At 36.0% G+C, this 144,179-nt stretch overlaps 4 protein-coding genes and 1 long non-coding RNA gene across 5 annotated transcripts in view; 2 read left to right on the top strand and 3 right to left on the bottom strand.

Moving 5' to 3' along the window:
- Positions 1 to 1,429: 1,429 nt before the first annotated feature.
- LOC123526124 (uncharacterized) lies at positions 1,430 to 82,062 on the bottom strand. Its single transcript, XM_045305140.2, has 13 exons — positions 81,942 to 82,062; positions 69,392 to 69,429; positions 69,084 to 69,124; positions 64,473 to 64,568; positions 62,832 to 62,956; positions 58,985 to 59,074; positions 58,031 to 58,145; positions 56,223 to 56,276; positions 47,482 to 47,543; positions 39,330 to 39,488; positions 36,493 to 36,627; positions 19,921 to 19,966; positions 1,430 to 3,622 (listed from the first exon to the last, which is right to left on the bottom strand). The coding sequence occupies exons 1-13, from the start codon at positions 82,038 to 82,040 to the stop codon at positions 3,576 to 3,578; spliced, it is 1,107 nt and encodes a 368-aa protein (XP_045161075.2). The 5' UTR covers positions 82,041 to 82,062; the 3' UTR covers positions 1,430 to 3,575.
- A 1,693-nt stretch (positions 82,063 to 83,755) lies between these two features.
- LOC123563546 (uncharacterized) lies at positions 83,756 to 108,440 on the top strand. The gene is made up of 17 exons (XM_053531331.1): positions 83,756 to 83,962; positions 84,842 to 85,077; positions 85,398 to 85,661; positions 92,303 to 92,472; positions 93,225 to 93,338; positions 93,548 to 93,633; positions 94,891 to 94,975; positions 96,783 to 97,041; positions 97,364 to 97,506; positions 101,622 to 101,979; positions 103,482 to 103,745; positions 104,218 to 104,387; positions 104,903 to 105,016; positions 105,516 to 105,601; positions 106,852 to 106,936; positions 107,345 to 107,564; positions 108,004 to 108,440. Exons 2-17 carry the CDS (start codon positions 84,846 to 84,848, stop codon positions 108,147 to 108,149), a joined length of 2,796 nt encoding a protein of 931 aa, XP_053387306.1. The 5' UTR covers positions 83,756 to 83,962; positions 84,842 to 84,845; the 3' UTR covers positions 108,150 to 108,440.
- Positions 86,587 to 92,165, bottom strand: LOC128547887 (uncharacterized). Its single transcript, XR_008366746.1, has 3 exons — positions 91,879 to 92,165; positions 90,990 to 91,086; positions 86,587 to 90,480 (listed from the first exon to the last, which is right to left on the bottom strand). It is a non-coding gene; the product is annotated as an uncharacterized LOC128547887 (long non-coding RNA).
- Positions 108,441 to 121,415: 12,975 nt separating the features above from the next.
- Positions 121,416 to 132,629, top strand: LOC123545298 (bile acid-CoA:amino acid N-acyltransferase-like). The gene is made up of 9 exons (XM_053521557.1): positions 121,416 to 121,588; positions 122,964 to 123,190; positions 123,545 to 123,808; positions 124,788 to 124,957; positions 125,730 to 125,843; positions 126,083 to 126,174; positions 128,331 to 128,415; positions 131,697 to 131,901; positions 132,304 to 132,629. The coding sequence occupies exons 2-9, from the start codon at positions 122,977 to 122,979 to the stop codon at positions 132,447 to 132,449; spliced, it is 1,290 nt and encodes a 429-aa protein (XP_053377532.1). The 5' UTR covers positions 121,416 to 121,588; positions 122,964 to 122,976; the 3' UTR covers positions 132,450 to 132,629.
- A 10,170-nt stretch (positions 132,630 to 142,799) lies between these two features.
- Positions 142,800 to 144,179, bottom strand: part of LOC123526113 (acyl-coenzyme A thioesterase 1-like) — a 21,609-nt gene continuing 20,229 nt past the window's right edge. The window contains exon 8 of the mRNA XM_045305133.2: positions 142,800 to 143,651. Within this exon, the coding sequence (XP_045161068.2) occupies positions 143,503 to 143,651 (149 nt within the window). The 3' untranslated portion in view covers positions 142,800 to 143,502. The remainder of the gene's footprint in view (positions 143,652 to 144,179) is intronic.

Genomic DNA, 144,179 nt, shown 5'->3' on the forward strand with positions numbered 1-144,179 from the left:
CTTTAAAAAATGCGGGTGGAGCCAGCCAAAAAATTAGAGTTGTGCAAGTTTTTATCATGATAAAGACTTAAGCAAGTTTTCGATTATTTATATTAAATGCTTTTTGAGCTAGGTGCGTCACAAGGTGAAAATGTACATTTTTGACTATTTCAGGGGCCATAAGTCTAAAAATAGGGGGTGGACCCAAATGAAAAATAGGAGGTGCGCAAGTTCATATCATGATTAAGACTAATGCAAGGTTTCATGAATCTATATCAAATACTTTTTGAGCTAGGCATGTCACAAGGTGAAAATGTGCATTTTTGACTATTTCAGGGGCCATAACTCTGAAAATTGGGGGTGGAGCCAGATGAAAAATAGGAGGTGCACAAGTTCATATCATGATTAAGACTCATGCAAGATTTCATGAATCTATATCAAATACTTTTTGAGCTAGGCATGTCACAAGGTGAATGTGCATTTTTGACTATTTCAGGGGCCATAACTCTGAAAATAGGTGGCAGATCCAGATGAAAAATAGGAGGTGCGCAAGTTCATATCATGATAAAGACTCATGCAAGGTTTCATGAATCTATATCAAATACTTTTTGAGCTAGGCGTGTCACAAGGTAAAAATGTGCATTTTTGACTATTTTAGGGGCCATAACTCTGAAAATATGTGGCGGAGCCAGACGAAAAATAGAAGGTGCGCAAGTTCATATCATGATAAAAACTCATGCAAGGTTTCATCAATTTATATCAAATACTTTTTGAGCTAGGCGCGTCACGAACTTCGGACGGACGGACAAGACCAAATCTATATGCCCCCACCACTCATGGGGGGGGGGGGGGGGGAGGGCACAACAAGAGCTGTCCGTAAGACATCACGCTCAACTTTTCTCAGTGCTTGACTCTAAATTAGAGCTTTGCCAGTAAAACCTTTATAAAACTTTAACCAAAACATTCTAAGTTAAAAAGGGGCCGGACTCAAAAAATTCCAATCAGAATTATGGGGATTATTTCTCCCGCTGTAGACTCTGATAGTAAATAACTATTTTAAGGTTTCAAGTCAATAGCTTTGATAGTAACAGGGATATTTGACTTTATCAAAAACTTTAACCAACGGCAAAGCTGGCGCTAGGGCGTTGATGCAATAGCTCTACTTTTTCTTCAAAAAGTCGAGCTAAAAATTGTATAACTGGTCAAACAACCAATGTTCAAACAGATGTCTGCCTTTTTCCGTGTTCAATATTTATGCCGGGTTTGATGAGAATATCGCCAGTAAATAAGAAAACAAGCTTTCCATAAAACTTTTAACGTAAAAGTGACATCAACAGAGACACAAACACCAAAGAGCTTACAACAGACCTCCTTCATCTTTGCACTGTCCAGTTAAAAAGACCTTCAGAAAATAGTGAATGCAGCTGAGCTAAAAACACAGATATGCAAAGAAATTTTACAATTTTATTATGATCTAAACCATATATCACTTCATTATAATCATAACATAAAATTATATCTGTAGAATTCTGTTTATAATAATTTAAATTAAACCAAATCAGTATAAATTCATCAAAACCATAATTATAATATCGCTAACAAGTAATAAAGGAATATGTATTTTGATATCTCTATAAACATTAAAATGTCATTCCAAAAGTATAACTTGGCAGTATATATATGATATGAAAAGGTTTTACATAGTTCCAGCTAATTGACTTTGATCTGATGATATATACCCTCTAGTAAACCTTTATATGAGCTGCACCATGAGAAAACCAACAAAAAGCGTCTGCAACCAGTCTGGTCTGTATCCATGCTGGTCGCAAACGCACTATGTTGGTTTTCTCATGGCGCGGCTCAGATGGTTCTTTCCGACTAACTGTTCTATATCTAATTGGTCATTTTCCAGACAACTTTCTATAGTTTATTCTGACAACAACATTTGAGTTTAAAAGTCAGTGACCTTGACCTACTGACCCCCAGAAAACACAGGGGTCATCTACTGACCACAGACAATCATCCACCAGTGTTCTTTAGTTATTGATCAGAAACCACTCTACTGACACACTAACTGACAGACTGACATTTAGCAAAACAATATACCACTCTCCCTTGAAGGGGGCATATTAAACAAACATATCAATTTTCAACTATTTCTCCTTTAAAATCCACAAATTCATGTCAACCCTGGAAACAGGGAATTTGGCTGAAACCAAGAAATCTTACACCAACAGAAATTAAATTATCTAGAAGTACTGGTTTGGAACCAGTTTCCAGACAAAATTCTGTTCTTCATTCAATATTTCCTCAGACATCACTGGACAAAATTGAATTTTACACCCCATTAACTTCAGCTCCTATTACAACAGAAGAGCTATTGAGGTAAAATTTAGTTTTCCCAACAGTTTTAACTGGGTCATTAAAAGTGGTGAATTTCTCCATAGGGTACTCTAAGTGTCCAGACAAATATTTCTAAAATAACTTACAGTTATTCTGGAGAAGAAAAAAAGTATTTTTATGATTCTCTAACTTATAACCTTTAATCTAAGATTTTACTAAACTTGGAACCTAAACAGCTTAAAATTGTTGTACATATACATATGTACTGTTGTACATATACATATGTACAATGCTGTCTACTCTACATGTCCCAATACTACATGGAAGATTATTTTGTAAACACAGGGCTGGTGATATATCATTTGAAAATTATATGTAAATACTTTTGTGAAAAAATGTTTCCTTGTGGACACGAAAATCAAATAACCAAAATAAAGCATTTCATTTCACTTGTCCAGAAACTGGTCATGGGTTTCCAACCAGTATGTTACGGATTGCCTAGAATGGTCATTTTCCATTGAACAAGCTTGAACGCAGAGTAAAATTTTAAAAAGTAAATGGTTTGATAACAAGAAGCTGGGAAAGTTCATCATCAAAGAGTCATTTCAAGTACAAGAAGCTGTCCCTGTTATGATCCATTAAATTCTATTGTATTTTATTAATAGTTCGTGGTTATAATTGGTCCTTAAATCGGAAATATGCATCATTTAAAATATTCTTTTTAGAAAGAACTTGGAGAAACATTAAAACAAGCACATTTAAATGAAACTCTGTGCTCCTACTGACTGCCATTTCATTACAGGAATAATATTCAGACGGCTATTAATATGTTTTTGTTAGTCAGATTTTCATAATTTGTTTTCCAGACATTTTATTTAAATAAGCTCTCTTTAATGTATTATATTTTCAAATATTGCATATTTCCCTTATATCAAACTGTTTAGATCCAATATTTATGATTCAACATAGGGATACGCATGAATACTGTAGATTCGGTGATATTCACAAAGATTTGATTTTCACAAATAGTAACAAATAATGCAACTTACGAATTCAAAACGTACGCATGTATATCAATCTGCATCATGTTCTAAAACACAATCATTAATTGCTTACCATGTAATCACTAATTAAAAAAAAGCCCCTGTGAAAATTACCCAATCTACGGTAGCAGTAATTAAACTGTTACAAATGATAAAAAATTATCACAACTGCAATCAAAATTTTTATTTGCTGCCAGGAAATGTCCACTGTCAATGTAGATACTTCCAATATCTTTCAGACAAGTCATCTAACAAACCTGAAAAATAAATGCAACATTTAAATAGATAGAATCCATGACTTGACCATTACAGTCATATAGTCTATAGACTAAGACATTGATTTATTTGTATTATATATAAAAAAAAAAATTGGCTGAGTACTGTTTCAATGCTGTTTTTGGTTGAGTTTTTCATGTAATCCTAATATTGTTATCTTGCTTAATGTACTGTAGAAAATGTAGCTGAAGAAAGATGAAAAAGTAAACTAGATGTTCTTTTGAAAAGACCGAATGTCTCCCCATATTGCTTTATTTAATTGGAAGGGTGAACTGATATATAATGTCATGACCGCAGGGCAAGTCCTGCCTGTGATCTAAGAATATTAAATGTTGGTGTTAAGTTATGTTAATACCCTAAAACGTGGTATAATGCTTATTTGACATTGATATCACTGTATGGACCTTCACCTTGAGCCTACAAGACTGGAAGTTTTATTCTGCATTGCATCTCTCAATAGGGGGTACAGTTGTGCGAGTATGTCTGAAAATCATTTGCAGTGTTAAACAAGAGCCGTCCACACAACCCCCTCCACTATTTGATAATGTCTACATCAAACCAGGACTATAACTTGGCAAGACTTGTGTTACTGAGTTATTTCATCACAATTTATAACAAATTAGTTTTCTCATGGTATTATGGTAATGATATCAACTTGCATGTATAACTTCAACAAAATATCAACTTGCAACACTTAACCCAAATTTTCTATGTCAAATAAGGGCCATAATATGAACTGATTTCACCTGGAGTTTTCTTATGATTGGTTATGAATGGACAATAGAAGAATAACGATGTCTTATGTTTCAGTCAAATATATGTAGTTGTTACAGAAATATAGCTTGATAGTTAATTGCTTGCAAAACCTTAACCAAACTTTCTGCAAAACTTCAACCAAACTACAAATTCAATCAGGAGAGATGTACCTTGGTTATTTCAGTAGGTCTGATGACTTAGAAGTACTACACCAGGTTTCAATCCAGTACAAACAGTTGTCACTGAGACACTACCTGATAGTTAATTGCACATAAAACATAAACTGAATTTTCTAAGTTGCAAAAATGCCATAACAATTGTAATTAAAAAACCCTTAAAAGCTGTAACCAGATAAACAGCTGACATTAAAACACTTATTTGACATTTGATCTCACTGTATGACCCAGTTCTTATACAAAAATGTCTGAAGGTTATGTTCTCTTCATTGTCTCATGGCAAATGACACAAAATAGTGCCTGTTTCACCTTTGATTTCATTGCACATCTTTGGCCTTGCCATGACACAATTGAAAGATGCATTCCACATGTCTCATTGTGGCAAATATGTAAGTTATTTGAAAAACCTTTCAGGGGTTAAAAAGATAAAGAACAGACAAATATATGGACTGCATGAAAATGTATTTTTTTGTTTTGAAAGGTTTAATGTCGCACCAACACAATTACAGGTCATATGGCGACTTCTGTGCAATAGTTCATCACGGACAGGCACCTGTGTAGACCTTCTGTAAGCCAGGTGGATGGCTTCCTCACACGAAGAATTCAACGCCCGAAGTGAGGCTCAAACCCACATTGGTGAGGGGCAAGTAATTCAAAGTTAGCGACCTTAACCACATGGCCACGGAGGCCCCCCCACCCCTCCCCCCCCGGATGAAAATGTATGTCTCTTGTACTAGTAATATATTATAATATGTCAACTATTTAGACTACAATAAACACTGATCCACTGAACTCGCAAGGGAATAAGCAAAAAACTTGAGTTATCCCTGGTTTCAAGCAATCCTAACAGAAAATATAAGGAATATTGCCAAAAATCACATGAATAGCCTGATTGAGGCAGAGTGCTTGAGCTATCAATGTTTGAATGAGCTGCCTTTCAATGTAGTTCTTTTAAGTAAAACAAGTTCAGAGTGTTACCTCAAACAAAACTTTTTTCCAGGCTGCATCTAAGCAGCAACAGCTGAGGACAAACATAAGATGTAAAAAAAAAACAAAAAAACAAGAGCTGTCTCCATAGGATGACACATGCCCCCGATGGCACTTTGAATGAATATATTGTTATGGCCGATGTTAGAGTTTAGGACCTTTGACCTACGGAACTGGGTCTTGCGCGCGACACGTCGTCTTACTGTGTCACACATTCATGCGTAGTTATTTTAAAATCCATGCATGAATGACAAAGATATGGACCGGACACGCCTATCAATGCACTATCATGAAAAATGACCTTTAACGTCTAAGTGTGACCTTGACCTTTGAGCTACGGACCTAGGTCTTGCGCGCGACACGTCGTCTTACTGTGGTACACATTCATGCCAAGTTATTTGAAAATCCATCCATCGATGACAAAGATATGGACCGGACACCCCATCAATGCACTATCCTTTAACGTCTAAGTGTGACCTTGACCTTTGATCTACGGACCTGGGTCTTGCGCGCGACACATCGTCTTACTGTGGTACACATTCATGCCAAGTTATTTGAAAATCCATCCATCGATGACAAAGATATGGACCGGACACCCCATCAATGCACTATCCTTTAATGTCTAAGTGTGACCTTGACCTTTAAGCTATGGACCTGGGTCTTACCAGCGACACGTCGTCTTACTGTGGTACACATTCATGCCAAGTTATTTGAAAATCCATCCATCGATGACAAAGATATGGACCGGACACGAAAATTGGGGACAGACTGACAGACCGACAGACAGACTGACAGACGGTTCAAAAACTATATGCCTCCCTTCGGGGGCATAAAAACCCCAGCAGTAACAGTTGACAGCGCACCTGACTATTTCGGTGCTGGATAGTGAAAAAGGGCACATCTGTGGAAACTGGAGTTATCACTGAAGTATTTAATGAAATTCTATGTAAAAAGGGGGCATAATTCATGAAATATTGGTGCAACAGTGATGGCCCTTGTGTCATCTGATGTGGGTGATGATGTAGAGCAAGTTGAAGCTATTTTAAGTCTGAATCAAACCCACTTAGTAACAATAGGGATGACTTTGACCTGATATTAAGTAACAAGGGGGCATATGCCTATATCCTGTGCAGAGTTTATTGCTTTCTTGAAAAAATTCTTGCTAAAGCTAAACAACATAAACCCCATGGGGTGGGTAATTTGACCCCGGAGGTATGAATTTGAACAAATTTTGTAAATCTACTAGGCAAGCTATGTCAAATATTAAGATCTAAGCCTTCTGTTTATTTTAGAATTTTTGAAGATTTCCTATATTAAAAGTAAGTCCCTGGGTAGGGTCAACTTTAACCCGGGGGTCATGATTTGAACAATTTTTAGAGTGAATGCATGCTACTTATGAAATATCTAAGCTCTAGGCCTTCTGGTTTATATGAAATTTTCTATGTACAGAAGTAATCCCATGGGCGGGTCAATTTGACCCGGGGTCATGATTTGAATAAATTTTGTAATCTACTAGGCAATTCATGTCAAATATCTAAACTAGCCTTCTGGTTTATTTTTAGAAAATTTTGAGATTTTCCTATGTAAAATATGACCCCTGGGTGGGGTCAGATTTTGACCAGGCATAATTTTGAATTAAATTTGTAGAGGTACCAGGCAATGCTACATGTCAAATATCTAAACTAACTTTGGTTATTTAGAATTTTGAAGATTTCTATGTAACAATGCCCCTGGGAGGTCATTTGACCCGGCATGTTTGACATTTAGTCACTGCAAGCTACAATCAATATCTAAGCTCTAGGTTCGTTTGAGAGAATTTTGATTTTCCTATGTAAAATCAAGTGACCGGCGGGTCAATTGACCTGGTCATGATTTAACAATGGAGAGGTCCACTGCATGCTTACACAAATACTAAGCTCTAGTCTTCTGGTTTGGAAAAGATTTTTAAGTTTTTACTTGGTTGCCATGGCAACCGAATTCTGTATGGAATTCATTCTTTGAACATTTAAGAGACATCAGGAACAACCTGTAAGTTTCATCAAATGGCTGGTTTAGGAGGAGATTGTTAGAATGTGGCGGACGAGAGAGCAAGTTGAGCTATTTAAGTCTGAATCAAACCCACCATGAGCACTTTGATGACTATAAGCTAAAAAGGGGGCATAATTCATGAAATATTGGTGTCAGAGTTATGCCTTCGAGACATATGATGTGAGTGATAAAAGCTGAACAACTTTTTCAATCTAAATCAAATCGTTTTAGTAATAACAGCGACAGAGTGAAAGTGCATCAAAACTTAAACCTGAAATTCTAAGTAAAAACATGAAAAAGGGGAAATAATTAATAGAATATTGGTGTGAGAATTATGACCCTTATTATATGTGGAGGGTGATGAAGAATAACTAATCTAAGCTTGAAGCAAATCCTTCAAGTAATAACAGAGATAAAGTGAAAGTGCATCAAGACTTTAACCAAGGTGTGGATGTGGAATGTCAGATAAAACGCACACACCTCATAGGAAAATGTCAAGTGTTGCCGATAACAACCCTAAATTATATCACCATCAAAAATTATACTTATATAATTATATTCCTAATAGTTAATTCACCATCAAAATTTTATGAATAAAACATAAAACATATCATTCATTTTCAGAACTTTGTGACACACTTATGAGATGGATATATTTATCATTTTATGGACATATATTTGTAATACTCATAGTTAGGAATCTCATAACTAATATTTGATGATATCTAACATTAAAACATTAAGTTTCAAATGAGAAAAAGGAACAAATTCCTGCGACTATAAATAATTTACAAAATTAATTTGAAAAATCGGTATACATGAAAACCAGTTTTGATGAGTAATAATGTTCATTTAATAGAGATTTCTATTTCTAAGCATGTACCTGCAGGGTAACCTCATTTAAATGAGGCCAAGATTCACATTTAAACAAATTTGACAGTGGTATTTATAATGAAATGCTGTAGATTAAGTTTGATGAAGATCAATCAAGTGGTTCATAAGGAAATGTCATTTAATGCTTTTTCTATTTTAGGCCCTAAAGTCCAAGCATCCCTTTGGAATAAATTTGGGAGACACCTTTATACTGATTCTACAGACCAAGTTTAATGAAGATCAATTAAGTCATTTACAGGTATTGCTACAGTTACCTCTAGGGACCTCTAAAAGAGGCCTAGTGCACACATGTGAATAAATTGGGAGAATATCTTAAAATGTGGCTATTGACCAAATTTGATGAAGATCTATCTACCAGTTTTTGGAAAGAAGTTGTTTTTTCCTTTTTTACCTCTAAGAGCTCTTGATAGGGGTCAAATGCCCTCATTTGAACAAAAATGAGAGACAACCTTATAATGGTGCTACATACCTGGTGACCAAGTCTGATAAAGATCCATCAAGCAGTATTAATTATAAGAAGAAGACATTTACAGGTACTTCTATTTTCTAAGAAAGACCGGTAGGGACATTTCAACTTCATGAATTCACGACTGTAACTTAATGAATTCATGATTTCAACTTCATGAATTCACAAATTCATGATTTAAACTTCACGAATTCACGCTTTTCAACTTCATGAATTCATGTTTTGAACTTCATGATTTAAACTTCACAAATTCACAGTTTCAACTCCAAGAATTCACGATTTTAACTTCAAGAATTCACGATTTCAACTTCTTAAATTTATTTCTTCTTGGTCATGTGACGACAAACCCCTAATATATTCTACTGTAGGAAGTACTGAGGTTTTGCTCATTATGCCTTTGCTAAAATATTCATTAATTAAAATTATTTAAAATAATTGCTTTGATGAATGCAAAAAAAAACTGAAATCATAATTTCTAGTTAAAATATTTGTAAAATAACCACACTGAATAAAGAGTTATAAGTAGATTGTTAAAATTTCAGTGCAATGATTTACTTTTAGTAATATTACAAATTTATTAATACTTGATGTCATCTTTAATAGAAATATGAAATAAATATACTTTGAACTATATTGAAATTAAAAGTGCATTATTTTACATTATTTGTCAGTTAAAAAATATCTGGTAAAACCTATAAAACAACAATTTAATAAAAACAATCAATTTAAAAACTGAGCCTGATAAAATTTCTCATGAAATTAGGAAAAGGATATAATTTAAAATATCTTAAAATTAAAAGTGCATTATTTGTATGCTAGACAATTTGTATGAAAAACTTTGAAACAACAATTCAATATAAAAGTCAATTTAAAATAATTTAAAACAAGAGCACCTCCTTGCGGGTGCAGACACTCATCTGATTTTTTGTCTCTGTATAAAAGAAATATTGACCTACCCATGATTTTCTAAGTCCAAAAGGGGCTATAATTCTTGCAAAAAGCAATGCAGAGTTACGGTACTTGCTGTGCAGTGTCAGCTTTTGATTATGAATAAGTGTTGCAAGTTTTAAAGCAATAGCTTTGACCGTAAAGGAGAAAAGTTGACCTAAATGCAAAACTTAACCAAGAAATCTGATATTTTCTAAGTCCAAAAGGGGCCATAATTCTTGCAAAAAGCAGGATGGAGTTATGTTTCTTGCTGTGCAAAGTCAGCTTTTGATGGTGAACAAGTGTTGCAAGTTTTAAAGCAATAGCTTTGATAGTTTAGGAGAAAAGCTGACCTAAACACAAAACTTTACCAAAAAATCTGATTTTCTAAGTCCAAAAAGGGCCATAATTCTTGCAAAAAGCAGGATGGAGTTATGTTTCTTGCTGTGCGGAGTCAACTTTTGATGGTGAACAAGTGTTGCATGTTTTAAAGCAATAGCTTTAATAGTTTAAGAGAAAAGTTGACCTAAACATAAAACCTAAGCTGATATTTTCTAAGTCCAAAAGGGGCCATAATTCTTGCAAAAAGCAGGATGGAGTTATGTTTCTTGCTGTACAGAGTCAGCTAATGATGGTGAACAAGTGTTGCAAGTTTTAAAGCAATACTTTAATAGTTTAGGAGAAAAGTTGACCTAAACATAAAACTTAAGCTGATATTTTCTAAGTCCAAAAGGGGCCATAATTCTTGCAAAAAGCAGGATGGAGTTATGTTTCTTGCTGTACAGAGTCAGCTAATGATGGTGAACAAGTGTTGCAAGTTTTAAAGCAATAGCTTTGATAGTTTAGGTGAAAAGCTGACCAAAACATTAAACTTAACCAGGCAATGCCGACGCCGATAGTGATGACAATAACACATCATTTTTTTTCAAAAATCAGATGAGCTAAAAATGAACATTTAGGAATAAAGGCAAAATGTAAATGAACAGCTTCTTAGTTTTAGGAGACTTATATTTTGATGTTAATCTGTTGACATCTTGTGAAATTCCAATATGCCATTGGCTCTTGACATGTGTATATTCAACTTGCTGACTCTAAATGGCACATTCCAGGAATGTATGGGGTGTAAGGGTCCATTGTTACCATTAGAATGATGAGAAACACAAATATGCAAATTTATTTTTATTATCAATTTATATTAATTTATTTATCAACAACATTTAAATAGATAATTAACTGATTAATTGACATAACCTTTCCGCAGCCTTAATGTACTAAAACGTATTAGTGTCTGATGGCCCTTTCACGCTTCCGTAGAAACAACATTTATTACACGAAACTTATTTTGAAAATATTTCTGAAATGTCTAGGTCTGCAGCTCTCAAATACGGTTTATATCTTACACCTGAAGCATATACTGACACTCTCAGACAACATCAAAAATGACATTTTGAGCGATTTGATGAAGTTCCAAAATCATCAATGTACCCTTGGTCCGTTATGGACCCCTGTGGGATTTCAGTTTATCCAGAGCTCAAATATTTTTTCATAGATTTAAAGCTGACATGCTGTACTAAAGCCCAGGTAATTCCAATTCGTACTAAAGTGCTGAAAATTGGCTCCCCAATAGCAAAAAAAAAAAAAAAAAAAAAAAAAAAAAAGAAGAAGTCCACGCGCATACATTTAGATGGGGTGACCCCTGCGCGTGACCCCCGACTATCTAGGAATCAAAATGCGGCTTTCGTTTTCAAGGTTAGCATTTCTACTTTCATTTTATTTACTTCCGGAAATAGCTGAAGGTCATGTGACGTCATTTTCTGTGTTGTCAAAAACATACATATGCCTGGCGAGATTGCATAAATATGTGCAGGCTGTCCTAAGGTTATTAGAGAAATCATTTTTTATCTAAAAATCAGTGCTTTTTCGACATTTTTTAACACATCTGTACGAAAACTGACGTTTGAGACAAAAATGGCTAAACTAAAATGCATTTTAGGAAATCTGTATATGCTTTCCGCAGCCTTAATGTACTAAAACGTATTAGCATCTGATGGCTCTTTCACGCTTCCGTAGAAACAACATTTATTACACGAAACTTATTTTGAAAATATTTCTGAAATGTCTAGGTCTGTAGCTCTCAAATACGGTTTATATCTTACACCTGAAGCATATACTGACACTCTCAGACAACATCAAAAATGACATTTTGAGCGATTTGATGAAGTTCCAAAATCATCAATGTACCCTTGGTCCGTTATGGACCCCTTTGGGATTTCAGTTTATCCAGAGCTCAAATATTTTTTCATAGATTAAAAGCTGACATGCTGTACTAAAGCCCAGGTAATTTCAATTCGTACTAAAGTGCTGAAAATAGGCTCCCCAATAGCAAAAAAAAAAAAAAAAAAAAAAGAAGAAGTCCACGCGCATACATTTAGACGGGGTGACCTCTGCGCGTGACCCCTGACTATCTACAAATCAAAATGCGGCTTTCGTTTTCAAGGTTAGCATTTCTACTTTCATTTTATTTACTTCCGGAAATAGCTGAAGGTCATGTGACGTCATTTTCTGTGTTGTCAAAAACATACATATGCCTGGCGAGATTGCATAAATATGTGCTGGCTGTCCTAACGTTATCAGAGAAATCATTTTTTATCTAAAAATCAGTGCTTTTTCGACATTTTTTAACACGTCTGTACGAAAACTGACGTTTGAGACAAAAATGGCTAAACTAAAATGCATTTTAGGAAATCTGTATATCCTTTCCGCAGCCTTAATGTACTAAAACGTATTAGCGTCTGATGGCCCTTTCACGCTTCCGTAGAAACAACATTTATTACACGAAACTTATTTTGAAAATATTTCTGAAATGTCTAGGTCTGCAGCTCTCAAATACGGTTTATATCTTACATCTGAGGCATATACTGACACTCTCAGACAACATCAAAAATGACATTTTGAGCAATTTGATGAAGTTCCAAAATTATCAATGTACCCTTGGTCCGTTATGGACCCCTGTGGGATTTCTGTTTATCCAGAGCTCAAATATTTTTTCATAGATTAAAAGCTGACATGCTGTACTAAAGCCCAGGTAATTTCAATTCGTACTAAAGTGCTGAAAATCGGCTCCCCAATAGCAAAAAAAAAAAAAAAAAAAAAAAAAAAGAAGTCCACACACATACATTTAGACGGGGGTGACCCCTGCGCATGACCCCTGACTATCTACGAATCAAAATGCGGCTTTCGTTTTCAAGGTAAGCATTTCTACTTTCATTTTATTTACTTCCGGAAATAGCTGAAGGTTGAGTGACGTCATTTTCTGTGTTGTCAAAAACATACCTATGCCTGGCGAGATTGCATAAATATGTGCTGGCCGTCCTAAGGATAAAAGGTTGTTGTCAATTTATTTGGAAAACAAATAAATTTATTTATTTATTTTGTTGGGTTTAACGTTGCACCGACACAATTTTAGGTCATATGGCGACTTTCCAGCTTTTTAATGGTGGAGGAAGACCCCAGGTGCCCCTCCGTACATAATTTCATCACGAGCGGGCACCTGGGTAGAACCACCGACCTTCCGTAAGCCAGCTGGATGGCTTCCTCACGTGAAGAATTCTACGCCTCAAATGAGGTTTTGAACCCACATCGATGAGGGGCAAATGGTTTGAAGTCAACGACTCTAACCACTTGGCCACGGAGGCCCCGGAAAACAAATCAAAGTAATTCAAAGTATAACTAGAAATTGCTTTTGTAAAAAAGCACGTCTCCCCCAATGCAAAGTCCTATAGGCAAGAAGTCAATAGGGGTCAAGAGCGAAAGTCAAAGAGACACTAATGGTTGGCTGCAATAGGGATCATCTACTTGGCATGTCCAGTCATCCCGCTAAGTTTCAACACTCTTGGCCTAGTGGTTCTCAAGTCACTGTTCAGGCTCCTGTGACCTTGACCTTTGATCAAATGACCCCAAAATCAATAGGAGTCATCTACTCTGCATGACCAATCATCCTATGAAGTTTCAACATTCTGGGTCAAGTCCTTCTCGAGTTATTGATCGGAAATGGTTTTCCATGTTCAGGCCCCTGTGACCTTGACCTTTGATGGAGTGACCCCAAAATCAATAAGGGTCATCTCCCTTGCATGACCAATCATCCTATGAAGTTTTTCAACATTCTGGGTCAAGTCATTCTCGAGTTATTGATCGGAAATGGTTTTCCATGTTCAGGCCCCTGTGACCTTGACCTTTGACGGAGTGACCCCAAAAACAATAGGGGTCGTCTCCTCCATAAGCCCTACCAACCTATGAAGTTTGAAGGTTCTAGGTCAAATGGTTCTCCAGTTATAGCTCGGAAATGAAGTGTGACGTACGGACGGATGGGCGGACGACCGGACGGATGAACGGACGGACAGGGCAAAGACATAATAACATCGAGTCTTGTTTGCAAAAATGGCAAAATCTTGGTAATTTACAAATATATACTCAAGCATAATATTCACATTAAAGACCAACAAATTTTAGATTATTTATAAATACTAGATCTTTAAGATTTGTTAATATTTCTTGAAAATTTGAAGAAAAATATAATAAATCAAACAACGAAAAGAATTTCATGACATTTTATCTAATTCTTTCAATCCACGTGGCAAATTAATCTTGAATTCATGAAGTTGAAATCGTGAATTCATAAATTTGAATTTGTGACCTTGAAATAGTGAATTCGAGAAGTTGAAATCATGAATGCGTGAAGGTGAATTCAAGAAGTTGAAATCGTGAATTCATGAAGGTGAATTTGTGAAGTTGAAATAGTGAATTTGAGAAGTTGAAATAATGAATTCGTGAAGGTGAATTCATGAAGTTGAAATCATGAATTCATGAAGTTGAAATCGTGAATTCATGAAGTTGCAGTCGTTAATTCATGAAGCTGAAATGTCCCTACCAGTCTTTCGTAATTTTCAGCTCTAGTGGCCCTAAGAAGGGTCAAGTGTACTTAATGATACTGAGGACCAAGTTTAATGAAGATCCATCAAGCGGTTCATCAGTTATTTCTATTTTGGCTCTGGCAGCCCCTAAAAGAGGTCAAGTTGAACCATTTGAACAAACTTGAGAGAGGACCTTGCCAGGATGCTACAGATGACAAACCATCCACCTATACTAATAGATCACCCCGAGCCTTTGGCTCAGGTGACCTAAAAATATATTGTTTGACAAACTGAAACAAGAGTGCAAGAATGTTACAATATACGCCCGTCACAGCAAATTTCTTTACTCTAGCACCTGTATTTGCAAATGGAATTTTAATTTTGTGGTTGTATAGTAATAACTGTAAGTGTTTTGTTTTTCAAAGTTCACAAAAAACTCCTTACCAGGTAGAGATACCTTAAAATACACCTAAAATTGGAAAGTAACATCTATGTTGTACCACAGAAAAGTGGTCTTGGTTTTTCCCTACGGTCAATTATAAAAAAGTTACAATATAAGTTATTTATAGTAACAACTAAGGGAAGTTAATCTTAAAAAAAAAAAAAAAAAAAAAAAAAAATCAAACGAGCTGTCTCCATAGGATGACACATGCTCCCGATGGCACTTAAAATGAATAGTTATGGCCGATGTTCGGGTTTAGGACCTTTGAACTACGGAGCTGGGTCTTGCGCGCGACACGTCGTCTTACTGTGTCACACATTTATGCGTATTTATTTTAAAATCCATGCATGAATGACAAAGATATGGACCGGACACGCCCATCAATGCACTATCATGAAAAAAGACCTTTAACATCTAAGTGTGACCTTGACCTTTGAGCTACGGACCTGGGTCTTGCGCATGACACGTCGTCTTACTGTGGTACACATTCATGCCAAGTTATTTGAAAATCCATCCATCGATGACAAAAATATGGACCGGACACACCCATCAATGCACTATCCCTTAATGTCTAAGTGTGACCTTGACCTTTGAGATACGGACCTGGGTCTTGCGTGCGACACGTCGTCTTACTGTGGTACACATTCATGCCAAGTTATTTGAAAATCCATCCATCGATGACAAAGATATGGACCGGACACACCCATCAATGCACTATCCCTTAATGTCTAAGTGTGACCTTGACCTTTGAGGTACGGACCTGGGTCTTGCGCGCGACACGTCGTCTTACTGTGGTACACATTCATGCAAAGTTATTTGAAAATCCATCCATCGATGACAAAGATATGGACCGGACACGCCCATCAATGCAATAACCTTTAATGTCTAAGTGTGACCTTGACCTTTGAGCTACGGACCTGAACCTTGCGCGCGACACGTCGTCTTACTGTGGTACACATTCATGCCAAGTTATTTGAAAATCCATCCATCGATGACAAAGATATGGACCGGACACGAAAAATGCGGACAGACCGACAGACTGACAGACCGGCAGACCGACAGACAGACGGTTCAAAAACTATATGCCTCCCTTCGGGGGCATAAAAATTGTAAGTCCTCATTAAAATCTTTACCAGGTATGGACTGGACAAAATACACCTCAAAATTGGATGTAGCATGCATGTTGTACTACAGAAAAGTGGTCTCGATTTTTCCCTAGGACTAGTAATGAAAAAGTTACAATATAAGCTATTTATAGTAACAAAAAAGGGAAGTAATTCTAAAGAAGGGAACTGCGCATGACACTTCGTCTCATGATGGTGTATAATTGTGTCAAGTTGCATCAAAATCCCTCCATGCATGAAGAAATGCTTCGGACAAAGTCATTTTTGTATCTGACCTTTGGCCTCTAAGTGTGACCTTGACCTTAGACCTAGGGACCTGGTTTTTGCGCATGACACTACGTCTCCTGGTGGTGAACATTTGTGCCAAGTTATATCAAAATCCCTCTATGCATGAAGAAGAAATGCTCCGGACAAGGTTTTCATTCTTGTATCTTTGACCTCTAAGTGTGACCTTGACCTTAGACCTAGAGACCTGGTTCTTGCGCATGACACTCCGCCTCATGGTGGTGAACATTTGTGCCAAGTTATATCAAAATCCCTCTATGCATGAAGAAGAAATGCTCCGGACAATGTTTTCATTCTTGTATCCTTTGACCTCTAAGTGTGACCTTGACCTTAGACCTAGGGACCTGGTTCTTGCGCATGACACTCCTTCTCATAAGGATGAACAATTGTGCCAACTTTCATCAAAATCCCTCTATGCATGAAGAAGATATGCTCCGGACAAAGACATTCTTGAATTTGACCTTTGACCTCTAAGTGTGACCTTGACCTTAGACCTAGGGACCTGGTTCTTGCGCATGACACTCCGTCTCATGATGGTGAACAACTGTGCCAAGTTTCATCAAAATCCCTTCATGCATGTAGAAGATATGCTCCGGACAAAGTCTGTGGACGCTGCCAGCCCGCCCGCCAGGGGCGTTCCCATAATACGTCCCGTTTTTCAAACGGGCGTATAAAAAAGAAGTACTAAGCAGGAATATCCACGAAAACCAAACCACTGGTCATTCTTAATATATGCACTCATGTATAAACACGAAACTATAACAGTGTCACCAAAGTCCCCACCTAGAGATAATTTTCACACACAATAAAGTAAGGGAAATGTTTATAAATCATAACAACATATCACATAATTAATGAAGACATAAGGAGTTTGAAAATATCTGGAAATCTGTAATTGGTGAATGCTATCTGTATTTTAATTATTTAATGTGATTTGATTTCTTTATTTCTAAGAAAAAATAAATAAAAATATAAAAATATTTCATCATATTAAAGGGAGGTAAAGTAATAAACAAATAAAATGAATGACATTTATAGGGTACTAATGAAACTTGTTTTTAAATAACATTCCAGAGACAGTTAATCCTAGTGTTGGTCAATTCATAGCTTCACTACAAATCAAATCATAAAAATGCTGTATTTACCTATATATCATACATTTATAACTTGTGCTTGGGTTTGCATTCTGGAAGTCTACAATTGTTAACAGCTTTTATATCTGTCAATACCAATCATCTTACTTTAAAACATAATTTTTATTTTTGAATTAGTGGGAAAACTGATATAAAAACACATGTATTGTACTTTATCCTATAAAAAGGAAGTAATTTCATGCATGTGTCCACTAAAAAAAACAAGAGGGTCATGATGACCCTGGATTGCTCACCTGAGTAATATGAGCTACATGTATCAAATGTCAAACTGATGCTAAAATATTAAGAAAGTCAGTAGATCACATTCATGGTCAATGAAATTTAGTTTTACAATCAGTGTGCAAAACTGTGCACATCATCAAAATTTCATCAGGTCAAGGTCACAGTCAAGTGAAATCATATTACTTGTGGTCATCAGGTAATTATAATTAAACAGTCTGGGAAAATAGATCAGAAAATTTTTTAAGTATTTTTTCCTATATAACTCTTTAATAACTAAGTCATCCCAGGGCAGGGCCTTTTTTCACCCCAGGGGTAAAATTTGAACAATATTTGTTGAGGACCATAAGACAATGCTACAAACCAAATATCAAAGGCCTATGTCTTGTGGCTTCAGACGAGATTTTCAAACTTTTTTTCCTATACAAGTCTATGTAAAACTTGGGACCCCTGGGGCGGGGCCGTATTTGACCCTAGGGGGATCATTTGAACAATCTTAGTAGAGGACCACTAGATGATGCTACACACCAAATATCAAAGCCCTAGGCCTTGTGGTTTTGTACAGGAAGATTTTCAAAATTTTCCCTATATAAGTCTATATAAACCATGTGTCCCCCAGGGCGGGGCCATATTTGATCCTAGAGGGATAATTTGAACAAAATTGGTAGAGGACCACTAGATGATGCTACATACCAGATATCAATTCTTTGAACAGTTTTGAAAGGGGGTCACCCAAGGATCATTCCTGTGAAGTTTGGTGCAATTCTGCCCACTTGTTATCAAGAAGAAGATTTTTTTAGAAAATGTTGACGGACACACGACACATGACGGACACCGAGCGGTCACAAAAGCTCACCATGAGCCTTTGGCTCAGGTGGCTAAAAAGAGTTAACTTTGATGCCTGTGACCTTGACCTTAGCACATGGCAAACTGTTTTGTAATGGTGAATATTTATGCCAAGTTATTTAAATAAACATCCATGCATAAAACAGTTACAGACCAGACAAAAAAATACCAAAACTGTTTTATCTCTAAATGTGAACTTGAGCTAGAGGTCTGACTCTCACATGCAACAAATCATTTTGTTATGGTGACTGTTATTGTCTAGTTACTTGAATATCCATCCATGTACAGTAAAGTTACTGATCAGACAAAAAAATCCTATTATTTTTTACCTCTAAGTGTGACCTTGACCTCTGAGACAGGGGCCTGAGTTTTGCACATGACACATTGTTTCATTCAACATAAATTTTGTGCTAAGAGATTTTAAATTCCCCTGATGAATGGTAGAGTTATGATGGATCTGACATGAAAAAGATGCTCTAAACCTATGACCTCCAAAGGTGACCTTGACCTTGGAGCTAGGGGCCTGGGTTTTGCCCATGACAAGTCGTCTCACTATGGGAAAAATTTGTGCCAGGTAATTTCAAAATCCATTGATGAATGGTGTTATGGACTGGACAAGATACAGACCATATTAACCTTTGATCTCTCGGTGTGATCTTGACCTTTCAGCTAGGGTTCTGGGTCTTGCGTATGACATGTCGTCTCATTATTGGGACTTTTTGTGCCAAATAATTTCAACATCTCTTGATGAATGGCAGATATGGACTGGACACAAAACAGACCCTGTTAAAATTTGACCTTCAAGTGTGAACCTGACCTAAGAACAGGTGGTCTGGGTCTTGCCCGTGACAGGTCTTCTCATTATGGGCAAAACTGTGCTAAGTTATTTCAAAATCCCTTCATCGATGGCACAGTTATGGGCAGGACAAAAAGTGTTACGGATGGACAAACGGACACAGCCAAAATGGAGGACAGATGGAGATGGAAACAAATCTTCTTGGCTAAGCATGAATGGTCAGGATGACTTATTGGTATCTCTATACAACTATGAACAAGAAATGTTACCTTTTTCTTTCAATACTTGTTTGCTGAATAACTTTGCATAGTATCTCTGAAACAAAAAAGAACAATTTCAAGATACAAAACCTACCTAGAAAATTAATTATACTGTATTAGACCTTAAATAGTTCTAAAGTATAACTGACATCTTGTATGCAGCTCACTTGTTACCTGAATAGCTCAGTTCTATGATAACCAACTGACGTCATTTTGTCCTCTTTAGTTCAAGGGAGGAAAGTGTCAGATAAGCAATCTGATAATACGAACTTCAAATGTGTGCAGATGAGTTTCTTTATACTCTCCACAGGTAAAACCATATAGGTGAGTGGAAAAAACTAACTAACAGTGATGAAAAATTGTTTCCACTGAATATATACAGGTTTTTCTTTTATATCTTGTCAATGAATTCTGTCTGGGAAATGTGGAGATATAATGATATAATTGTGTAATAAATTCTTAAAAATACAGCAACCAGAACAGCAAGATTTTCTGTATCTAACCTGAGAGCATGTGTAGCTGAGAGCATGTATACCTGAGAGCATGTGTACCCGAGAGCATGTGTACCTGAGAGCATGTGTACCCGAGAGCATGTGTACCCGAGAGCAAGTGTACCTGACAGCATGTGTACCCGAGAGCATGTGTCCCTGAGAGCATGTATACCCGAGAGCATGTGTACCCGAGAGCAAGTGTACCTGAGAGCATGTGTACCCAAGCGCATGTGTACCCGAGAGCATGTGTACCCGAGAGCATGTGTATTGAGAGCATGTATATCGAGAGCATGTGTACCGAGGCAAGTGTACCTGAGAGATGTGTACCTGGGTATGTGTACTGAGAGCATGTGTCCCCGAGAGCAAGTGTACCTGACAGCATGTTACCTGAGAGTATGTTTTACTGAGAGCATGTGTACCCGAGAGCATGTGTACCCGAGAGCAAGTGTACCTGAGAGCATGTGTACCCGAGAGCAAGTGTACCCGAGAGCATGTGTACCTGAGAGCATGTATACCTGAGAGCATTTGTACCCGAGAGCAAGTGTACCCGAGAGCATGTGTACCTAGCATGTGTACCCAAGCGCATGTGTACCCAAGCGCATGTGTACCCGAGAGCATGTATACCTGAGAGCATGCATACCTGAGAGCATGTGTACCGAGAGCAATTTTTTTATGTGTACCTAAGAGCATGTGTACCCCGAGAGCATGTATACCCGAGAGCATGTGTACCCCAAGAGCATGTATACCGGAGAGCATGTGTACCCGGAGAGCATGTGTACCTGAGAGCATGTGTACCCAGCATGTGTACCAGAGACCAAGTGTACCTGAGAGCATGTATACCCGAGAGCATGTGTACCTGGAGAGCAAGTGTACCTAAGAACAATTTTTTTATGTGCACCCCAGAGCATGTGTACCCCGAGAGCATGTTTACCTGAGAGCATGTGTACCCCGAGAGCATGTATACTCGAGAGCATGTGTACCCCGAGAGCATGTATACCGGAGAGCATGTGTACCCGGAGAGCATGTGTACCTGAGAGCATGTGTACCCCGAGAGCATGTGTACCCGGAGATTAAGTGTACCTAAGAGCATGTATACCCGAGAGCATGTGTACCCGGAGAGCATGTGTACCTGAGAGCATGTATACCCGAGAGCATGTGTACCCCGAGAGCATGTGTACCAGAGACCAAGTGTAACTGAGAGCATGTATACCCTGAGAGCATGTGTACCCGGAGATTAAGTGTACCTAAGAGCATGTATACCCGAGAGCATGTGTACCCGGAGAGCATGTGTACCTGAGAGCATGTATACCCGAGAGCATGTGTACCCGGAGAGCAAGTGTACCTGACAGCATGTATACCCGAGAGCATGTGTACCCAGAGAGCAAGTGTACCCCTAGAGCATGTATACCTGAGAGCATGTGTACCCGGAGAGCATGTATACCTGAGAGCATGTGTACCCCCAAGAGCATGTATACCCGAGAGCATGTGTACCCCCAAGAGCATGTATACCCGAGAGCATGTGTACCCCGAGAGCATGTATGCCCAAGAGCATGTGTACCCCAAGAGCATGTGTACCCCGAGAGCATGTATACCCCGAGAGCATGTATACTCAAGAGCATGTGTACCCAGAGGAGCATGTATACCTGACAGCATGTGTACCCCGAGAGCATGTGTACCTGAGAGCATGTGTACCCAGCATGTGTACCCAGCATGTGTTCCAGACAGCATGTGTACCCCAAGAGCATGTATACTCAAGAGCATGTGTACCCAGAGAGCATGTATACCCGAGAGCATGTGTACCCCAAGAGCATGTGTACCCCGAGAGCATGTATACTCAAGAGCATGTGTACCCAGAGAGCATGTATACCCAAGAGCATGTGTCCCCCAAGAGCATGTATACCCAAGAGCATGTGTACCCCAAGAGCATGTATACTCAAGAGCATGTGTACCCAGACAGCATGTATACCCAAGAGCATGTGTACCCCGAGAGCATGTGTACCCTGAGAGCATGTATACACGAGAGCATGTGTACCTGACAGCATGTGTACCCGAGAGCATGTATACCTGACAGCATGTGTACCCCGAGAGCATGTGTACCTGAGAGCATGTGTACCCAGCATGTGTACCCAGCATGTGTTCCAGACAGCATGTGTACCGGAGAGCATGTGTACCAGAGAGTATGTGTACCTGAGAGCATGTGTACCTGAAAGCATGTGTACCTACGTAATCCACCTTTTCTGTAACAAAGTTTTACATGATATGGCAATACCATTCATATCATATACTAAGGTTATTAAAATAGTAGCTTGACCTGGGATGCTGTATTTGGCTTGAGTAAATCATGCCAGGTTAGAGACTGTGGTACGACCTGGCAAAATCCATGACAGCAGAATATAAAATCACAGATCTAGCTACTGTTATAATGACCCTTTTTGTTATATACCTCCACTTTTTTTGTTTATCATTTGTAGTTATAATGACCCTTTTTGTTATATACCTCCACTTTTTTGTTTATCATTTTGTTATTTAATAAATGTTCAATAATGTTTTAATGTTTATCGATGCTGAAAGGTTCAATACAGATTTTATTTCTGCCCGTTCGTATTTACTTGTAAAATATAAACTGTATTTTTTTGACAGAATTTATACAGGTATATTATAAACCATTGTAAAGAACATTTATGGTGGTAACAGAAACATGATAAATTTTCAAAATATATTGAATTAAGTTTCAAATTTATTTACATCAAATAATTCTGACAGGGTATTTTTGATTGTAAATTTCAGCTCATTTGGACACCAAAAACACACTGCTGGACTGTGATAACCCTCAGTCAGCATGAAAGTAACATTTCCATGCAAAATTTTGAAGATTTCAAAACTTTCTTTTCAAAATCACTGCTAGATACCTATAGAAGGATGCGTAATTTAATAATTGAGCCACGCCATGATAAAACCAACATAGTGCATTTGCGACCAGCATGGATCCAGACCTCCGCACAGTCTGGTTAGGATCCATGCTGTTCGCTAATGGTTTCTCTAATTGCAATAGGCTTTGTAAGTGAACAGCATGGATCCTGACCAGACTGCGTGGATGCGCAGTCTGGTCTGGTCTGGATCCATTCTGGTCGCAAATGCACTATGTTGGTTTTCTCATGGCGTGGCTCATATCTAGACCCTGCAAAATAAAGCAGCAATTATTGTAAAACCTTGTAACAGACTTGGTGCATCAAAATGTAGTGCATTCAATTGCTGGGAACACGATACTTCGACAACCATTCCTTTATTTCACACTTACTGATAACCGGTGTGGTAGTGAAAACCTACAGGGGATTGTACAGACTATTTTGCAGTTACTGGGGTAACCTAAGTAATAATGGTCTTCTAAAAACTGGCAAAGTTCTTGGGATGGTCAGTCATAAACACCATGGATGTTTCCCCGGAGACTGTAAGTGCGTGAAGGTGTGTTATATTAATGCCTTAATTCACCTTAAATGTCAATTTATATCTTCACATCATATACAGAATCTCATTCACTGATGGAAAGAACATTAATTTTTCTTTCAATATTTTCTGTCTTATATTCACAACCTGATCACCAGATCCAATGATAGTATTTTAAATGTTAATTTAGATGTTTTTAGCCAGTGCTTTAGCAACTGGCTATAGCTCTAAATCAAATACCAAGTTTCAACCTTACGTCGTTTGAGTTTTCCTTCTATTTCTATGTGACCGCATAACACAAATATTGTAATGTTTTAGTGCCATGTATATACTGTCATTTTACTCCAATGACAATTGACAGGTTTACAAATTTGCATATTAATGGAATTACTTCCCTTTATGCATTCAGTAATCGTTAAATTACTTTCCCCTCCTAGAAATCTCGTCCCGAGATTTGGCCTAGGAAATACATGGGTAAGGCAACTCCAGTCCGGCAGCTGACTTCATCCTACCGCTGCCCCATTTGTAAGTTTTAGTGCCATGTTATGGCATCCACAACAAATCGGTCAGTGAAAAACTAGGCTCAAACACCAAAGGTGATTTATTGTGCCTATATACTGTCATTTTACAATTGACAGGTTTACAAATTTGCATATTAATGGAATTACTTCCCTTTATGCATTCAGTAATCGTTACAATATTCTGGATGTGTAAAATTTGCATATTCATTTTTTATTATCTTGGTATTATGTGAGTGTGTGAGCAACTGAGGACTACTGTTTTAAACAACAAGAGATCACAGAGTGATCTTGGCGCCCACCAATGTGCCATTTTTGAGTGTTCCAAATTTCAAGACTTATTGACTAGCTCAAGGTCAAAAATTTTATTTCCCTACACAACAACACATCTATGCATGTGGTCCAAATTTGAAGCCTGTACATTCAAAAAAAATGAAAGTAGGTCACTAGGTCAATGTCAAGGTCAAAGTTTGTTTTGGTACACAAAACTATGCATGTGGTCCTAAATTTGAGGCCTGTAGCTACAGAAATGTGAAAGTAGGTCAATAGGTCAATCTTAAGGTCAAAGTTCATTTCGGGAATAAAACTATGCAAGTGGTCCAAATCTGAGGCTGTAGCTTTAGAAATGTAACAGTAGGTCCTAGGTCAAAATCCAGGTCAAAATTTTACTTCGGAGTTACAAAACTATGCATGTGGTCCAAATTTGAAGCCTGTACCTTCAAAATGTGAAAGTAGGTCACTAGGGCAATGTAAAGGTCAAAGTTTGTTTCGGTACACAAACTATGCATGTGGGCCAAATTTGAAGGCTGTAGCTTGAGAAATGTAAAAGTAGGTCACTAGGTCAAAATCAAGGTCAATTTTATTTCGGAATACAAAACTATGCAGTGGTCCAAAATTTTAAGCCTGTACCTTAAAAAAAGGAAAGTAGGTCACTAGGTCAATGTAAAGGTCAAAGTTCATTTCAGTACACAAAACTATGCAAGTGGTTTCCCAAAATTTTAAGGCTGTAGCTTGAGAAATGTTAAAATAGGTCACTAGGTCAAATCAAGGTCAATTTTATTTCAGAATAAAAAATTATGATGTGGTCCAAATTTGAAGCCTGTACATTCAAAAATGTGGAAAGAAGGTCACTTGGTCAATGTCAAGGTCAAAGTTTTTTTCGTATACAAAACTATGCATGTAGTCCAAATTTGAAAGGGTGTAGCTTGAGAAATGTGAAAGGGAGGTCACTAGGGCAAATCAATGTCAAATTTCATTTTGAAACACGAAACTATGCATATGGGGCAAAATTTGATGCCTTTACCTTCAAAAATGTGAAAGTAGGTCACTAGGTCAAAATAAAGGTCAAAGTTTTTTCCAGTGCAAAAATTATTTCATGTGGTCCAAATTTGAAGGGTGTAGCTACAGAAATGTGAAAGTAGGTCACTAGATCAAAAACAAGGTCAACTCATGACAAGGTTCATCTTGCCACTCAAAAATATTTCATGTGGTCCAAGTTTGAATGTTGTAGTTACTTACAAGAACATTTTAAAAGCTTTTCCCTATATAAGTCTATATGAACCTTGTGACCCCCGGGGCGGGGCCATAATTTAACCCTAGGAGGATAATTTGAACAAACTTGATAGAGACCCCTAGATGATGCTACATTAAAGTATCAAAGCCCTAGGCTTTGTGGTTTGGACAAGAAGATTTTCAAAGTTTTTTCCTATATAAGTCTATGTAAACCATATGACCCAGGGCGGGGCCATATTTGACCCTAGGGGTATACCCGGGTAATTTGAACATCTTAGTTGAAGACCACTCGATGATGTCCACATACAAAAAATCAAAGCCCCAGGCCCCGTGGTTTTGGACAAGAGGTTATTCAAAGTTTTCCCTATATAAGTCTATATAAACTATGTGACCCCCAGGCGGGGCCCTATTTGACCCCAGAGAATAATTTGAATCATCTTGGTAGAGGACCATAGATGATGCTTCATACCAAATATCAAAGCCTAGGCTCTGTGGTTTTGGACAAGAAAGGTTTTCAAAGTTTTCCCTATATAAATCTATATAAATTATAGAAATAAAAAAAGGGCCATAACTCACTCATAAATTGTTGAACCAGTTGATTTTCAGGGGGACAAACTAGGGTACCAATAACATTCTGACAAAGTTTGGTCAAAATCCCCCAGTAGTTTCTGAGGAGATGCAATAAAGAGAAATTGTTAACGGACGGACGGACGGAACCACGGACGCAGAGTGATTTTAATAGCCCCCCATCTGATGATGGTGGGCTAACAAAAACAAGCAGCAATGGATTCTAGAAGACTTATGAAATTTATATCCACATTCCAAGTATTCGGAATCACTCCGCTCACTCTGTCTTTTGTATCAGTTTTTCTACATGAACCCACTCTCTCACTAAAATTCTACTCGTAATGCAACACACATAAAAAATTCTGTGCACTTTGATTGGTTAACAGCATGGAGAGACGGCGTTTTGATTGGTTAACAGCATCGAGAGACGGCGTTTTGATTGGTTAACAGCATGAAGTGGCACCATATTCTAGGAAAGTCAAACTTACCCTAACTCTACCCCTGAAATATCAGTCAGTAAGCACTGGCTATCAATCCTTTCAGGGATATGATTATCTTTTATGCAATGCTTCTGCTTTTATTTCATGTCTTTTTATGCTTTTAACAAAATTTTACCAGTATGGTGCTCCAAACCAGTGAAAATATATTTGATATACAAGTCAGACATGTCCTCTGGCCTGCCTTACTTTTATAAAATGCTGATATCTTAAGACATTTCTTGAAATATAAATGAAATTCCTTAAGCACCCACACATATTCCATTACAATATCTCAATATCTCTTAATACTGACAAAATATGGGCAATTAATGAGGAAAAACATAAATACTATGGACTACAATACTAAAATATCATTACTCTGCCGGGGGAACACCAGTAAATCTTGTCTTGTAAACCATAATAAAATATTAATTAATTTCAGAAAGTATTAATATTTTGAGAACAACCACAATCTCTTTATAACAAGAACTGTTTTGTGTTTATGTATAGGGCGGCTTGACACATAAAGTATGTGCTCTTCACCACTGTACCTATGAGTCGTGCAACATCAAGTTGTAAAAATGAAATGAATGAACTGGCATGCAGAAAAGTGCCATTCAAATATTCCACATGACACTGCAAACACAACCAGCCGTGTCCAACTGTATAAAAACAGTTTGGTTAATTCCGAAAGATATGTATCAACACATCCCGACATGCACCAACAGTAGCCTGATGAACTCCCCGGAAACAATACCAGATAAATTCCCTTGCGAAGAACTAATGGCAAGTTAAGGCCTTTACGCGCGCGCAACGCTCCTTGCCTATCTGGCCCGAATCCGAAGAAAATCCCAAGCAAAACTGTTCACATGTCTTCTTCAAAGTTAATATCTTCCATGAAAAAGTGATTATGGAGATTTTTGTAAACCATTTGTCTTAAATCATTATTCATTTTGTGTAAGAACCTAGCTAGATCCTTACTGAAGGTGGCTGTCAGTCTAACCGTGCAATCACTTTGAATATCGTAGATGATAAGACAAAAGTATTTGTAGTAATTGTGATGTTCGACAAATCTGCCTTCTGTTCCCAAAAATATTTTATATGTGTTATTTGTTACTTGCATTTGTTTCAGATCAAAACGGCTGATGTTTGCCATCCAAAAAACATCTTCTGAGTCTACAAGCAATCTATCCATCCTTATATCCATGTGATTATAAGAATGGTGCACCCTACTACTAAGAAGCATTCTTGTTATGTCCTTGACCCAATCCATGCTTAATGACAAATTTGATTAAAATTTGAATAGGTATTATTAGTCTGTGTAATCAACTAAGATTGATTCACGTTCCGCATATGACGTATTATCTTTGAAAGTCGCTATATATAGTCGAGGAAAATTACCTCGCAATTCTGCTCAAAACTTCACCAAACAACCGTCCGTCCCACCGGACCCACAAAACAACTCAGGCGGTGGCACCACACCCGAAATCTGAAGCCACAACAAGCCACATTCCAACCCCCAGATAACAACAATAACCCTGACCAAATTGTGACAATGCGAGAATACTTACCTTAACACACAGAGTGAAACCTCCAGGGCACCGCCATAGAACCATGTAAATTAAATTTCGAATTTTGAGCTCGTATCAAATTTTCGACCGAATCCCGAACAGAATCTCTAATATTAAAACAATCTCACCGACCAAACCCTCTAGATCATCCATAAGCCCAGACCCCGGCCTAAAATCCATCCAATCAAAAATGCTATGCCACCACCCGTAACAACTACACATAAAACATAGCAGGCCCCCAAAAATTCAGACAAACGTCAAAAGTCAATAACTAATCAAAAAATTTTTGTTAATATATTAAGAACTAAAGCATACATGTACATCTAATCAGAATCCAACAGTGAACAGCTACCGGAAATAACCGTACGTTGCTATAAACTTCCATATACCTAAAAATATAAACAAGTCCGTATGCTCCCATTCTACAGTTATACACAGTGTGCGTCATTACCGGATGTAAGCATCCATGACCCTGTCTTCAAATGAATGAAACCAAGCAGAGAGGAATCGAAACGCACCAAAACCACACATAGACACCCCGGGGACATAAAGACATAACCTACAAACACCTGATTAACTCCGGAACTTTAGAAAACAAGAGGACCATGATGGTCCTGAATCGCTCACCTATCCCCACATGACCCAGTGTTGAATTGAGTATGACGTCGTTATTTCTATTATTTGACATAGTGACCTAGTTTATGAGCACATGTGACCTAGATATCATCAAGATAAAAAATTCTGACCAATTTTCATGAAGATCCATTGAAAAATATGGCCTCTAGAGAGGTCACAAGGTTTTTCTATTATTTGACCTAATGACCTAGTTTTTGAAGGCACGTGACCCACTTTTAAACTTGACCTAGATATCATCAAGGTGAACATTCTCACCAATTTTCATGAAGATCTCGTGAAAAATATGGCCTCTAGAGAGGTCACAAGGTTTTTCTATTTTTCGACCTACTGACCTAGTTTTTGACCGCACATGACCCAGTTACGAATCTGACCTAGATATCATCAAGCTGAACATTCTCACCAATTTTCATGAAGATCCGTTGAGAAATATGGCCTCTAGAGAGGTCACAAGGTTTTTTTCTATTTTTAGACCTACTGACCTAGTTTTTGACCCCACGTGACCCAGTTTCGAACTTGACTTAGATATCATCAAGGTGAACATTCTGACCAATATTCATGAAGATCTCATGAAAAATATGGCCTCTAGAGAGGTCACAAGGTTTTTCTATTTTTAGATCTACTGACCTAGTTTTTAACCCCACGTGACCCAGTTTTGAACTTGACCTAGATATCTTCAAGTTAAACACTCTGACCAATTTTCATGAAGATCCATTGAAAAATATCGCCTCTAGAGAGGTCACAAGGTTTTTCTATTTTTAGACCTACTGACCTAGTTTTTGACCGCACGTGGCCCAGTTTCGAACTTGACCTAGATATCATCAAGGTGAACATTCTGACCAATTTTCATGAAGATCCATTGAGAAATATGGCCTCTAGAGAGGTCACAAGGTTTTTCTATTTTTAGATCTACTGACCTAGTTTTTGACCCCACATGACCCAGTTTTGAACTTGACCTAGATATCATCAAGGTGAACATTCTGACCAATATTCATGAAGATCTCATGAAAAATATGGCTTCTAGAGAGGTCACAAGGTTTTTCTATTTTTAGACCTAATGACCTAGTTTTTGACCCTACGTGACCGAGTTTCAAACTTGACCTAGATATCATCAAGGTAAACATTCTGATCAATATTCATGAAGATTTCATGAAAAATATGGCTTCTAGAGAGGTCACAAGGTTTTTCTATTTTTAGATCTACTGACCTAGTTTTTAAGCCCATGTGACCCAGTTTCGAACTTGACCTAGATATCATCAAGGTGAACATTCTGGCCAATTTTCATGAAGATCCATTGAGAAATATGGCCTCTAGAGAGGTCACAAGGTTTTTCTATTTTTAGACCTAATGACCTAGTTTTTGACCCTACGTGACCGAGTTTCAAACTTGACCTAGATATCATCAAGGTAAACATTCTGATCAATATTCATGATGATCTCATGAAAAATATGGCCTCTAGAGAGGTCACAAGGTTTTTCTATTTTTAGACCTACTGACCTAGTTTTTGAACCCACGTGACCCAGTTTCGAACTTGACCTAGATATCATCAAGGCGAACATTCTGACCAATTTTCATGAAGATCTTATGAAATATATGGCCTCTAGAGAGGTCACAAGGTTTTTCTATTTTTAGACCTACTGACCTAGTTTTTGATGGCACGTGACCCAGTTTCGAACTTGACCTAGATATCATCAAGATGAACATTCTGACCAACTTTCATAAAGATCCCATGAAAAATGTGACCTCTAGAGTGGTCACAAGCAAAAGTTTACGGACGCACGGACGGACGACGGACACCGCGTGATCACAAAAGCTCACCTTGTCACTTTGTGACAGGTGAGCTAAAAACCGTCGATTAGAAAATTAGAAAAAAAAACCGTCGATTACCAAGTCACTGTAATCAGACAAGCATCCGAAGTTAGTATCTAATCAAAATTTTTAGTTAATGTATTTAGAGTGAAAATACATGGTATTATCAAATACGGGAGTGTAAACAAACAATCCATGAAGCCAGTCAAGTGATAACTGATAACTGCATTGAAAAACAGTTGGGCACCGTCTTAGAACCACATGCCTCCCAGACACTACCGTAAGACAGTGTGCGTGCAAGTCATGTAACACCCCTAACTTATTAAAAACAGTTATTTAAATGTCCAAACCAAAATGTTATGTCATCACCTGCCACAACCACACACAACGTGCCACGTCATCACCCGCCATATCCACACACAACGTAGCAGGCTCAAAAAGGTTATGCCATCATCCGCAATAAACACACATAACGGAGTACGTCTACCAAAAAACTCGGACAAGCGCCATATGTCAGTATCTAATCAAAATTTTTAGTTAATAAATTAAGAATTAAAACATATAGTACCATCCAATCAGAATCCAACAGTGAACAGCTGCCGGAAACAACCGCACGTTGTATTAAACTACCATTTACCCTGAATATGTCAACATGTCCGCAAGCTCTCATTCCCAGTTATACACAGTGTGCGTCACTACCGGATATAAGTGACCATGATTTTGCCTTTAAACGAATGAAACCAAGCAGAGATGTACCGAAACGTACTAAAATCATACAAAGACATCTCGTGGAAATACTGAAGCAGTTTACAAACACCTGAGTAACTCTGGAACGTCAGAAAAAACTCCGCCGATTACCAAGTCACCGTAATCAGACAGGCGTCCGAGGCCAGCCACTAATCAAATAATCACAGTCAATGTATTTAGAGTGAAAATATATGGTATTAACAATTATGGGAGTGTAACTTGCAGTCCATGACGCCGAAATGCCAGCCAAAAGACAATTACCATGAAAAACAGCTGGGCACCGCCTTAGAATTACATGGTATCGTCTGATACAACAGCATTATTAACTGTCACTGTTCCTGTATCCTATCAAGTACTATTGATTAAAGAAGTTATTTGCTCTGTCAATATAATTCCTCATTTTCTTGTGGAGTTTCCTATTTGTCAGTAATAAGGTCTTATTTTTCATTTGTACTCTGTAGCATGGTTTCAAAAAATTACCTTTTTTAGCTCTATTTAAAAGCTTTTTCGCAATGAGATGTCTGCCATCCAGCTTGTTAAAAGTAACTGGACAAAACCTTGTATTATTACCTCTTTTCCTATACTGAGACAACCGTTTCTGGTCCTTATACCACATAGAAACACCGTTAAAATTTAACATATGTTTATGGATAATTTTATTAGGATAACCACATCTGTGCAACCTAATTCTAAACAAACTGATCATGTGCATATATTCTAATTCATTGACTGAGTTTCTAGCATATTTATGGCATTCTGTAACAATAATGCCTTTACGCACACCTGGTGGATGGTTACTCTCAAAATGAGTGTAGGCGTACTTATTGCGTTCTTTCTGATAGACGTGAAAATAAATTTGTCCATTTAAAATGGTGTTGAAACCGATGCCAAAACTCAAATCTAAAAAATTAGCCACCATTTTGTTGACTGTGAATTCTATTTCTAACTCCGGGGGTATATTTCAGCAATATACTTAATACATGCGTTTAATTCTTGTAATTCACAGTACAAAATGACACAACCATCGTCAACAAACCGGAAAAATTCTATTATTTTATCTGTTATAGGTGAATTTATCAATTTCAGCTCACACAATAAAAGTGCCAGATTTGCTCCGTCAAATGAGCCATAGCTCCCCATAGTCAGACCAGATTTTTGCAGGAAATACCTGTCCTCCATGGCGTTGAAGATTGCATAACGTTTAATGAATGCATACAGATCATGCATGAGATACCGAATACTATCGTCTAAATCTAATAGTCGACTTAAATGATCGATAGTATTGAAAATAGTGGTATTACTTATAGATGTATATAAAGATGCCACATCAAAAGTGACAAAGAAAACTTTATCTAGATGGTCTGTGTCAAGATATATTGACTTTAATCGGTTTACTACTTCCATAGAGCTATGCACAACAGGTGCCTTGTAACCGGATGTAAAGAAGAAATTCAAAATGTCTTTGAAGTAGCCTCTGTACATATGCCCAAGCATTTTGGATGGTTCAGTATTCAAGGTAGCAAAACCATTTATTATCGGTCTGCCTTTCAATAAGTGTTCATTTTCAACACTAGGGTCGTCCTTTACCTTATGTACTTTGGGTAAAATGTTCAAGGTTGGGATTTTTATATTGCCTCTACTACGGTAAATGAGAATTTGAGTATCAAATAATTCATTAGCTATTTAAATCCGTGACTCCTAAATCCAAAAGAGAACTTATGTTATTTACTTCAATTGGTTGGTACACGTTACTGTCACTTAACTGTCTATTGTATTCATTGATGTACCATGATGTGTTGTTTATGCTAATGCCAAGATTCTTATCTGCAACATTAGCAATGATGTCTTCTCTTTTAGCCATAGAAATGAGTGCTTTATATTCAGCATTAGACACATTGCTCTTTCTAGGGTAATTATAATCAACCTCTGTACTCATGGTATTCATGTGATCTAAAATATCTATACAGTATTCGTATATGTCCCTGGGTATAGAAGGGTTATGCAAACCAAGCTTTAAAATGCTATTATTCGCGAAGTTATCCTGTTTTGTGTGGGTAAACTTTTTGATACCTTGATATATCTCAGTTTTTATTTGTTCCTTTATAACTTGGTTAGTGTCCGTTCTGGTAGGTATGAAGTTGGGACCCTTACCAAGTATTTTAGTTAAATTGTTATTAATATACAAATTTGTGAAATTGTGTACTATACCATTATTCGACAGCTTACAAGCCGATAATTCTCCTATTAAATCATATTTTATGTTGTATCATAAATTACCAGACATATATGAGGTCATATATAAAGAAATAATTTACAATAGAATGTAGATTACCATACAAATGATATTATCTCACATGAACTTAAGACCAAGACTTGGAACAAGTGATTAACTGAGAAAATACTGCTTTCTTAATAACTGTCAATAAGATCCTGTAATTTATATTTTAGTGCTACTGAGAGTAAAACCAACACTGGCATTTAGTAACAAAATTGTGCTGAAACTGACAAACAGTGCGGAAATGGGGATAAATTAACCCTTAGCCTGCTGGAGGCAAGTGATTTTGCTTTTGTGACCAGTGGAGACCAAGATCAGCCTGTACGTCTCTGCAGGCTGATTATGGTCTGCACTGTTGGCTATTCAGTCAGTAAATTTTCAGTGAACACCCCTTTAAATGATAAGTGATGCTGCCCAAAATGAGAAAACCAACAGAGTGCATTTGCAACCAGCATGGATCCAGACCAGCCTGTGCATCTGCGCAGTCTGGTCAGGATCCATGCTGCTCACTTTCAAAGCCTATTGCAATTAGAGAAACCGTTAATGAACAGCATGGATCCTGACCAGACTGCGCGGATGCACAGGCTGGTCTGGATCCATGCTGGTCACAAATGCACTATGTTGGTTTTCTCACAGCAGCACTCATTTGTAGAACTGATTCTGCTTGGGAAGATACATCCACACTACATGAAAACCTATAAGACCTTATACATCTGTTATTTAGTGAGTATATATGGATATGGATTTATACTTGATATTTTATGTATTTTCCCTATCTATATATAAATCAACTAAATAGTTTTGTTCTTACACTACTGCTTTCAAATTATTGGAGGTAAATGCCTCAGTTGCCTATATGTATATAGGGCAAAAATTTTCCTACAGGCAGAATTTCTTTAAACTTTGTGTACTGACTGAGAATCAAGTTTAAAACGGAAATATGTATTAAAAATCATAGGTACCCAGGCTTGATCTTGAATCATCTGCCCTTGAAAATCAGAAAATACTAAAAAATCCAATTTTCAAAGGCAGAAAATTCAAGATCAGGGCAAGAGAATTGTGCATTTAAATTTTTATTTGTTTCAGACTTCATTTGCAGTCAGTATACAAAGTTTAAAGAAATTCGGTCCATGGAAAAGACGAGGACTTTGCGGTATCATTTTGTCATATTCATAGTTAAGAACATTTGCAACAGTCTCTATATTGACATGGGGCAAAACATTTTCTTAAAGAAAGAATTTCTTCTTTAAACTTTTTTTACTGACAGAGAATCAAATCAAAAACAAAAATGTGAAATAAAACAAACAATAGGAACCCAGCCTTAGTCATGAATTGTCAGAAAATACTGAAAAAATCTACTTTAAAGGGCAAATAATTCAAGATCAAGCCTGGTTACCTATGATTTTTGATACATATTTCCATTTTAAACTTGATTCTCAGTCAGTACACACAGTTTAAAGAAATTCTGCCTGTAGGAAAATTTTTGCCCTATATACATATAGGCAACTGTGGCATTTACCCTTAAAACAAGATTTCGTGTGACTACTGACCTGAATTTTGACAAGTACATTACTATTTAGTCTGTTAAAAGTTTTATTACAATACTAGGATTATGGATGACAGAGTTATTTTCACAATTACAGTACTTCCCATACTGCTGAGCCGTACTTCCCATACTGCTGAAACTGCTACTAAAATACAATGATCAAAGTTAACTGTGGCCACCAATTTCAGTAGCATAACACTACTTAACCAGATATTGCAATTATGCTGCCAAAATGATATTATTGCAATACTATCACACCTGTTTTGCCACATTCTTGACTACAGACAGACTGTCTTACATCAAACTGAAGCAGAGAGCATTGGTCAAACCCATGACCTGTAAGTGGGTAACACTTAATATGATCATTGCTAAGGTAGCTAAAAAGGCATTGCTGAAATCTATGGTATGAAAACTTAGGGAGCTGCGGTCTAGTGGTTAAGGTGTCAGCCACTCAACCAAAGGTCGTGGGTTTGAGCCCTACTAGGGTAATGATCACACCTTCTCTAGAGCTGGTTTTTTCAGGAAGCAGATTCAAAAGTGGTTCATTTTTTTTATTCCGTTGGGTTTAACATCGCACCGACACAATTATAGGTCATATGGCGACTTTCCAGCTTTGATGGTGGAGGAAGACCCCAGGTGCCCCTCCGTGCATTATTTCATCACGAGCGGGCACCTGGGTAGAACCACCAACCTTCTGTAAGCCAGCTGGATGGCTTCTTCACATGAAGAATTCAACGCCTCGAGTGAGGCTCGAACCCACATCGTTGAGGGGCAAGTAATTTGAAGTCAGTGACCTTAACCACTCGGCCACGGAGGCCCTCAAAAGTGGTTCAAATAACCTTGAAGCTTTCATCACAATCAAGCTGAAAAAAAACTGACAACACTGACAACAGACAGTTGTTGCTGAATACAATTAACTAGCAACACAAACATTCTAGAATATTTTAAGGGTTACTTCATTCCAAACAAGAGAGAGTAACAAAACAAACCTGTCCAGTATCACAGAGACATGTTGCTATAGTATGTCCTGGTCCCATTTGCTTGGCCAGCTGGTAAGCGGCAGATATGTTCAAACCTGATGATGCACCAACAAAAAAACCTTCTTCATCCAACAGACGAAATGTCTGGAAAAAAAAAGTTGTTTTACTCATTTAGAGAGTTTTCAAAGTCATTTTAAAGTATACATCATAATGTGAGTACAGCTGAACCTGCCTTTCCAGCCACCTGTAGAAAACAACCACCTCTCTTATGCAGCCAGTCAGCTTACTTCAAAAATTGACTTTTTGTCCTAATATCAGGCTGTCTTAAGCAGCCATATACCATAACCTACCAGAGTGTAGTCTGTCACGCTCATGGTTGACTGCTTAATGCAGGCTTGACTGTATGTCTAGTTCCATCTATTACTGTCAATAAATTCAGCATTGGTCTTGTGCATGTACATCTTCAAGCAAAGTATGATCCATAGTTTTGACTGGTAAACATTCAACACAAATTTGCTTGGTTAAAGTCAAAATTTGAAACTAGAAAGCCAGACACCATTTTTAGTGCTGGTGGCCATTTTGTGCAGCAAAGCAAACGTGCCAGCGATATTCACAACTAGGGTTGGTACTGATCACTCCTGTGAAGTTTCGTCGAAATCCAGCCAGCAGTTTGACCTGTGAAAGCGGGACAAGATTTTTCTATCTTTAGCTCTGGTGGCCATTTTGTGCAGCGAAGTGGAACGTGTCAGCAGTATGCACAACTAGGCTTGGTACTGATGTGAAGTTTCGTCAAAATCCAGCCAGCAGTTTGACCTGTGAAAGCCGGACAAGCTTAATGCAGAAGGACGGATGGACGGCAAAGGCAAAAACATTATGTCTCCCACACTATGGGGGAAACAATCATAATAAAAGTCTCTGAAAGTCTATCTCTGGTGTCATTTGATGAAACAGTTAATGAAAGGCTTCTCGTTCAATACACATTTTTATTGCATTCGATCCTTCATACCTTAGGCAAATAGTTTTGACTATTGACTAACAAGCCAATCAATATGTACTACTGGTTGATAATATCGTCCTCTTGTTTTGCATCCCTTGCTAACTAAATCTATATTTTTGTGACAGTAACATTCAAACAGTAGGAATATCTTACAATGTATATTTGTTTGTCTGTTTTACTGCGTTTTACATTGCACCAACACAATTTACGTCTTAAAGCAACACTTTCCAGCTTTAATGACACGCCCCTCTACACACAATTTTGCATAGTAAGCATTATGGTCATCTTGAGCACTTTATATTCTGATGAACTAAAAGGCATGGTACTGTTTTCAAGGAGTTGTGGTGCTTGGGAGCTTTTGTGATGCTGAGTGAGTTACCTTCTGTATAAACAGCAGCTTTGCTTTATACATAATTGCTGTTATGCAGATTATTCAACATGACTTTGATACAATCAAACTATAGTAGTTATTTATGTTTAGTATTTGAACAATCTTGTAAATTTAACAAAGTTACTATCAGCGAAAAATTTACTAGCAAATCTAAAAGATATCTTTTTCTGTCTAAATGAGAACAGGTAATACTGAATAACATATTTTCACTTTCAAAATTTGTAGTGTTTAGACATACAGTATAAACCCTGTTTGTGACAGCTTCTATCATTTAAAAAAAAAAATTGTTTGGTTCAACATCACACCTACAAAATAATTGGTCATATGACCACTTTCTAATTTTCACAGTGGAAGAAGATCCCAGGTGCCCCTCTCTGCGTTATCTCAGACATAGAGGAACCACTGACTTTCCCTAAGCATAACCTTGCTAAATTTCTATATTGAACTTATGTATCTTTCAATTTAGGCAGTACCATTAACTGTTAAAAGGGGTGCTTACCAAAAAGATACTGATTGAATAGGGAACAGTGCAGATCTTGATCAGACTGCACGGATGTGCAAGCTGATCATGATCTACAATGGTTGCAAAGGCAGAATAAATCGTGTCCTAGTGAGCATGATAAGGGCTAAGTCAGCTGTATGGCTTTCTCACCTGAACGAGTGAGGTTTCAAATTAACCTCAAATAGTGGGAGGCAAATGAAAATGAAGTCAGCAACCTCAACTGCTCCTTCATGGAGGTCCCTCCTCTAAATCAAGAAAGCATTTCTGCAATGGCATACATTTTCATTCCCATAAGTTGGATTTTTTTTAGTAAATTAAGCTATCCTGAGCAACATGCTTGACAGATATATCCTAGACTACACCTTGTATTTTATACCTTGTACTTTATACCTTGTATTTTACATTAGGTAAAATTTCAAACAGCCTTATAACCCATAAAGCAAGAATGGTACATGTATGCCTTACAACAACAGAAGTTCACTTTATAGTTATGCTTCTTTCTGTAAGTTTTGGCCAGATCTTTTTAGAAGAAGAGTTATCTGGACATGGTTTAAAAATGTACTTGGCAACATACAGCATTCTGCAAAAATTTCAAACGGATATAACTTCTATAACAGCCAAGGTCATAAATGTACTAACAATTTATTTAATGTTACTTCATAAAGATAAATTTCTAATCCCTTAGAACTGTATGATTTATCCAAACAAGGCTTATATTAGTACAGTGCAAGATATACCACCATTTGCGCAATAAATTCTAAACTTGGCAAGGTACATTCATGTTGAAATAAAATGCACCAATGTGCAGGCTGTTCACCCTGCACCGTTCCCCATTCAATCAGTATCTTTTTGGTATCTCCCCTTTTAACAGTTAATCGTACTGTCCAAATTGAAAGATGGACAAGTTCATTATAGAAATTTAGCAGGGTAAGGGTTAAACTGTATATACATCTTACCATTTCTACAGCATCTTTGTCCAGTATACACATTGCATCATCTACTGGTGCTCCTTTCATATTTTCTGTGACACGACCTTGACCTATCCCCTCTGTAATGGAGCTGCCATCTGTGCGCTCTAGCTGACCTTTCTTAAACCAGTTGTATAAAACACTTCCCTGTAAAATCAAACAAACAGATATATTACAAGGGGCTAAGTCGCTCTCCTGGAGAGGACCTTAACCATCTGACCCTAAAAGGGGCCAAATACCCAAAACTAAACAAATTTATGAGAGCGCCTTATACTGATGCCACAGACCAGCCCTAAAAGGGGCCAGGTGTCCTCAATTCAGTTCATGAGAAGAAGTCTTTTAAAGGCATTCATATCTTTAGTTCTAGCGGCCCCTAAAAGGTGCTAAGTGCCCCATTTGAACAAATTTTGAAGAGGACCTTCTAATGATGCTATAGATCAAGTAAGATGAAGATCCAGTAAGTGGTAAGTAAGTAAAGACTCAGCATAGGCATGTAAAATGAGTTTCTGAACCATCCTACAAGGTTTCAAAGCAATATACATGTATGTAATGGTTTCTGAGATATTTTCATTTTTGTGAATTTTCAAAGGCGTCAAAAAATCTAAAAGAAGCTAATTTCTTCGATGTCAAGGTCAATAGGGGAGCAGGACTCACCATGGGGTGTAAAATTAGTTTCCAAATCATCCAATAGGGCTTTTAAACAAGAGCTGTCCGTAAGACAGCCAAGCTCGACTAGAGTTTTAAGTTCAAAAGGGGGAATAATTTGACCAAAATGCATATCAGTTATGGGACTTGCTGCTATCAACTAGTTTTATAACCCCGAAGGCACATGTGAAGTTTCAATTCAATATCTGCATTAGTTTTGGAGATAGAAACTTGCATGTAAAACTTTAACCAGAAGTTTCAAAGTCCAAAAGGGGGCATAATTTGCCCAAAATACATGCCAGAGTTATGGGACTTGATCCAGTGAGGTTAGTAATTGATCTAGAAAAAGAAAAAATAAGTTTCAAATCTATATGCCTTTTAGTAATAGCTGTATGTACTTGCACGCAAAACTTAACCAGAATTTGCTAAGTCCAAAAGGGGACATAATTTGGCCAAAATGAAGGTCAGAGTTATGGGACTTGCTGCTATCAACTAGTTTTATTACCCCGAAGACACATGTGAAGTTTCAAATCAATATCTGCATTAGTTTTGGAGATAATAACTTGCATGTAAAACTTTAACCAAAATTTTGTAAGTCTAAAAGGGGGCATAATTTGCTCAAAAAACATATCAGAGTTATGGGACTTGACCCAGTGAGGTTGGTTATTGATCTAGAAAAAGAAAAAATAAGTTTCAAATCTATTATGCCTTTTAGAAATAGCTGTATGTACTTGCACGCAAAACTTTAACCAGAATTTTCTAAGTCCAAAAGGGGGCATAATTTGGCCAAAATGAAGGTCAGAGTTATGGGACTTGCTGCTATCAACTAGATTTATAACCCCGAAGACACATGTGAAGTTTCAAATCAATATCTGCATTAGTTTTGGAGATAGTAACTTGCATGTAAAACTTTAACCAAAATTTTCTAAGTCTAAAAGGGGGCATAATTTGCTCAAAATACATGTCAGAGTTATGGGTCTTGACCCAGTGAGGTTGGTAATTGATCTTGAAAAAGAAAAAATAAGTTTCAGATCTATATGCCTTTTAGAAATAGCTGTATGTACTTGCACGCAAAACTTTAACCAGAATTTTCTAAGTCCAAAAGGGGGCATAATTTGGCCAAAATGAAAGTCAGAGTTATGGGACTTGCTGCTATCAACTAGTTTTATAACCCCGAAGACACATGTGAAGTTTCAAATCAATATCTGCATTAGTTTTGGAGATAGTAAATTTCATGTAAAACTTTAACCAAAATTTTCTAAGTCCAAAAGGGGGCATAATTTGCTCAAAATACATGTCAGAGTTATGGGACTTGACCCAGAGAGGTTAGTAATTGACCTAGAAAAAGAAAAAATAAGTTTCAAAGCTATATGCCTTTAATTGATGGCTGTATGTACTTGCATGCAAAAACTTAACCAAGGTGTGACGCCGACGCCAACGCCGACGCCGACGCCAGGGTGAGTAGAATAGCTAGACTATTCTTCGAATAGTCGAGCTAAAAATATATGAAACGGTTTTTGAGTTATTCCCAATTGTTGACACCGTCACCATTGCTTCTGCGGTTGCTGTTGACGCCACCAGAATTTGGATCGCTTAGTCCTGCTTCCACTAAATGTGGGCGAGACAAAAATATTCAAGTCAAGAATTCATGTTCTTGCACCTTGCACTGCCTATCACACTATTTATTATTATATTGTTTCTTTAAATATCTATCAGTAACTATTTACTTATTTTCTGAAAAAAAAACCCACAAAGATAGGGTCACAGCTGTGACCTCTAGATTTTTAATAAGTGTTTCCTTTGATCTGACTGTGTGACCTAGTTTTTGACCCCACATGACCCAGATTCAAACTTCACCTAGAGGTCATCAAGATGAACATTCTGACCCAAGTTTCATAAAGATTGAGACACAACTGTGTTCTCTAGTGTTCACAAGTTTTTCATTTGATTTGACAAGGGGGACCTAGGCTTTGACCCCACATGACCCAGATTCAAACTTGACCTAGAGATCACCAAGAAAACATTCTGACCAAGTTTCATACCCTGTTCATGCTATGTTAACATTTGACTGCTAAGTGTGACCTTGACCTTTGAGCTAGGGGTCTGAAAGTTGTGCATGACACATAGACTTATTATGAGATACATTTGTGCCAAGTAATATTAAAATTCCTTCATGGATGGCTGAGTTATGGACCGGACAGGAAAAAAGCCCTGTTGACCTTTGACCTCCAATTGTGACCTTGACCTTTAAGCCAGGGGTCAAGGTTTTGCGCATGACACGTCGTCTCATCATGGGGAAGTTTGTGCTAAGTAATATAAAAATCCCTTCATGGATGGGAGAGTTATGGACCGGACAGGAAAAAAAGCCCTGTTGACCTTTGACCTCCAATTGTGACCTTGACATTTGAGCTAGGGGTTCGGATTTTGTGCACGACACATCGTCTCATCATGGGGAACATTTGTGCCAAGTAATACTAAAATCCCTTCATGGATGACAGATTTATGAACCAGACACGAAATTACGGACGGACGGACAGAATGACGGAAAAGCGCATTCCTATAGTCCCCGAACCTGGTTTTCAACCAGTAGAGGACTAATAAAAACTAGACGGTTCCTGTCCTGTACTCTTTATTTCTTGTCTTTGCTATTCAAGTAACAAGGGATGGGGATGGGGTTGGGGTTGGGGGTGAGGTGGAGGGGACGAGGCGAGGCGAGGCAAGGCAAGGCAAGGCAGATGATTCGAATGTTGCCCTCACAAAGATATTTTGTGGAAATAAAAATTCGAAAAAGATCCTGAAATGTTTATGTTCACAGCTTTACATCTCATTAAATGATGTGCAGCACATTTTATACTAACACACTCTGGCCTTTAAACTGATTAACAGCAAGGCTACTCAGATACTAATACATAAAATGTACTGTTCCATTCATTCATGTAAATTAATCTACCTTCAGGAAGGTCTCAGGAAAACATCAATAAATAAGGTACCTATCAAATTTCAGCAGCTTTCAATTTAAAATAGCCTTTAAAATAATCTACCCACACAAGACAGAAAATAGAACTAGAAATTAATTAAACAAAAGTTTATTTTGTTTGATTTCCATACAAATGTGGGCATCAGAAAATAATTTCCTTGCTGAAAATAGACACAATAGTTGTGAGACGACAACAAAGCTCAACCTTAATTAAACCTTAATGACAGGCATGTTCTTGAAAGTGGGGGGTGGTTATAATGTTTGAAGGGTGAGGGTGCCCCCCCCCCCCCCCCAGTAAGAAATAATTTCGAGAAACACAATAAAGTGAATAAAAGATATATCAAAGAAAGGAGGGTCATGAAGACCCTGAATCGCTCACCTAAGTAATACGAGCCACATGTTTAAAATGGCACACTGATGCTAAAATATTAGAAAGTAGGTCACATTCATTCTGAAAGTCAGTTTTAAGATCGGTGTGCAAAACTGTACATGTCATCCAAATTTCAAGGCTGTATCTTAATAAACAAGAAAGTAGGTCAGAAAGTAAAGGTCACAGTCAAGTGACCCCTAATTGCTTGGGATCATCAGGTAATTATAATCAAACAGTCTACGAAATATGATCTTATAATTTTTGAAGTATTTATTCCTAAATAACTCATATAACAAGTGACCCCCAGGGTGGGGTCTCTTTTCACCCCAGGGGCATAATTTGAACAATCTTGTTAGAGATCCACTAGGCAATGCTACATACCAAATATCAAAGGCCTAGGCCTTGAACTTTCAGACAAGAAGATTTTTTTCCCCTATAGAAGTCTATGTTAAATTTGGGACCCCAGGGCAGGGTCCTTTTTCATCCCAGGTATAATTTGAACATTTTTGGCAGAAGACCACAAGGCAATGCTACATACCAAATACCAAAGGCCTAGGTCTTGTGGTTTAAGACAAGAAGATTTTTCCTATACAAGTCTTTGTAAAACTTGTGACCCTGGGGCAGGACCTCTTTTCACCCCAGGACCACAAGGCAATGCAACATACCAAATATCAAAAGCCTAGGCCTTGCAGTTTCAAGTTTGGTGTAATTCTGTCCAGTGGTTTTCAAGGAGACGATTTTTTTAGAAATTGTTGATGGACGGATGACAGACGACTGACATTGAGCGATCACAACAGCTCACCATGACCCTTTGGCTCAGGTGAGCTAAAAAACTAGATGTGTATACTAGGAGTCTGGTGCTGCCACATCTTGTCAGTGTATGGTATTATGTTACTTGCTGACAATGCAAGTCAACTTTCACAGTACCTGGTGTAGGGGTGACGGTTATGAGGGACTGCAAGGATACTACAGGTGTAAAATTCCACTCGCATGGGTGATTTAAAGTCGGGCTAGGATGTGTGAAACTTCCTATATACTTGACCAACCAGGTGAGTGTTTTTTATGACACAGCATTTCCAATATGTTCTGAATTACCTCCTGATAAATGATAATATTCAAGTTGGTAGACGCTTTAAAATTCAATTGTACAATGATTATGATCAACAGGTGCAAATCAGTTTGTCGGTTACTGCAAACCTGTGATTTACATGCCAGTTTTTAGTTGTAATCTATACAATACATACACCTAAGTCAGTCCGTACATGAAGATATTTAATCAGCTTTGATGTTATTGTATTCACTGCTTTATGTCTCATACTGTGTCACATCTGATATCTGTAGAGACCTAGTGGGCTAACTAAAGAAATTTTATTTGGGCTGACAAAAGAAATTCAATTGGAACAAGTAAGACTTCACTAACTAAATAGCAAGTGGTGATAAAAATGTATACACCCATGCACTACCAAAACATCACAAAGAAATACAAGATAAAAGAATCTGAAAGCGTAACAAGAGCTGCCCGTAAGTCAGCCAATGCTCAACTATTCGAACTGTTGTCCCAAACGCAGGGAAATGTTACCCTTAATGTTAAAATATCTATAGAGTTTCAATCCAGGTTCTGCATTAGTTTTGGAGATAGTGACTTGCATGCAAAACTTTAACCAGAAGTTTTACATTCAAAAGGGGACAAAATTTGACCAAAATGCATGTCAGTGTTATGGGACTTGATGCAATCAACTAGTTTTATAACCCCAAAGGCACATGTGAAGTTTCAATTTAATATCTGCATTTGATCTGTAGATAGTAACTTGCACGCAAAACTTTAACCAGAATTTTCTAAGTCTAAAAGGGGGCATAATTTGCTCAAAATACATGTCAGAGTTATGGGACTTGACCCAGTGAGGTTGGTAATTGATCTAGAAAAATAAAAAATAAGTTTCAAATATATATGTCTTTATGTAATAGCTGTATGTACTTGCATGCAAAACTTTAACCAGGATTTTTTAAGTCCAAAGGGGGCATAATTTGGCCAAATTGCAGGTCAGAGTTATGGGACTTGATGCTATCAACTAGTTTTATAACCCCGAAGACACATTTGAAGTTTCAATTCAATATCTGCATTAGTTTTGGAGATAGTAACTTGCATGTAAAACTTTAACCAGGATTTTCTAAGTCCAAAAGGGGGCATAATTTGCCCAAAATACATGTCAGAGTTATGGGACTTGAAACAGTGAGGTTGGTAATTGATCTAGAAAAAGAAAAAATAAGTTTCAAATCTATATGCCTTTTAGTAATAGCTGTATGTACTTGCACGCAAAACTTTAACCAGGATTTTCTAAGTCCAAAAGGGGGCATAATTTGCTCAAAATAAATGTCAGAGTTATGGAACTTGACTCAGTGAGGTTGGTTATTGACCTAGAAAAAGAAAAAATAAGTTTTAAAGCTATATGCCTTTAAATGACAGCTGTATGTACTTGCATGCAAAACTTTAACCAAGGTGTGATGCAGACGCCGATGCCAGGGTTTGAATAGTCGAGCTAAAAAATGAGTTTTCTTTCTTTTCTGTAGGTTGGGAGGGGGAGGGGGAGGGGCATGGGGGAAGTTAGGGAATAAATCCCAAATTAAACTCAAGATGCAAAGTTTCACATGTTGAACAACATTCCTATAAATTTTCATGGCACTGAGTCAAATACTTATGTAAAAACTAGAACTGCTTTTGAGAAAAGCGCATGTCTCCCAAAACTGCCTAAGTCAGTCTTTATACTGTTTACTCACTACAAATATATCTTTGAAGAGTAAAAAGGCTGATTTTGGGAAATTCAAGGGCCATAATTCTGAAGTGCCTTGAGTGATTTGGCTAGTAAATGAACTTGGCTGAGGAGTTACGGTCAAAACCATTTGGTTCAAGTTGGGTGAAGATTGGATGTGAACTGTTCGAATTAGAGCGCAGACAAGAGTAAAAAGGCCGATTTTCAGTAATTCAAGGGCCATAATTCCGATATGCTTGGGCTGATTTGGCTAGTTCTCGAACATGGCCAAGGACTTATGGTCAAACACATTTTGTTCAAGTTTGGTGAAGATCAGATGAGAAATGCAACTTAGAGCACGGACAAGAGTAAAAAGGCCGATTGTCGGTAATTCAAGGGCCGTAATTCCAAAGTGCCCAGGCCGATTTGGCTAGTTATCGAACTTGGCCGAGAACATATGGTCAAACACATTTTGTTCAAGTTTGGTGAAGACTGGACGAGAAATGTTCGACTTAAAGAGTGCGGACAAGATTTGTGACAGACAGACGGATGGACAGACAGTCGGGACTGGACTGGACAGACAGACAGACAGACAGACACACACACACACACACACACACACACACACACACACACACAAGAGTAAATCAATATGTCTCCCACACCAATGTGTGGTGGGAGACATAAGTAACAAGGACAACCTGGCATGTGAACTTTTGGTGAACTCTCAAAGACCTGGCATTTGATGAGAGTTTGAAAAACTATATTTTTATGTAATGTCTGGCAGGTATATGTGAAAAGTGCATTATTTTGATGCACAGAACCATATCTATATCAACAAAGGCTGTTTATATAAATGCTTATATAATTCCTTATATATGAAATAATATGACCCGTTTGAAATAAACTAAACTTCTAACAACAACCTGTTTACACAGCAGGCTTTTAATGTACATTTAGGTTACATAATATTAAGAAGGTGCTAATAATTTGGTTGAATGGGTAATTATGTGGCTATACTCTTTACATTTTTCTACTGTAACTCATTTGAAAAGTTTTTGCTACAATTATAAAGAGAAATAAAATGAACACTTTTCTTGACTGTTTCAATAATGTTTCAATAATTACACACTTATAAATCTGTAAGCATGGACAGGCAGATGGACAGACAGTCATTGCCATTTCATGATGTGTACCAATTTTGAGCAAAATCTTACCTGTGGATCAGCACAGACGACCTGAATGTTTGGGTTTTTGTCTTACCTGTGGATCAGCACAGACAACCTGAATGTTTGGGTTTTTGTCTTACCTGTGGATCAGCACTGACAACCTGAATGTTTGGGTTTTTGTCTTACCTGTGGATCAGCACAGACAACCTGAATGTTTGGGTTTTTGTCTTACCTGTGGATCAGCACAGACAACCTGAATGTTTGGGTTTTTGTCTTTCAGGTAGATACCTGTACCTGAAACATTATATGAAAAACTATTATAAATCTGCAGAGCTCATAGTTACAATCATTATTTTTCAGTTTTAACTGACATCGTCTTTCAATTTCAAAATTTTAATAAATAAGGGAAATTTTGTACAGTGCAAAACATACCTTTGGTATAATGAGCATAATGGCAAAATGAACACAAGCATGGAATAAACAAGTAAATAATAATTAAAATGTTGATAAAGGAGTTAAGCAACTCGATGGAGATGTTACTATAAAACGTATGATGAAAAAAAAAAAATCAACATTTTAATACTATATGTATTAGCTGTTACGATATAAACATATTGAACAGCTTTTTCTTTTCTTTTATAAAACTAACACAATTAAATGGCTGTAGCACGCTTCAAGACCTATTTTTAAATGTCCATAACTTACATTTTCATTAAGAACACTTGCGGCATAAAACTAAAAAGAAACAGGGAGTCTTGTTTGATGCAAAAACAATTTTCAGTCAACAAACACAATCATCAAAATCAGCCCAATATTTTGTTGGTGGTGTATGACCTAAATTTGCATGATTATTTCAAATGCTACCAAAATGACAAGCATAGACCTGCTATGTGATTTCAGCAACAAAAAAATGGTATTAAATTCAAGGGAAAATGTTCTACAGAGTAAAAAGAAAAACTATTGGAATCTGCCATTTTGCCTCTCCTTTTTTGGCACCATTTCCCTATTTTAGTGTCTGTAAACCTAATCAAAATTTTTGTTATTTCTTTAACTCAATCATTTTAATATGAAACTACCCTGTGTAAAGAAAGATGTTTAGGATTAGAACAACTAGACAGCAATTCCGTTTCATTTAATATCTTGGCAGGTTAAAATATGTGTCTCAAAATCATGTCTATTTGATTGTTTGTTGTGTTAAAACGCAATTTTAGATAAATTTCATTTACATAATGGAGGGACAGTACACCTAATAAGTGTTCATGGTTTTGTACTGGTATTAAACAGTTCTCTGCAAATAACTGACAACTTCTTCACATGAATCAGATGATTTCAGACACAAGGTTTTCTATCAAAAGATCATGCAGAACATACACCTCCCTCTGGGATCAAACCTGTGATCCCACAACCCATAGATCTATGCTCTCCCTACTGAACAAACTGGGCAGGTAAATGTTACATGTAGAAAATTCAATTTCCAATCAAATGAACTCAGCAGTGGCAATAAGTACAGTTTGTACAATTTCCTACCTAAAACAGTCCTTTAGTTCATCACCTCTCTAAAAACTGTGAACAATGTTAATATTATCAGCAGCTCGAACCTTTGATTTACGTCATTATAAAGTGAAAAACTGATGAGAAGTATATCAACTTGTCAATCTTTCAATTTGGAGGGTGCCATTAACTGTTGAAAGGGGTGCTAACCAAAAATATACTGACTGAATGGTGAACAGTGCAGATCTTGATCAGAATGCAGGCTGATCACGATCTACACTGGACGCAAGCAGAATGAATTGTGTCCAGCATGATAAGGGGTAAAGTTAAGTATTTGAAAATAGGATATGTTTGCAAAACAAAAAAGAATTGAGAATGGAGTGTTCATCTTGAATCAAATTTAACAGGTGTGGAAGGGGGATTCTCTCCATATTCCAAATTTCAAAATGAATATTTTGCTAAAAATTACAATTCGTAAACTCTGCAAATGTGCAAAACCTTTCATCACATTCTGAAGTTTTATTTAAAACAGATAAAGATTTTGTAAGTAAAAAAGCATGATTTACATTACAGTTCAAAGCAAAAGAAGTATTGCCATGCAATAGAGTCCCCTAATGGATGGAGACTATAATACCTGAATTGTAGTCTAACCCAATTATCTGATATCTGCATATCTGATTTCTTTTTTTTTTTTTTTGTTGTTGCTGGGGTTAACATCACACTCACACAATTATAGGTTATACAATAGCAACTTTAATTTGCATGTCTAATAATTGGCAGTTGTTAAATCATTTTAAAAATCAATTAAATTAAACAAGAGCTGTCTAATGACAGTGCGCTCTACCATTCGAAGCCATTCCACCTAATACAACACACTACCTTACATACAAAAGCTTTTAAATTAGCATTTCTAAGTTGAAAAAGGGGCAAAATTTTGATAAAGTGTAGGGCAGAGTTATAAAACTTGCCATGTGAGGTCATCCCATGATGCCAAAATGGTGTAGAGAATCTGAAAATATTTGGTCAAGTAATTCCTGAGAAACATGTTTGCATGCAAAACTTTCATAAAATTTCTAAGGTATAAAGGGGGATAATTTTGAAAAATACAAGGTAGAGTGAGGTCATCTCATGATACAAAAGATAATGTGTGAAGTTTGAAAACATTTGGCTCAGCAATTTGTGAAAAAAACCTGCTTTATATATGCAAAACTTTAACCAAAAAAATCCTAAAGGGGCATACTAAGTTAGAGTTATGTAACTTGTCCTAGATTTCAGGTTAAAGTTTTGCATGTAAAGCAGGTTTGTCCTAGGAGGTCAAGATACTGATGACATGTGTAAAGTTTGAAAACATCTGGCCTTGTTGAGAAACCTGCTTACATGCGAAACTTTTTTGTCATACAGACACCGATGCCAATGATGTAAGAGTGATTACAATTCAAATAGTTGAGCTAAAAATTAATAAAACTTCATTTTCAAATTGGGAAAATAGAGTAATGAATAAATGAAATATTTCATCACATAAATAGAAAGATTGCTGAAAAAAATACACCAACATATTTTTTTTTACTTGGTTCATATAACATAATCTGTTTGTTACATTAGATGTTCATGCCAAGTTAATTAAATATCCACACACGAAAAGTTTCAATTTGGACATGAAAAATGGCCTCAAATCTTTGACCTCTAATTATGACCTTTACCTTTGAACTAAGAATTTGAGTCTTGTGCACAACACATCATCTTGTTATGGGGAGCATCATGAATTATGGGAAAGACTGAAAACAGACCCTGTTAATATTTGACCTTCTAGAGTGGCCTTAACATCTGATGTATGGGTCTGGAAGTTGTGCATGACATATCTTATAATTATTGGAAACATTTGCACCAAGTAATATTAAAATCATAACAAGAGGGCCAAGATGGCCCTAGGTCGCTCACCTGAGAAACACACCATAACAGTGTAAACATGTTTGACGTAGTGATTTCATGAAAGAAATATTCTGACCAATTATCATTAAAACTGGAGCAAAAATCTTGAGTATACATGTTAGTAAGTATTTTCTCTGATTTGATCTAGTGACCTGGTTTTTGACCCCAGATAACCCATATTCAAACTTGACCTAGATTTTATCAATGCAATCATTCTGACCAAATTTCATAAAGATCAATTGAAAAATACAGCCTCTATCGCATACACAAGATTTTTCTTTGATTTGACATAGTGACCTAGTTTTTGACCCCAGGCTACCCATATTCTAACTTGACCTAGATTTCATCAAGGCAACCAATCTGACCAAATTTTATGAAATCTAGTGTATAATACAGCACCTATTGCATACACAAGGTTTTTCCTTGATTTGACCTAGTGACCTAGTTTTTTAACCCAGATGACCCATATTCGACCTTGACCTAGATTTCATAAAGGCTATCATTCTGACAAAATTTCATTAAGATCAGTTGAAAAATACAGCCTCTATCGCATACACAAGGTTTTTCTTTGATTTGACCTAGTGACCTAGTTTTTGACCCCAGATGACCCATTTTCGAACTCGGCCTAGATTTCATCAAGGTTATCATTCTGACAAAATTTCATTAAGATCAGTTGAAAAATACAGCCTCTATTGCATACACAAGCTAAATGTTGACAGACGACAGATGACAGACGACGGACAGACAGACGCCAGACATTGAGTGATCACAAACTCACCCGAGCTCAGGTGAGCTAAAAAGCAGTCCCATCCACTCCAGTAGTCATACAATTTGATTCTTGAAATGTCTGTCCATTATAAAGAGTTCCTTTGCATGAATATTGGATTTGGGGTGGAACCCACATTAAAACATTACAGCCTTACCAGATTCTAATTTGTAAGCTTATTTACATGTACATAAGATTTATATAATGACAAAACGAATACCGCAAAAATATAAACATAATTTTACATACAAATGAAATAGGTGTAAAAAAAGACATTACAAACTGTTATCTTGCTGGCTCTATATCATTAACCACAGTGATCATCACATATGTTACACAGAAATAACTTGACAATGGGTTGGTCAGACAACTACCTGTGAAAGTAAGGGTGCGGGGTCCTAACAGCAGGCATGTGAACATGTAAATGAACATGTTAGTACAATTTTCAAAATTAACACATATTTCATCAACGACACCAACATAAATTTATTGTGTGGAAACATGGGTCGAATGAACAGGTAAATAAACATGTTTGTACTATTTTTAAAATTAACATGTAATTTATCAGCATCCCCAACATAAATGTGTGGAAAGGTAGGGCTATCATAACAAGCCTAGAAATAATTAACATTTTTATAAAATAATATTCCCATTTACCATCAATATCTCCCACAAAGCAACAATAAAAACAAATTTAAAACGGCTTGGTTAAGGTAGTATTGCATCTTAAGATTTTGTTCCTTCAATGCAGAATTTGATTAAACCATGATTTTTCAAAAATTCAGAATATAGATAGAAAATTTGGCAAATAAAAAAGATACAGTTGTGTGCTTGACTGATTTGAAGTATTTGGACCTCACATAAATTTTCATAATAGGCATCTTTGGGAAAATCACAATTTTGATAACCTACGCTAATATTTTTTTTTCTACTACGTAGATTTTAATGAAATTTTTCACAGTTGTAAATAAACGTATGGTCTATCATGTGGTGAAATAAAAGGTATAGGTCAATGTGCTTGTTTTTGAGATATTTGCCTTGATTAAAGAGATCCCGCATAGTACACACTGATTTTAAGGCATTATTTGGAATTATTTAATGTTTCAAACATTTAATCGACATATTTTATCTTTAGAAAGGTAATAACGTTGCCATTTAAATAAATTTATTCATATGCTGCCATTACTTCATAAAACCATTTTCATTTCCTGAGACACATCGAGTTCAGGCTTTATTCTGCATTATCCAGATAAATGATGTTACATCATTACTTCCGGTTTATCAAAGGTGCAGAACTACCTTAAAGTTTGTTTGTAAAACCTGAATTTCAACCTTGAATCTTTGTATAATTATCACGGCTGTATAAATATAACAATTCCTACAGTGACCTTCAGTAAATTATTATTGTCACATGAAGTTCTTTTTTTAATTATTCCAATAAAGAGCTACATGTATAGAAAATACCCATGTTTCAGACAGCTGAAGAAGTTTGAATATCAGCACTATTGTCATTTTCACTTATTAATATGGACAAAGTTTCCAAAATTTTCAAAACACAGCTATCAAGTTGATGGCTTTGGAATGCATACAAATGTGGGTATATTTATTCTAGAAAAAATACTACTGAAAAAATGTCTATCATTTATGGTCATCTTCACATGAAGGTCCTTCAACTGTGAAACTTTCAAGCATATCATTTCAATAGTGGTTTTGGTATTGTATACATTATTTCCTTTGAGTTCAATGAAAGTGTAGTAGGGTGGAGTATTAGGGTGCACTTATACTTCCTTGCTATTGAGCTAGCTTTTATAGCGATGTGGTAGAGTGTCCGCCTTAGGTGTGAGAGGTCCCGGGTTCAATTCCCGGTCAGGCCTGAAGTATTTTCACAGCCTGAAATTACCCTTATACTCTACCCTACTACATATGGCTCAATAGCAAGGAAGTAAAAGTGCGCCCTTATACTCTATCCTACTACAAAAGTTTGACAGTTTAAACTGCATTCAAATGAATATCAACAAGCATATTCCATGAATTGGTATCCCCCACCAAATGGGTTTGTGGTGAGGAATGGCAAAGAAATATATCCGGCAAAAAGTTAAGAATGTTACTAAGAAGCAAATAATTTCATTAGTTATGGATTAATTTAACAGAAAATAAATGTTTTAAGTGTACATAATAAATGTACAGTATGTTACATTTTAATCGTGACTAATGAAATTATTAGGCAATGAAATATGTTTACTGTAATAAGCTTAGAACAAAATATTGTATTTGAGTAGTTTGGCACCAAGTTTTGTTGTTTTACAAGTACATACTTAAAAGAACAGATGTCCTTTAAAGAGAGCACAATCGAGTAAGAAATCTGGAATGTGGGTGGTGGCGGGCCGAGGGGTGGGTGGGTGTAATTACAACTTACTGCACATGCTGATAAATATTCATGGAAGGTTAAAAAAATTCAAACAAAAAGGAATGAAAAAAAGGAAGTTTTTTGGGGGTTTTTTTTGGTGGGTGGTGGGGGTGGGAGGTGCGGGTGGTAGGATGGGGGGAGGGGGACTGGGTGAGGTTACAAAACTTCTCATGCTGATAATAAATATTGATGGAAAATAAAAAATGATGAAAAAAAATGTTGGGTGAGGGGGTTGGGGCTGAGGGATGCTTCATGATCAGGGTGGTGGGGGTGATTGGATGGAGGAGCCAGGTGGCGGGAATGGTACAACTTTGCAAGTTGATGAATATTCATGGAACGTTTGAAAAAATTTAAAATAAGTAATGAAATTTTTTTTTGGAGGTGGGGGTGTCCAGGTGTGGGTACACAACTTCACATGTTTACAATAAATGTTCATGGAAAAGAATGAAGGAAGTTTAATGAAATTCTACTAACTGGTTAGTTTGTTATGTACAAATATGTTGATTTTTAAACAATTAAAGGGCAATAACTCTGAAGTTACTAAAGAGATCCTGACAAAATTGTGTGTGCCCTACCACATTATGGTGATCTAAATTCAGTTTAAGTTTCATAGTTCTAGGTCAAATATATCACTAATTATGAAGCAGAAATTGCCATATTTATAGTACCCTATATAGTTAACACTAGAAACTTCTAAGGGCCATAACTCTGGTGTTACTTGGGCAATCTGACTGGAACTTGACGGGCTGCATAACCTCATAGTGGTAAACATGTATATGAAGTTTTATTAAAATATTCCGAACCACTTCCTAGATATGGCTCCGGACAGATGGACAGATGGACGGATGGACAATGCCAAAACTGTATCCCTCTGCCTTCGGCTAAGGATAACAAACATTTAAACTGCATTCAAATTAAAACCAACAAACAGAAAATCTAGAAAGGTGGGCTCTATAAAAATATTTATCTGCTGAATTTATAGACAATGTGCCCAACTATAGTAAAATGGAAAAAAACTTACTTCTCACACGTAACTAGGTATTGGGGTTGAAAAGCTGTGAAACTTGAATCAGAACAGTTCAACCTAATTATTAAGTTTGAGCTTGAAACATAACATATACAAATGAAAAAAGGTAAGCCTCAAGAGTGTGAAGCATAAGGTTGTGGGTTTGATTCAAAGGAATAGCAACTTGTTCCTGTGTCAACTGACAGGTCAGAAGACATCAGTCCTTTACCTTTGACTCATGTAGGTAAATGCGAAGTTACTCCTGGAAAAAAATAGTCTGTACTAATACAGGATCTGGCAACATTAGCTGGATACACTGACTAAAAAATAAAATACCCTTTTAATCACCAATCAAACAAGGCAGTCTGAAAGACAGCTAAATCCCCCGCCACTGGTATGGATAGTGAAAGGGTAAACCTTTGACCTTGAGCTGTGACCTTGACCTTGAACTGACATGGCTGACCCATGAATTCTGCACATCGTCTAGATGAGGTGATCATTTGACCCATGTTTCATGAAAATCTTAAAAGGGGTTTAGGAGATACAGAGCTCAAACTTTTGACCTTGAGTTGTGACCTTGACCTTGGGTTGACATGGCTGACTCATGAGTTCTTGATGAGGTGATCATTTGACCCAAGTTTAATGTAAATCCTTCAAAGGGTTTAGGAGATACAGAATGAACACAAAATGGAAGGCTTAAACCTTTGACTCTTACGTTGTGACCTTGACCTTGAGCCGGCATGGCTGACTCATCAATTCTGCACATCGCCTTGATGAGGTGATCACTTGATTCAAGTTTGATGAAAATCCTTCAAGGGGTTTAGGAGATACAGAGCGGACACAAAATGGAAGGCTCAAACCTTTGACCTTGAGTTGTGACCTTGACCTTGAGCCGACATGGCTGACTCATGGGTTCCACACATCGTCTTGATGAGGTGATCATTTGACCCAAGTTTCATGATTATCCTTCAAGAGGTTTAAGAGATGAAGAGCGGACACCAAATGGTAGCCTCAAACCTTTGACCTTGAGTTGTGACCTTGACTTTGAGCCGACATGGCTGACTCGGGTTCTGCACATCGTCTTGATGAGGTGATCAATTGATTCAAGTTTCATGATTATCCTTCAAGGGGTTTAGGAGATACAGAGCGGACAAAAAATGTTACGGAAGGACAGACGGAGACCATTCCTATAACCCCCCACCACTTGTGGCAGGGGATTAACAAATACAGAATATGAGACTATCAGTTTGTTTAATAGATTAAAGAATAAAATACCCTTTTACAATACAATCAAACCAACAAATATACCTCCCGGTCTCCCTCTTCCTCCTGAAGGAGCTAAAAGAAGCCCAATAAGCTACTATATTTCTGTACCTGCTAGGGTTCCTCCAGTCCCAGTACCAAACACTACAGCATTCACTTTACCATCTGTAACATAAAAGTACAATTCTCTAATATGACATATCTTGGTTTAAACAATATTTTATTAATCACAATTCATTTACAACATGTACATATATCAATGAGGCATACAGGATTGAGTAGGAAGCTAAGTAAGCTTATCTGAAACTCTCTCCTTGAGAGATACATCACATATCTTATAATATTATATACAAAACAAAAGCTGTGACTAATGGTGACAAATGCCCCCGCAGCGCCTTGACCTTTGACCTGGTGGCCTTGACCTTTGACCTGGTGACCCCAAAGTCAATAGGGGTCGTGTACTCAATAAGTACTATTAGCATGTGAAGTTTGAAGGTCCTGGGTGAAGTTGTTCGCGAGTAAAGTGCCTTCATGCAAAAAGTTAACGTTGTGACGAACGAACGAACTAACGGACGGACAGTTGAAAACTAATATGCCTCCCTTTGGGGGCATAAAAAACCTGTAGATAGGTTACAGCTCACAACTATTCTATTTCCAGTGGTTTTAGCCTAAAGTGTGAGGCAGGAAATAAAAACTGAAAAGTTAGAAGAACTAAAGGGGTATTTTTTGTAATTTAGAAAGTACTTTAATTTCTTGGCTCTATTAAATGAAAAATATCAACACAGTGATTCAGTATAAGTACAATATTGAACTTGTTTTACTGTGTTAGTCACATGGTAAAACTGTCATGTAGCGCAAGCAACAGAAGAGGAAAAACTAGAACTGTCACAGGAGTGAAAGAGCCTAGTGTTATAATTAGACAATGATTTCAGTTATTATACAGTTAATTATGTAAATGCTTTGTTTAAATAATATACTTCCGCTCTCTGGCGCATTCTGATGTCAAAGTTATACAACTGTACTAGTAACAGTTGTACATTCCTCTACACAAGGTGTCTATTTGTTTGTTTTTATTGAGTTTACAAAAGTTATTTAAATCTGTCAAGCCTTTCGTGAGTTACTGTCTGGAACCATGAGTTTGGCAAATTTTAAGTTGGAAAGGGGCCATAACTATGTCAAAAAAATTGGTGGTTAACCATTTGTAGCCAAAGTTGAACTTGACCTGTATTTTATGACATTACACCTGTGTACCAAAATTTATTTAAATCTGTCAAGCCTTTCATGACTTATTGTTCGGAAACCACAAGTTTGGCAAATTTTAAGTTGGAAAGGGGCCATAACTAAGTCAAAAAATGGTAGCTTGTAGGCAAAGTCAAACTTGACCTGTACTTTATGATGTTACACCTGTATACCAAAATTTATTTAAATCTGTCAAGCCTTTCATGGGTTATTGTCCGGAATCATGAGTTTGGCAAATTTTAAGTTGGAAAGGGGCCATAACTACGTCAAAAAAATGGTGGTTTGAGGCAAAGTCAAACTTGACCTGTATTTTATGATGTTACACCTGTATACCAAAATGTATTTAAATCTGTCAAGCCTTTCATGAGTTATTGTCCGGAAAGCATGAAAACCAACCGACTGACCGACACACCGACAAGCTCACTCCTATATACCCCTCTCCTAAACTTCGTTTGTGGGGTTATAATTAAAAGTAAGCCATCCTTAAATATTGAAATATATAAAAATTCATTAACTTATAGGAAAATATTGAAAAGACATGAGCTCCAAAGACATAATGAAAATATCTCAAAAATCCTCAAAAACATAGGAATAGTTTAGCAGCCTTTAGTTTGCCATGTGACACCCCTAGAAAATTAACAAGCACATTGATAATTTAAAAGTAAAATTTCAAGTTTTACTTGTATCTTGCCATATTTCAGGTCCTGTAGTTTCTATATGTGCACGTCGGTTGGCTGTATTATCAAACTGATTTGTCCAAACTGCGTTCTCCAAAGTCTCTGCATATCTTCTTGCCTGTAACATCATATATTGTATACAGCAACAAGAGAATATTATATGAAAAGGATGATAACCTCTCCTCCTTGATTCTGTCTGCAGGGACAAGTGGCAGCCCAGTGGAACTAATCAGTTACGATATTGTAAAAAGACTTTTAACTGCAGATTTTTTATTTCCCCTATTTTCGTGGATTTTAAAACTCAGCAAATTTAAATCTATTCCTACAAATCTTGATTGTCCAAATGTTTGTTGTCATTTATAATACTAAGAAAGTATTTTTACAAATTTCAACATCAAGTATTAGAGGCCTCTGTGGCAATGTTGATAAGGTCTCGGAGTAAGAATCACTTGCCTCTCACCAATGTGTAGAATTCTTAAATGTGAAGGAGCCATCTGGCTGGCTTATGGAAGGTAAGTGGGTCTACCCAGGTGCCCCCTAGTGCTTGATATAATGCCTAGAGGGGCACCCGGGGTCTTCCTGCACCAATAAAAGCTGGAAATCTGCCATTTGACCTATAACTGTGTCAGTGTGACATTAAGCCCAACAAAAGCAAAAAAAAAAATCCTTATTTCCTTTTCAATAGTTTTTTTAAAAAGCTGATAATAAAAGCAAGTTATAACAATGCATCTTGTGTCCTTTCTAACATTCAGAGATGAAATATTTGTAGATTAGACTTCAAAATTCAGCATTTCTGGATGGACTGATCAATGGATAAACTTTGGAGCATTTTGAATTAGCAGATTGTTTTGTTGCATTGGCGGTCTTGCTTCACAGGTGGCCTCTGAGAGAAATTTGGAAGCTGGAAAGTAGAATTTCAGTGAAAATGTTTGAAGTTGCTCAGTAATAAAATGTTACCTGGTGGTTATAATTCATGTCATCTGTGAATGGTTTTACAGGGCAAGGCCTTACATCAGCTCCTAGGGTCTTAAGCATGTCAATTTTCTCCTGGAAAAGTAAAAAATACAGTTGTGTATGTGCTGCTTAATATAATAAAGTATAAATGTGCTATATTTTTCAACCTATTCTATGTCTGTGTACACACAGGACATTTATTTCTTTTAATCTAAGATCTGAGTATTTTTCTTGAGTGAACACCAGATGAAATATCATATAATTCACAACCACAATTATGAGTATATTTTGATATCACGAATTGTACTCCGATAAGGTTATGCATCTGAGCGACTTTGAATACATTCCTTCAAAAACTGTACAAGGAGTTAAACTCACTAAATATCTTCCCTATTTTGTGACATTAAGAAAGGGCCATATTGCTAGAAAAAATAGCCACAGACAAAAGTCAATCATTTATGGTCATCTTCACATCAAAGTCAGTGTTTGAACAGATATACAAACAAGATTTTTCTCTATATTCTACATAGATTAGAAATCAGCAAAATAATCAAAGGGCAGTAAAAAAAGTTACAGCAAGAGTTTCTTCCTTTATAGTCATCTGTACATCAAGCTTGTTCATCTGTGAAAGTTTGAAGCAAATCAGACTCATAGTGTGGGAGGAGATTGACACAAAAGATTTTTCTCCATATTCAATACAGCAAAACTATCAAAGGGCCATAACTGCTGTAAAAACAGTCACAGCAAAAGTTCTTTCCTTTATGGTCATCTGCAACTCAAGCTTGTTCATCTGTGAAAGTATGAAGCAAAACAGGCTAATAACATTGGAGGAGTTTCAACTTTAAATAACCTGGTTAAAAATCTGTATTGTGAAGGTTACAGACAGACATTACATTACAAACAAGTGCTTACAAAAAACAAAGCTGACAAACAATTTCAGCCAAGTGGTAAAAACCAACAAGCAATTTCTGGTAAATGAAAAAATAAACAAAGCAAGTGGAAGGGAACTTACCTGTATTTGCCTGCACAGATGCAATAAAGAGTTGCCTACCTTTTTAAATGACATGAAAGAAAATCAATGTTTAGCACTGCCCTAAACCTTTGATTCACATATAAGGTAATAAGGTACTGAACTTGAAAGGACGATTGTAAATTTCCATTTTATTACAAATTCTAAGTAGGTGATTTTTGTATTCTCTGATATGACAGTCTAGTACCTAATTTGGCCAAGATTTCATAAAGACATTCTGATTATACTTTATGTAGACCTGGACATTAACCCAGTTTTTAAATTTTCCATGATTTGACCTAGTGTCATAGTAAATTCCCTCAGGAACCTCACTTTTGAACTTGACCTAGACTTCATACAAACAAATATTCTGACAAAGTTATGATGAAGATTCTGATGAAGTTAAAAAAGTGCCCCCATTAAGTTCTATGATCTGAGCTAATGACATATTTTTTTCCAAAGTGACCTAATATTAGGGATGGGAACGAATATTTGAATATTCAAAAATCGGTCGAATATTCGAATTTGAAAATCGAATTTGAATATTCGTAAATTATTGTTTGTTTTTTTTTCAAAGTAAGTATCATTGATTTTGGCCAATATGAGCATGCTAATTCTACAGAATAAAACCATGTCATGTTAGTTTATCGCATATCAAAAGATGTCCAATTAACAAGAAAATAGCAATGCATAATTGGCAAGGGCCATCGTTATGGATTAACAGTTTGCAACAGGCGTCAATGTGTCAGATGTGTGTCAAAAGATGTCCAATTAACAAGAAAATTGCAATGCATAATTACCTGGGGTCATCGCTACGGATTAACAGTTTGTATTAGGCGTAAATGTGATATCTTTTTATCTTTTGTTCATTTTTATTGGCGCCTGTTTTATGTAACAAAAAAAAAAAAAAAAGGCTAATATACATTCATTCTAGATCTAAAACAGGCAAACAGTCCTTCCAAGTCTAATGAAGATCAGGTCGAAATTGTGGCCCTTTGAGTGTTAACAATGTTTTTCTATATTTTGACCTAGTGACATAGTCTTCACCTAGATATTCCTTTAATATCTAACTGGACCTAGATTTCATAGAGACAAACATTCTGACAAAGTTTTATGAAAATCAAATAGAAAATGTTGCCTCTTGAGTGTTAAAAAGGTTTTTCTATGACTTTACCTAGAGACCTTACTAAGAGACCTCAGGTCATCAAGTTTTGAACTTGGCCCTGACATGCTAACAAAGATTTATGATGAACAAATTGAAAAAGTGGCCTCTTACATGTAGAGTTAGCAAGGTATTTCCATGATATAACCTAGTGACCTAGTTTCTGACCTAATGAAATCTAATTTTGAACACAATCTGGATTTCATAGAGACAAACATCAAGATAAGGTTTTAAGATCAAACAGAAAATGCTGCATCTAGAGGGTAAACAAGTTTTTTTTAAAGATTTGACTTAGTGACCTCATTTTTACATCAGGTAATCCAGTTTTGAACACGACTTATATTTTATAGAGACAAACATTCAGACAAAATTTTAAGAAGAGAAAACAGAAAATGTAGTCTCTAGAGCATTAAAACATTTTCTCCAAGAATTAACCTAGTGTGTGGTAACCCTGTTAGAAACTTGACCTAGATTTCATAGAGATAAACATCTAGAAAAAGTTTTAAGAGGATCAAACAGAAGCTGTGGCCTCCTGAGCATTAACAAGTATTTTCTATGACTTATTTTAGTGTCTGGAAACCCTGTTTGTTGGGCTGTCATTGATTGGCTCTTAGGCATATTGACGATACTGATATATCAGAAGACAAATATCGACGACACATCGCTTATTATTATTATTATTATTTTATTGGATTTAACGTCGCACCAACACATTATATGGCGACTTTCCAGCTTTAATGGTGGAGGCAGACCCCATGTGCTCCTCCGTGCATTATATCATCATGAGCGGGCACCTGGGTAGAACCACCGACCTTCCGTAAGCCAGTATCGATTATTAAGTTAGATTAACAACCTATTTGTTCATATGCATACTATATACCTTCCTGTAAATGCTATTTTTAGTTTTATTGCCTACTTTTCATATTTCTGTTTGGTTGTGTTGTATTTGTATAAAATTTATGAAATAAAAGAAATAAATAAAATTAATAACATCTTTCATTTTTATTTTGCCTTCACTCCTTTTTAGCATTTATCTAAGTTTACAACTTTGTGAACTTGAGTTGTTTTTTAGGGTCTGAGTGTTTATTTGGATAGTTTTTTTGCTCATTTTTTTGGTCAATTAATAGGAAAACCATGTTTACTTTCCAGAGACTACATTTTTCTCACCTTTTTAACCTTTTTGTATTTATGAAATCTAGGACCTAGATTTCTTTAACATTTTAAGGAAGCTTTAAAAAGATCTAACAGAATATGACTGAATATGATTTGACTTAGTGTCAGGGTTTTTGGCTTGAGGTAACCTAGTTTTGTACTTGTCCTAGATTTCATAAATACAAAAATGTTAAAAAGGTGAGAAAAATGTAGTCTCTGGAAAGCAAACATGGTTTTCCTATTAACTGACCTAGTGACCTAGTTTTAGACACCAGATTACCCAGCAAAGAACTCGTACGAAAAATTATTGAAGGAAATGTTCTGACCAAGTTTCATAAACTAAAACTATCACCTCTATCTAGAGTACTTTAAAACAGTCATATTGTTGACAACACATGAGGACAGACTAAGGGTGATCACAATTACAGCTCACCCTGCAGACTTTGTGCATAGGTGTTTTTCATTTTGAGATGCAGATGTACCCCTACTATTCTATGAGTCAAATTATAACTAACAATATCTTTTACCTTCGACTGATTATTTGGCATATAGATGACACACTTGTATCCCAACGCCAGGCACATGTGAGCAAGTCCTATACCGGTATTACCTGCTGTCCCCTCAACTACTGTTCCACCTGGCCTTAACTGACCTGAAGATAAGATATATGCTAAAATAAACCATTCTAGTACTAAACCTCTAATACATCTTGATATTCATAGGAAAATATTGCAAACTTAAGTTTTATCTCGTATGGTTTTAAGTAATCCAGAGGGCCACTAAGACATTACTGCTGATTTAATTTCAACCCACTTAAAGGCACTAATGCTAACATTTAAGGTGAAATGTAACTTCTCTCAAAAATCTATAAATTTAATAGCGAGTATTTCGAAAGTGACTAGTGGTACAAGTTCTTACTGACATAAGATTTTTGCATATTCTTACAAATAACCAAAAATGTTCTGCAGAAGGTAGTAAACTATGCTAAACTTTTTAAAAATGATGCAGAAAATTTATATTCTTGTATTTTTACCAATATCTAACTTCTATTTTCACCCACTTCATCATTTTTCAGTGTCATACATGTATATATAGTCTATGCCAAACTTGGTGGAAATGAACATGTTGAAAAATTTCATCCAGACTGCCGGCATGTAGCTTTAAAGATACTAGAAAAACTGTGAAAGTCCTCACAATTTGGTACTACCAAAAACTCTGGCTTCCTTGAATTCTGAATGTTACTTAGATCATGCCAATAATTCCAGAGGACAAAGTTTCCCTCAAGGCACTTTAAATCTGCAATACTTGGATTGACTCTGAATATAATATACCTTCCACATCAACATTTTACAATAACCATATATAACTGAAGTTTCATTGGAACCCCATTTAAAGATTAGTACGGTACGGTAAGTAGTTGGCGCCACATCTTTTTTGCACACTAGACTACATGACTGACTGTTTAAATAACATCTATTATACCCCCGCCTCAAACTTCTTCACAAGAGGTATAATAAAGAACATGAAGCCACACTTTGTAGATTGTAGCTCTTGTACTAAATAGTACCTACCATATCATAATATATCATGGTTGCATTACCCTTACCTATAGTGAAGATAAAAAAGAAATGTTGCATATTTCATATAACTATCTTGGCAGGGATATGATTTCATGACAGTTCAATATCAAGCTTTTAGTCTAATGTCATTGGCTCCACAAGTATATATGAGCCGTGGCCTGAGAAAACCAACATAGTGCATTTGCGAACAGCATGGATCTGCACAGTCTGGTCAGGATCTCTGCTGTTTGTTTCCAAAGCTTACTGTAATTAGAGAAACTGTAAGCGAACAGCATGGATCCTGACAAGACCCCCAACTGTGACCTTGAACTTTGTGATAGGAACCTGCAGTTGCGCAACACACTCTGACTAACTGACGTTTACATTCATGCCAAATATAAACAAGATTGCTCCATGCATGTCAAAGTTATGGTTGGGACAAACAAATATGGATCGACGCAAGCAAGCACATACATCAAACAGCCATTTGGATGACTAAGTCTTCGCTTCCGCAAGGAGGCTTGACAACAAAAATGACAAGGTTTTATGTCTATGAAATTTAACAATTTCACAATAATGGTAACTATAGCAACCATCAGAACTTCAAACCTTTCTCTTGTGCATCTTTGATGAGGAAGTAAGCTGCCCTGTCTTTCACAGATCCTCCACCATTACAGAACTCTGCCTTGGCAAGAATTTCACAACCTGCAAAAACACACACCAAAAATGACAACATGTCAGCAATACAACACAGTTGCAATGACAAATTAGTATTCAGAGCACAGCTTTCTTTGTAACAAGATTTGTCTGTTTAGGGTTTTACACTTGTTTTTCAACAGTATTTCATTTATGTAACAACAGACAGTTAACCTCACCAGTTTTCCTGGATTCTGTACCAGTAAAACCCTGTAATTCACAAAAATACTATGAATCAGCGTTGGAGGACAAAATGCTTTGTCACAAGAAGATGTGCAGCAAATTCATTACTTGTAAGTCTGGGATTTGCTACATCTATATCTTGTCTGTTCCATTATGTAGTTAAACTTCATCATTTACTGATATATCTATTCAGTACCTATGAAAAGCCTGCCTAAAATACACCTGGTATCTCACATATATAGCAACACAAAACTCTAAATTTAACTCTCATCAGATATGAAGAGCTCTGCTAAGTGAGGCAATATACGCCCGTATGGTTACATCAGAGGATGGGAGCAAAATTTAAAGAACTTGACTGTGGAAGCCCAAAGGACAGGAACAACAAAGGGAAGAAATTCAAAAAAAAATTCTAAGTCCACAGAAAGTCCTTAACAGGTACAAGTATGTCAAAATACACCTAAAAATTGGAGATACCATCCATGTTGTACCACAAAAAAAGTGGTCTTGTTTTGTGATCCTAGACCCAAGCATTCTCAAGGTACTGTCCGGAAAGGGTTAACTGTTCCGGGTCAATCTGACCTTGCCCTTTGACCTACTGACCTCAAAATCTATAGGGGTCATCAACTGGTCATGATCGACCTCCCTATCAAGTTTCATGATCCTAGGCACAAGCGTTCTCAAGTAATTGTCTGAAAACGGTTTAAATATTTCTGGTTACTGACCTCAAAATCAATAGGGGTCATTTGCTGGTCATGATGAACCTCTCTATCATCTTTCATGACCCTTGGCCAAAATGTCATGAAATCATACCCCTGTCAAGTTATCATCTAAAAAAACGTTTAACTGTTCCTGGCCAATGTGACCTTGAACTTTGATCTAATGACCTCAATAGGGGTCATCTGCTGGTCATTGTCAATCTCCTTATCAATTTTCCTGATCCTAGGCCAAAGCGTTTTAGAGTTATCACCCGGGAACTGTTTTACTGTTCCTGGTCACTGACCTTGACCTTTAATCTTGTGATCTCAAAATCAATAGGAGTCATATGCTGGTCATGACCAACCTCCCTATCAACTTTCACGATCCTTAGACTAAGGCCCAAGCAATATTGAGTTATCATCTGGAAACTGTTTAACTGTTCCAGGTCGCCGTGACCTTGATCTTTGACATACTGACCTCAAAATCAATAGGGGTCATCTGCTGGCCATGACCAACCTCCCTATCAATTTCCATGATCCTAGGCCCAAGCATTCTTGAGTTAACATCGGGAAACCGTTTAACTGTTCAGGGTCACTGTTACCTTGACCTTTGACATACAGATCTCAAAACCAAAAGGGGTCATCTGATGGTGATGACAAACCTATGTACGAACTTTCATGATCCTAGGCCCAAGGGTTCTTGAGTTATCATCCGGAAATGGATTGGTGTACATACAGACTGACCGACTGACCTACCAACATCTGCAAAACAATATACCCCTCCTTCTTTGAAGGGGGGCATAACAAGAGGACCATGATGGTCCTGAATCGCTCACCTCTTCCCACATGACCCAGTTTTGAGTATGACGTCATTTTTTCTATTATTTGACATAGTGACCTATTTTTTGAGCTCATGTGACTCAGTTTTGAACCTGACCTAGATATTATCAAGATAAAAATTCTGACCAATTTTCAAGAAGATCCATTGAAAAATATTGTCTCTAGAGAGGTCACAAGGTTTTTCTACTATTTAACCTATTGACCTAGTTTTCGAAGGTACGTGACCCTGTGTTGAATTTTACCTAGATCTCATCAAGGTGAACATTCTCATTTTCATGAAGATCTCATGAAAAATATGGCCTCTGAGAGGTCACAAGGTTTTTCTATTTTTATACCTACTGGCCTATTTTTTGACCGCACATGACCCAATTTCGAAACTGACCTAGATATCATCAAGGTGAACATTCTCACCAATTTTCATGAAGATCCACTGAAAAATATGGCCTCTAGAGAGGTCAAAAGATTTTAATAATTTTAGACCTACTGACCTAGTTTTTGACCGCACATGACCCTGTTTCGAACTTGACCTAGATATCATCAAGATGAACATTCAGACCAACTTTCATACAGATCCCATGAAAAATATGGCCTTTAGAGAGGTCACAAGGTTTTTCTTTTATTTGACCTACTGACCTAGTTTTTGAAGGCACGTGACCCACTTTCGAAACTGACCTAGATATCATCAAGATGAACATTCAGATCAACTTTCATACAGATCCCATGAAAAAATATGGCCTCTAGAGAGGTCACAAGGTTTTTCTATTATTTGACCTACTGACCTAGTTTTTGAAGGCATGTGACCCACTTTCGAACTTGACCTAGATATCATCAAGGTGAACACTCTGACCAATTTTCATGAAGATCTCATGAAATATATGGCCTCTAGAGAGGTCACAAGGTTTTTCTATTTTTAGACCTACTGACCTAGTTTTTGACCGCACGTGATGCAATATCGAACTTGACCTAGATATCATCAAGATGAACATTCAGACCAACTTTCATACAGATCCCATGAAAAATGTGGCCTTTAGAGAGGTCACAAGGTTTTTCTATTATTTGACCTACTGACCTAGTTTTTCATGGCACGTGACCCAGTTTCGAACTTGACCTAGATATCATCAAGATGAACGTTCTGACCAATTCTCATGAAGATCTTGTGAAATATATGGCCTCTAGAGAGGTCACAAGGTTTTTCTATTTTTAGACCTACTGACCTAGTTTTTGACCGCACGTGATGCAATATCGAACTTGACCTAGATATCATCAAGATGAACATTCAGACCAACTTTCATAAGATCCTGAAAATGTGGCCTTTAGAGAGGTCACAAGGTTTTTCTATTTTGACCTACTGACCTAGTTTTTCATGGCACGTGACCCAGTTTCGAACTTGACCTAGATATCATCAAGGTGAACATTCTGACCAATTTTCATGAAGATCTTGTGAAATATATGGCCTCTAGAGAGGTCACAAGGTTTTTTCTATTTTTAGACCTACTGACCTAGTTTTTGAGGCACGTGACCCAGTTTCGAACTTGACCTAGATATCATCAAGGTGAACATTCTGACCAATTTTCATGAAGATCTTGGAAAATATATGCCTCTGGAGTGGTCACAAGTTTCATAAATTTTGAGACCTACGACCAGTTTGATGGCGACGTGCACCCCAGTTCGAACTTGATCTAGATTCATCAAGGTGAACATTCTGACCAATTTTCATAAAGATCTTGTGAAATATTTGGCCTCTAGAGAGGTCACAAGGTTTTTCTATTTTTAGACCTACTGACCTAGTTTTGGAAGGCACGTGACCCAGTTTCGAACTTGACCTAGATATCATCAAGATGAACATTCTGACCAATTTTCATAAAGATCCCATGAAAAATATGACCTCTGGAGTGGTCACAAGCAAAAGTTTGCGGACGCACGCACGCACGCACGGATGGACGACGGACACCGCGCGATCACAAAAGCTCACCTTGTCACTTTGTGACAGGTGAGCTAAAAATAGGAAGAGGTATAGAGTAATTAAAACAAAACCTTGATCTACAATGACGCCTTCCACTTGAGTGGATTTAGCCTTGCTGGATCACTGTTCACTCATGGAGCTGCATCATGAGAAAACCAACACAGTCCATTTGCAACCAGAATGGATCCAGACCAGCCTGCGCATCCCGGCAGTCTGGTCAGGATCCATGCTGTTCACTAACAGTTTCTCTAATTGCAATAGTCTTTGAAAGCAAACAGCCTGGATCCTGACAAGACTGTGCAGGCTGGTCTGGATCAATGCTGGTTGCAAACGCACTATGTTGGTTTTCTCATGGTGTGGCTCATATCATATAGTCCCCAGCTGTTTTCCTGTTACTTTCCCTGTTTAGACGGCTAAAAGCCTTTGGTAGCTCATGCATTTTGCTTATCTCCTTGTGATTAATGATTAGCTCTAAAAAAAATTCTTTGTTTCCAGTAACATGGTAAAAAAAATTAAGGTAGGTAGGTCGGAAATTTTTTTTTTTTTTTTTTTTTTTTTTTTATTAAGGGAGACTTTTCAGAAATTATTTTTGTGTCAAAAAATAAATGCAAATAAGGGGGTAATGCCTTTAGAGCATCAGTAAGTTGATTTCTAACATCACTGGACATGTTTCAAGCATAAAAAGTGCAGTTCTGCAACTTTTTGTTAAAAAGTAATGAAAAAAAAAACAAACATTTAGGGTCGGGCCAAAAATTTAGGGTAGGTCGGGTTACTGGAAACAAACAATTTTTTTACGCCTTATTATTTCACTGTACTTTACAACTTCTTGCCTTTTTTACATACCTGTTTCATCACTGATTTTGTTGATCCTTACCAGTGGCGTCCTGAAAATTACAAGAAGAAACATGGCTGTTTAACTATCAGTGTGTAAATCATAAAAAGTTTGTTGGACTCCAAAAGTTACATTTCCTTGCAACAGGCATATAGTATGTAATAGGATAATAACTATTTATCTACAGTACAATGTTTATGAGTTTCAATGTAACATTATCGTAAATGAGACAATCAGAAGAAAATCCAATAATTCTTGACCATCCCTCGTATAATCGTATTAATTGATAATAAATAATGTAGTGAAGAAATCTCAATACCTGCCAACCATTCCCACAATACCTCGCCTGATAGCATCCTGAAAAGACATATGCAGGAAAAGCTTAACAGATATATGCAGATTTACTACACATGTAATGGTACACTGTTGAATATAAATATTCATGCACAATCATTTCACTTATCAGCTGTTTCAAACAGGTGAGTTTAAACATACATGTGTTCCATTGTCCTAGTCTCCATCCTCATAGTCATCACAAAAGCAGACAGGGCCAAAGAAAAATTAAGCTGTGTATTTGCGTAAATATATGCAATGAAATGTGTAAAATACCCAATTCCATTTATCATACTGTGTACCAGAATGCATATGTACATCCAAACTATGCAATTTTTTACTTCATTTGTGTGTATCAGCACTTAGGAACCTAAATCAAACTCACTGAATTCTACAGTCTATATAGATCTAGCAGGGACACAATTTATCAATTTAAGATTACATGTACATCACAAACACAGATATCAGTTGCTCAATGTACATGATTTTCTAAAGCTCAAAACACTACGATTAACTCTGTAACTAGCTTTATGTTTAACATATGCTTTTCTTTTTAACACATTTCAACCTTTAGCCTGCTGGCAGCAAGCGATTTAGACCGAGATCCATGCGGTACGTGCTTTGTTTTATTATGTTTAATTACAGGTAACGGCTTGTCTAACTAATGACTAATTGAGCCGCAGCGGCACCATGAGAAAACCAACATATGCGTTTGCAACCAGTATGGATTCAGACCAGCCTGCGCATCCAATATTTTGAACCAGCACCTATACCCTCTCATCCACCACAGCTGCTGACTTTCATTGCGAGTATTTTTTATAATAAAATGTGACCACTGATATCATCTGCGTCCCGGCTCTGTTGGTAAATTTGAGTAAATTTTGACTGCGTATCATCAAACTCGGATCTATTTTCATATTCCTTGGACTAGACAAGCTTACTGTCGCTGAGTGGCTGCTTTTTAATTTCTGACTTTTGCAGCCACCGCAGTTTGACCGTCACAATATAAAACAAATTGTATACGTCGATTAGTTCGACTATCCTTGGACAAGCACTTTGTGCTGAAACACTCAAAGTAATTTGTTTTGTGTTTTTCTGAGCATTGACAAAATATGGAAGGGCTTCCATTAAGCCGCGTCCCGGCATAAAATATGCCAAAAATTATGATCCGTATGCCAATACACAATGTCAGAGGCGTACAAAGGACTTCAGATATTTTCATCGCATGTTGAAAATAAAAAACGTAAAATATCATTAAAAAATAAAGTTTGCATGTTAATTAAGGCTTATTTAGATATATATCGATATAGGACTAAACGCTAGCAAGACATTTCGGCCCCAAGAGACAATTCGACCCCAAGACATTTCAACCCCAACTCCTTGGACATTTCGACCCCATTCAATGATATGCCTGAAAACATCTTTGAATGCCGTCATTATTATAATTAAGCTTTAATCTATAGATAATTGAGCAATTTCAAAATGTAATAATGCTTAATTAGCAATTAAAATGTTAAAATACGGTTATTTTCGCGGAAATAAGATTTTTTTTACGTAAAGACTTTATTACCTAGTACCTGCCTTCATATGAGAAATGAGTGATTTTTATCTCACAATAATGAAATAATCATCACTTATAATTTTTTTTATTAACGAAAATAACGGGATTTATGTATCAGCCGCTTTTATTACGTAAATAATTTAAGATCAAACCGTTCTGATTATCTATCTTAAAATAACCTTTATATAACATATTTTCATACTTGGTGTTTATTTATATTTTCAAATCATCTTAAAGACTATTTTAGTACACGGCTATATTAAAAAAAAAACAAGGGTTTTAAACCACGGGCCGATTTCGCTGATTTTAATTATGAAAATAACTTTAATAAAGTCACATCTTTAATACCTCTTTATTTATTCATTTCAACCAAATATAAATAATTATAATGTAACTCAAAGAAGTTTAAGATGTCACTATCTTCATTAGAACATCTCGCTTATTCTCTCAATACATGTACACACATGCACATTACATTGATATTTAAAATCATAATCAGAAAAAAAGTGATCTTTTGATTGGATTATCACACCTTGATTAATTGTTTGTTGGTATACAGCACGTGTATAATTATCTGCAGTGCGCATTGCAATTAACAATCAATTAAGCGATTGTGGTGACATCGGATATTTATAAACATGTGTCAACATTATCTTTAATTTCGGCGAAAATGTAAAGAAAACAATAGAAAATTAAACAACACATTGCTTATTTTCGCATTTAATGTTATTTTCGTAAGCGATTTTGACACACACATAAAGTATTTGCTTTACAAAATACAGAATATGATTTTTGTTATTTTACAAACTGCTCTTTTCTTTTCTATAAACGACATTCCTTCCAGTTGTAAAATATCAAACGCGAAATCCCCGTTACTGCAAAATATAAGAATATATGAGTACTGTTCTGTTAAAAACGAGGAAAAAATTATTATCATATTTCATATCTGTAAAGAAAATGTGGCAGCCGTATTACTTTTTTCTACATTAAATATTTTAGCAAATACACGTGATTTAAAGTATGATTTTAAAAGTATGATTTTAGCAACTTCAAGAGATTTCGGTCACACATTAAACCGGAATCCACCTAAAAAAACGGGATACACCGGAATACATTATCCATAACCGGGATACACCTGTATTTTGTAAGTTAAAGGTATTTTTGAAGTTTTTTTGAAAGAATTCAATCATACATATCATAAATGAATAAAATGCGAAAGGAAAATGAAATACATTTGATCACGCAAAATTTCCATTACCGAAATACACCATTATTTTATTAATAAATGGTATTTTTGTAGGGTTTATTGCAGAAATCATTCGTGTATAATATAAATAATACTGGCAGTAAGTTTCAGAAGGATAAATAAAATTCTTTAACGCGAAACGATTTTATAAGAGATTGAAATTCGGCGACCACGCGGGAAATTACCATAACCGAAATACACCCGTATTTTTTTAACAAATTGTATTTTTGAAGTGATTTATGTCTGAATTCAAACATATATATCATAAATTATTATTTTTCAAAAGGAAATTAAATACTTTTGCGCATTACGTCTTGTACATGATTGAAAATCGGCGTGCGCACTGGAAATTTGTGCATTTGGAATTACTATGTCCTAGATTCTGTAATGTACACAGGTGTTTCTTTAATAAATCGTGTTTTTAGGGTTTATGATAGAATTCAATCATATCTCAAATAAATAATTAATTTACAATAGGAAAATAAAATGCACAAAGCGTTTTTACACGAAGTTGAAAATTTGTTGAGCGCACGGGGAATTTGCTCACTCGTGGATGAACAACAATCGCCGTAATTTTGTTAGCTTTTAAATTAAATAAAAGCTTATCATATTTAACTGCACTTACCTTAAGCTTGTAAGACATTATTTGTCCCATGTCACTTGTGTGTGCTTACAAATATACTGATTAATTGATATAATCAATAGGTGTGATAATCCAATCAGGACTAATCAGAGGCACATGTTTGTTACGCCTCATATATTCATAGGACATTAATTGTGCTTTGGCAAAAAATGCAGTAAACGTTTTTATATTCATATATAAACATGATATAATTCTTTTAAAAACTGATTTTTCATAATAAATTTTCTTCTTAAATTACAGATAACTCGCCAATAGCGGGTCACTATCTAAACTTTTAGCATATAGTGAAGAATGTTTAGACTTTCATGATATATAAACTTACTAACACTTAAAACTGTTGCTTGCATTCATTTAAATGTTTGATTTATTTGAATCATTCTTTTATGTCTGAAGTTATGATGAAATATTTATACCTGTCTGATTTACCAATAGGGAGTCACTTTTGGCAATAGGGGGTCACCTAGTTTATCATTTTTTTTATCCATTTAAAATTTGTCTTTTTCTGACAAAACATGACTGTGGTATTAGAAATAAACATTTCAAGATAGAATATAATGAGAGACAGTATGTTTACATTTCAAACAGGAGATATTAAGTCAAAGAATATAGCACTAGTTTTCACAGTTGTATTTCTATGCATAATTAGCACCACCTATATCTAAAACTAAAATCAAAATATTGATTCACAGAACCTTATTCATTTATCTTGATTTGCCAGTTCAAACCAGTACAACATAAAATCAACCTTTGATTTGTATTTTTGAGAAAAATAAACAACCTTTTGATTATCCCTGAAATGGGCGATTCTCTATTGGCTGAATGACCGCCTCTGTTTGATGACACTTTTTTTCATCGAAGTCAATCTAAAATTCATAATCATATTATTCCTATAAAAGTGTGTGTTTCACTCTTCAAAATGGTACCAAATTTGTGTGGTTTTATCTATGAAATTGTGAGGTATGCTCAAAAATATTCTACTTTGAAGAATTCAATAGTGCTAAAATCCAAGTCAGGAAACATGGTTGCAAGAGTTATCTACTCATGGAACTCAAACTCATTAGATTAGATCCTCTTCTTTTGTCTAATAATTGCTAAATGATAAGTTTATATAACTGGATACTTAAACATTGTATACTCTAATATGTTTAAGAGAGATTCACCCAAACGAAAAAAATAATTAACAAAACACTAACAAAACACTAGCAAAACATCAACAAAACATATTTTAATATTTTGTTAGGATGTTTTGTTACTACAGCATTTAACAAAACACCAATACTGTACTTCCAGGATTTTAGGTGTTTAGTAGCCTGGCTCACTGGCTGCATGGTTATTTTTATATAAATACTGGAAACATTTTGAAAGAAAATTTTACGCCTCTAAAATAGCACAATTTTATCTGATGGCTGAACCATTGGGAAATATACGCCAAATTCTGCCGTTTCTGGGGGAGATGGGCTGGAAGCCACTAATTGTTAGACAATGGGGTACTGTTATAAGACAATATTGTAGATTTTTGAATATGCCTGAAACAAGGTTGAATAAAAAAGTGTTTAATTGGTCTAAATCAGCATCGGGCACCAAATGTAAGAATGGTTTTTTCCGAATTAGGGAAATGCTAAATAGTATTAACCTCGGGGATCACAGTTACTTTCATGGAATACGGGTAAATACAAAAGCAGTGATAGAAAATGTTGAAAAGAAATTGTTTGATGTAGAAATTGTTAAATCGAAAAAATCTTTAGATAGAGTATCTTCAGTTACAGGAAAGGGTAGAAATAAGTTGAGAACTTATAGAAACTTTAAGTCCGTCTTTGAGACTGAAAATTATGTAAAACAACGGCTACCATTCCATTATCGTAGAGCAATGGCTTTATTTAGGTGTGGTGTAGCACCAATTCGACTAGAAACTGGGAGGTATGAAAACATACCTATACAAAAAAGAACCTGTTTTAACTGTACTGATCTTGTTGAAGATGAAAAACATTGTTACACTGTCCACTCTATATGCAATCTAGGGAAGAGTTGTATACATCTATCAGAACTATTGTTAGTAATTTTGAAAATTTATCTGATGACGAGAAATTAAATACTTTATTTGCAAACCATTGTATTGCTAAGTTTACAGCCAAAGCCTGCTTTAACATGTTAAAACATAGAAGAAGGTTAGTCTACTGTAGATAATATGTATATTTTATAGTAGGACTATCATATTTTATATGTACATGGTAGTAAAAGGATGTTGTGAATTTGACATCTTATATCAAATTTGATTTGACAGGATGAATTTCTTTTAAATCATTTTAAAAGTACTATTTTAGTTGTTTTTAGCTGGTCCGATCACAGGAGGAAATAAATGAAATCTACAAGAGGCGGTTGACCTTTGTCTTATAAAAGCAAAGCCAAGGTAACGCCTCTCGGATCTCGGTTTATAATTACCTTTTTCCAGTTGTCAAGAAATAGATCGGTTCACAACATCTTTTTTATTGTATTTTATTTTTAGCTCGACTTGGCGAAGAATATGGGAGCTATCCTACTCGCCCCGGTGTCGGCGTTAGTATGAGCGTCACACAAATGTTAAAGTTTGCGAACCACCCCAAATATTTTCAGTCCATTGAGATATTGCTTTCATATTTTGCATACTTGTTTACCCCATTCTGTAAACATGAGCAGACAACTCTATCAAGCATTTTGACTGAATTATGACCCCTAGGCCTTTTCAACTTAGAATATGTTTATTGTAATGTTTATGTTTGCGTACCACCCCAAATATTTTTAAAGTCCTTTGAGATATTGCTTTCATATTTTGCGTACCTACTTGTTTACCATCATGACCCCAGTCTGTAAACAGGAGCAGACAACTCTATCAAGCATTTTGACTGAATTATGGCCCCTTTTCGACTTAGAATATGCTTATTAGAATGTTAAAGTTTGCGTACCACCCCAAATATTTGCCAAGTCCATTGGGATATTGCTTTCATATTTTGCATAGTTGTTTACAATCATGACCTCAGTCTGTAAACAGGAGCAGACAACTCTATCAAGCATTTTTGACGGAATTATGGCCCCTTTTCGTCTTAGAATATGTTTATTGGATTGTTAAAAGTTTACTAATAGCTTATATTGTACTATCAAGCACTGAGAATAGTCGTGCGTGCTGTCAACTGACAGCTGTTGTTTTTAAAAATGTTTTAGAAATAAAATGACATGTATAGTATAAATAACAGAAATATTAATTAAAGTAAGCTATGCTTACCCGTCTCTTGTAATTCTGTTAAGAATGGCATATGTATTTTAATAAGATTTTATTATGTTTTATTGTGACATACATATGATGAGACGTAAATAAACTAGAACAGCTGATAATAAACGACCAATTCACTAGCAATAGCCTATAGGAGGGATTTTCTACTAACCAATATAATGTCATTGTATTTCCAGAGTGATGTCAGATATCTGGCAATAACTAAACAATTCTGGTAATAATCTAAATGTCATAGGGTAATACACTGATAATACAATGGTTGTAACCAAGATAATTTGTCAGTTTGTTACCCTGTTTTTGTCAGTTTTATACCAGAAACTAGATACCAGTTTTTGTCAGGTAAATGAAAAAGAAAAAAAAAATAGTAAAACTAAAAGAACAGAAATAAATGGAATTGTGTACTGTATGTTCTGTATGGCTATAGTATTGAAATTATTAGGGTTATCTCCTGTCTGTAGCATTGATTTAGAATGATTAGGGCTATCTCTTATTTATGAAGAAATCTTGGTTTGGGCATTGGTAAACTTGATATGGTTTTATTGGATTCACTGCAAGAAATGTATTTGTTAATATATGTACCGGTTTTACCGCATGTCATTTCATTTTCTTTGGTCATTCGTGAACAAAGTTTCATTTCGTCGGAGGTCAAATGTACATACGGTTGTCTGTTGTAATGAAAATAAGGATACTTGGTACAATATTTGAATTGCAAACTGGAAAACGAAGTGTAAAGTCTATTTTAAGGACAGCTGGTTATCTACATAGAAATGTTGTGTTTTGGTACATTGGGTTTTGGAATGCATTCATTTTGTGCATTCTCTTGGTTTGTTAATGTGAAAAAATGATAGCTTGTTGATTTTGATCATCAGTGGACAAAGGGTTACATTAGTATCCAGTCTGAAGGCTTCCTGAGGCAGGACGGTCTATTTTGCTGAAAATATGAGGACACCCATACAGGGGTGTGGAGTAAACAAACTGTTTTACTCCCTCAGTATAGTTTTTTATATATTTTTTTTTTATGACATGAATTCTGGAATAGGGGACTCCAGTGTAGTAGAATGGCATATCGGCCATGTATAGTGACCAAGGTATTTGGTGTGCGCGAGTGACGCATCCGAGTGTTTACGTCGGCACTCAATCTGAGAAATAGACGCATTGATAGCGTTGTGAATATAGAGGCATAGAGGTGTACTCTTAGACTAGTATATGTTGTATTTGAGCAAAATAGATCTGTTTTCGTTTCTCAAGTTACGCCATAGGCACGGCTTGTCAACTCATCCAGGCTTGTCATTTTTCAATTACTTTTGGTTAACCATCAATTGTAAGTATCGGATGTAAGATTGTTTTCCTATCTAAATGTTAATTGACTCCAGTCTTGTATTTTAATATAATACAGTACACATATTTATGCTAGGTACATCCTTTCTTTCATTTCTTTTTGGAAAAGTTGAAAATTTAAGTAAGTCATGCTTGCAAAATACATGAAGATTTAGGCTAGGTAACGTAAGCAGTACACCCTAAGAACTGAGATAGTGTGTATTATAAACGGTTGTCAGAATGTTGCCAAAGGAGATATTACATGTAAACTCACAAGAAATATATATTGTGACAGTCATAATTTACCCTAATGACACAACATAAGATTACATATATTGTAATATTCTGGTGAAACACATTGAAGAAGAAATAACTTGCTAAATACGATATTTTGGACATTTTATAAAATTTTAGCTCCAGTGATACAGTTTTTACAGATGGTAACTTCATAAATTCGAAAATGAATGTGATGAGAAATCTGTTCCTCAGTGACAATGACCTCTTTTAAAAACTGTTTTTTTAACTTATTGCATTCAAACTTGAATAGTATGGACATCAAACGTTTTATTTCTCCGATGATATTGATACAAATCCTGCCAGTACGTATCTTTGATACTGTGAAAATTGGACAGTCCCAAGCAAAATGTATACTTTGATACCGTGGAAATCGCACAGTTAAAAGCAAAAACGGTAGAAGAAGCGTGCATATATAGAACTTTTCATACATAAATCCTACAGAACTTTTGTGCAATCATATTACATAAAATACGTACACTAATCATGCAGAACTTTTATTACTTCTATATCTGGAGGCAATTGACTCTTTGTTTTATGATACATAGTGTGTTTACCACTTCATACAAAGAGTACAAATATATGATATGGAGAAGGCAGGGGCGTAGACCTACGCACTCTGTATGCTACAGCCAACCTCGACGCTACACATGTAATATTGAACAACGCTAACACAGAAGAAAGTTTTTTTAAAAAAAAAACAGCTGGCAGCTGAAGCCAGCAACACGCATACATCCAGTACATGTGAACTACACCCCTGGATAACTTGCCAAGGGGGCATGCGGGAACTACATGACTTTACTGTCAATCCTTTGAACTATGCACATGGACCTCCAGGATGGTGTCCTGATTTAAACGCGTTGGATTAAATTCATTTACATACCGATTTTAGTGTAACATGTGACATACATATATACACACATTTTTTTTAGTTGAATCGTACCTTCATTGCATAAAATACGGGAGATGTTACGTAAACAAAAATTACATTTAATTATTACAAGTCAGTTGTACAATCCTAGAATCATCGTGAACATGGAATTAACATTTACTTTTTAGAAGTGCGTTTGATGTCATATATATTTATTCTCCAGGCATAGTGACATGTTTTGTTTTTTTTCCATACAAACATGCAGTCGTTGTGTAAACGGAATTAACATTTACTTATTAGAAGTGCGTTGCCTTACAGTCCTGGAATCATCACGGAATTAACAATTACTTTTTTTTTAGAAGTGCGTTTAACTTTTCATACAAACATACGGTCGTTGTGTAGACGAACTTACATTTACTTTTTAGAAGTGCGTTGCCTTACAGTCCTGGAATCATCACGGAATTAACATTTACTTTTTTTAGAAGTGCGTTTACTTTTCATACAAACATGCAGTCGCTGTGTAGACGAACTTACATTTACTTTTTAGAAGTGCGTTTTAATTGTGACAAACACCTACGTATATATTTTTTTTTTCGTGAACTAGTGACTTTGATTTCTCCATACAGGAGATGTTGTGTATAACAAACTAACAACATCAAAGATACCGAATGAATAAAGACATTATTTGTTCATGTTATCATAACGTATTCTGTCATTAATTAACTGCAATTACCAGGTATGCATTTCGCATTAATTCACAGACGTTCATAAGATATTATCTTTAGAAGTGTTGTTATCTATGTATTTTCTTCATTATGCTTACAAATATCTCTGTTACTATTAAAGTTTTTGACTTGAAACTTAAAATGGTTTTTTACTATCAAAATCTACACCAGGAGACACAATTCACATAACTCTGGTTTGAATTTTGACAGAATTAGGCCCCTTTTAACTTAGAATATTTGGTTAAAGTTTTGACAAAATTAATTATCTCCGTTACTATCAAAGGTTTTGACTTGAAACTTAAAATATTTGTTTACCATCAAAGTCTACACCAGGAGAAACAATCCCCATAACTCTGATTTGAATTTTGACAGAATTATGTCCCTTCTTACCTTAGATTTTTGTGTCTAATTTTTGATAAAGTCAAATATCTCTGTTACTATTAAAGCTTTTGACTTGAAACTCAAAATAGTTATTTACTATCAAAGTCTACACCAGGAGACACAATTCCCTTACCTCTGATCTGAATTTTGACAGAGTTATGTCCTTTTCACTGGCAAAGCTCTAATTCAGAGTCACGCACTGAGAAAAGTCGAGCGCGCTGTCTTATGGACAGCTCTTGTTCATTCATCCGCCCACACACTTAGACACACATGCAGCATTCATTCATCCACTCATGCACTCATCAATCTGCTGTTTCACTCACCCACTCACCCACCCACTCTCACTCACTCATTCCTGTCCACCCTCTCATTTGTCCACTCATCCGTATTTAGTCAGTTGACAGGAAGCGCCTCTTATGACCTTATACAACATACTAATTGTTGTATTTGTATAATATATATGTAATTATCTCATATCAGTAATTATCTATAGTCTCTTGTAACTCTTAGAGAGTGGCCATTCACATTGTATGATTTTTAATGTTTATATGTTTTACAATTTATGTAAATGGATGAGACTGAAATAAAATAATAATAACATAACAAATATGCGTAATCACAATTCCTATACGATCATGGTGTGATATTTCAGACATAATATTGCTGATACCATCTTTTCTGCTCTGTTGAATGTAGAAGAAAGAAAGGAGTCAAGATAAGAGAATATATTAAGAAATTAGGATATACAAAGAAGTATTTTATACGTAATTTTTTTTTTGGTAATCCAGATCATATTCTCTATAAGTATTTTTTATACATCATAAGTACAGTCTAAATTACAATCGTTAAAGGATTTTTTTTTTTTTTTGATTTTTTTCCCTTCGGAAGAAAGAAAGGAAATTGTAATGTAATGGCCTATTATTTTATTATTGTGGGCCTGTTACTTTATTATTATGACATGTTCATACTTAAACTATTATATTATTCTAAAGGGAAGAAAGAAAGGAAATTGTAATGTAATGGCCTACTATTTTATTATTGTAGGCCTGTTACTTTATTATTATGACATGTTCATACTTAAATTATTATTTTATTTTAAAGAGAAGAAAGAAAGGAATTTGTAATGTAATGGCCACTTAAGCTTTACTTTATTATTATGACATGTTCATACTTAAATTATTATTTTATTTTAAAGAGAAGAAAGAAAGGAAATTGTAATGTAATGGCCGTTCAGGACATAGTCATAAAGTAATATAGAAACAGTTCAGTATTCTAAAATATTGCCTCGCCGAAATATTGTTCTCTCTGTTTCATACACATGTATAATTGTATATTTCTTATCCTAAGGTTAACAGAGTACAGTTCTTCTCTGTACCAGGCATACAGGTAGCCAACTGGACGCTGGCATATTTCCATTATACATTGCTGTTTCATGCAGATTCAGCAGTCTGCAGAATGTTGTATCACCATATTTGTAATAACGCTCGGACATGATAGCTAATTACCAACAATGCTCTTGGGTATATTTCCTATATAACTCTGATTAACAAAGAGAAAGGAGAACCGTTGAGAACGGCACGGGGAACCGAACTGAATAGACTATTAGTTATGGGTTAGCTATCATTGTCAGTGCGTCCCACTTTTCCGTTAAGAACCTGGGTTGAACTTTAAATAAAATCTGTTGACTTTCAAAGTGTTGTTTACTATTCCTTTGTCACCGGAGTTTATTACGTGACAATATAAGGGCGTCAAAACTCATGAGCGTCAAAACAGATGATCAAAGGATATATTAATATTTTCTAAAATATGCAAAATGGAAGAAATAAAAAATGAAAACATACAACTATTTCTGAGGGGTCGAAATGTCTTTGGGGTCGAATTGTCCAAGAAAATTAAATTTTGGGGTTGAAATGTCTTGGGGTCGAAATGTCTTTGGGTCGAAACGTCCAAGATTCCGACTAAACAAGGGGTGCATCCCCTCCTGATCAATCATCCACCTCTGGGCAATCAAGCATGCATGCAAATTCCAAAAGTATGCGGTCTATAGAACATCATTAATTAATACTATACAAGAAATTAAAAAAAAATTAACATTCACTGGTGTCCTAAATATTAACCTTTGGCCTCGCCGCTCAGAAACGTGACTGCTAACCAAAAAAATATTTACAGAGATTTCCACCAAAATGCATCTAACTAAGTAATATGTAACAGTCACATTTGTACAATAACTTACATTTGACACTTTCCTTGCGATGCGTTTCACATTATTTTGCGCAATGTGTCTGTTATTTGCAAATAATTGACCGAGGGATTTCCCAGCTACAGCTGACATTGTTGGGAATTTCCGCTGAAGGTCAAGGACTTTTGCGTTGTAAAAATTCTGTCTTATTACGTACCATATCTGTACTTTTTGTGTCGTACCGGTACAGAGTCTCGGTTTATATATGGCGCTGCCGTTGGCATAATATATGGTCATATCAATTTGTATACTATTTTTGTTTAAATAGCTATAATTTATGTTTCTTTGTTTTGTGTGAACATTTTGCTGGTAACAAGCAATAACATAAACTGATTTTTTAACAGCCGTGTATATAGATATAAACATATATATGAAGGTTAATTTACATAAGTGACATCCTTATATTTCTCTAGTAACAAACACGCCACAAATTGATTTAATTTTATTTTTTGACAGATTATCGCTTTATATGGTGAAGTCAACCATGCCTAAAACAATGCCATTAGTAGCACGTGCAGTCTGTCTCTACCAACAAAAGCTCGAAAAGTTGCCGTATGATCTAATTAAATTGTTTCAATATGACTCTAAAACACAACCTACATACCCTTTATTAAACATCGACTGTAAGGCAATCCACTAGAGTGGAGGTAAAGAGAGAAAGAGAGATTTAGACAAAAAAACTTAAAATTATCATATCAATAACACCACGTATATATACAATGTATATTAAAATAAGAACGAAGACCCCACCCATCACCCCCCCACCCACTCACACACACACACACACACACACACACACACACACACACACACACATTACGTGCGTGTTTTATTACTTTGTAAAATTAATACTGCACGGATACGTAGTACTGCATGGTCCTATAATTAAGTTAGTGAGCTGTCGGCCGAATTAGCATATGCACCGCTAAATAAAAAATAATTCCCGTTCTTCATCTTTTTCTAATATATTTTGTTTATTATTTTCAGGGACATAAATAATTACAAGTACGTCCTTTTTTTTGCGATATACAATACTGAAATCTGTACATTTCATATTTTATAGATACGGTGCGAGGACGTTAAGGTTTTACTTATTTGTGGTATGGACGATAGATGTTTAAAACCTGAATTTCTATCGAATCTTTGGAAACGGTATTCTAGATATAGGAAACAATTGTGCAAATTATATTAATATTCGGATGCAGGACATCTTATAGAACCTACCATATGCTCAAGTTTAACTAGATTTACTGGAAGATATTTAGTGATCGCCCTTTAGCTAACTCTACTAACTATACTTTCACGGCTCTACGAGTATAAAATTAGTAATCAGTAATACCCCTGTCACAAGAACGCTACGAGCTCCGTACGAGTAGGTTTTCAGTCGAATTTTGGCAAACTCGCAAAGCGTCCGTACGGACATCGTTGACCCGTACCAGCAGTCGTGCGGATTTTTGAACTCGTAGAGGACTCGGGAACTCTGTGAAAATGTGAGTTTCCTATGAGCTCGCAGAATTTTTGTTAGTCGGGAGAACCCCGTACAGGAACCGCGCGTCCCCTGAAGAGCTCCTGCGGGCATCATACGATGTCCGTGCAGATTTGGAAAACTACGAGGCTCGCCGGTGCTCGCACAACTATCGCAGAGGATTTGTTGATTTTACCCCCGCCCCCTCTACAACACAACCCACCACCGCTCCACACAGTCAAAGCTCGGACCGTTCCTCGCTCATTTGTGAATTGTAGACATTTATATGTATTTTTGTAGCTTCAGGTCGTAGAATCGATGAGCACAAGTTGAGTTTGGTGAAATTTTCATATTGATGTGTTTTTCAACATACTTATCTGAATATGTCAGAAGTTTCAAATATGTACTAGATTTAGTAATGACATGAAAGATATTGACAAAGATATCGATGGGGCGTTAACTGTATTATTCAAACTTTGTACTGCATATCGGACTGTTATATCCTTTTATATAAGCATTTACGAAATGCATATACAGAACAGTGGTGTAGGTGAGTAAGCTTAATTTCAGTCTTATTTTCGTTAAATTTAACTTAAGTTTTAGTGTAATTTATGTTGAAACTTCTAAAACTGGGCTAAAAACTTAATAATCAAGTGATAAATTATATGTTGACCATTGTAACAGCATTCTGAAAGTTGATACAGGTTCACACTTGACCTCTAAAATGTTCACTGTTCATATCTAGGTACGAGTAAAAGCATATCCCTCCGCTTCCTTCACTGTTTTATTTGTTGTTTTTTTTATCCTTTTTATTTTGCAGTCTGGATAAAATATTTAAATACCAGTCTTTTAATATTTGGCTACATAAACCATTTTGTCTGATTAAATTCGCTTCATTTTCTCGAGAGAGGAATACAAGACAGGTATATATTAGTTTTTACACATTTCGATTTTTTTTAGACATTTATGTGGATTTGTCGTCAATCTATACATAGCCTAAAGCGTACTTTTCACCAAATTAATATATTAGTCCAGGATGGAATAAGTTGTGTTTACTCGGCACTGAATATCCAAATTATATAGCTCTTCTACAAATTTTAAATAAGATTGTGGTTTTGCCTAAAACGGCTTTCTCATGGGGACTTGAATTCGTCGATCGTTACTTTCAAAGATAAGATAACACCAGGTTTCATTTTATATATTCCTTTGGATTGTCGCAACGAGGAAAACTACTTCAACACGAAAAATAATGATTTAAAAATATTGGGTAATACGTTTCTTACTGGTGTATCGCTTCCTTCATTGAATTATATTTTGTCGAAACATGTTACAACATGTTACAGCAGAGAAATATAATCTCATTTGAAAGCATGCTTTTGAAGTCTTATAATTTTAATAACTTGACACGTTTTTCCTTTTACGTTTTTAGAAATATGAAATACGCTGCGGATATGATAGTATCAATAATTGTTGACAAAGAAGATGCACTCGTAGATGAAGTCATCAACATAACGTTAAATGGACTGCAAGAAAAGCAGCACGTCACTGTTCGAGCAGAGGTCAATGAGAAAGGTCAAATATTTGCTGGTAGTGGATGTTTTGTAGCTGACGACAATGGTACAATTGATATATCTACGCAGCCATCGACACATGGCACATACGAAGGTATGCATTTCATTTTATTCCAGTAATATATAGATCAGAGTTGCCATGTGACTAAGATGGCATGGCCAGTTTAAATTTCATCCGAACATTGTGATTTTAAATGTCACTAACAAATGCATGCTCTGCGAGACGAAGTCAGCTCATACTTTTAAAGTGTATAAGCATTTGCTATTCAATGATACGTTTCTTTAGTAATGAAACAGTTTACCAACCAGACGATAAAAACTCTAAAGCACGAAAAACTGTTATGCAGAGTTACGTTTTCTTTCACTGATCTCTGATATTTTAGGCTAACTTCCTATGTTAAGTCCGTTTTTCAGGTGTATCCCAAATGGGACTATTTTGGAGCATGAGATCTGCTCCAGGAATGGCTAAAGGAATGCGACTTATCACGAAAAATGCTTCTGCACCTTTACTTACGGATATAACTGTATTTCCTGGGCATTTGACATTTGAAGAAACGTATACATTAGATATAAATCATTTAAGCAGTAAGAAAATTAGAAGATGGTATATGGCAAAAGGCGTGCAGAAAATCAAAGTAAGAAGTGGGCGAATACGAGGAACATTATTTCTACCACCAGGTTTGTTATGTCGATACATCCTGTTTGTTCTTTCATGTTATAAACATTTGAACACAACACTTTTGTCAGCTGTAACTCTCGAAAGTAAAAACAAGTTGGCACATGGTCTTTTATGTTGTTTTATGATCCCGCCAGCCATACGCAGGCTTACATATCCTCGTTCACTAACGGAAACCGGTATCATCTTTATGCTTTTATGGAATGTTTCTATTTTCATTTAAAACTAGGTATTGTTATAACCTTCTGAATAGAAAGCAGCTTTAACAACGATGTCTAGTTTAAGTTATATGGTATAGTCTTAATATAATTATTTTCTATGTATTGTATATTACTGCTTTACTTTTTGAAAACGTCAGTTTTTGGAAATGACGGAAGCGAGACGATTCCGCGAACAAATGGCTGTCTGGTTTGGTCTTTTACTCAGTCAAAGACAATGTTGATAAAAAGAAGTAAACTACCAAATCCAGTCAGTCTCATAACAGTTATGCAGATACTTTGAGAGCATACTGAATGATCTTTCGCCGCGTCAGTGAGTTTCATTTCTGGTAGATCTTTCGCCGCGTCAGTGAGCTTCATTGCTGGTAGATCTTTCGCTCATTGTTGGACTATTGAATGTGTAACACAAACCTTAAGTTTGCAAATACAAAGTTGTAACTCATGAAATATGTGACAGAGCATGAGATTTTGGGTCCAAATGCAATTTTGGTCAAAAATGGGGTTTTGGGCTAATCTGACAGACTGACCCGTTCTGAGTAAAAATCTTCAATTTGACAACAAAAATCAGTCGTTGTAATGGAGATATTACCACTATTCGGACACTATGTTTTTGTCTAACTGTATCAAAATTGAGGTAGTATATCTTAATAATGACACCATATTTAAATAATATCAAAATAAAATACATGATAAAATAACAAAAGCAACATGCAATTAATGGTATATATTTCTTTTTGTCTCTTTCTTTCATGTAGTATAAAAATATTTATGTTCTAAAAATCGTTTCTATAGCAACACTGTTGTTTAACCTCTTTTTTAACAGTCTCTTGATGAATCTAGCAATAAATTACATAGAATGTGAAATAAATATACAATTAACTTTTTCTAGTGTGCAAACAGTTTACAGACAACTGTTTTATGACATTCTTTTGAATAAGATACAGAATTTATTTGATATCAAATTAGACAACATCCCAAAAACTAGGACATTAATCTTATTATTATAGACACCTTATCTATTAAACAGTAAGAAAGAAAATCAGGCAAGAAGATATAATTATTAGACTGTTATTATCAACTGTGAGTTTGCTAAAATTTCAAAAGACTTAGATATACTGATCAGTGAATCATTACCATTGGCAACGATGTGGTATTTTCTTACAAAAATACTAACATTACCATGGCAACAATGTGGTATTTTCTTACAAAAATACTAACATTTTTGGCAATTTCTTTGTATTAAGTTGAATATTGGAAGTGTTTTTCCATATATTTACATCAAAAGCTGTCTGTTTTCTTATTTAAAAGTAAGAGAGTAGACATCATTCCATGAAAATTAATGTAATATGGTTTGAGAAATACATAATTTTCAGATACACCTCTCTCAGTTACAACTATTGCCATTTTAAGGCAGGCTTGTGTAATAACATAGTGCTTTGTTGATGCAATTATTACATATGAAGATACTAAGTATATTCACTAACATAATACAGCTTAACATATATAACATATAAACAAAAAAGATGTTGTTTACATATGATGATATCCAAAATAATTTAAAAGTTAAAGTAATGTTACCATGGCAACAGTGCACTATTTTCTTAAAATAGTAGTTTTTTGTAAATTTTCCAGAAATAATCAGAATATTCATTTAGCATCTGTTCAGTATACATTTGTTTTACACCACAAATGGTCAATTATGATCATTTATAAAAAACAAACACCATTTTATGTAATATAACATGCCTTTGAGAACTACATACTTTCCTGATACAGTCTAAGGAATCTTGACAAGAAACTGCTCAGCTCTGAGCAGTAGCACCTCAGCAGGAATACAGTTATAATTACTCTACAGACCCTTTGATCTAATATACCGTGACAGTCAGCTGGTGGTCAGCAATCCGAGGGATAGAGTGGGGCTGATAAGAATTAAAAGCACACAGCAGAAGCTAAACAATATTAAAGAAGACCTATGGGCATAATTTATACATCAGTTTAGCAACAATTATCTCATGGTTTCTTTATTTAAAGATTGCTTTTGTATATACAGTTATTGCTAATAAATGATTTTGCTGCTTAAAATAAGGTGTCAAAATTAAAGTATAATTTTAAATTATCATTTCTAAATTCTGATATATTTTAATTTCAGTTTTTCTTTCAATGTCAAATATAGGTAAAACATTGCTAACAATCAAAGGCCCTAAAAAGTTATAGTTTTTAATTATAATATGTAGTCTCTGTAACAAAATATATATTGATAACAATTAGTAACATTTTATGAAAAGGAAACAAAATATGAGCCGCGCCATGAAAAACCCAACATAGTGGCTTTGCGACCAGCATGGATCCAGACCAGCCTGACATTTGAATAGGCATAATAAGAAGGATGCACATGTCTTATAATGTCTTATTTCACGTATAACGTCAGATGGGAAAGAAATGAATTTGGTGTTCTTGAGTCTCCTAATCGACATTAATTTAAACATTCTGACCTCAAACATTTATATGCTTTTACAATAAAAAAACGGCTTTTCATGTTTTTAGAACAAAAAAGTAAAAATAATTAACAATGATAATTAAAAGTATGTTTTAAATTTAGCCAACACAAAATACATTTTTTTCTATATTCAACTGTAGAATATTAATGATCACGATTTCTTAAATTTTTTATTCGAACCTTTTGAAGCTTTAGCTGTTACTATGTACCTTGTTAAGGTTTTACAATATAAACTTGCTCATCTTTCAATTTTGACAGTACCATTTAAAGTTTATAGGGGTATTAATTGAAAACTTACTAACTGAATTGCAAACAGTGTAGATCATGATCTTGCTCTGCAATGGTCGCAGAGGTAAATACAATTGCCACTGCAATTGCCGCCAGCATAATATTTAGAGTTAAAATTATTTAAAGTACATAGTTTTGAACTTGCTTGAACAATAATTTAGTTATAAGCTTTCTTCACAATCGGGCTAAAATACATTAATAAAACCTAACAATTACATGTATACAATTTGTACATGTATAAATATGAAATATGTTAATTACATACATATATACCCAAGTAGAAGCCATTTCAACAAGGAGGGCAGGGGTCCTATTATCATGGGGATCGGGGAGGACACAAATATGAGTCTGGAAGTATGGGTTCAAACTTCTAATAAAATTAAATATATCCACAGATAAAATTAGTATAAGCAGTTTAGATCCTGAGCTTACATCATATCAACACTAAACTTGTTGGAGGTGGGGGCAAACTACACACTCCCCCAAGCCCTGGTCTGATGCCCTACTCCCTTCCCTCTGTCTAGTATGTCCAAAAAATGATACATTTACTATATTTGCACATAAACTGTAGTGTCAGTGTAACATGCACTTCCATAATCATCAATTTACGTAATATTTGATAGACTTAGGGGTTAATTCAGAGGTTGCTTCAGTCTGAGACCTTTTTGTGTGGTGCTCTCATGAATGCTGTGTTTTTGTGCTTTTTAGACATGCTTGGAAGCTCACTGATGTTGTAAAATGTGCATCTGGACTGAAGTCGTACACATCACCATTTTAATTTTTCTTCAGACAAGGGGTTTCAAGTTTTGATCCAGAAAAAAACATAGAAAGTTAATGTGTTACAGATTTTTAGATTACAATTTACCAAGATGTTCAACATTATATCAGCCTCCAGTGTTGGGTAATAATTCACTGTGGTCAATCAGCTTGTCAGTGATAATGAGACAACATGCTGGGCAGCAAACCACAGATATTTTCTGTATCTGACCAAGATTCCTTAGACTGGATATATATAAAAGATATTTTCTTGCAGAACATAGTCTGATTAGCAGAATATAAACAAGACAAATGCTGTTTACATAATCAAACAAATCTAAATTATTTTAATTCAAATTTGTGTTACCATGGCAACTCACAATGTTTTGCAAAAAAAATTAACTATTTCTGCAATGGTCATGTCATGTAAAAATATCTTTTAACACAATTATAACCATGGATTAACATGATTAATTCTTGAAATAAAATACATTATATTTAGCCAGTAACAAATATTTTCTGCTATATTGGTAGTTTTCTGCCATTTCTGGAAAAATCCTTCCTACACTCACACTGGCAAGCCAAGGCAGTTTTTATTGTAAAAAAGTTTCCTCCAAAGGTTGTGCTTTAATGTCACACATGTTGTAGCTTTGAAACAACTAGGATTCATTCAACAGACATGTGACTGTCTTAGTATTTCATGCATGCAGTTTTGGAAAATTTATAAGTTAAATTCTGTATTGATAGAACAATTAGGATAGTGCTTCTCAAACAACTTCACAGCTGTCATGACATCAAAACACTACTTTTACCCAATATTTCTCACAGTTGACTAAGTTTACTTTTTCTTGAAACACATTTGTAATTTGAACTAGAATTTTTAACTTTTTCAGGTCATGAGGGCAGGAAACATGGCCTTATTTGTGCAATATGGAGTTATTTGCTCATATCAGTATCTGTGACATGCATTCTATTCCACAGGCATGATTTCCGCTGGATGATCAGTAGAACATATTAATTCCTTGTTTCATTCCCATTTACATATTGATAGTTCTTTCCTCACTGCAAAAGAAAAATTCATCAACATTAGAACTTCATTTTAATAAGATTAGTATAAGGTTACAGAATATAAGACTGTAAAGCATCTTTTTAAGCTTAAGAGAGTCTTTTTGTTAAAAGCTGAATGAAAGCAGATTGATAAGTATAAACTCATCCAAGAATCTTACAGTATTCATGTAGAAAAAGTTTTTTCAAGAATACATAAACTAGTTAAGATTCCTACAGACTAGACATACAATTCATGCAATCAAACTTAATGTAAACACAAATACTGTAAAAATAATTTTGAAAATATGAAAAAATACATACATGGTATATTCAATTATTGTATGTCATTACTTATTCACTTCTTAATGTATTATATATTTGTTGAATTGGTCTATAATCAAAATCATTTCTCTTAAAATGTTATGAATGAAATAGATCATTTATGTTTATGTTACTTTAATGTCTTTATCTTTCTTAGAACAGCAGTATAGTAACTGTAAAAAAGTATGAAGAAATTTACAAACCCCCATAAAATCCAGCTTGTTGTGTATAGACCTTCTTGGAAAATCATTTCACTGTTTAAGGTCATTGCATCAAGCCAAACAATCCTCAGTGGTTGATCTGTAAAATGAAAAAAATACTCAAAAAGGCTGAAATGCAAGATAAAAATGCCCTGGGCAGTTAGCTCAGTACATATTTAGCTAAAAGACTTCTATAAAAAAGAGTAATATGTTTGAATTCCTGGCAAGGCTTTCAAAACAAAATGTATCTAAAGTTTATTTATTTTACCAAGTGGTTTTTAGTCACTTGTCAAGAACAGTACAAAATGGTGAGGAATCCAGATATAATGGCCAAGTGAACAGTATGCAAATTTAACATGAAAAGCTTTGGACAAAACTGTCTCTTTCCAAGTAAAAACAATATCTACTATGCCCTGTAGAAGTTTTATGTATGGACTGATTTGACATACATGTAAGAAATTAGTGGTTGAAGCCGACAATAAATGTGTTTCAATTATATCTAATCAGTCACTTTCATGGCATGGCTGTATTTATAAAATGATCAGGGCTTTAACTTTAATATGTAACTAAACATTATGACTGGCTTTTGCAATTTTGTCTGGCACCAGAGTCACAAGGTCTTCATGTAATTGTCTTGCATACAGATTCTACTGAATAAGAGTCAAAACCGATTTAAAAAAAGTTAAATTCATGGCAAATTTAGTAAATAAAATATAGTCTACAATATACTGACACTTGTAAATAAAATGTGATTGTGAACTGCGCTAAATCTACAGCGAATCTGTCATTAGTGTCAAATCCGGGCTATTTTTGGAAAAGATGTCGGACAAAACTGTCGATATGAACTCAAATAATATTCTTAACACTACATGTCGCTTAAATACTTACTTACCTTGAGATTCGCTAACTGTCATTCTTTATACAATCGAAATGAATCATCAAATAATTGTTTTTGGTAGTTTCATTTTCTCCGCGACCTTCCATGTTTACAAATGGCGTGTCGATTCAAAGGGGGATAAATTATCAATCATTTGAAATTTTTAAAGAAACGGAATTGCAAAATACGGAAAGGTTTATAAATGTCACTTCATTTTTTTCTTGTGGCAAGGTAGAGTATTATTGAAAACAAGAAATGCATTAATTGCCGCGAACACGTGGTAACGTCCACCATTCTTTTTGTGACGTAACTTTAATCGATGTTTTCTCAAATGACGTAACGCCGAATTTGGACCCAAAATGTCATGGTGCGTCACATATATTACCTGAGATATTTAGTTTAAATTCAGAATAACCTGTTATTTATTACATTATTCTAGGCAGAGGTCCCTTTCCAGGTGTGATTGACATGTTTGGTGTAGTAGGCTCATGTATAGAATTTCGAGCGGCTTTACTGGCTTCCAGAGGATTTGCTTCCATCGCTTTAGCTTATTTTTTATATGAAGATCTACCAAACAATCTAGAAAAATTGGAGCTGGAATATTTTATGGTAATGTAACGATTACTGAATGCATAAAGGGAAGTAATTCCATTGATATGCAAATTTGCAAAACCTGTCAGTTGTCATTGGAGTAAGAGGACAGTATATAAGAGCGATAAATCACCCTTGGTGATGAGCTAGCTTTTCACAGACGGGATTTGTGTGGCACTAAAACGTTACAAATGGTGGCAGCGGTGGGATGAAGTCAACTGCCGGACTGGAGTTGCCTTACCCATGAATTTCCTAGGCCAAATCTCGGGACGAGATTTCTCGGAGGGGAAAGTAATGTAACGATTACTGAATGCATAAAGTGAAGTAATTCCATTGATATGCAAATTTGCAAAACCTGTCAGTTGTCATTGGAGTAAGAGGACAGTATATAAGAGCGATAAATCACCCTTGGTGATGAGCTAGCTTTTCACAGACGGGATTTGTGTGGCACTAAAACGTTACAGTACCAGTGTTACACATATTTGCGTTATGATGTATTTTCTTAGATAATCTGGATTGTTGTAAGTTTGAACTTCGTCATGGCATAGATCAAGCAAGCAAACTTATTGTATATCAATGGCTGTACTGCAGAACCGAAACTAAAGATTTTACTCAAACAGGTCAGTTCATAAATGGTTTTACCATACTTCGCAGCCATAATGATAAAGTCACCTTGTTTTAGAAAATGAAGCCTGTAATTGATTGACTTTCATTATTTGTGACTTTACTTCTCAGTAATAACACATTTATTAACAATGTCTTTCTCACAGGAAGCGGTAGACTGGCTGTCAAGTCAAACTTTTGTTGATGGCGATAACATAGGGGTGATAGGTGTATCTAAAGGAGGCGAAGTTGCTCTAAATCTCGGCTTTTACAGTAACAAGGTAGTTGCTTTTACATGTTCTGCTTGTGTATTGTTCAAACCCACTGTTGAATATCGGTTGTAGTATTTTAGCAGTAAAATATAAGTGCGAATGAAAGAAAACCAACCTTTTACAAATGCTTCAATGTTGCTAAAATTACGATTTATTTATTAACGGTTTTGAAAACAATATGTCCTCAACCATCGCATAGTGTTTTATTTTACATTCAGATAAAGTCAGTGGTATCTGTCAACGGTGGCCCTTTCTTTACAACTGTACCAATGTTGTACAAAGGGGAGTATATAGGAAGGACAGGGTAAGAATATTTTCATTCCATGTACAATATATGTTAACTTATCCTGACTTATCAAATGATATTTGTGTATACGATATAGAAAGAGTAGTAGAACCTGCAATAGTTTTTATGGTTTTAATTAATACCCATATCAACATTTAAATGTCCCCTCTCCAACATGCTTTAACAAAAAATAGACTACAGTTTTTATAAGTTCTTTAAGCAAGAGCTTTATTTCTAGCTCGACTATATTCAAAGAATAGTCTAGCTATTCTTTTCACCCTGGCGTCGGCGTCGGTGTCACACTTTGGTTTAAAGTTTTTCATGCAAGTACATATGGCTATCATTTAAAGGCATAGCTTTGAAACTTATTTTTCTTCTTTTTCTAGGTCAATTACCAACCTCACTAGGTCAAGTCCCATAACTCTGACATGTATTTTTGGCTAAATAATGTCCCCTTTTGAACTTAGAAAATCCTGGTTAAAGTTTTACATGCAAGTTACTTTCTCCAAACCTAATGCAGATATTGAATTGAAACTTCACATGTGTCTTCGGGGTTATAAAACCAGTTGATAGCATCAAGTCCCATAACTCTGTCATGCATTTTGGCCAAACTATTTCCCCTTTTGAACTTAAAACTTCTGGTTAAAGTTTTGCATGCAAGTTATACTATCTCCAAAACTAATGCATATACTGGATTGAAACTATAGATATTTTAACATTTAGGGTAGTATTCCTGCTTCTTGGACAACAATTCGAATAGTCTAGCATTGGCTGTCTTACGGACAGCTGTTGTTAAATTCTAGATTTTTATTATCATCTCATAATACAAACATGCATTTCATTTACAAGTATCATACATTACTAAAAATGAAAATACTTTGCCATTCAAAATTGAAATCTTACATTGCAATTCAAAACTGAAATCTTTACATTGCAATTTAAAATTGAAATATTTCCACTGCAATTCTAAATTGAAATCTAAAATGATTGATAAGATTTTGGAACAAATATATCAATTAACTCTTATCTCCAGCTAAAACACTTATTTTATTGAAACGTGTAGCCACTAAGGTTCTGGAAAGCAATCTATTTTCTTGCTGTTGCCATATTTAAGTAGATATTGAACAATTTGACTGTTTCAAACTTGTTTCAAATATAGTACGCCTTCATCCTGGCATATGAAAGAAACTTAAAAGTCGCTATATTTTTTCAGTTTTGAAACAGTCATTAACCAGTATTCATAACAATATTACAACATCAACTATTTTGTTTTAGTTTTCATATGGATCGCATTATTTCAACCGAAGAAGGACTTGATTTCAGAGAATCTATGCACTGTGAAGTCAAAGATTATGTTCCGGTATTATTTATTTTTCAAAATATTTTCTTTCAGTTAGTTTAATTTCTAAAGTTGATGTTTATCGTAAGTTTTCACGGGTTGGGTTCAAGTTACGTCGTACGAATATTTATAAAGTTTTTGTCCCCACCCCCGACAACAAAGTTGAAAGGGGGGTATACTGGTTTCAGGTTGTCTGTCCGTCTGTCCGTCCGTCCGTCTGTCTGTCTGTCCGTCCGTAGACGCAATCTTGTGCGCACCATCTCTCCTCATCCCCTTGACACAATTTAATGAAACTTCACACAAGTGATCAGTACCAACAGTAGTTGTGCATGGGGCATGTTAGGTTCTTTCAGAAAAAAAAATTGCAGAGTTATGGGACTTTGTTTTTTGTTACTATACTATATACATAGACACAATCTTGTGCGCACCACCTCGCCTCATTCCCTTGACACAATGTAATGAAACTGGACACAAGTGATCAGTAACAACAGTAGTTGTGCATGGGGCATGTTAGGTTCTTTCAGCGATAAAAATTGCAGAGTTTTGGGATTTTGTTTCTTGTTAACATACTATGTACATACAGTCTGCATATGCAATCTTGTGCGTGCCTAATCTACCGAACCCTTGCACACAATTTAATGAAACTTCACACAAGTGATCAGTACCAATCCTAGTTGTGCATGGTGCATGTTACGTTCTTTTACATAAATATTCTTCATAGTTATGGGACTTTGTTTTTTGTTACTATACTGTATACATACAGTCTATATACATACAGTCCACATAAATATGTAATCTTCTGTGCGTCAAATTGCAATGTACTGTGTTAGTGCATACGGGGGTACATTCATCACCTTTAGTGATAGCTCTAGTTTCTTTAAGTAAATATAACCAATGTATTGATCATCGAGCACATGAGCCGAAACTTGCTTTCATGGTCAAACATGCACCATACTTTGTTCATGTACAACTCATTTTTCACATTTTGACTTATAGCTTTGATAGTTGGTATGGTTGCTCACTATGGTATATTAATGTACGTGTATTGTATACTGTTGAAATGATTGCTTTGATACTTGGTAAAAAAAATGGTTGCATTGGTATGTTTTTGTTCATGTGCATTTTTCACACATTTACTGATTACTTTGATACATGGAAAGGTTGCTCAACATAGTTTGTTTATGTACATGTTTAACACCTGGGCTATCTGCTGTGATACCTGTTTCAGATGCTCAACATGGTATGAACATGTATGAGTAGAATTGTTTTCTGGTTCTTTTGGCAGTTAAAGTAATGTAGAACTATGGTTATTATGACTTTATTAAGTTGTAATGCTTATTACCTTCCCAGTATTGCGGTGTAAAGAACATACTTCTTTTGTGTTACGTTTATTGTTATGTTCACATTTGAAATCAAGTTTTATTATTAGTTTAAGTGGCTACAATACGCCTACCAAATATTCTCATTAAAAGTTTGCATTATCAATTAGTGTGAGTTCTACAGAGAGTTAGGCACAGGTTTCTCAGTCAAATCTGTAAGAAAATCGTTTGGAAGCAAATAACACAAGCAACCAAAATAATAACGTGCTCGGGTGGATTTGGTCTGTTCATGAGAGGCAACGAAAATTGTAATGGCCGAACTCGTTCATGAAATAAAGTTGAATAAACTCAGAAAAAATACAGCATTTGGTCCAATTACAAGGCGACTTTTTACATTAGGGACTACTGTTGTTAAGGTTAATCGAAAAAGTATTTATTTTTTATAGCTTTTTGGGTTAATAAACATGATCGATATCTTAAATATATCCTGTACATTTTATATTTTACAGATATGGACAAAGGACGTTAATGTTTTGCTTATTTGTGGTTTGGACGATAGATGTTTAAAACCTGAATTTCTATCGAATCTTTGGAAACGGTATCCTACTAACAGGAAACATCTGTGCAAATTATATAAATATCCGGGTGCAGGTCATCTTATAGAACCATCGTATGCACCTTTAGCTAGATTTACTGCAAAATACTTTAGCGATAACCCTTCAGCTAATTCCACAAGCAAATACTTCAAAGGAGATGGTCCTGCTGAGGGTATGTTTAAAACATATTTATTAAAGATGCCGAGTAAACTTTCTGTTGTGGGTTGTTGTTTTTTGCATTTGTCCGTTTATGATACTACACTCGTATCCGCTTTTAATATAAGCTTTTTAGCGACCCAACTAGTAATTAATTACATGTCTTTGTTGCGAATAGACCGGCCTAATACCTTAGTTATTGTCGTGTTAATCTGTGAACAACGCTCACCAGTGCAAATTAAATTGCTAGATAGCAAATACGTGTATGGAAAGAATGATTTTCCTTTATTTCGCATTTTTGCCTTCTGTTGAAACAGGCGAATTCTTATCTTTTGCAGGTGTAGTATATATTTTATGGGGCGGGGAGACAGTGGCTCACGCACACGCACAAGAAGATTCTTGGAAACGTATTTTGAACCATTTCCGAACAACGCTTCAAAAACAGACAGTCGATGGAGATAATTTATCAAATAGCAAGCTATGATATTATGCGTTTATGGAATAAAGTTTTGAAGTTAACATAAAATGTTTCTGTAGTATTTTCAATAATCAAAAAACCTGTATCTTTTGACATGAGGCAAGTTTTATTTCGTTAATTATTTTTAGAGACACTCCAAGGTCAGGGGTCTCCGCTGCCGAGTGTTCATGATCGTTGACTTCGAATCTGTGCACTTGCCTGCCCCTCACCGATACGGGTTCGAATTTTCTCTTAGGTTGAAGCAACTTTTGAGGACGGTCATCCATCTAGCTAACGAAAGGTTGTTGGTTCGCTTGTGTCTGAAGTAATTCACAAGGGACATAATGGGTCTTCCTCCACCACTGAAAGCTGGCAAGTCACTATGCCACCTTTAAGAGAATCGTTGTGACGTTAACCCCAACAGAAACAAAACGCTCCAAGACAATCCAAGTTTGGAATGCAGCGTTATAAAGACGAGCAAGGATCAAAAATCAATAAATTGTTGTTTTTTTTAAAGATATCCCAATTTCATAATTCCTGCCCTCCTCGGCAGGTAAGTAGCCTACTGCAGTAAGATATTTGTTTTAAAACAACGAAAATGGAGGCTATTTTTCCTTGCTTTCTGTGCATGCATTGTCAGGCTAAGAACCAATTATTGTAGTATATAAAACCAAAGAGACCCTTTCTAAATGAAATTCGTTTTCTTTTTGCGTAACTGGTGTGATATACCAGCATATGTACCGTGCCATGAGAAAACCAACATAGTGGGTTTGCGACCAGCATGGATCCAGACCAGCCTGCGCATCCGCGCAGTCTGGTCAGGATCCATGCTGTTCGCTTTTAAAGCCTATTGGAATTGGAGAAACTGTTAGCGAACAGCATGGATCCTGACCAGACTGCGCGGATGCGCAGGCTGGTCTGGATCCATGCTGGTCGCAAACCCACTATGTTGGTTTTCTCATGGCGCGGCTCGTATGTACTTCAATGTATATCTCTTAGTCTCAGTGATGTTGAACATTAGCATAATAGTTGGGCCGCTGACAAGCTTCTTTAACCTGTAGCCTGCTGTCTGCACTGTTCGCTCTTCAGTCACTAAATTTTCCGTGAACACCCCTTCAAATTACAAATGGTATTGCCCAAATTGAATGATTGACCAGTCCATTTTCAGAAATTTAGCAGGGTAAGGGTTAAAGAAAGCTAACCTTGTATGACGATACAGTATTCTGTTACAGGCATATATCCAAAGGACTAGGAATAAATCAGGCCTGCTTTTCCCTCCTTTCATTGCATTCTGATTATGGGGTAGAAACGATGTCAAATATAACATCACATGTATAAAACGCATTACTCATTTTTTTAATGTACTGTTTTCTAAAAACTAAGCAAGGCAACCGTTTCCATTTTGTTCATGAACGACAACTTGTTTAGGTCGTAGTAAAATATGCGCTGCCAAAAATAGAAAAGAACTTCTTCAAACAAGCATCTGTTCTTGAAATATATTCATACTTATTTTACTGTACATTTGTTGTTGTTTTGGTCGTTATTTTCTCTTTTTAATTTTTTCTTTCGAAAAGTGTTATAAATTTGGAAAAAGGCTGAAACTTTCAAATATAAATATTAGGTGAATTAGATGAGAACATCATTACATGTACTCCCAGGACACTGAAAACCTCTTAATCTGAACCCCTTTAAACTAAAAACCCAATCTTAACCGGAACTTCTTAAAACCAGAAACTTATTCTGACCCAAACCCCTTAAACCAGAAACCAGTCTTTACTGGAATCCCTTAAAACCAGAAACCCGTCTTTACTGGAACCCCTTAAACCAGAAACCCGTCTTTACCGGAACCCCTTAAACCAGAAACCCGTCTTTACCGGAATCCCTTAAACCAGAAACTCGTCTTTACCGGAACCCCTTAAACCAGAAACCCTCCTTTACCGGAATCCCTTAAACCAGAAACTCGTCTTTACCGGAATCCCTTAAACCAGAAACCGTCTTTACCGGAATCCCTTCAACCAGAAACCCGTCTTTACCGGAATCCCTTAAACCAGAAACTCGTCTTTACCGGAATCGCTTAAAACCAGAAGCTCTACTTAACTCGAATCACTTTTAAACCAGAACACCATTTTACCACAATCCCTTTAACCCCATAACCCCTCATAACCGAAACCCCTTAAAATAAAAAGCCACTCCAAACTTGACGAATTATTGCTGTTACAGTACCGTGTTTGTTTGTTTTCTTTCATTAGACTTACATGTATACCTGAACCTCACGTTTCCTTAAACCAAATATCTTTTATTTGAGAATCTCTCAACACAATATGTAAAAATATCTAAACAACTCGAACAATCTTAAAGACACATCTGACAGTTTCCTATATGTATATAGGCAACAATTTTCCCACAGACATAATTTATTTAAACTTTGTGTACTGACTGAGAATAAAGTTTAAAACGGAAATATGCATTAAAATCATAGGTACCGGTGCTTCATCTTGAATTATCTGCCCTTGAAAATAGATTTTTCAGTATTTGCCGACTTTCAAGGGCAGACAATTCATGTCCAAAGCTTGGTACCTATGATTTGCTTTATTTTATATTTCTGTTTTTGATTTGATTCTCAGTCAGTAAACACAGTTTAAAGAAGAATTTCTTTCCGTAAGAAAATTTTGCCCCATGTCAACACAGACATTATGGCAATTGTCCTTGACTATGAACATGACAAAATGATACCTCAAAGTTCTGGTCTTTCCCATTGACCGAATTTCTTTAAACTTTGTGTAGTGAATGCAAATGATGACTAAAACAGAAATATAAATTAAAATGCACAGTTTCCTTGAATCTTGAATTATCTGCCCTTGAATATTGGATTTTTTAGTATTTTTTTTATTTTCAAGGGCTGATAATTCAAGATCAAGCACCGGTACCTAAAATTTTTAATACATATTTCCGTTTTAAACTTGATTCTCAGTCAGTACACAAAGTTTAAAGAAATTCTGTCCTTAGTAAAATGTTTGCCTATATGCATACGAAACTGTCAGATGTGTCTTTAAAGGTAGTATGATTCGCTCTAGGTAGCAAAAATGTGTCAATATCCCTAAATACTGGCATTCCACAAAGAAACTAACCATCAGGAGTTTTTCTGCATGCATTAGGTTTAAATTCAAGGCAAATTGTCAAACGCAGTAATGTTTAAAAAAATGAGAATAATGTCTTGTATTTAATGATAATGTGTGCTAAATAAATCCATGTTACTTCAAAATTGACCAGACAAATGACTGCTTTCTTTCAGTATGAACTTAGTATGTTCAGTAGAGGTAATTGAAAGGGCAAAGCCCCTCATTGCCCCTGACGCCTTATTGAGTCGTTATTTAAAACCAAATTTAAATGACTGTTTATCGTACACCGCATGTTTACCCAGCGTCACGTAACACGCATTCACTACAGTGTGTTTTATACATGTAGATCATTTTCACGTAAAACGTTGTTTCACACTGGAATTAAACCCATGGATTTTCCGGTAAGATGTTTTTTAATATAAAGCAGTAATATAAGGGACATATATCCAAAACTCTTGCAAGGCTCTAGATTTTAACCTTTTCTTCTTATCTGTTTAAACAAGTTAATGATGGTTAGGCCTAAAAAAAAATCTTTGTTTCCGGTAACATGCTAAAATAAATCAGGGTAGGTAGGTCGGAAAACATTTTTTTTTTGGATTTTTTTTTATTAAGGGAGACTTTTCGGAAATTATTTTTGTGTCAAAAAATGAATACAAATAAGGGGGTTATGCTTTTAGAGCTCAGTAAGTTGATTTCTAACATCACTGGCCATGTTTAAAGCATAAAAAGTGCAGTTTTGCAACTTTTTGTTATAAAGTTGAAAAAAAAATTCTCCAAGCCATAAAAACATTTAGGGTCGGGCCAAAAATTTAGGGTAGGTCGGGATACCGGAAACAAACATTTTCTCTTTTTTTACGCCTAAACAAGGTTCGTAAAGGCAGTTTTAGAAGTTCTACATTAATTTTTTAGCCGTTTGTGTTACTTCAGACACCACACATAAAACATACAAACCTTGTTGTTAAGAGAATTTATTAGAACTCGATATCTAATATTGTATTATGAAATATAATATTTCACCCTTTAAACATTACATTATATTTTAAAATACATAAATGTAAAGGCAGTCATCCGTTTGACTGCGGCAAGCAAAAAAAAAAGATGAGAATGTATGTTTCTTACTTTTCACGCGTTTACTCATTTATGGACGAAACAAAAGACGAGGCAATGACCGCCGAGATAACAGTTGACAAAGAAGATGCACTGGTGGACGAAGTGATTAAAATTATCGTGAAAGGTTTAAAGAAAAATCAACAAGTCACGGTGAAAGCTGAGGTCACTGAAAAAGGTCAAGTGTTTGCCGGAAGTGGATGTTTTGTGGCAGACGATAAAGGCACAGTTGATGTTTGTGAACAGTCATCGGCGTATGGAACATACAAAGGTATACATCATATTCATTGTTCGCTTGTACTGTAGACCATTATGAACAGACTTGAGCCAGTCGCACTGTAACCCACACAGTCAGACAAATATAGAATTTGTTCTAAATTCGTGACTGTAATTTACCTTTACAAAAAATCTGCACGGTTGTCAGTTTTTTTTTTTTTTTTTTTTTTTTTGGGGGGGGGGGGGGAGGGGGGGCTAGATTTAAACTAGATTTAAATCAGGTAGTTGTGTTATATCTTTATTACTGATATTTTATTGATATTTTGTGCAAGGGTGTACAGTGTACTGCGTAATGTCTCGATATATACACCCGAATAACATGTTCATGTGACAGTAAAAACTAGTTCTACTTTCTCTATTCAGTCTGTCATATCTACTGGTCTCAATTCTTACCGTCCAATATGGTTCTGAAAACTTTCATGTAAGGCGACTGATAGGATATCAACACGCACCAACGTTTTAAGTCTGAAACTTGGACTTTGAAATGCTAAATCTACTTTTTGCCCTATATTATTTTTAGGTAATGCTTCCTTTTGCATTCGTCCTCATTTTATAACTGAACTGATATCTTGTCATATCCACTCGAAGTTTTATATGGAACTTTGAACACAGTGGTGTTTAATCTAAACCCTAACTTGCGATGTCTTGCCGACTCGTCCTACCTTTATTTTCTATGTTCCGCCCGCGAAATCATTTCTACAACTGCACTGTGCACTCGTCCTGTGTAATCTAATCATAATTGCTGTTACAATGTATAAACAACATCTAGTTTATTATTACCAAACATAAATATGTTGTTAGTGACGGTCACATTATTAGGTCTAAAATGCATGATATTTGACTTTTTGTAATTTACAATCTCATTTCAGTATTACCACACTACATATATATAAAAATAATCATATGCTAGCGTTTTTATAATATAGAGTGTTCATGGATGTTGTTCCCTGGATGATTTATGTATATGTCAAAGGAAGGTACCCTTCGTTACTAACTGCTTTTTTGAGGGGAGCGCGGTGGTCTAGTGGATAATATGTCGGCCGCTCAACCAAGGCGTTGTGGGTTCCAGTCTCATTGGGGTCACGACCATGATGGCTTTTCCAGGAAGCGGAATCGAGAGTGGTTACAATAAGCTTGAAGCTTTCATCACAATCGAGCTTAAACAAATTAGTATAAACAAAACTAAATGCTTTTGGGCTTTTGGTATATTTATGAAAAACAACAAGGATAAATGATAGTGTAAACGTTTTTTTTTTTTTTGTTTTTTTTTTTTTTTTTTGTTTTGTATTTGACAATGCTATGTCATTGAATCTGTTATATCAGTGGAACTTCGAACTCGGATGAGAACATTTCCTTCAGGTCTCGGGAAAATTTCTATATAGACTATATTGCTCAATGGTTTGAACTACCGATAAATGGGACAGATTTTGTCTGTCCATGGAGTTCGAGAGAACGAAGTTCGAAAGAGTTTACATAACCTTATAAATATTTTTACAGGGGTTTCTTTGATGGGACTTTTCTGGAGTATGAAGGCTGCTCCAGGGATGCCAAAAGGAATGAGACTTATCAAATACAATGCATCATCGCCTATTGTCAATTATCTCACTGTATACCCGGGTCACATTACATTTGAAGAAACATTTACCTCAGATTTAAGACCTTTGTGCAATAAGCAGATACGACGGTGGTATATGGCAAAGGGCGTTCAGAAAAGGAAAATTAGGAGTGGGCGTATAAGAGGAACATTGTTTCTGCCACCAGGTTTGTTTCTGTAATTTTCGATGTCAGTACACATTTAAGCAAATTTTGTAATATTCTGACCAAACTACTGTTTCATTTTAGAATTTTGTTCATGAATCGATGTTAGATATGTTATCATATTAACGCCAGAAATGACCAATTTCTATGTTACGGGGATTAAGAAAAGAAACGCAACCTATGTAGCGCAGACGCCGTATGCATTTTTCTAACACAACCATAAATATGGCGACTCGGCTGCTGCTGCGTCGAGGTCCATGGAGACTTTTTATCAAACCTGGCTTATATGGTAAACGCCTTAAAATATTAGCAGACTTATAGTTTTAAAAAGAAAGGGGATTTTATGTATTTTAGTCTTTCCAAGAGATTAGGTAATATGTTTGGCTAATAATGGGATTTTCTTTGTTGCAGGTAAAGGGCCATTTCCAGGCGTGATTGATATGTTTGGCTAATAATGGGATTTTCTTTGTTGCAGGTAAAGGACCATTTCCAGGCGTGATTGATATGTTTGGTATTGCTGGTTCTTGTATTGAATTAAGAGCAGCTTTACTCGCTTCCAGAGGATTTGCATCGATTGCATTGCCTTATTTCATGTACGATGATTTACCACGGGATATAAAAGACTTAGAAATGGAGTACTTTTTGGTACTAGTGTTAAGTAATGCTATTTATAACGGCAGTTGTTTTTCATAAGGTGACAATGGAGAAGAATACTCTCAACTATTGAAAACGAATAGTTAAATTTCAAAATCAACAATTATGATTTTATACTAAGAAAGTTATTAACATCCACGTCAAGAAATTTACGAACCAAACATTTTTTTTTTGTGTGTAATTTTTCAATCTGATACAAATGTTTCAAAATATGGCGATCTTATGTTTTCTTGAACATTAGATTGAAAATGTTTTTAAATAATATACCTGTCTCAAATGCAGTCATATATATATCATCTTCGTTATTTAGAATTATTCAAGGTTTAATTATTGAAAAATAGTTTAAAAATCTTCGCATTTAAGAATTGTTTATAATGGTGAACAATATCAATGTGATAGAGGTTCATTGCGAAATATGACATAGAAAAAGGGAGATTCGCACATTTTTATTTTGAAATTCATTTTTTTATTCTCATTATGCCTATATATTTCCCCCACTCTAACAGGAAGCTGTTGATTGGTTCTCAGAGCAACCTTTTGTCGATGGAAACAATTTAGGGGTGATAGGTGTATCTAAAGGAGGAGAAATAGCTCTTCATCTCGGATTTCTCAGTAATAAGGTAATGACCCGAAAAACAATATGATGGATAGGTTTTCTTGGTTGTTTGTGTGACTTCACAGTTTTATTTCTTAATGACAAATATTGCGATTAATGTCATGCTATGATATTTAAATTCAAATGATACTAAAAGGAATCAATGAAACTTTTGTGTTTTTATACATAATTTTTTGGTATATTTTTATGTATTTTAGGACCATGGAGACTATTCTATATGTATGTTTAATCTAAACTTACTCTTCAGCTGGCGTTTGGGGCTCGAGGTATGTTGCATTCCATTACTTCACGTGAGCTGACTTGATCAAAATCTGCTGTTACATCTCTTTGTTGGGTTCTGTATTTCCAAATACTCTTCTTAAAGCCAGTTTTTCAATGCTGCCAGTTGCTGCTTTGACTATGCCCAGGCTTCTCTTTGTTACTGTTTTATATACTAAGTTTTCAGAAAGAATGAATTATCATGTACAAAAAAGTAAATATCATGTCTCTTTTACTATCATCAGATAAAGTCGGTGGTATCTATCAATGGCGGTCCAAGTTTCACAGGTTTTTCTGCGTCGTATAAAGGAAAACCTATGGGGACAGCAGAGTAAGAATTCAATTTCGCTAAAATTAATGTGTAACCTTTTCTAACAATTGCATGCCTTAATCCTACCGGGATGAATTAAGATTACAACTATATACTAGCGCTGAATGTAAAATATTCATCTTTTTCTGTGTTAAGTACAAAAGCCGAATCGTGTCAAATGAAAAATATTTATGGAATTTAGTATCTCGTCATTACATTGTGACCTCTTTTAAAATTATTGCACCAAAGTTCGACAGATACCATCTGCTAACCAAAAAAGTGTTCTATGTTAAAGGTTCTCAAGTTATTGATTTGAAACTGTTTTCCATGTTCAGACCCTTGTGACCTTGACCTTTGACTTATTGACCTCCAAACATTATGGATCATCTACATTTTCTCGTAATTACGAAATCTTTTCTCTCTCGAAATTACGAAGTCCTTTCTCGTTATTTCGAGACCTTTTCTAGTTATTTTGTAATGTCGAGATCATAGATTAAATAAATATTATAGGTTTGACAAGATTTGGCTTTGGTCGTCAAAGGACCTTCTGTTAACAAGAAACAACTCCATGTTTTGTTCACAGGAAATAACTCCAGAGGCTATTCAAATTTTCTTTATTTATGTCCATTTTCTTCTCAAAACATTGGATGAACAGAGCCAATAAAGATCGGTCTAAATATAATTAGAAAATTAAAGCGGCATGCCTCCAGATCGTTCGACGACAAAAAAAATAATTTTTTTAGATATCTTAAAATAAATGCTATATTTCTTAAGAAGGCTTTAAAACTTAATTACTGACAAACTTTATGTTACGGAAACACATGAGAATTTGCTGTTTTTACTATTTTTACGATTGAAATCTTCAGGTATTATTCATTATTCACTACTTCAGCCATAGCGCTATTGGTTACGACGACGGAAAAATGTCTTTATTTCCGGGGCGGTCCGGGGTTCAATTCCCGACGCGGTCATCTTTTTTTCTTCAGTTTGAAAGAAAGATTATTTTTTAGCCAAATCTGGAGGCATGCTGCTTAAATAAAAATTATTTAGTCGGTAGCCAGACAAATACAAACCCAATAAAATCTAGACTGCTTCCCCGAAAGGGTTTTCGCATATATGTAATTATTTACAATACTCCACTTATATATTTTATATTGTATTATAAAACCCATAGGGTAAATGTTCATTATTTGTTAAAAGAGCGTTGTATGACATGATTCGATGGAAATGAAAATGTTCTTCTGAAAAAATACCGTAAACTTGTTTTTAAGGTATTATCCGGATCGTATAATTGAAACTGAAGAAGGACTTAATGTTACCAATACTTCTAACTGGGAAGACACAGATTATATCCCGGTATTTTTTTTTTTTAGGGTATTTTGATTAAAACATAATATATACATGGATATTTTGCTTACCTGTGGTGTTATCAGACAATTATAATGATAATAATGATGATGATTATGATTGATAATAATAATAATAATAATGATGAATAAATGATATTCTTATATTAGTGTCAGTTCTAGATGTGAGTCAGTGTACTGCAGTCTGTGTTTCAAATTTGCATTCATCCAATTTTATGTATGAGCCCGAAAATTAGAAATATAAGGAAATAAATTCCAGAAAGAAAACTTTATGAAGAATTTCTCTTGTCTATTTTCGCATAGTTAAAAACTTTTGCCCATGAAATTGTTAATATAATATTGAAACTTGCAGCGTAATTATTGGATATTGAAATTAACTGACGATCTTTATTTTCAGATCTGGACCAAAGACGTCCATGTTCTTCTTATATGCGGTTTGGATGACTTGTGTTATAACCCGAAAGCTTTGTCGAATCTTTGGAGTTGCTATCCAACTAGAAGAAAACATCTCTGCAAGTTATATAATTATGCAGGGGCTGGCCATCTGATAGAGCCGCCGTATGCTCCTTTAGCAAGAACAACAAAAAGTTACTACAGAGGATTTGGTGATTTTGTTGGTATGTGTGTATTCTAAACCTTGTTCAAATTGTCAAAGATCGTTTGCCGGGGCTATTGCAAAGTGCACACACATTTTGTTGAAATAAACTACTGTAATAGAAAAGTATTTCGTTTTTCGCTTTATTAATTCTGTTGATTGTAAATATTGAATGCAAGAAAAATAATTTACCACTGGTTTTAGATGCAGCTCTCAGGTAACTATATTACTAGTGGTAACCCATAATCGTATATGTGTCTTTTTGTTAAAAAATAGCATTTGCAAAGATCCGTTTGTTTCGGAAACTACCTTCTTTATGTCCAACATATAGTGTGACATAGTTTAATGAAAACAAGACCGTACACAGTATGGGTTAATATAAATTAGACATTTTTTTTTTGTTAATTTCATTATTACAGAAGAAGAGCTAGCTATCTAGTTTTTAAAGTTATTTATTCCAGGAGTAGCTAATGTTTTGTGGGGAGGAGAGACGGTAGCTCATGCACGTGCTCAAGAAGATTCATGGAAGCGTATCTTGAACCATTTCCAAACAACGCTAAAAACATCACGTGACACTGAAGACAATTTATCAGTTAGCAAGCTGTGAATGAATAAATAACTTAAAGAACATTGTTTATCACATGTTTGGGAGTGAAATAAAGTCATTACATAACTTTGTTATTACCTTAGTATGATAAAGTTGTTTAAAATATAAGAGCCAATGGTCAAATTGTCTTAGTCTATAACAGATAAAGAAAGAAGAAAGTTTGATATGGTAACATGTGATAAAAAGAATATTATATTTGGATCTTTTCGCAAAGAATTTATAAAACTCGTCATAGATTTGCATTTTATTATTTTATTCAACTCGTTTAATAAAATCAAACTAAAAAGGCAATCAGGTAATGTTCTCTATTTCTAAATGAGGAACCCGTATTAGTCCATGACATATTGTCCAAATATGAATTTGTGAATTTGGGAGTTTTAACACCCAGTATTTCAAAATCCATTAGTAATATTTTGTCATCATCACTTTGGCGTTGATCTTGATTTTGAAACTGCCGACTAAACCAAGATGCTTTCGTATTTCTTACGATGTAAATTTCTCTGAAGTTAGCAGGCAAAGTTGTACAATTTATTGTACTTTGAGAGAGATAAAACTCTTATAATTGTACAGATCGGGTATACTTTGTTGTTTCTTTTTTTTTTTTTTTTGAACACTGGAATGGCGTTTCCGGCTAAAATTCATGTCTTTAATTATTATTTTATATTGTTTATCTAAAATTTGATAAAAATCAAAAACATTGGTTGTTGCTCTGTTTTCTTTATAGAAAATTTCTCGATTAAAAAATGTTTTATGAAAACAGATAACGTTACATTATAAATGATCAAATTGAACAGAAACTTTATAGTTATACGTCTTTGAAAAGTTATGACCTTATTTCCTTTGACAGACTTTAATTTCAAGCACTACTTTAAGAAAGAGTGCTGCAAAAAAAAATTTCCGCTTTGCTTTATTCATGTTATAATTTGCAAAATACACCTGGATAGAACAACAGACTTCTCTTAAAACAGTTTGCTGGCTTTCTCAAATGAAGAATTCTACACCCAAAATGAAGTTTTGAACCCTCATCGCTGAGAACTCACATCGTTCAGGGTCAAGCGATTCGAATCATTCGAACGCAGAAGCTCAAGTTTGTTTTCAGGATATAATTGCTAACATATGGACAATGTTAATCTATTTGTGCTTTAGACTCATTTTACAACTTTCTATGTATATTTTTATCAAATATAAGTACAGTTTTTATGTTGTCCTATTCGGCAAAAAGTTATAAAAGAAAAGGAATGAAAGGTAAAATGTTTTGTTATATTTTCACTGAATAATCGATTCTAAAACTAAATGTTTAATTCTTTATGGCATGTTAGACATATATGCTTTCTTTATTTTCCGTTGGAGTTGGGGGTTGAGGATGTTATTGGTGACCGTTACAACTGCACATCAGTCAGTTTCAGTGATTAATTATCTTCACACTAAATGAATATAATTATTAGCAATTAAGATTCAGATTCAAACTTTTACCACCTTGCCTTCGATATAATATGGTCATATGATTTTTCAGTACGATGTAATCCCCCGCTCACTTGCTCCACCCCCACCCCGCTCCCTCACCTCCCCCATCATTGAAGTAGCACAGACTTATCAATAAATTAAACGAATTGTTGAAAATCAGTAAAGGTTCAGAATGGCATCGTCGTATCCTCGGCCAATATTCTGTAACAGTTCTCGTGCTACTCGATCTGTCTGCAACTTTCGGCGCGATTGACCACCAAACACTGTTACATCGCCTTGAACATCCTTTTGGAGTCACAGACAACACATATGCACGGATGTAGTCATATCTAAGTGACCGCTATAAATCTGTGTGCGTCGATGGCGAGTACAGTGGTCCCAATCAGTACTTAGTCCAAAGAACTATGTCTTGCACAATAAACGCGTTTGTGCCATATACAGACGTCATGGTCTGCTTCAAAATGTTTACGCCATTGATTCTCAATTTTCAATTTTTCCTTCCTTTAAATCAAGAGAAGGTGTGGTTAGAAGTGAAGCTTTGCGCCGCACTGAGGATTGTCTGGCTGAAATTGTCACGTGGATGCATTGCGACATGCTAAAACTCAATGCTGATAAAATAGAGGTAGTATTTATTTATTCATATCAAAACATAACTCCAAGTACATTGTGGACCTCACGGTGAAGACCAGAAACTCTGTGATAAAATCAGCAAAATGTGTATGGAATCTTAGTTCAGTATTAGACAGCAGTATGGATATAGAACAGTAAGTCGACTCTGGATGAACACAACTACGCAAAATAGATCACATGATGCAAAATAACTTTGTCAATTGCCTGGTTGCCTCACGGTAAGCTTTCTGTAATGCCTTGTTAAATGGTATTCCGAACAGCACACTTGAAAAGTTGCAACATGTTCAGAACATGGCAGTTAGCGTTATCACTAGGACGTCCCGTCGCAGTTTTGAAGGAGCACCATTGAATGCCAGTGAAATGCAGGATACAGTACAAGATTCTGATCCACACCTTTTAGGCTCTACCCGATCAGTCCCATGCCTATATAAGGGATATGATAGAAGTGTATAGACCGGATAGAAACCTAAGATCACAAGATACGCTGTCACTGGTTGTTCCAAATACTAAAACCGTGATATACGACAATCGGAGCTTTTCGTTCTTTGGAACTCCGTGCAAATTAAGATTATGGAAGCTGACACGCGGGCTGCTTTCGAAAACCTGCTAAAACCCAACTTCTTTGTACAACATTACGCAAACTGACCGATATACATATATACGCCCATTAAGGAAAAACGGGATGTATAATGTGATAGAGCGTGTGTCTGTGTGTCTATCCGTCTGTCCGTCCGTCATAATTCCTGTCCGGAGTATAACTATTATTTCAAAAGTATGTGTATTGATTATAAACTTGGCATATAGGTAAATGGCGATGAGACGATGTGAAGAATGAGTGCTTGAACCGGTTCTGTAGGTCAAATGGCAAGAGTAAGTGATGATGAGACGAAGTGCAAATGCTTGAACCAGGGTGGTAGGTCACAGCAAGGACAAATGTACCAATCATATTTCATATTTCGTGTCAAGACCATAACTTAATGATACTAGTACGAAATTTGCTGCAAGATGCAGCAAAAGGAAAATCCGCGCCAAACGAAGCAGTGTACGTAGTAGGCCTCTTCTGATAGAACAGGAGATGATGTAACGATATTGGTGTCTTTGTTGTAGACTTTAGGCAAACAGACTGAATTTCATGAATGTTGAAGAAAAACATTGCTTTTGTAACGTGAGCAGGATTTTTATTGTATTTAGTGACTTAGTATGACCCATATGCGAAAATGACCTCCAAGTTTTGGTATATGGATTGAAGTGTATTGCATGCACAAGTTTGTGCTTAAATTCAGACGTACGTAGTTGTTCATCCGAATTGACTGAGCTTCAACCTTAGCTCAAATGTTATCAAGACCATTATCCTGATTAATGTTTAATCAGGAATGTGGGCTCTGTATGATACTTTCAAGTTAAATGATGAGGAAGGATTAAGATGTACAAGGAATGAAACACAAAATGCATCATTTTATCCCACCTTGGGGCGTGAAACTCACAGTTTTAAAGGAACAAGGAAATTATAACCAAAGTGTTATAGTCAATGTTGTGCAATCAGCCACCTCTCAAGAAAGACCGTTGTTCTGATATTGCTGAAGGTCAGCCTGTAACAAACCTACATTGACATAGAGCAAGGATACTTTAAAATGCAAGTCACCTTGGTTGGTTCAAAGGGCAGTTTTGGCCTTATTGTTAGGTGATATTTGTAAAAAGTGCATATCAAACATTAAACACATAAATACTTCACTTAAAAAATAACATAATCAAAGTATAAAACTAGAAATATAACACACTGTTTATGGATGTTAGTTCCAGACGTACGTACTGTGTAATAGGTTTAATGTTGATTACCGAAAGAGGAATGGGCATAGCCATGCCTACATTAAGATGACAGAGCCTTGTACATTTAAGGGGTTGCAGAGTAAATTACAAACTTAATACATAGAAACAACACCATATTAACAACACGACACACAACATACAACCATCCTTAACAAATGCACAACAATCTTTAACAAATGCTTATACAGAAGCAATAGTATAAAACTTACCTATATACACACCAATACAAGTAACACAATAAAGTGGGTTTAAAAATTAGCATAAATTAATTTTACATGCATGTACAAAGCAGTATCCGGAATTTCGGTTGGAATAAAAGGCCTATATCCCATATCATATAAAATAAATGTGGCAAATAACAATGCCTGCAATATAATAAATCAAAATTTAAAACAAAATAAAAAATAAAAGTAATACACAGGAAAAAGTTTACCTTCTTTCTGGCGCATTCATCAAACTGAAAATGAAAGGAATTTTCCACGTGATGTCCGACACAAATTGCTTTCTTTTCTGCTCTTTGATTTCTTTTCCTGCTTTTTTTCTAGTGAAACTTATTTTTCTCGTTTGTGTTGTTAAATCTGATGCCATTATTATGGGCCAGATCAGACATTAGAAAAACTAAAATTTGAAATTTTGCAAATCGAAAGGAAAAAATCGTCATTTACGACATACACTGCATTAACAAAAAGCCATCACAAATACTCCGCGCCTGTGGGCTATATTAATTTGGTGTAAAATGATAATAATAACTGTTTGGTCAAGCTATCCGCAATCGAAAATTCCTTTTCGATTTTTGATAATGCTGTTACATCTATGAAAACTTTTTCTGCAGACACGTAACCAGAGCAAACTATGGGTAATTCCCGTACATAACACGCATTCTGAGGTAGATATCATGTAATATGTCAGCTATAACATAAAATAAAATGCTTATATCGAAGAAAATGTATAGTTTTTTTCATGTTGATCCGTTAAAGATACAAATTCAAGTTCATCAGTTTGCATTTAACCGTTTAGCACAGTGAGAAAATTCTCTTATTTGATTTTTGTAAACATTGGCCAATTTCAGTTTTTCCTTAAGTAAACGCAAAATTATTATTTAATGGTTCATTAAAGGATAAAAGATGTTTGTGCTTTAATGTATCTTTAGAAATGATTAAAATAGTCTTAAGAATTAGCAAAAGTAAGGGCATATCATAATATTACAGATGGTAGGTCTTGACGGCTGTATATAAGCGGTGTTAGAAGACAATGATGTCTTGACGGCTGTATATACGCGATGTTAAGAGAGAGTGATGTCTTGACGGCTGTATATACGCGGTGTGAGGCGATAGTGATGTCTTGACGGCTGTATATAAGCGGTGTTAGGCGATAGTGATGTCTTGACGGCTGTATATACGCGGTGTTAGGAGATAGTGATGTCTTGACGGCTGTATATACGCGGTGTTAGGCGATAGTGATGCCTTGACGGCTGTATATACGCGGTGTTAGGCGATAGTGATGCCTTGACGGCTGTATATACGCGCTGTTAGGAGATAGTGATGTCTTGACGGCTGTATATACGCGGTGTTAGGCGATAGTGATGCCTTGACGGCTGTATATACGCGCGGTGTTAGGAGATAGTGATGCCTTGACGGCTGTATATACGCGGTGTTAGGCGATAGTGATGTCTTGACGGCTGTATATACGCGGTGTTAGGCGAAAGTGATGTATTAACGGCTGTATATACGCGGTGTTAGGCGATAGTGATGTCTTGACGGCTGTATATAAGCGGTGTTAGGCGATAGTGATGACTTGACGGCTGTATATACGCAATGTTAGGTGATAGTGATGTCTTGACGGCTGTATATACGCGGTGTTAGGCGATAGTGATGTCTTGACGGCTGTTTATACGCGGTGTTAGGCGAAAGTGATGTCTTGACGGCTGTATATACGCGCTGTTAGGAGATAGTGATGTCTTGACGGCTGTATATACGCGCTGTTAGGAGATAGTGATGTCTTGACGGCTGTATATAAGCGGTGTTAGGCGATAGTGATGTCTTGTCGGCTGTATATACGCGGTGTTAGGCGATAGTGATGTCTTGACGGCTGTATATACGCGGTGTTAGGCGATAGTGATGTCTTGACAGCTGTATATACGCGGTGTTAGGCGATAGTGATAGTGATACAGGTAGTATAGAACATATAATTACTGATTCCTTACAGAAATCGCCGGTACATAGTTTGTGCTATATGACCAGCTCAGCTAATATTTAACACAAATATGCTTTTCTAATAAGTAAAAAAAATATGAACAAAACTGTAAAAAAAAGTAATTTCCGTTTCAAATATTGATGGTACGTTAACATAATGTAGTCCTAAGCAAGATTTAAAAAGCCCTTTCCAAAAACATGCTTAGGGTTATATACATCTAAAATGCAATAAGAGTGGAAAAAGATACCTTAGTAAAACTTCATACAAAGCGTTGTAGTATCATACATGTTAACCGTATGTAAATACGAAACAAACAAGGAAACGAACGAACAAACAAACACATAAATAAAAGATGTGTTCAGAAGAGGCGGTAGGTTTCCTCAATATTTACACTATTATTACAAATATATCCAGTTAGAAAATGTCAACAAATTTAAAAATTTGGTTGCTAACTATAAGAGAATAGAGGATCTTAATTTGAAATTGATAATCGGGACAAGTTGTTCAGGCAATTTATCAGCTTAATAAATACATATTTAGGCTTAACCCCCACTCCTTGCACCAAAACTGTAAGAGCTACTTGATAAATTTATAGCACCAATTTAGTCCTCAGATGTCTGGGGTAACGTTTCCACACGCGAAGCTATGCTTTCAGAACACTTTTGTACGTTTCAAGATAGGGTTTCAGTATAATCATACTGTGAAATCATTTGATTCCGTTGGCATGACGTGGTTTGGACCAAAACGGCTGTTCCGTGGGGACGTAAATTCGCGTATTTTAAACGAGTATACCCATGGGTCATATTTTGACGGTCTAAAGAAAACAATTCGACAAATAGTCAAGGTGACTATTTTCTCTTAGAACAAACAACTTCATCTTTGTGTGTGTGCCATTTTTTAAATAAAAACTCCTGTATACATCTACTTTTGTTAGCCCTTCGTTCCTTCTTTACCATGCATTTGCAGATGATAAGACATTTTCAAGTTTAAATCAATTTAGGAAAAGAAAAAAGAGCCAATATCTGATAAATGATGATCTAAAACATAAATTGACTTGGGCATAGATATTTATCTTCCGATCACAAAGTCGCTGTTAACGTCTTAAGTAACCGAGTCGTCTGCTTAGATATTACCCCTCGCATTCGGGAAACTTCGGAAATTTCCTAGCCGGTTCGGAAAACTTCGGAAATTTCCGAGCCGGTACGAGTCTAAATTTTAAAAGTAATAATGATTGTATAAAAGACACAAAAGGTAAGCGAAATAATAGAAATATTAAGTTTATTTTTACACAGTTAAGTCGAGCAATATTTTTCTTTGAAACATCGCCGATGCAAAAACGACTATTTCTTCCTTTTTCATATTTTGCGCAATATATCAACGAAAATCACCCTAAATTTTGTCCAAAATTAGACTCTAACTATTGACTTCAATGGAAAATAAGGGTGATAATATAAACGGTTCGAAAGGTAAGTGAAATAATAAACTTACAATTTCTAAAATTATATCATCATTTAGAGGAAAGATTAAATTAACGATTGCTTGTTATCTTAAACCATTTAAAAGATATCACGAATAAATCTAATTTATCCTACTTAATTTAATATATTAAAAAACGATAATACCGATTATTGGAAAAATTGAAACTTCAATATGTTTGTCCATGTTGAATATTTGTTCTAGTCCTGAAATAGAATACAGAAGAGATGCATATAAGATGTTAGGATTGGGTAACTGAAATAAAGATGGATTTCAATGAAGTGTGGAGATGTGAACATTGTTCTTTTCAATTGTAAAACAACATTTAACTGGTTGGTACAAGACTGGCAAGCAAGCTTATTTGATGTTTGAGTTTGATTCGTATTTGTACATCACAAAGTCAGATTGCTAAATATTATATAACGTCATCGAAATTAACAATGTCATTGCACAGTCTTAAAAGTAGAATGTGGCCGGTGAAGAAACTTTGAATCTCAACGTATACCTTTTGATGAGAGAAAATGAAAAATGTGTAAGACATCTAAAGACGAATATCATTTTATTATAGAATGTTCACTTTATTAATTGATACCTTATTCATGGAACATATTAAATAAACTCCGATCTCTTTTCTAAAGGACTTCGGACACTTTCTATATGAATTTGCCTACTCCAAGAGTGAAAAATAAACCACTAAGAAATAAGTATTTAATTACATACACCATCAAAATACATATTTGAGATTATTTCTTAAAGTCAAATTTTCAATATTTGTTTCATAAAACGGTGAGTTTTGCTCTAAATAGAATTACGTACCCTGTTATTATACATATAAAAGCTATTTTGTTTTATACAACATTGTTCCCACCCGTGCATCAAAACCATATTTGGCCAGCACATGTAGATATTAATTATACACATTTTCCGTGACTATTGTGTTGATGCAAGGGGTGGAACAGTACTTTTAAACAAAAAATATAACTACAGGGTGTTCCTAAATGTAAAGTAACCAATACTTTTTACATTCATGTTTAATAATTAGATTGTCACATATTTTTACATCTGTTTGTAACTCAAATACTATGCAAATGTTTGAAAGGGTACACATAGGCATTTTATACATGTATAGTAGTGAGAGAAGCAACTACTGTGAATATTATTCGTTGGGTTAAATTTTCATTGGCTTATCCTGGTTGTTTGTTGCAGTAGATTGGCAAATGTGTGCTGTAAAATACTAGCAACACACCAGCTAATCTTCTGCATGCCCTCCTCGCGACGCGCACGCCAGCCATTAGCGATGAGGATGTTTTTTGTTTTCCATTTTGTTTTTATTATTTTTTTGTATTTTTATATATTTTTCATTTCTTAATTGTTTTATCTTCTTCTGTGCGTTTATATTTATTTCTTTTAGACACGAACTAAATGTCACACGGATTCATTACTTCATGTTCTTCCTTCTGTGAAAACTGAATTGAGTATTGTTCTTTGCAACGGACTAAACGCCACAAAAAAGAGTCAATATGTGCACAGCAGATAATCTGATCCTGACTATAGTCCATCAAACAGAAATAACGCTTGTTATTGATATGCCTGTGATGCATAGGTCCAGAACAGTAGCTTCTTGGCAGGTCATGACAGTGACGGTTTCACATTCAGTGTGATGCCACGAAAGTGATGTGTCAAGTCGCGTTCCATGCAGATGACATATACAAAAACGGCCAGACGCGAAAACGAACTGAAAGGTCCAGCCGAGTTCAGTGTGGAATTTTTATGCATCGACTTTCTTCTACTTTAGCCCTACAAATGATACATTTCGAATGTGTTTTGCTCACAACTTCTGCCCTGATTACTAATAGACAACATTATCTTTAAATGGGCTGTTGTCAGACTTATCCCGATTTAACTTTTTCCAATACAGCTTCCTTAGGCAATCCCCACAAAGAACTGTCATTTCGGATACATTTTTATTAAATGTTTAAGCCAAATGAGCCGTGCCATGAGAAAACCATCATAGTGTTTTGCGACCAGCATGGATCCAGACCAGCCTGCGCATCTGCGCACTCTGGTCAGGATCCATGCTGTTCGGTTTCAAAGCCTATTGGAATTAGAGAAACCGTTAGCGGACAGCACAGATCCGTGACTAGACTGCACAGATGCACAGGCTGGTCTGGATACATGCTGGTCGCAATTGCACTATGTTGGTTTTCTCATGGCGCGGCTCAAATATTATCTGTGCCACTGGTACTTATTCCAAGCAAGAACCCACCCTACGGCTTGATAAGATGACTGCCTTTTCGTAGTATTAATGTTATACAGCACACAAATACCTGCCATCACTTATAACACAGCTATACAGACATGTACATGTACCTAAATAACTACCTGAACCACTGTAATAAAACTGACCGGTCACTTATACATGTATATCTATTCATACATGTAATGCATCAATAACTTTACATTACGAACAGTGTATAGATAAATCAAGTACAGGTTGTTTGCAAAAATATCGCTCGCTTTTTTATTTATTTTTAGGATTTTAATTTTAAAATGTTATTTTTTCAATAAATAAACAGATTTTGTCACTTTTTTCGACTGGAATTCATATATTTAAAACTTCCGTAAAGTGATGACATTATATTTTTACGGAAATTAAACATTTTATTTTTTCAAGAAAATATATCCTGGCTAAGATAAAATAAGAAAAACATCTTGATAGGAACAGATAAAAAACAGTTTCTGCTGTAATAAATTAACTAACACATTGGTTTATCATTGACTCGAAACGATTTGGGTATTGTTTAAATACTTATGGAGAATTTTGCATTCAAAATGTAGGCTAGAAGCATATGATAGTGTCCGAAGTCCTTTAAGTTTGTTTAGTTCAGTCCATTGTTTTCTTGTTTAAGTCTAGTTATTTTCCATTATTTTAACTGGGGACCATACGCAACCTTTTATGTAATTGCACTGTAGCCAAATGAATAAATCTGCGGATGTCATCAGATCTAGTCGGTGTCTTCAATCAACGAATATCTTTGCAGCTTTTCGGTGTCGTATAGATATCTGAAAGTAGAAACCTGTACGAACAACTGAGTGAGAACGAAGAAGGAAGCGTAGAAAGAAATTAAGCAAAGTAATAACATACTCGATTTAACTGTGCTTGTTCATGAGGGGTAATGAAATGTGCAATACCCTCTTGGAAGCTATTGCTCCGCAAAGGCAAATTATGATCACCAGCTATTGTGCTGGCTTGGAAATTTTAACTACTTTCTCTTCTGACTCAACATTAATTTTGAATATTTCTCTTGATTAGAGACATTTTTCAAGTGTCGCTTATTCTATTTCTTGGCCTCGTTTTGAAAGAAATAATATAGCTATAGAAATATTGGATTGTATTTCCCCGAATGAGTCAACAATGCGGAATGGGGAACGATTTTCTATTGATTATGAAGAAACTTAAAGAATTTGGTATCAAGAAAGGGGCAATGTAGCTTTTGTTAATAATATCAAAATCGATCTGGACTCTTTTATTACATTTTTAAAGTTGTTCTTCTATATTACAAAGACGACACTTGACAAAACTCGGAATACTTAATTAGGTCAATAAATGTATAATTTTAAAGTCGCATAAAGGTAGCTAGCATGGTACAATACAATGCAGAAATAAAGGATCATATAGCAGTAAAAGCACGGTCACTATATTTTTAGCTTATTGATATAAGTGTTGATTTTTATAAAATTCGGTCTCCGAAATTAACCTATTAACCTATTGTTTTTTCTGTGGATCACATAATTGAAACAGAGAAGAACTTGCCTTTGCCAAAACTGTGATTTGAAAATTTTAAGATGACATAATTAATGTTGTAGTTTTGAAACAAACAATAGCTTCAGTGATATATTGACGTTTTGTTTAATTATGGTTTTATGATATAAATGATGTAAAGTGTGTTTTAATCACGGAGAAGAGTTTACACATTCGCGAAAAGAAGAAAAGAAAACGAGGACATATCCCGAGTGCATTATTACGTGCAGCGTTTAATTGAGTCGGGTGCATGCAGTATTTCGATTGTAATAAATGTAATATTTAAAATCAGTTTGGTTTACGCTTAATATGGCCGCTTCAAAAAGGGCGAGGCTTACATTGCCGAGTGGTTCGGGTCGCCGACTTTAAGCATTTGTTCCTTACCATTGCGGGTTCGGAAGACTGAAGATTTCTTTATAATGTGAGGAAGCCAAACAGCTGACTTTAGATCTTCTAACCAGGTACCCGCCCATGACTGAAATTAGATAATAATTATAATAATAGCGTATCCGTTAGGCGAAAGCGATCAAATTATAAATACTGATGACGCGGGATCCGAATCTGGCATAATTCTTCTGAAACAGAACACATATTACAAATAACAAGTTTTTCCATGGCATGTTTATGTGTCATTATATATTAGCTGTATTATTATATGTAAGATACCCTTTAGTATTTACTTTCTGATAATTTAAGGTTTGTTTTTACATTGTAGCTTGTTTATGATAGATATGGGTAGATTCGAAAAATGTAGGTAAATAGAGTTAGGGTAAGGGTTCACATGTAATATTCTATATGATCAGTACATTATTGTATAACGTGGAAAGGTAAATTTTACTGTATATTTATAAGTATGTCATGTACTAAAACTTAATTTAGATGTAGTGACTGCCCTCAGAGGAAATCCTTCGAGAGTGCTTAAAACTATAGATACCTTTGCTGTACTGACCTAAGTCAGACCTGGCTGTTTAATCGAGTGTTGTAGAACAAATTAGATGTCTGTGATTATTGAGACTTACTTAAAGTCTTACCGCCGACTCCTCCAGAAGACTTATTATAATTTAGTGGAAGATAGTGCAAGATAAAGCAGACATTCCAATTCCAGGAGTTCTACTGGTTCTTCAGCTTGCCAGGTGTAATGTACTTATACATAATACACCTGCCTCGATAGCCTAGTGGCAGAGCTTCCGCTTCGAGTGCGGGTGGTCGTGGGTTCGATCCCCGGCCGTGTCATACCAAAGATGTGAAAAATGGTTCCAGTAGCTCCCTTGCTTGACGCCCAGCATTAAAAGGGAAACTGGCATCTCTTCTCTCATACCCTCGTAGCGATGGATTGAGGTGTCGAGTGTGATTAAAATAAGTTGTAGAACTTTCTTCACAATCGACCTAAAATAAATTATATATATATAGGACCCCTGTATAAATGTAAGGAATTACGTTGGAGGACAAGAGGTTTTTCTATTTAAATTTTGATCCATCAATCAGTTATAATTAATGTATATATATATATAGTTTTAAACTTGGTTAATCATAGGGTCTAATTTAATTCGGAAAGTCAATAGTTGGGTCCGAAGTCGATTGTCGGGCCACGAAGTGGAAAAATGGGTCTTTTGGCACCCAACAGTTTTTGGTCTAGGGGTGGCGGGGGGAGGGAAACTAGTCTAATGTGTTAGGAACCGATAAGTGGGTCTCTTTGATTAAAACTGATTGGTGGGTCAATGGGTCAAAATTTTATATACAAATTTAATAGGGACCCTTTAATTAATCAAATATGAGTTATTTAACGTTATTTATATATATTCTAAAAATACCACTTCGTCGCTAGTGTTACAAAGTACATTGTTTACACACCTCGTGAATTGTACATATATGATCATAGGTATAGTTAACAAGCGCGTAAGTCACTTTAAACCCTACTACACACATTTAAATATATTCTTTTTATAGAGTAATGTTTTTTTTGTGTAAGTACTTGTACTAACTTCTAGTGTTTAATTCATGGACGGTGATTTTTTAAACGTCTGTGATTCTAAAATCATATTTTCAGGTAGGTTGGTTTACACGTATTCTCAATTATCGTCCTAGATGTTAACCTTTTTAGTTTTTTCTATAGTGTTGGTTTTTTGTTGTTGTTGATTTCATTTTTGCTGTACATATATCAGCATATTATGTGTCTCTACTTAAATGTGCAGTTTTTAAACATGTGTATGATGAGCTTAAAACTCTATATGTGGTGTTTTCATCATCTTCAACTTTTTATGCGGTCCTTTCAGGTGTACATGCGATGTTTCTATATGATCGTGAGGTATATTTATCTTTATATGCGGTCTTTTCAACTTTTTTTTGTGGTGCTTTTAACTCTTAACTGCTTAAACAGCATAATTGTATCATATCCATATATGAATCCTTTGAAATGTAGCTGGTTACGTATCTGAAATCGTTATCAATACCCTCTACTAAATCCAAATAGTGCAGTAGACAAACACAACCGATAAGTTATATTAACATAATAGAATAGAAACTCCACAGGTCGCTCAACATGACAAAAACGAAAATGTTGCAGGCTCGGTTTGATTGAACCTGTTCATGGGCGGTAGTTGAAATGCATGTTACACCCCGAGTTGAGCAGAACTCAACATTTATAAATGCTACAAGTACGAAAAACAATTTAGAGACATCCGCAGATGTGTTCATACGGCGGTGCACATAGAACCTTAAATGTTTGATATATGTCCTTGTTTTTTCAATGATGCACTAGCGTGTAATTCCATGAAAAGCGGCGTATGGTCCCCAGTCCTTCTTCTTCTTCTTCTTGGCATTCACCTTAAAGTTAAAATAATGAGTTTGCCCTAAACGAGAAAACAATGGACAGAACTAAACAAACTAGAATTTAGAAAGGGGATCTGAGGTTATGGAGCCTGCATATCACAGGAACTACCAAAGACAAAATTGAGAAGCAGGCACCATACCCAAGGGGTGATTTTACAATACCCAAACCTATATGTATTAATCTAAAAGCTATGAAAACATGTTTTGGGTGTATCAATGTTTAATCTTAGGAAATTTTTTATAGAGTAGTTCATTGATATAACGGAAAATTAGCCTTCTAACATAAAATAAATTCTTTAAGCCTGTCATCGAGCTTGGCTCAATAGAGAGAATGTAGATCTTAGGAACACGGTTTGTGATTTCGGTTCCCGGGCGGGGCGTATGTTCTCCGTGGTAAAAACATTGTGAGTGAAACCGTTCGTCCTCCAACTCTGATTCATGAGAAGTTGGCAGTTACCTGATGAAAATAGGTTAGTATTGGTACAGAATCCAGGAACTCTGCATGGTTATGTTACAATAACTGAAATACTTACGGAAGAACGGCGCTAAACCCAAAACAAATAAACAAACCAACTCTCTGTTTCTATTTGTAGGCAAATTGAGAAAATGACTGCCGAAATAACTGTTGACAAAGAAGATGCACTCGTGGACGATGAACTCAGAATTATAGTCAAAGGTCTACAGAAAAATCAACTAGTCACAGTGAGAGCCGAAGTCACCGAAAAAGGCCAAGTGTATGCGGGATATGGATGTTTTGTAGCAGACGACAATGGTATAGTTGATATTTGTACTCGACCATCAACATTTGGAACATACAAAGGTATGCATAATCAATTAGGAAAACTTATTCACATTTTTTATGTACAAGGATTCTCTTAACGAACCATAATTCATGACACATTTGCATATTCAGACAGCGTACTAGTATATTCTTTATTTTGTCTAAATTCGTAGCTGTGCCATACATTTAGATACTACTGTACAACTGAAGAACATATGTATTTATTTCGAGTTATCCTTTGCGGTAGTAGAGGGAAGATGTTATGTTCTTTCCCAGATGAAGAGACATGTACACATTGAACATTTGAAGTTGATATGTAATAGCAAAATATTTCCTAGAGTAAGTTCAGTATTTCGTTCAAACATCTAATATGAACTTGTAATAATTTTGTAGGAATTTCCTCAATGGGACTTTTCTGGAGTATGAAGCCTGCCCCAGGGATGCCTGAAGTTATGAGACTTATGAAAGACAATGCCTCCTCGCCGCTTGTCACGGATCTAGCCGTATTTCCTGGACATTTAACTTTAAAAGAAATGTACACCTCAGCTTTCAGACAGTTGTGCAGAAAGGAAATAAGAAGGTGGTATATGGCAAAAGGAGTTCAGAAAAGGAAGATAAGAAGTGGTCGTATAAGAGGAACATTGTTTCTACCACCAGGTCTGTTTCTATTTTACTTATTATTCGAAATTGTATTAACACAAATATCATTAGCCATCTCCGAAGTGTCATTAGGTTTGTTAACAATTATTTGTATGAATAAACTTTTGTCACAAATGTTATCAATATTGGTTTGTTTTTAGGAAACGCTGGACAAACAAGCTACAGTTTATTCATTACCACGCTTTAAGATAACATATTGTCAAAATAAAAATATATTTAACATATATTGTATAAAACAGTGTACCGTTTCATTTATACTCGTATTTTGGACAGTAGGGCGTTGTTGTTACTCGTACGATTTTCTTTCCGAATATTTATGTAAACAGTTATGTTACATAAAGCATATAGGACTGTTTGTAAAATGGTCTTTTAGAGTGTTTTAGTAAAATGTTATTTTGAATAAGGCCATTAAGGACTAATTGTATTCAAGAAATAGTCTTTTCTCGTGTTTTTGGTCAGCAGAAATGTTACGTAATGCATGTAAGGACTGTTGTATTCCCGAAATGGTCTTTTCAAGTAATTTGGAGTTATGCTACATAAGGCATTTAAGGACTGTTTACTTTCCCGAAATAGTCTTTTCGAGTGTTATGTTATGTTACATTAGACATATTGGTACTGTTTGTATTCTCGAAATGATTCGATCGAGTGTTCCGTAACCAGTTATGTTTTATGAGACATATCGGGATCGTTGTGCCTGCCAAAATTATTTTCGTAGTGTTTAGATAAGCGGTTTCGTTAAATGAGAGTCCAGCGTTATTATATTTTCTGGTCCTTTTAGACCATGGAATCCACTCGATGTTCATGGGTAATAGCCGGTGCTGGGGCGGGACTGCGTGAAGGGTGTCGCATAATCTACTACCCTTCATGAACAAACTCAGCCAAACCGAGTCTGCTATTATTTTGCTTGGTTGCATTCTATGTTTCCAAAACATCTTCTTACAGATTTTATTGCTAAATGGCGGTACCTTTGTTGCAGGAAAAGGGTCATTTCCAGGCGTGATTGATATGTTTGGTTCTTACGGGACTTGTATCGAATTTAGAGCAGCTTTATTTGCTTCTAGAGGATTTGCATCGCTAGCATTACCTTACTTCTTATACGATGATTTACCACAGGATATAAATGACTTAGATATGGAATACTTTATGGTATTTGTGCTAACTGATGTTAAATGTTTTGATACTGCATTTCCTAAGTAAAAGAAAGATGAAGTCTCAGTTACATGCAGAATACCTTAATGATCATTTTGTTTCAGACTTGAGGTAAGTGAACCAGTAATGTCAATAGGCAATATCCGCGTAATTACGTATTTGTGTCAGGCCATTCGGCGTTTTTTTCGGAACGCACACATTGTTTTCTGTAAAGAACGGAAACTGTCGAAATCTGTTATTTGCTGATTGCTATTTTAGGCCCAATACCTTAATACAAAAAGTCAATACGCTAATGCACGTTAACATGCTAAAGCTTTTCTAAAAGTTTCGAACGAAACTATATGCAAGGAAATTGAAAAGCTGTTACACGGTATATTACTTGTTCGAATGATTTGATGTTGATATATGTGTAAGTTATTGAAAATTGAAAGATAAATCAAATTTAAGGATTGCGAAAGGCAATAACTATATATCAATATTGGTGTTTGCACTTTCAGAAAGGTCAAATAAAAGTAGAAAAAAAATCTTACATGAAATATTATTGATATATTTGTTCAATTATTTTCATAGAGCGGTGTCGAATTGACAAAACAACTAAAATACTCTGCCATTTAATAAGGATATATATTTTCAATTCATTTACTTAGAATTAATCTGATATGCATAAATTTGTCATATTATTTTCCTAAAAGATTACTTGGTATTATATTTTATCCTGCAGAGATACTATTCTTTGAATAATACCCAATTATTTCCCCCACTCTTACAGGAAGCCGTTGATTGGTTCTCAGAGCAACCTTTCGTGGACGGAAACAACTTAGGGGTGATAGGGGTATCTAAAGGAGGAGAGATTGCTCTCCATCTTGGTTTTTTCAGTAACAAGGTAATAATCTGAAGAAAAAAAAAACAGTAACAGCACGGTAACTGTAATTTCCATTTTTAGTAGTTTTGCTTATTTATACATGAATATATACTTATCTCGATGCCAGCTACTGCTACAAACATAAAGCAATGGTATATATCTAACTAAAGCAAACTAAGGAAACTGTTTAATTTCCTTGTTTTCCTTTGCATAATTTATGCTTTTTATTAAAATATCTTGCCTTTTTACACCATCATCAGATCAAGTCTGTCGTAGATATCAACGGCACACCATTCTTCACAAGCGGAATGTCGTATAAAGGAAATCTTATAGGATCTGTTACACCACCAGCGTAAGAATTTGTATCTCCTTTATATGAGCCGCGCCATGAGAAAACCAACACAATGCGTTTGCGACCAGCATGGATCCAGACCAGCCTGCGCTTCCGCACAGTCTGGTCAGGATCCATGTTGTTCGCTTTCAAAGCCTAATGCAATTAGAGAAACCGTTAGCGAACAGTATAGCGCAGGCTGGTCGGGATCCATGCTGGTCGCAAAGCCACTATGTTGGTTTTCTCATGGCACGGCTCAATTATAACTTTTACTTCTGTAAGTCATAATTATCGTATATGAAAATACAGTCAAACGTATACTTTGAGACCTCCAACAAACAGTCTTACACTGTCCATTTATAGATAGTTATCTTACATATATTTTTATTCTTATACATTCCATTTTCGATATTGCATAAAATTATACACTTAACATATGTTATAACGCAAAAGTTGATAAATTGTGAACATCTTTACGACGAGTGACAGTTTAATTTTGATATCTGGCATACGTTTAGAAAAATATGTTGTTACTGGCAGGTTAAAATGTGTGAGGAATAAAAAGTGGGAATGTATAATTTTATTCATTTAGTGATTTTACTATCTCTACCCAATTTTGAAAAGTAAAAAAACCAGACATCCATCTATCGCATTTTAAAACGAGCCCATTTTATAAAAAGAATACAAATTCATAACAAATACAATGATAATCCTTATTCTGCCAAACGCAGGATTTTCAATAATATATATTTTCGAGATATTGAGTAAATTTGTAGTGCAACTTTTATATCAGATATGACCCCTTGAGCTGTGAGAAGAAACGGCTTGAAAGCGAATGTGCATAGACATAATGTAATTTCAAATGGCATTTTCTGAAGTGTTGCCCATACGCTGTTTCGTGACTCAACATCCTTCACTTACTGCCATGAAACATCTTAAAAGAATTTTATCGGATTAAGATAAGAGCGGAAGAGACAGTAAAACTTTCGCTAAATATGCTAAAAGCAAATTACAAAGTTTACATAGCTTTGTGGTGGTTAGTTGTAACACCTTGTATCAATTTCTGACTTCTTTTTGTCTACATACAAGCTTTTGTTATCAGATATAACACAACATCGTTTGTTACTGAAGCTGAGTATTATCAAAGTTTGATACTAAGCCGCACGTAATCCGTGAGGTGGAAAACTATTTTAGCAAAAGATGATTTACTTCCATTACGCAGAATGTTCATTTTAGATGGTTACCCATCCGTAATATCACTATTCTTTTTCGCAAAATCAATAAAATTCTTAGGAGTATCAAAATGGCGTGTTGCCCTCGACAAACCCACAAAACTAAACTTTTCTTGAACAGAAAGTCTAGCCATTTTGATTTTTTTCTATATAATTTTACTAGCTTCAAAACGGTTGACAAAAAATTCAAAATTTAAATACGCGTAATTTGTTCGTAAACAATACACGTTTTCCGTACATTTATAGGGTCAAGCAGCCCACGGTGACTTGTTATTGATTTTATTGCACGAATCATATATAAAATAAGGAAATACATAAATGAAGACAACATAAGGTATGGGTTTATCAGATATTCACAAAATAATGTCTTCTGGTTGTTTCTGTGACAAAGCTGCGTATTCTCCATTGATATCATTCGTCCTTTACCTCTGATTCATGTGGGGAAGTTGGCATTTACTTGTTGAGAATAGGTTCGTACTGGTACAGAATCCAGGAACACTGTTAGGTTAACTGCCCGCCGTTACATAACTGAAATACTGTTGAAAAATGGCGTTAAACCCAAAACAAACAAAAAAACATTCCCCATTCTTTTTTTTTTTATAGCAGTTGGTTGGAGATGTTTGTGTTGAATTAAACATCTCCAAAAAACAAAGTTTTTGGAAGTCGGAACAAAGGAGTGAATGTCCTGATATTTTGTACATATTCTTTAAAGGCATAAACATTTTGTAACTATCGAATACCTTCAATATTGAAAGGTTAATATATACATCAGTTTTATTAAAAATAACTCTAAAATATATGTAAAATAATGTCTTAACAATATGTTATAAACACAATACTTGGTGGACAATGGGCATACGAAATGGTTTGACATATTGGAGGGCAGGCATCCTGTTTATTTAGGCAAATACAGTTTAAAACTTCGTATTATTTTAACTTTTATAGGAATTATGCGGATCGCATTATTGAAACTGAAGAAGGACTTGATTTTAGTGAAACTGTGATCTGTGACGTCAAGGATTATACACCGGTAAATATTCATTTTTAGCTCAGCAGAGTCAAAGGTACAATAAAAGCTGTTGATCTTCCATGATAATGGGCTTTGTCTGACTTTCACAGTAAAGAGTCACACTAGACACACAAGACAAAATTACTTTGAGAGCAGGCGTACAGAATCAGTGGAGAACATTTTCGAAACTTTTTATATATACATATGAGGAAAACTGAACCAACTCTTGCTTAGTGAAGAATCGAGATGACATCAACGAATTGAGTAGTGGGATTACAAAGAGGAACATTTGTTTTTAAATCATACCTTCAGCTTTCTGTCTCTGATTTTTAAAGAAGAGAGATATTTTACCTGACTTTGCGTTGGCTGTGGTGTCACCATTGCTTCCAGGTGAAAAAAAAATATGGCATATGTACCAATTTCAGAACATCTGTACCTTTAACATTTATACATTATAGAAGGAGTTGTCTAAATACAGTTTGAAGGGGTACAGCTTTTATTAAGGAACCTAACTGTCTTTGTCATTAGCGATAACCTTTCCATTCTACCATTTGAAAATGAATGTTATTATTGCTGTGGTCTCTTTCCTACGTAGTTCCATATTTTGTTTCTAAGTGAGGTCTTACACATGAACCCTTATCTTCCCCAAGTTGCACCCATCCATACCCATTAAACCAAAAAAATCATACATTTCCTCTTACCGCTTTCGTAAGCTACTCGTTTCTGTTTCTTATTGTACCCACACACTTATCCATTCTACCACACTCTCTTTACACTCAAATTGCTTTTAATATATTCCTTTATGCTCCTTAATTGCTTTTCAACTTCTTATTATCCCCCGACGAAAGTCGGAGGGATATAGTTTTGGCGTTGTCCGTCTGTCCGTCCTTCCGTCCGTCTTTCCGTGCCCGCGAAATGATGGTTAAGTGACTGCATAACGGTACTTTCTCTTTGATGTCATTCATTCCGTTCTGTTTATGTGACCTTTTTCTTTTTATGTGACTGTTAGAACAATAGAGAGAACAATGGGGGTGTCACATAAATACCGTTTCGTTAGAACGTCCGTCCGTCCGTCCGTCCGGAGCCATATCTAGGAAATGGTTGGGAGTATTTATTTAAAACTTCACATACATATTCACCATTATGAGTTCTTGCGGCCCGTCAAGTTTCAGTCAGATTGCCCAAGTAACACCAGAGTTATGGCCCTTAGAAGTTTCTAGTATTAACTATAAAGGGTACTATAAATATGGCAATTTCTGCATCATAACTTTTCATATATTTGACCTAGAACTATGAAACTTAAACAGAATTTAGATCACCATAATGTGTTTTTTACACACAATTTCGTTCAGATTTATTTGTAAATTAAGAGTAATTGCCCTTTAATTGTATAGAAATCCACATATTTGTACATAACAAACTTACCATTTGGTAGAATTTCATTAAATTTCTTTCATTCTTTTCCATGAACATTTATTGTAAACATGTGAAGTTGTGTACCCACACTGGTCACCCCCTTACCTTGTGATCACATCCCCCCCCCCCCCCCCCCCGATCCCCCCCCCCCCCCCCCCCCCCCCCACCCCCCAAATTTTTTTTTTTAAATTCATTCCTTATTTTAGATTTTTTTCAAACAAACTTCATATACATGTTCACCACTATGAGGTTATGGGGCCCATCAAGTTTCAGACAGATTGCCCAAGTAACACCAGAGTTATGGCCCTTAGAAGTTTCTAGTGTTATCTATATAGGGTACTGTAGATATGGCAATTTCTGCATTATAACTTTTGATATATTTGACCTTGAACTGTGAAACTTTAACAGAATTTAGAGCACTATAATGAAGTTGTGCACACACAATTTCGTATGGATTTCTTTTGTAACTGCAGAGTTATTGCTCTTTAATTGTCTAAAGATCCACATATTTGTACATAACAAACTTACCATTTGGCAGAATTTCATTAAATTACTTTCATTCTTTTCTGTGAACATTTATTATAAACATGTGAAGTTGCGCACCCACACCTGGTCGCCCACTTGCCTTGGTCACACCCCCCCCCCCACTCAACCCCCCCCCCCCCCCCCCCCCCACACAAAAAAAAATTAAAAAATAATTTTTTATTTTCACTTCTTATTTTAGATTTTTTTCAAACCTTCCATGATTATTTATCAACATACAAGTTGTACCATTCCCCCACCTCACTCCTCCACCCAGTCATGCCCACCACTGATCATGCATCCTCTGCCCATACCCCCCCCCCCCCCCCCCCCCACACACACACACACCCCTAAACTTCACCCTTTAACCCTTTTTTTTCATTTTTAATTTTCCATCAATATTTATAATCAACATGTGAAAATTTTTTTCCTCTCCCATTCCATCGCACCCCACCCCCTAAAAAAATAAATATATATACATATATATGTTTCCATTCCTTTTTTTTTTTTAAATGTTCAAACCTTCAACATGTTAAATTGTGACTGCACAAACCTTGCCCTCAGTCATGTTCAAGATATCTTACCTGTGTTCTCATACGGACATCTGTTCTTTTAAGTTCAAATGTACATGTTAAACAGCAACACCTGGTGCCAAACCACTCAAAGACAACATTTCGTTCCAGTTAAACTTTAAGCTCATATTTCAATTAACTGCATTTAATTTTAAAAGCTAAGCTTATTACAGTAAGCATATCCCATTCAAAATAAATTCTTTAGTCAGGATCAAAGTATCATACATTTATTATGTACTCTTTAATTAAACATTTGTTATCTGTTAAATTGATTTTGACTAATGAAATTATTTGCTTCTTATTAACATCCTTAACTTTTTGCCGGATATATTTTTTTGCCATTCCTCACCACAAACCCTTTCGGCGGGGGATACCAATTCATCGAATTTGCTTGTTATTTCAACGTTCCTCCAACTAACACCCAAGTACACCCCGAATACATATTATTTTCATTCTCTTGTGTTACTCTATTATGTTGTTTGTGTCTTCAGTTTCCCCTTTGCCCCTACCCTGATCTCCCAAACCATTGCTAACAATTTAATGAACCTTCACACAAGTGATCAGTACGACCTTACTTGTGCATGGTGCATGTAAGGTTTTTTCAGAAAAATATTTTCCAGAGTTATGAGACTCTGTTTTTTGTTACTATACTATATACATAGAGTCTATATACATACAGTCCACATAATTATGCAATCTTGTGTGCATCAAATTGCAATGTACTATGTCAGTGCGTGCGGAGGGTACATTCATCACCTTCAGTGATAGTTCTTGTTTTATCTTTATTCACAGATTTGGACCAAAGACGTCCATGTTCTGCTAATTTGTGGGTTAGATGACAAATGCTATAACCCCAAATTTCTATCGAATCTTTGGAATTGTTATCCCGCTCACAGAAAACATTTGTGCCAGTTGTTTAATTACGCAGGTGCTGGTCATCTAATAGAGCCACCATATGCTCCTTTAGCAAGGACAACAAAAGCCCGCTTTGAAGGCGGTATGTATGAAATAATGTTTACAAAAGGCTGTATATACATATTGTCAAAGATATTAAGGCGAGGAAATGCAAACATGTGGAAAAAATATTGAAGACTGTGCTTCAATCTTAGCATTTCAAACATTTTTTTCTTTTCCTATTTTTAAAGAATTGACTTATAATTAGGGAAAAAATGTTGAATCGAGATGTGTTAAGTCAATGTTTAGCTTTTACCTTTGCCGATTTGTGGATTTTTTTTTTTTTGACTTACGAATTAGCATCGGTCGATTAATTTGTTTTAGATTTATGTCATACTATAGACCCAGTGTTAATTGGTTAACTTAAAAATATGTAAAACAATCTGTCTATGTTAATTCAGAGTTCATTATGAATTAGATGATAGTTTTAGTTTGTTTATTGCAGAAGTAATCAGCGTTTTATGGGGAGGGGAGACAGTGGCTCACGCTCGGGCTCAAGAAGATTCTTGGAAAAGTATTTTGTACCATTTCCGGACGACGCTACACATAGTACATGCTGATAAAGACAATTTATCAGTAAGCAGACTGTAACTTTATGAGTTACTTCCGTAGCTTTTATGCGCCAATAAAAGTCTGTATTTTAAATTGTAATGAACAGTCGACTAATTTTTAGTGTAGACAGTTTGCAAAGTAAACTAGATTGTTTCAAGTTTAGTTGCATTTTGTAAATGTACACTTTGAAACAAACGAAGACATATATTCTACTTATGATGTTGTTCGTCTGCATTGTGGAATTTTATATCACACAGGCACAAATTAGGTCACATGACAGTTTCAAGTTTGTTGGTAGAGAAAGACTCAGACAGGCATAATTTAGGTCACATGACATTTTCAAGTTTTGTTGGCAGAGAAAGACTCACACAGGCACAATTTAGGTCACATGACAGTTTCAAGTTTTGTTGGCAGAGAAAGACTCACACAGGCACAATTTAGGTCACATGACAGTTTCAAGTTTTGTTGGTAGAGAAAGACTCACACAGGCACAATTTAGGTCACATGACAGTTTCAAGTTTTGTTGGTAGAGAAAGACTCACACAGGCACAATTTAGGTCACATGACAGTTTCAAGTTTTATTGGTAGAGAAAGACTCACATAGGCACAATTTAGGTCACATGACAGTTTCAAGTTTGTTGGTAGAGAAAGACTCACACAAGTTCAATTAAGGTCACATGACAGTTTCAAGTTTGTTGGTAGAGAAAGACTCACACAAGCACAATTTAGGTCACATGACAGTTTCAAGTTTTATTGGCAGAGAAAGACTCACACAGACACAATTTAGGTCACATGACAGTTTCAAGTTTTGTTGGTAGGCACAATTTAGGTCACATGACAGTTTCAAGTTTTGTTGGTAGAGAAAGACAAACACAGGCACAATTTAGGTCAAATGACAGTTTCAAGTTTTGTTGGTAGAGAAAGACTCACATAGGCACAATTTAGGTAACATGACAGTTTCAAGTTTTGTTGGTAGAGAAAGACTCACACAAGTTCAATTTACGTCACATGACAGTTTCAAATTTGTTGGTAGAGAAAGACTCACACAAGCACAATTTAGGTCACATGACTGTTTCAAGTTTTATTGGCAGAGAAAGACTCACACAGGCACAATTTAGGTCACATGACAGTTTCAAGTTTTGTTGGTAGAGAAAGACTCACACAGGCACAATTTAGGTCACATGACAGTTTCAAGTTTTGTTGGTAGAGAAAGACTCACACAGACACAATTTAGGTCACATGACAGTTTCAAGTTTTGTTGGTAGATAAAGACTCACACAGGCACAATTAAGATCACATGACAATTCAAGTTTTGTTGGCAGGGAAAGACTCACCCAGCACAATTTAGGTCGCATGACAGTTTCAAGTTTTGTTGGTAGAAAAAGACCCTAGCTGACAGTACTAACATCATTATTCCAGACACTCGCATGTGGGTACATTCACTGACCTCCACCCTATCCCACTTACATACGTCAGCTTATTGATAAAAGTTTACGTTTCAAGTCGGGTTACGAACCAACACAGCCTAGACAATTGATTCGAAGCTAGCGACCTTAACAACGACCTTTGGAAGCATAGAGCGCAATGAAACAAAATGCCGTAAACAAAATATAGGTTAATGCTGTAAACCATAGTTCACGCTCGTAAACATATGTTCACGCTTGTTAACCCAAGTTCACGCTCATGAACATAGGTTCACGTTCGTAACTATGGTTTACGGTCGATATATTAGGATTATAAAATCAACTATGAATTTCGGGCGTGAACATGGGTTTACGGCAGTGAACCTATGTTTATGAGCGTGAACCTACGTTGACGAACGTGAACCCATGTTCACGACCGTGAGTCTAACATGCTTTTACGTTCGAAAAACCTAGTTTATCGATCGTTAGTCCTAATTTTTCGACCGTGAACCTATGTTTACGACCGTGAACTTGGGTGTACGAGCGTGAACTATAGTTTACGAACGTGAATTTAGGTTTACGTTCGATAAACTAGGTTTCTCGAACAAAACTATGATTTCTGGTCGTTATCCTATGTTCACGAGCGTGAACTTATGTTTACGGTCGTAAACCCATGTTCACAGACGTAAACCCAAGTTCACGGTCGTTAACATAGTTTTGCGTTCGTAAACTATGGTTTACGCTCGTGAACCTAGGTTTACGCCCGTAAACATAGGTTCAAGCTCGTGAACTTAGGATAACGACCGGAATTCATAATTCATTTATTGGACGTTAACCTGGGTTCACGAGCGTAAACTATGGTTTACGCCTGTTATCTTATGTTTTCGCTCGAAAATATAGGTTAATATTCGAAAAACCTGGTTTACGTTGGAAAAACCTACTCATGTTATCAATCGTTAATCCTAGTTTTTCGATCGTGGACCTGGGTTCACGTAATTATTGGACAGTTGACGTGCCATAAGCACAGGTTGCAGTAACGTACCTAGGATACAGTATGGGTCCATGAGCCATATACACTAAAATATATTACAATTATAATGTTTTCTTAGAAACAAATGTTAAAAAGTCATTTTGAATTTTTTTGCCCCTGTGACAATGAGCCATTAGAAAGGTCTTTATGAGCATTTTGACATGTGCATTGCTTCCAGATCTGTAATTTAAAAGAAAAATCTTTATAAATTGTTAGCAGTCTTTTGGGCAAGTGAATACTCTTTTAGAAATATCTTACTTCAAAGCTCAGTTGCAAACCGTTTACGCACAACGAGCGAGCAACAGCATAAAAACGTTTTTCTCTATCCGAAATATATCTCACACATTTTTATCACGAAATATTTCCCCCTAAAACACAGCAATTAAATCTGAAACATAGATACCTTAAAGCACCGAGAACAGTGAAAACTGCAGACTCGGTTTGCCACTGATTATTCTGTCAGTTGTTCTTTTTTATGTTATGCATTTCGCTTTTTTTTCTTTTTTTTTCTGTTGCTTTTTTTTTTGTACGTGTATGTGTAAGAGAATCGGAGATGCGGAGGGTGGTCTGCAGACTGCAAGTGATCTAAACGTGACAGGTCAAAATTTAACTAAGAAGTAACGATGCTCAGCAAATGTAAGCAGCTTTCGTACATTTAGCAATAAAGCATATAGTCAATGTTCAAGGTCATCTGGTTTTAGGACCATGGAGAATATTCAATTTTACTGTTAAAGAATTCCGCTTAAACTAGCGCTAGGGGACATGTGGGGTGTTAAAACCGAGTCTGCTATTATGTTGCTTTGCTATGGGATCTTTTCGCAGATTCTATGATTTATAAGCTCTAGAGTTCATTGTAATAAGCTACAATTGATTCAAAGTCTGAATGTTATTTCACAATTTGCAAATTTCTACTTATTCACCCTATTAAAGAGAATTCCTATAGATTTTTTTATTTCATGGAATTTTTCAAACTCACATATCTGATAGGAAATTTTGTGCTGAAAACAATGATTCTAACACGATTCGATTCATTTTCCTATTAAACAAAGAAGGCAGAAAACAGTGAATTATTATACAACAAATCACTGTCCTGACGTCACAATTATTACGTCATGGCGTCAAACGGCATAGCGGCGCGCTGGAAAAGAAACCGATTGAAAACGGGCAAATATTTAATGAATGTCGTCAAGGATGTACTTTAAAATCCTTGGTAACGTGTTAGAATCGAAATAATATATCTCATTTAGTGATTTGCTCTTGAATAAATCATTGTTTGTCGTTCAGATGCGTATTATTATATGACTCGGGCTGCGCCCTCGTGATATAATTCCTTCGCATCTGAACTCCAAACAATGATTTATTCAACGACAAATCACTGGATGAGATATATTATTTCTTAATCAAAAAATATGGGTCACCAAGCTTGCTCTTTTTGAAGAATCGTTTTGAACACACCCGCTGTCGCTGAAAATGCTAGCGATTTTTCAACATTTTCATGATTTTATGCTTTTTTTTATAAATACCAACAAAAACATGAATCAAGACAGCACAATTAGTGTTATATAATTAATTCATATCATAGTCATATTCATAATACAATATCATTACAATGATGGGTACTTGTAAATGAAAAACAAATTTTGTTTCATATTCACTTTTGTGAACTTTTTTCAATGAAAAATACTCACAGTAAAGAGTTTTTTTTTTTTTTTTTTTGATTTTTTTTAATTTTTAAAAAAGTTTCATAGACATTTTTCTGTTTTCCTTGGGTATAGATAATTGTATTATGAACATAAAAATGGCCAAAAATGTATGGGTCACCAGGCTAAATTGTATGTTAAGACCGCTTGAATACAACATCTGTTCAGACGAAATAATGACCTGAACTTGACCAAATTGATTTTATCTGCTCGAAGTCAAAAAATTACATTCTTAATCTTTTCTATAACTGAATACTAAATTATTTGAAAGGAGACATTGTCTTATAAATACAAAGTTAATTGTCTAACATAATATGAACAATACTGTTTTTGTCTATTGATGTTTTTAAACCATATATAGCTTCATTACTGACCAAACAAATGTGCCAAATGCCTATAACATCAACTAAATAAAATGATAAAAGCACGATAAAATGAGCCGTGCCATGAGAAAACCAACATATTGGCTTTGCGACCAGCACGGATCCAGACCAGCCTGCGTATTCGCGCAGTCTGGTCAGGACCCATGTTGTTCGCTTTCAAAGCCTATTGCAATTAGAGAAACCGTTAGCGAACAGCATGGGTCCTGACCAGACTGCGCGGATGCGCAGGCTGGTCTGGATCCATGCTGGTCGCAAAGCCACTATGTTGGTTTTCTCATGGCACGGCTCAAATATAAAGAAAATGAAAACCTTAATGGCCTACTTGCATACTTGCACTCAATAAAATGATAAAGTGACGATAAAACGTGAGGAAAATGAAAAAGTGAATAGATGCTAGGGCCATAACGCCACTCAGATCACCCGAAAACTCACTCTGTAGATTCACAGCAACACTTGTTCTTCAATTTAGCTCAATACATGCATGTATGGAGACAATATTTTAGGCGGACAGACATGATATATCTCATTTTCAAATGAGGTATAGACAATTGGTGTTCAACAATATGAAACCAAAATAAAGTAATTTACCATGAGAAATGAACAAGCATACCTTATTCCTACCGGAATAATTTGCTACTTATGAAAAGGAATATGAACGTCAAAATGTAATTATTCTCACATGACATGGACTAAAAAGAAACACTGTTATTGTGTACATCTAAAAAGTTTATAGGAAATGTGTCATATTTTCGTGACAAGACCTTTGATGTGGAAACAACAAAATAAGTAAGCAATTTTAAACGCAACTACAATACATATGTGCAAGTATTCGGCTCGAATGGATTTTGCAAGGACGGATCACAATCGGCGCACATCCCAGATCGAGCTACTGTTATAATAACCGTATTGTAATAGCATCTGATGGCACTTTCACGCTGCCGTAGAATCAACATTTTATTGTATGTTTGTTTGTGTGTGTTTTTTCTTTTTCCTTTTTTTCTTCATGCGCAAATGTTTTGTCAAAGATGGAAAGCTCACATGTCGTGCTCAAATCAAGCTGTGTGCTAAATTTTAAGAAAGCCCTAAAAACTGATTTCATATTAGTAAAACAAACAAACAAACAAAACACATACACACAAATAGATATATTAATTAAAACAAAATCCATCGCATACTTTCAGACGTAGACCAGTAAAAATCGACTTTCTTTTTCAAGTTAAACATATTTACTTTCGTTTTCTGGAAAAGCTGAAGCTCCTCTGACGTCATACTCTGTTTGTCAAAATCAGTATACGTGTGCCTCGAGAAAATTGCATAAAAATTAGCCCGATGTCCTATATATACTACAATATACTTGTAACGAGATCGCTTAACATTGGCTTTCCATTTTTATATTATGATTCTCCATTTTTTAAATCTTCCAATCAAGTGAACAATCTTCTCCGACCAATAAAGGCAATGGTTGTACTGATAAAATGGATGTAAGGCTAGTCAGTTATGTTTCCGTTATGTAGGACCAGGCGATAGGGGAATGAACAAACATATATGCAGGTCCCTAGATAATCTTCTTCTTCTTGTCGTTCGCGACCACACTGTCAGGCCAGTAGCCTTGATGAAACTTGTGGTTTGCCGCAGATTCTCAATGCCTCCATACAGTTTCTGGTGGACTGAGGTATCTATCGGCCAAGTCGCAGCTCGCTCCTGGTCACGCCTTTTACATCTCTGAAGTATATGCTCCGCAGTCTGATCTTCTTCATCACATGGACAAGCTGGCGATGATGTCAGTCTGTATTTCTTGTACATGTGAGCATTGAGCTTGTTGTGCCCTGAGCGGAGCCTGACCATCATCACTTGTTCAGACCGATCAAGGAGATGAAAAGCATCTTCCTCCATCCTTGGTCTCGTTAGTGCCTTGATAATGGTGACTTTCTCCTTGTAACTCACAGGTTCTGTTGGTTGTTCTGACTGAGCTCCTAGCTTAGCCAGTTTGTCTGCCTCTTCATTGCCTGCAAGTCCACAATGGGATGGAATCCGCTGAAGTGCTACTTTGCATGTTATACTCGGGCTCTGCATTCTCCTGGCTAGCTGCGGAGCTTTATTGTTTATCAGAGCTTCCATGACAGACAGTGCATCTGTGAGAAAGACGACTGAGGAGCTTTCTTCTGCTGACCATTGGGACGGCCTTCTTGAGTGCTTCAGTCTCTGCCTTGTAATTGCTGCAGTGTTTTCCTGTGGCTACATGTAGTGTTTCTCTCTTGCCAGATGGGTATTGAATGAAAACTCCTGCTCCTCCATCTTCGACGGCGCATGTGGCTGATCCGTCTGTTTAGACATGAGTTCATGATTCCGGAGGAAAGTCTTCATTGATCATAGCAAGTGTGAGGATCTTCCGAATGCCTTCATCCTCTTGCTTCCCGCGGTCAAGACGAGGAACAGCAAGTCTCACAGTCACTGAGGACAGATCATTCGCTAGTGGGTTTATAATGTCTTCACTACCTAGGGGAGTCGTTGGTATGCTCAGCTCAGTTTTGAACTCTCCGTTGAGTTTCTTTGCCTCATGTACGAAGCTGCTACGTTTGAGCCGATTCTTTGTGTAGACATCTAGCTTGGCTTTCATTGGATGGTCTTGAAAAGACCTGAACTTCTCTGCTTGAAGCAGAACCTTTGCATGTCTTCTGTCTTGTAACGGCTGTGTGCCTGTTAGCTTCTCCATGAAGGAGATTGGTGTAGACTTTGTAGCACCTGTCATGATCCGCAACGCTTGGTTCTGAACCTTGTCTAAAGCCTGTTGGTTAGTTTTGGCAGTAGTGGACCAGGCAGTTGAGCTATACTCTAAATGGGGTCTCACTGTTCCCTGATATACTGTCTTGAGTATTTGCTCATTTGCTCCCCACGTTGTTCCAGCAAGTTTGCGCATCATGGCAAGCTTCATACGGGCCTTCCCTTCTGCTTGACTAATGTGGGGCTTCCAGGTTAGCCGTTTGTCAAAGGTCACTCCCAGGTATTTTGCCTCGTCTGCTTCAATCAGCGAAGTATTTCCCATCTTGATTTTACCCACCCTCTTCTTTGACGACAGGGAGAATAGTGTGGTGGACGATTTCCTGTATTGATCGATACACACCAATCTTCAGCCCAAGCTGAAAGCTTGTTGATGGCTTCTTGCATCCTGTATGTGACTGTAGTGGCATGTTCTTCCTTACACCATAACACCAGATCGTCAGCGTAGAGAGCAGCCTTAACGACTTTCGGTAGTTCAGATACCAGATCATTGATGAAAAGCAAGAAGAGTGTAGGGGATAAAACTCCGCCTTGTGGGACACCATGACGCAACAGGAACTTCCTACTGCTGGCATGTTCTAAACTGACTCTTGCTCTCCTGTTGTGGAGGAACGACTTAATCCGCCTCAGCATGTGACCTCCTACTCCAGTCCTCATCAGCTTGACGAGGAGTCCATCAGTCCAGACTTTGTCAAACGCCCTCTGCAGATCAATCCATGCTGTAAGCACGACTTACTGCTCTTGGAAGGCGTCCTCTATCTCTTGCGATAGATAAGTGGTCTGGTCCTCAGTAGAGCGGAATTGTCTGAAGCCAGCTTGTTGCGTTGCGGATAGGTTGTAAATCTCCATGTACCACTTCAGGCGTGCATTCACAATCCTCTCCATGGTCTTTCCAACACAGCTGGTTAGGCTGATTGGGCGATAGCATGCAGCCTTCTTTGGATCCTTCCCTTTCTTGTGGATGGGGATCATGACTACCTCTTTCCATATCTGTGGAAGCAGTCCTTGTGTCCAGCTGTAATTGTAAATTTCCAGGAGTTTGCAAATTGCTTCTGTGCCTAGATGGGTCAGCTTTTCGTTTGAGACTCCATCTGTCCAGGAGACTTCTTTGTCTTCAACTGCTTAAGAGCTGTCTGTAGCTCATGCACTTTAAGACTCTGCTTCATGCATTCTTGTGTCACTTGGCTTGTCTGCCTTTCCATTTGCTCTCTCCGGGCTTCCCTTTGCCGTTCCCTGTTGATGGGGATGTTGGAAACATCTTTGTAGTTAGAGGTAAAAGTGTTTGCCGCTTGTTTACCCGTCAACAGTTTACCATTCTCTTCTAAAGTTACTGAGCCTCTTCCTGTTTCTTCATAGTTCAGCTGGCTCGTCAATCTCCACAGCTTTTGGCCATCTCGCTCTATGTTGAGCGAGGCTCTTTTGTTTCTCCAGCTCTTCCTCTGTGCTTCCCGTTTGTGCCTGAGGAATTTGGCCTTGGCTTGCTGTAGAGAGAGGTTACTTTCTTGTGAGGGATTGTTTTCTGCTTCTCCCTGGCTTCTGATAACTTTGCCTGTAGATTCTCCAACTCATCACTCCAGTAGGGCTTATAGTCCTTTCTTGCTCCCCTTGGAATGGCGCTGTAAGCAGCCTTAAGTATATTTGTGTTTAAGTCTTTGACAACCCAGTTGATGTCTCTACTTTCCACTCTGATGTCTTTACAGAGCTCATCACTCAGACTTTGGTAAAAGATCCACCTGGCCTTCTTGTAGTTCCATCTGGGGATGTTAGGTGAAGTAGAGGCTATACGGTCCATAGTAAGTTGGACTGGGCGATAATCGCTACCTCCTAGTTGTTCATTGACTTCCCGCTTGACATGTCCATGTATGTCATCAGTACATAAAGCAAGATCAGCGGTTGATGTTGTTCGCCAGCTTCTGGAGTAATAAGTTGGTGGATCATCTGGCGTGTTGATGAGGTTTAGCTTGTTATCATCTTGCCAGGTCTCCACTTCCTCTCCACGTTTATCCAGGTGGTCATATCCCCAGCTTTGTGAGTGACTGTTAAACTCTCCTACAATGATGAACCTGGTTTCATCAGTTGTAACTTTGTCAAGGGACAGAGCTTTGTCACTTGGAGAGTATATGTTCACAAGTTTCAAACTGAACTCGTTCTTTCTGAGGGTCAGAACTTGGAACTCGGAGTCATCCATGTGCGTGTTGGTCTGGACAGCGCTGATGTTGTTCCTGACCAATGTCATGATGCCTCCTTTTCGTCTGCCAATTCTGTCACAGCGAAAACACTGGTATCCTCTGACTTTGAAGGATTTTTCTGGCTGTAGGTGAGTTTCCTGAATGCAACAGACATTGATGTCTTTCTCATGGAGAATATGCTCAAGTTCAGCTTTCTTGTTGAAGACGCCCTCCGCATTCCAATGCATCAGCCTGAAAGGTTGACGCGGATTGGTTCTTCTCCTTGGTATGTTCCTCCCTCTTCTCTTTGCATGTTGTGGATTGAAGGAGGGACCCCCAGTAGCTGTGGGTGGACTCAGTCGAGGCTCAGGGCCCGGCACTGAATCCCCCTGGAGGGACCTCAAAGATTCAGCACCACATTGTTGAATACCGGATGGCTGTGTAGTCATAGCGATATTGCATGGTGCTGTGGTTCGTTAAGAGAGTGTCAATGGCCCAGCATCTCTGTCTTCAACTCTCTTGGTTTCTTTCGGGGTTACCTCACCCTTAGTTCCGAGTTAAAACCATTTTCTGGGAACACAGGAGCTATTTGTCCCATAGCTGGGGGTCTGTTCATATACATCAGGGCGTGTTCACACACCGGTGGGCCTGGCATACCACATTTCTGGGGGCAGACCTCATCCGAGTCCCCTGCAGTTCTGCCTGAGGCCGCAAGGTGCTCAGTTACCGTGTGGCGCCAACTCGGAGGCACTGCAAAAGGGCTTGTCTGCAGAGAGGCTATGTACTGGCAGGGAAGACTTACGCACTCGGCTCCTTTTTCACCAGAAGGTTTGCCAGCGGTGGAGGCTGAAAGCGGAAGGTGACAAGCACACAACACACAGTACACCACACTTGACGCATCAGCAGACTAATGCCACACTCCCTAGATAATAATGTTGCTTTTTTACCTTTTTTGAAATTATAAAAGAGATATCTGAAAAAAAAATCATAAGTTGTAGGCCTACTTATTCCTATCACACGCTAACATAAGGATGTAACAACCGGGCTTCAAAGAGTTTCTTGTTGTCAGCTCCGATACAGAATTTGTTTTTCACGACGTCAAATTTTTAGCATACCGTTCTCCAGGTACTTATATTGAATGGTTTTGATTTTTCAGACTGAACTTGTAATTCAATCTCAAATTTGAAAATCAGTGGTAAAATGGACCGGTATGACAACACTGAACTGTCTGAGTACCCCTCGACCTTACGACTATCCAAGGATTGGTTTCAGGGACAATATAAAAACGCATGTTAATAACACTTTAAAATTTCATCCAAATGTTGAAGACAACTTGAAGCTTATTTGAACTTTTCTTCAGTTTCTTTCGTTGTAAAAATGTATTTAGAAAATAAATGATTTGTCCGCCTTTGCAAACAAGACCAACACAGATGTTAATTAACAGGACTAGAAAAACGTAACACTATTTAAACGGAATTGACAAAATGTGAAACATATATCAAGCAGATGTATGGTATGACCAGTATTGTTTGATATCCTCATCACAAAATCATTATTTCGGTGATTTCACAACGTATTGAGAATGACTTTTACCAATAAGAAGTAAAAATAGGTTTGTATTAAAGGTATGTCATAGTTTGCTATTTGTGGTATTTCGTTGTAAAACTGTCGGCGTTATGGACAAAGTTGTTCGGAAATGTCTCAAAATATGTTTCCAGGAATCCTCTTGTGCGTGCGCATGCGCCACTGTCTCTCCACCCCATAGCATTAGTGCACGACCTGGAACACATGCAGAAATTACAAAACAACATAAAGTACCAGTAGTGTTTTATGTAGTGATTAGTTACCGGTTTCTATTTCAGAGACGAGAGAAGAATGACTGTATGTGTTTATTACCTTTTATCAGATTTTCTGAAAGAAAACAACAGTTTGGGCCTATAGTTATCTCCCTACTGAAGCTAACGTTGACAAGTTGAGGGATTAACAACTTTTAGTACATTTATACATCGTTAAAAGTTTCAGTTGTTAGATTTCCTGAGCACATAAATGTATGTAAATTCGAATAAAATCTATCAAAAGATCTTTTGGAAACACAACTAAGCAACATAAAAGCAGTCATCTCGGATTGACTGAGTGATGAGAGGTAATGAAGTATGCAATACCCTTCAATTCCCTTTGCACAGGCTTAATTGGAATCTTGAATGTTTTCAATGATCCCAAAGGACCAGAAAATATAACAACACTATTAAACTTCTAAACGTCACACTTTCCACTAAAATTACAAAGCATAGCCGAATGTTCGTCTTA

The sequence above is a fragment of the Mercenaria mercenaria genome, chromosome 1 (genome assembly GCF_021730395.1).
Source record: "Mercenaria mercenaria strain notata chromosome 1, MADL_Memer_1, whole genome shotgun sequence".
NCBI lineage: Eukaryota > Metazoa > Mollusca > Bivalvia > Venerida > Veneridae > Mercenaria > Mercenaria mercenaria.

Excerpts from the sequence above, each read along its gene's own strand:
- LOC123526124 (XM_045305140.2), bottom strand. The coding sequence starts at position 82,040 with ATGTCAGCTGTAGCTGGGAAATCCCTCGGTCAATTATTTGCAAATAAC. Across the intron at positions 19,967-36,492 it reads GTCTCTGTGATACTGGACAG|AGATACTATGCAAAGTTATT; the intron begins GTTTGTTTTGTT and ends TTTTTGTTTCAG. Across the intron at positions 3,623-19,920 it reads ACAAGTATTGAAAGAAAAAG|GTTTGTTAGATGACTTGTCT; the intron begins GTAACATTTCTT and ends TTTATTTTTCAG.
- LOC123563546 (XM_053531331.1), top strand. The coding sequence starts at position 84,846 with ATGAAATACGCTGCGGATATGATAGTATCAATAATTGTTGACAAAGAA. Across the intron at positions 101,980-103,481 it reads GGCGTATGGAACATACAAAG|GGGTTTCTTTGATGGGACTT; the intron begins GTATACATCATA and ends ATATTTTTACAG. Across the intron at positions 103,746-104,217 it reads AACATTGTTTCTGCCACCAG|GTAAAGGACCATTTCCAGGC; the intron begins GTTTGTTTCTGT and ends TCTTTGTTGCAG.
- LOC123545298 (XM_053521557.1), top strand. The coding sequence starts at position 122,977 with ATGACTGCCGAAATAACTGTTGACAAAGAAGATGCACTCGTGGACGAT. Across the intron at positions 123,191-123,544 it reads AACATTTGGAACATACAAAG|GAATTTCCTCAATGGGACTT; the intron begins GTATGCATAATC and ends ATAATTTTGTAG. Across the intron at positions 126,175-128,330 it reads GGATCTGTTACACCACCAGC|GAATTATGCGGATCGCATTA; the intron begins GTAAGAATTTGT and ends TAACTTTTATAG.